At 35.3% G+C, this 144,179-nt stretch overlaps 8 protein-coding genes across 10 annotated transcripts in view; 5 read left to right on the top strand and 3 right to left on the bottom strand.

Annotated features, from left to right (window-relative positions):
* The window catches only part of LOC147401824 (CCR4-NOT transcription complex subunit), a 17,781-nt gene extending 14,795 nt beyond the window's left edge, over positions 1–2,986 (top strand). Inside the window, exons 11-12 of the mRNA XM_086443240.1 lie at positions 1,054–1,132; positions 2,603–2,986. Coding sequence (XP_086299366.1) covers positions 1,054–1,132; positions 2,603–2,700 — 177 coding nt within the window. The 3' untranslated portion in view covers positions 2,701–2,986. The remainder of the gene's footprint in view (positions 1–1,053; positions 1,133–2,602) is intronic.
* A 2,625-nt stretch (positions 2,987–5,611) lies between these two features.
* LOC147401823 (protein BPS1, chloroplastic-like) lies at positions 5,612–6,634 on the top strand. The gene has a single exon (XM_086444445.1). The coding sequence runs from the start codon at positions 5,612–5,614 to the stop codon at positions 6,632–6,634; it is 1,023 nt and encodes a 340-aa protein (XP_086300571.1).
* Positions 6,635–9,245: 2,611 nt separating this feature from the next.
* On the bottom strand, positions 9,246–14,406 carry LOC147401822 (smr (Small MutS Related) domain-containing protein). Its single transcript, XM_086443239.1, is given in 6 exon segments — positions 9,246–9,521; positions 9,769–9,838; positions 11,070–11,470; positions 12,573–12,668; positions 12,671–13,517; positions 14,140–14,406. Coding segments are annotated over 5 exon segments (1,395 nt in total). The 5' UTR covers positions 13,435–13,517; positions 14,140–14,406; the 3' UTR covers positions 9,246–9,457.
* A 16,997-nt stretch (positions 14,407–31,403) lies between these two features.
* LOC147401821 (SUN domain-containing protein 4-like) lies at positions 31,404–38,791 on the top strand. Of its 2 annotated transcripts, none has more exons than XM_086443238.1 (5): positions 31,404–31,665; positions 32,314–32,508; positions 33,779–35,016; positions 35,117–35,202; positions 38,521–38,791. In XM_086443238.1, the coding sequence occupies exons 2-5, from the start codon at positions 32,346–32,348 to the stop codon at positions 38,744–38,746; spliced, it is 1,713 nt and encodes a 570-aa protein (XP_086299364.1). In that variant the 5' UTR covers positions 31,404–31,665; positions 32,314–32,345; the 3' UTR covers positions 38,747–38,791. The 2 variants fall into 2 exon arrangements, with proteins under 2 accessions (XP_086299364.1, XP_086299363.1); XM_086443237.1 differs by having other exon boundaries at positions 32,311–32,508.
* A 6,343-nt stretch (positions 38,792–45,134) lies between these two features.
* Positions 45,135–87,111, bottom strand: LOC147401820 (dynamin-2A-like). The gene is made up of 22 exons (XM_086443236.1): positions 86,782–87,111; positions 74,583–74,633; positions 74,347–74,467; positions 74,047–74,142; positions 70,217–70,278; positions 69,899–70,016; positions 69,402–69,744; positions 59,599–59,746; positions 56,227–56,328; positions 56,000–56,119; positions 54,858–54,941; positions 54,623–54,750; positions 53,328–53,412; positions 53,034–53,172; positions 51,804–51,880; positions 48,897–48,953; positions 47,354–47,498; positions 47,090–47,250; positions 46,391–46,504; positions 46,234–46,301; positions 45,977–46,152; positions 45,135–45,525 (listed from the first exon to the last, which is right to left on the bottom strand). The coding sequence occupies exons 1-22, from the start codon at positions 86,917–86,919 to the stop codon at positions 45,284–45,286; spliced, it is 2,775 nt and encodes a 924-aa protein (XP_086299362.1). The 5' UTR covers positions 86,920–87,111; the 3' UTR covers positions 45,135–45,283.
* A 2,700-nt stretch (positions 87,112–89,811) lies between these two features.
* LOC147401819 (ferrochelatase 2) lies at positions 89,812–113,438 on the bottom strand. The gene is made up of 12 exons (XM_086443235.1): positions 113,416–113,438; positions 110,792–110,900; positions 109,195–109,519; positions 105,112–105,255; positions 102,120–102,221; positions 100,934–101,037; positions 100,712–100,838; positions 100,113–100,265; positions 97,168–97,268; positions 96,782–96,983; positions 90,514–90,772; positions 89,812–90,422 (listed from the first exon to the last, which is right to left on the bottom strand). The coding sequence occupies exons 2-11, from the start codon at positions 110,848–110,850 to the stop codon at positions 90,548–90,550; spliced, it is 1,542 nt and encodes a 513-aa protein (XP_086299361.1). The 5' UTR covers positions 110,851–110,900; positions 113,416–113,438; the 3' UTR covers positions 89,812–90,422; positions 90,514–90,547.
* A 6,894-nt stretch (positions 113,439–120,332) lies between these two features.
* On the top strand, positions 120,333–129,943 carry LOC147401818 (protein NRT1/ PTR FAMILY 5.10-like). Of its 2 annotated transcripts, none has more exons than XM_086443231.1 (3): positions 120,333–120,797; positions 127,852–128,393; positions 129,049–129,943. In XM_086443231.1, the coding sequence occupies exons 1-3, from the start codon at positions 120,432–120,434 to the stop codon at positions 129,884–129,886; spliced, it is 1,746 nt and encodes a 581-aa protein (XP_086299357.1). In that variant the 5' UTR covers positions 120,333–120,431; the 3' UTR covers positions 129,887–129,943. The 2 variants fall into 2 exon arrangements, with proteins under 2 accessions (XP_086299357.1, XP_086299359.1); XM_086443233.1 differs by having other exon boundaries at positions 120,657–120,797; positions 127,795–128,393.
* A 2,035-nt stretch (positions 129,944–131,978) lies between these two features.
* On the top strand, positions 131,979–143,279 carry LOC147401817 (protein NRT1/ PTR FAMILY 5.10-like). Its single transcript, XM_086443234.1, has 3 exons — positions 131,979–132,401; positions 141,183–141,724; positions 142,384–143,279. The coding sequence occupies exons 1-3, from the start codon at positions 132,036–132,038 to the stop codon at positions 143,213–143,215; spliced, it is 1,740 nt and encodes a 579-aa protein (XP_086299360.1). The 5' UTR covers positions 131,979–132,035; the 3' UTR covers positions 143,216–143,279.
* The last annotated feature ends 900 nt before the right edge of the window (positions 143,280–144,179 follow it).

The following is a 144,179-nucleotide window of genomic DNA, read 5'->3' as shown; positions in this document are numbered from 1 at the left end:
CTACATTCTTTGTTTGAAATGGGGATTAGTCCTTGTACTTACTGATAAGATGAGCTTGTTAGTTGGTACACCACCCATGTTTCCTAGTCTACAACCCATTCAACTCACCATGTTCCACTTGTTTACCAACCAACTACTCGAAAAGACCCATCTGTTGGAGAGGGGGGAGAACTATGAATATAAGAGGGTCACGAGGCTTAACTGGGGTATGAGACACCCGAGAGTAGGAAAATATACACTCAACACTGACATGCAAGTTACATATGCAGAGGCATGCATACATCATATTCTTGTTGGCTTATCCCAATTTCAGAGCCAACAGTACCTATCCTATTCTACCATTCAATGGAAACATCAAGTTAGGCTAGCTACCAACTTGATGCAACCCTTCATAAAGGTGGAATTAGGGAGAGACTTGCATATGGGCCACATGGTGGGCAGGCCTGCTGTACATTGAGTTATTCACAACATGAAGATCATCGTTGTCAAAAAATCATTACATTCTGACATTAATAATGAAAGGGCTGAAATTCACAGTTTAAATGGACTGTTCAGATTCTATTGTACAAATTCGACTCTGGTTTTAGTGAAGTATGTGAGAACGTATTGACATCTTGTGAGGATGGTCTTCAAGGCATGGACAATTCTCTGTATGGTTGGATGGTCTAAATTATTATATACATGGGAACTACAGGTGGGAGTGCAAACATGGTTACCTTTTTCTAATTTATATATTTACATACATCTATGTGCTCATATGTTAATGACCATACAATATCGAGTATTATGTTGCATGTACTGTGTTCTCTTTTCATGTGGCACAACTGCCATAGCTGTATTGGATTGAATCTGACCTGATATGCAAAGATTTATCTGAATCTGATTGTAGTAGTCAGATTTTACTGCTGTGTTCTACAACCCTAAAATTGACTTGAGTCACTGACCCAATTCATTATTGTATAGAGTGAACATAGTTATTTTCTGAAATTCATCAAAAACTTTTCTTAGGAGTATTATTGAATATCATTAGGTGTTTGTTCCTTTTTCTTGCAGGACAAGTATATGCAGAACAGACTTGTGAGGCTAGTGTGTGTCTTCTTACAGAGTCTCATCCGAAATAAGATAATAAATGGTGAGTATCACTATGCATGGTTTAAATTTAGTTGTCATTCTGATATAATTCATTGGTATGATGTGCTTGAATCCATACTGGCTGTTGTGCACCTATCAAAAAATAAAAAAGAAATGAAAAAAGGTGGCGGTAGTAGAATCAAGCACGGATGGATCATCATCATCTACACCTTATCTCAATTGCTGGGGGTCGGCGACATGAATCCTATTCAATTCTATCTTGTGCTCATTTCTTAAGTCAAGGCACACATCTTGATATACGAGCTCCATTCACCTCATTTTGGCCTTCTTCTTGTCATTGTGTAGCCTTCAACTTGCGTCAGAGCACTCTTCACCTGTGCTGTTATTGGTCTTTTTGTTCATGCCTTAGCCATCTGAAACTATTTCCACAATCTTATATCCTATTGAACTACATCTAAATTATGCATAGGTAGCATTACATTCAATGAACAACTCTTATGACCTGCTTGTAACGCGGGGTTGAGGGAGTTGAAGTTGCAACTCTTGTGACTCAACTCCGCTTCAGCTACGTGGGTTACAGAACCCCAGGATTTGCAACTCCTGAAATCCCCTAATTCCTAAGTTACGGGTGGATGTGCAACTCTCAACTAGGATTCCTCTGTGCCTGTCCACCTGTTTGCCCATGTCCAGGCCTCCTAGTTCACCCTGAGATAACCGATGCCGACGTTCAATTTTTGGTATCCTGTGATAATTCCAAATCCCTCTGCAGACGACCGAAAGCTGGGGTTCATTTTTGGAGTTGCTGTCAACTTGCGATACTCCAAACAAAAATTAGGCTTAAACCCATAGCTCAGTGGGTTTGACACTTTGCAACGCAACTTTGAGGTCGTGGGTTCAAGCCCAGCTTTCCCATCAAAAAACTAAAAAATACTCCAAACAAGAACTCCCAAGTCCTGCAACCCTACCCTCAAAACATGCCCTCTCTCTTTCTCTCTGTTGGGAAAATAACTTCTCTTATACACCAATGTTTTTTGCAGTACGCTTCTGTATGCTACAATCACAAGCAGAAGATGCTTCTTAAAAACTATCATTATGTCCTAGTTAATCGACACTCTTGCATCTGTTTCTACTTTTATGTACATGGATGCATGCACGTATTTATGCAGGTCTAATGTATGTCTTAATATTGGATGAATCTGTATGCTTTTGTTTGCATTATTTGTGTTGTATTTAAGTTAGATAAATATATGTTACATGTGGTGGTTCATGTTTCCACGCATGAATGTGTGTGCAAGGGTGGGTGGGTTGTAAGCTTTTAGTGATTTGTGCAAAAATGTGGCTTCTTATGGATGCACTTAATTCTGTTAGCAAGTACAATTGCATATTGATTTAAATCTGGTCTCGAGCCAATGTCTCAGTCATGAGAAAAATCAACAGTCTTGAACAAGATATTCTCAAACATTCTGAGACGATATGTTGCTGATGTTGACTAGTGGTTTTGGTTATGCAGTTCAAGATCTGTTCATCGAAGTCCAGGCCTTCTGTATTGAATTCTCGCGTATTAGGGAAGCGGCTGGATTATTCAGGCTCCTTAAAACTTTGGAGTGAATATATCTTTCATGTTCGTCATATTTCTCTTAATCTAACACAAATTTCGCTCTTGCCTTTGTTTTCTTTCATAGTTCTTGTATCTAAGTTGTAGTTAATGCCATCTGAGTGTTCATCCAAAATAATGGTTTAATTAGGGCTCTGTTTGAACTGTTTTTTGGGATGAGATATCCAATAGGCAAACCGGGAAGGTACAAAAGGGGTATTCCTCTTATGTGAAACTCTTGGTTGTATAACATTTGGAATCTCTTATTACCTTCTAAATCTTAGTTTCTTTGATGCACCATATCACTTTATTGTAATATGATATAGAATGGAAAATGTTGATTTTTCGATGGGTCAACAGAATCATAAAATTGGGTTCTAGTGACTTAATGTCATCCCTGAATAGAGTCAGGGCCATCTGAGCTATGTATGTCTTTGCATATAGATTTCAAGAGGGGAATCAACTTAAATGCCTCTAATTTTGATGAGGATTTTGTATCCTTGCCATTTGGGTTGCATTCCAGCAGAAGGTAGGGGTAAGAATAAGAATGCTGTTAGAAATCTAGTTGAAGTGATCTTACATTTTGATGACAACTTTAATAAACTTAGCTAGTTCTACATTAGGTGTTAAGTTGGTTTAACTTCCTTAATTTCTTATTCTTTGGATAAGAGACTTGGATATGGAATCAAGATACAAAATTTAGCCCATATATTTATCACCTTGGAGTTAGGAGCATTGTTATTAAATTTTTTTTTTTTTTTGCTCACATGAGGTGAGGAACTTGTGAATCATTTGTTTCTTCATTTTTCTCCTAGTATAGTATTTGATTCGGTGTTCTTTCCTTTGTTTATTTTGATGCTGGTTGAACTTATTAGATATTTTTCGAAGTGTTTCTAACTAGAGGTGGGTCGGTGGAAGATGGTTGCATTTCGGTATTTTGTATCATCTTTGAGGGTAGAGGAAGGTAAAGGGGGGCATAGGCGTATATAATGATCAGTGTTTGAGAACAAAGTTTTATTTTTAACAAGGATGTATGAACAGTAGGAAAAGAAATTTATTTATCACAGTTGGCAATGGAGTTACCTCTCCTTTAGATGGAATTGTAACAAGAAAAATTCAAAATTCCTTAAGAGTGCTAGAAATTATTAATTAAGTTTAAAAAAATTAAAAAAAATTCGAAGTCAAATTATTTTTGTGACTAACATACGTACGTACACGCACAAGTTGGTTTTTCTTTTTCTTATTGCATCAAAAATATGAATTGAGGCTTTGATTTATTAAGGATCTGGTCTGATGGTATGTGAGAATTTTGTATTATAACGAAAGAAGGTGGAGTAGGCTAAATTTATAGATCTCACAAATGCCCTCACTTTTACATTAAACTTAATGTAATCAGGGTTATGGATCCCACAAATGCCCCTACTTTTACATTAAACTTAATATAATTAGGGGTTACTTTTGGTCAAAACTAAGAAACTTGCAGCACATGTTCATGTTCTAGTTATACATAATGTAAATGCATTATTTGATTTATTTGTCAAGTTTGTGATAAAATCTCTTATCCAATCCGTTTATAATCCAGTACGTTGAACCAAGATTTTGACAATGATTAATAAACAAGCAGTGGGCCCCACTTGTTTTGTCATTAGATTTTGTTTGGTTTGACAGATCAATACTTTTAGGAATGCAGCTTAGTGCAAGGGTGGTGGGTGGATACCTAATTATAAATAATTCAAAAATAAAATGTTATATATATATATAAGAAGAACCTCAGATCCTAACGTGGCAAACATGGAATCGAAGTAAGAAATGGTAGTGTCCCCAAAGAATATGTGGAGGTATCTGAGGTCGACAGCATGTCGGAGGTTCCCAACAACATAGCTAAATTTTCTTTTCTTTAATCCCTTATTCCAATAATTCGCACATGATTAATTAAGGGAGTTATTATTGCCACACCAACTTTGTGCAGTTTTTTAAAGATTTTGCTTGGAATTGGTAAAGTTGGTGTGGCAATAGCAACTCTCTTAATTAATTGATTGATGCAGTAATGAATGCATGAAAATTTGGTTCCCTTTAAATATTGAAAGACAAAATTTACCTTTTTATATTTTTATTTTAGCATTGGAGCTCTATATCATGGTTTAAAAACTCGTCTGAGTCTTGGTGAATGTGAATTATCCATATTATTGATTCATTGAGATCCAAGATGACTTGCTCTATATTTTGAAAACAGTGTTGAGTTGTATAAACTCAACTCAATTAGATTATTTATTTCTGATATAAAATAATTATTTTTATAAATAAAATATTATTGATAAAAAATAAGATATTCGAACTTATATCCGACTAAAGGGATTGGATGAGCCAGGGCCAGGACAAAGGCATATGAGATCCTCCCCCGGGCACATGCAATGCTTGAGAACATCCTTGCGGGTGACTCCAAGAAAATATTGTTCATATTGCGTATATCACACACAACCTATGAATTTTCATCGATTATTGGATTTGAAATTGCAATTGAACCACCCCTTCAGACTTATTTTTCTTATTTATTTATTTATTTTATTTTATTATTATACGATTGCTTGCTTTGGAGTTTAGTCTTTTACATTAAAAATATGGGCCGTAAAACATCTTACGTGGGTCCTACTATATCATCAAAGATTTTTAACGTGGCTCTCTTCCAGTAGGCCACGCTGCCTGATACATCCCAATTATTAGAGAGGGAATAATGGTGACGTGTTGGATGGTCCCCCTCGATTGTCCGACAAAAAAGGACACATATATATCCCGCACAAGTGGGACCCACATTGGCTTTTGGTGTCTTTGATGTGGAGGCCAAAATTAGTTATAAAACCATAGATGTTAGCCGTATAGTGGCTGTGTACCATGCCCATCTCTACCTAATAATTAGCAGCACAAAATATGAGGCCATTCGCATTGCTTCGTGCCCTCTCAGCCCGGCTCCCAACAAAGCTTTTAGAGTCGCCGGTGGCTCCATGGCCGCTTCAGAGCTCATTCAATATGTGGCTCATGGCCAAGCTTGACACACTGCAGTGTCATACTTCCTATGCAAATGCTTCGTGGCTTCGGGACATACTTGATGTCACCATGGACACACATAAGATGACAATTGAATCACTAAGTATTGTTGTTCATCTCAATATCGATCACAAACTTATTGAACGTTACCTTGAAGATGTCATCGAATTGCTTGATGCATGTAATTACTTACGTGAGAAGATGGAAATGATCCAAAAGTACATCAACTCGTTAAAAATAGTCCTACATTGCTTAGAAGGGATATCGAAGCCAAATGAGACGGCTTTAGCACGTGCACGAGTCATGCTAGACTCGTGTGAGGTGATGGAGAGAAGGTGCAATGAGTTAGATAAGTGTGGGTCGGGACTACGGAAGTTAAGGGTGAAGATAGCAGCCCAAGGGCTTGCATTTCCTACATGTGGGGCAAAATCTAGCTCCTTCGACGCGGGAATGGGCAATATAGAATTGGTCGATGCCCTAAATGGGTCTAAAGGTGTCGCATTACTAGCGTGTGGAGTGCTTGGGATTGCTCTATCATTCAAGTCGAAGCGTGGATTGCCTGTGACTCAGTCTCGATGCATGACACCATGGTCAAGTTCATTGCATGAATTACGAAAAGAAGTCAATGCGGAAATTGAGAAGCGGAGAAAATTGGACAACGTTGTTTTGACTGAGTTGAGAGAGGTTGTGACGGCACGTCGGAATTTAAGGGATCTATTGAAATTCCAATGGCCGGAGAACAAGACACGGCGACAAGTAGAGCTGATGCTTAATGTTGAGAGTTTGAGAAGAAGTATTGGGGTATTAGAGGAAGGGGTGAAGCCCATTGAGGGAAGAGTAAATGAGCTTTATAGGCATTTAATTTCTATTAGAATGGCTATGTTGGGTAGTATGTCAAAGGCCTAAAATGATGAATTGTTTTGTAGTTAGATGGGCATTTTAAGAGCCCATCAAGTAGGATTGTGGTTATTTAATCTTCAATTTTGATTAGAACGATTAGCTAATGTATAGATTCAAGATAAATTAATTTATCCACTAATCTTCGTTACACTGTGTTTCTGCTATATGATGTGCATGCGGTGTGTTTTGCTTTACAGTTTCACATCATCTTAGAAGTTCCCGCTCGGGACTAAAACAAACACGGTTTTAAATATTGGATTTTTCACTTCGTTCAGAAACAATACCAAGATGAGTCGAATGATTTTTTTTTTTTTGGGTGCTATTTTGTGACCTAGAAAGAATAATCTCACATGATATTGAGTCATCTCGGTCTCGACGATTTTCAAAATCATGAAAACAAAATATTGAGAAGAACGTTCAGGCATCTCGATTTTGACTAGGAACGAAATATTGGGGATTATCTCATTAAATCTCTTGTTGTCTTGGTTGAGATAGTCTCAAATTTTCTCTTGATTGAAACAATGTGACATGGTTTTAAACGTAAGAATTAACAAACATAGTATCAAATCTCAGTTTTATGTCACATATCTGAACGATACCGAGATGGCTCCATTTTTTTTCTGGATCTCTGGACCAGAAAGAAGAAGAAGGGCCATCTCGGTTATGGCATCTCATCTCGTTCGGGAATGCTTTCGAGATGACTCGGTCAAGTCATCTTTGGACGATTTTTAAAACTACTTTAATAGATCTTATTAGCAAATGGTTAACTAAATAAAATCTTTTCTAAAAGATTTTCAAATGAATTGGCCAAGGATGCATGAACTGGGATTGACAAATTGTCACGTCACCATGACTCTTGGATTACTTAGAACGTTAAACGTAGATGATCAGCTGATGTATTTGCGACAATAGACAGAGCCATGGCCAGTTTTGATTTCCAAACAGACAAAGCCTCGTTTAGAAGACGAACTCCATTAGGCCAAAAAATTGGAAGATAGTTGGTTGTGTTATATGAGATTTCCCCATTATCCCCCTAATTGACCTCTATTTTGTTCAAGAAAGATTGATCGAACCATCAATAATAAGGATTGAAAGGTCGTGAGAGAAAGCGAAGAGATGGTTTCATCAAAGAAGTCTCCTCTTCAAATTTGAATTTTAGATCCTCCTCCTAAATACATAACAACACTCATACAAAATGCATCCAACCAAACCAATACACTAAAAGCACCTAAGTGTTAATAACCAAAAGTTAAGGATCTAAGTAAGCGCTCCTCAAGTTTCCTCGGTGGATCAAGTTGACTATGAATTCAGGGATTCTGTTGATTCAGTTTCTCCATGTGCTGTTGCTGATTCTCTCCTTGTCTGTCCACTTTGTGGTTCACATACCTTCAAGTAGCCATCTCCTTAGGACTTAAAACGGGTCGGTGTGGGTCGGATATAAGTGTCCATATTCATATCCGCATCCAAATTTTTTATCCGGATGGGATAATGTCAAATTGTTTAAGATTATTTCAAATTAAGGATAATGTCAAATTGTTGAACTCAAGACCTCTCCATTTTGGAAAAAGGTCTTGACTACTATATTCAACCGTTGTTGGTTAATGACAAATAAATAAAAAAATATAAGAATACAACTTGCTAAGTAATATATCATCAGATCTTGACGGATATAAGGATGGAACAGTATCCAACTCGGGTCAAAAGACATCAACCCAAATCCAAACCATATTTTTATTCGGATATACTTGATGAAACCAAACCTGTTAAATTTGGATTCGGATCACTCGGGTTTTGGATAAAATCCGTACCATTTTAAGCCCTACCTCTTCTAACTTGTGGTGTTTGTATTATTTGGGTTCGCATCACTTTTGTAGTTCAGGTTCACTCTAAGTTCAAACTAAATAAGAACAACCTTGAAAACCCAAACAAGGAATGGGGGACTTGGGGCCTCGGAAGAAGAATATTAGAGAGCTGCCATAGAGTGAGGCATCCAAGGCCCCCAAATAGAGAAGGGCACAGCTCTCCGCACCATGAATGCTCATCTTCACCAACTTAGCTGACACCTCCACATCTTAGGCTTCCCTAGAGGTTAAACTCAACAATAGTTCAGCTTCATTTGCTTTAGAGAGGAAATACAAGACTTATTGCGGGCTAAATCTAAATTTACTCATCAAAATAAATATGGCAAGGGAAAAAAACCTGATTTTGATATCAGATTAGTCAACTATTATTAATAGTCTACAGTTCTTCCTTTTCTAGTGAGAAAATTTAGGCTTAATTTATAATTGTTATTGCGAAGAGAAATTGCAAGTAAAGAAAATGAAATATATGATGGGCCTCTGCAACTTAGAGGCCTAAAATTTAGTAATGCCCATGAAATCTTCAATCAGTGAACGAATTGGAATCTCCAACTATACCGTAGAGCAGAGTTCTAGATAGATTAAGAGAAGTAATAACCAAAAAACTCACTGATCACCTTGTAACGAACTGTTAAAATGAAGATTAGATAATATACGACAAAGAGAGTATTTTCTTATTTGACAAAAATAAAATATAATTCATTTATGATCCAACATGATCCTCCTTTTTGGACCAGTACATTGATCAATTATGGAAAAAAAAAAAAAGAAGAAAAAAGTGAACTACAATCAGACTTCGCTTTCAAGGGAATCTCTTGAGACAAACTTGTTGCAAGTGGAACAAATGTGTTTTACATAACATGTAAGAAAAAAAAATTCAATATTTACAAAAAAGACAGAAAAAAAAATACTTAGATTTTATTTATTTATATCAATAAAATAGGAAATAATGCAGTAGATGCTTGAGCCATCACCCATGACGGAACTTGGGACGAACAGCAATCACACCAGGCCTTGCCTCGTCAAAACGGTATCTGCAAGAAGATGAAGCCAACAAGTGGATAAGTAAACTCCCTGTATACTAGCGTCAAAAAATTTCCCCAGAAAATATCTTTTTCGCATTAGAATTTTTTCTTAACAAACTATTCTTTGTAGTGTTCATGGAAATATATATGAATTATAGAGAAGTGTTCCTCAAATAATTCTTTTCAGTCCTAAAAGTATTTCTAGGGAGAAAAATTAGGCTTTTTGGACGTGCAGATAAAAGGAGATGGGTTTCACCTGTTCTCGATGAGGAAACTTCTCACTGTTGAAGGGAGTGCAGCTTGTCCTCGGCTATGATTACCACTACCTGTTAAGAGAACAAGTGCATATCAGTCCTTGCGATCATTACTTTTTCACCATATTTTTCTCTTTTTTAAAAGCAATAAACTGGATGTTCACTTTGGCCGATTTTGGTAGGGCATAAAATGAGTCGGATTTTATCCGATATTAGCAGGTTTGGGTCCTCCTTGGAGTATATCCGAATAAAAAATGGGTCGAATAGGGTTTGATGTCCCATGGTCCGAGTTAGATATGGATCCATCCATATCCACTTATATCTGAATTATATTATATTGCTTTGAAAATTGTACTTTTAGGTTTTCCAAAGTATACTTTTCTACTACTTTAATATAACATAAATTCATATATAAAAAAATGATCATAATGGTAAAATATAATAGTATATCAAGGGTTGCATTCGGTAGACAACGTTAGGGGGACAACGTTGGGAGACAAAATTTGTCCTATATGGCTTAAAAGTTTTGGATTGGGCTGATTTTTTGTGAGGAGATCATCCTCTAAAAAAAATCAGCCCAACTTCTAACCCCATCAAATCCTCTCAAAAAATCAGCCCAACTTCTAATCCCATCAAAAGTGATTTACAAATTAACAGTAAAAAATCGACAGTCCACAATTCTAAACCACTTTTGATGGGGTTAGAAGTTTCAGATTGGGCTGATATAGTGATCATCCTTACAAAAAATCAGCCCATTCCGAAACTTCTAACCCATATAGGACAAACGTGTTGGCTCCGTGTTGTCTCCCTAACGTTGTCTGCTGAACGGGACCATATATCAATTAACAAACAATTATAGAAAAAAAAGATGATGAACGATCTGAAATTATATGACCCAAATCAAGCAATTCGGTCGGGTTGGATCCTATTAAGTGAAATTAAAATGGTTCAGATATGGTTTATCTAATAGGATCCGAGTCTAAAGAAATTCGGATCTGAATATAGATACTCAGAACCTGCCCGAATTCGACCCATTTTAGGCACTAAATTTTGGGCCTACTATATACTTTTGGTTGGATCCATTGCATGATGGACACTAATTACCATATATGCCAAAATTATAAAACAGAAAACAACAAAGCAGTTCCAAGTTCCGAAGGTTTAACCCAAAAAACTAAAAAGACAAGTAAAATGCTTTCTCCTTAGGATTGGTGAACACACAAACACCTAAGCGTATGCGTGTGGATTCACATCTATGCATAGGCATTCATGTGTAAATATGTGCCAAGTAAAATTCCAGTACCTGTTATGACTTGTAACACCTTCGGTACCCGCCAAGATGTAGTTTGTTCTTTGTCTGTCTTTGCCTCCATGCCCAAGCAATTAACAGAATCAAGAGGAGACTGAATGGTCCCTGCTCTTGGCTTTACTATTCCTGGATGATTCAGTGGGAACTGTGTTTCAATTTTCCAAAGATGCTCCTGTAAAGCATGGACAGCTTCAGATCCATGGAGGCCATGCAAATCAAGCTTCCAGACATCATTTTCAGAATTTCTAATACTTAGAATCTCCTGGGCGGCCTTTCTGTTAAGCTTTTCGGCAGCCATCCAACCCGCTTGTGCCTTGAGCGAGAGCTGTTGGGCAGAGAAGTGATCACCCCTTAGATAAGCATTATTGGCTGCCCGTGAATGCTGAGCTGCTGACCTGTTTGATGAAGGGAAAGGTAATTCTTAAGCTTTAATTCTTCCTCAGAGACACAATTAATAGATCAGAAGCTGTTAATCTATATGAAATTCACCATATTAACATCGAAAGACAATTAGAAAAGCCCAAAAGTTGTGGCCAAGATACCTTCTAGACCTTATTTTGGGTAAAATTATAAGTGGTTACAAAGTATGTTACAACCAGTTACTTCCATCTAGGCACAATGGACATTCGAACTCATAATCTCTCCAATGAACATAGTAACAAAGTCTGGGTTCAGTAATAATTTGGTAAAGGGAATTTTGGGAACAAACGGCAAAACTTGGCCAAGTCAGGAAAAACTGGAAAAATTAAAACAATAAAAATATAATTATTAATCATGATAAATATAAATTTGTATATTTCATATATTTAACATAACATAAAATATTATCATTAAATAAAATTACAAAACCATAACATTGCTCAACTTCAAACTTCAAAATATGACAATTCATCAAGGATTCATCAGGACTAAATTGCATATTGAAAATGTCACAAATTAATCGTGCCTTTTTAAAAAAACTGGCATTTTTTCTTTATGCCAATGAAGAGTGGTGTGCATCTCACTAGTCACGACCAGCACCAAGCAGTGTTTTTTGCCCTATGGGATAAAGTAATGACAAGAATATCCTCCCACATGCTTCATTAGCCTTTCCTTGTTTACAGGGTCACAAAAGGGTAGGTAATCAAGAATGCACATTCAGAAGTTGAATTGACGTGATTAAACAAATAGTATTGAATAACTCTGCAATGACCAAAAGGGGCAGGAGACAATGAAATGAACTCATATATTCAAACTATATTTTACTTTCCCAAATGAATCCAATAGCCATTACATTGGACATGTATTTAAAAGGTGGATGGAATAAGTCAGAGAAGATATGAAAATATATGCTTTGACTGATTATACAGTTCGAGAAAGAATCAAACTGACTACATAATTGTGGAGGTCAGTATGTCTAACACTACTTATCGGTCCATGTTAGAATATAAGATACAAAAATAATTAAGACAACCAAAGCATGCTAAAATAAAATATAAAAGCATCAAGAAGGCAAACCTAGTCGCCCTTATCGCATCTTTTCGGTGGCTCAGATAAACATCATCTTCTTCCCACTCAGGCTCAACTGGAGCAGACATCAAATGCCCTGACATCAGTTTAACATGTGTTGAGCTCTCAGATACCTTAGTTTGAATAGGAACACCTTCTCCTGCCCCGACTCTTCTATCTTCTTGTCATGGAGACAGTCGTCAAGAGCAGACCTAAGCTCTGCAAGGTCTTCCATATTTTCAAACGTAATGCCTTCATCTACCAGTTTTGTATTCGTATCACACATAAAATCCTCGAGATGAGACCTATGTACTTCAAGGCTTGTTTCCTTATTCTCTTCTGAACTACCTGAGAATACCATGGCTTTCAATAGAGTGGAGGCCTGGTTAAAATCATAATCTACAACCCCTAAAATATCCTCAATCAAGCTATCATCAGCCCAACTGTATAGCTTTTTTAACTTCTTAAGAGCAGAATTCATATTATTCCCCTTTTCAACCTTAGCTCCAAGCTTCCTACTAGAAGAATCATTGATTATTTTTCGTGTTCTGTAATTATTATTATTATTGTCCTTCTGAAACAGGAAACCCGTAGATGGTTGGGCAACCGATGAGAAAGACCTCACTGATGGACCATTGATGGTCTCCAAGTTTTTGAAAGGGGATGCAGAACCGATTGTGTTTGAAATGGGAGGATAAGGTTCAAGGTCTAATTCAGATTTGAGACGTTGTTTCTCCCGTTGCTTGAGATCAAAGGCAGCCCAACCCGGGGATATACCACTTGCCCATGTCATCTTTGAATGTGAAGGACTTGCAGAAACAGCCATCTTAGAAGTGCATTGTCCACGCATGTCGTCCTTCATACTTTCCATGTGTTAAATGCCCTCAATTTTTTATTTTTTATTTTTGCAGAAACAACTATAGAAACACCGCTTTTTGGAAGACCTGTTTTACCCTAGCATTCCATAAGAAAAGATGCAACTCGTCAGATAGAAGACTCAATCGCGAAACTGAACTGTATTAAAATTTAGTGCATATCTAATCTCAACCATCCATTTAACCAAGAAAATTTTCTTATGATTTTCTCTCAAAATAAATTTTTTGTTAAGTACGTACTTTCACTACAAGCAATAGGACAAAAGTGGAAACAAGAAAGTATATTTAGGAGCATTTTTTATATTAGGTTTACTAGGAGCCATAACATAAAGTGAAAAATAAGCTGTTAGCAACCCAAAACATCTAGAGCTTGTGAGTTCTTAGACCAATAAAACATGGTTGCTTTGATAAACAAAGCAACAAAAACACATCAATATAGCATATGATGAGGTTCATATATGTGTGCGTGATCATAAATTTCATCTAATTGGCATACCAAAACAGTCCTTTTCCCCATAAAAAAATTTTGAAAAAATTACCAAACTTCCAACTACAAAGTCTGCAACTCCATAAAAAGAAAATACAAGCAAGGGTTTTTGATGATTCTAGACTAAAACCATCAAAGTACGCAACTCCATCACAAAAAAATAATATTCAAAACTTGCAACCAAACACAAACAAACAAATCTAGTTCACGATACCTTCTTAATCTTCGATTATTTGCTATTTCAGAACGCTAAGCCAGAGATCTCGAAACCAGGGCAGCAATCGAGTCGAGAAACAGAGATCGGACGGATCAGAAACAAGAATCGGAGCAAGAACAAACGGTTGATTGGTGCAGAAGGAAGAAGAACATTTGCATCTTGAATCCATCAACGCCGCAGAAAATCCTTTGAGATGGAAGCCGAGACAGAGACGTACTAGGGTTTCCGTGTGTGGAGGAAAACGAAAGTGTCGAGGAAAGTCAACAGGTATTTTATAGCCCTTAAAATTACGAAAATACCCAAGCAAATCTAGTTAGTTTAAAATAACGGAAGTAACGGCTATGTTCTCTAATCAGCCTGAAAGTACGTTATACAGATTAGGATTCCGAGAGAGTGAGGGGCCGCTATTTGCACACACCGAAATGGCCTTTTGCACCCACTTTCTTGTAATACCCATCTCTACTTTAAAATCATCACACACACCTATTTTCATATTTTCTTTAAAATAATTGACTGCACACACTGATTGGGTACTGAATGATTACACCCAATCTAACTATCGAATGAACATCTGAATCTAATTTATCATTCTCATCTACAAGCTAACCCAAATCGAACGATTACACCCAAAATAAAACTTTCCTTCTATTTTAATTACTTATCCTATATGATTTAAGTATATAATCATTTTTTTCTTTGAAAAACCTCTAAAATTTCTTATTATGGTATATAACACATACCAATTAACTCCATTTGCTCAGTAGAAACATAATCTTTATGTTTTTGTAAGCCTTATTGGTTGAATTACACATTTTAAATTTTTTAGGTATATTCAGTAATCCAGCATCAAGTTTTGTACATCGCATTCGGTATTATTTACCAAGAACATAAGCCAACTTTCGGTATAAAGGTACCGAACAAAACACTAAATACTTTAAATTTAAAAGTTTTTTGTTGATTACTTTCAACGAAATTGATATGCAAGACTCAATATGTACATACTGAGTGTGACTTGTAAAATTCAGTAAGGTAGTACCAAACAGAGAGTAAATTTCTTTAAAAAAATTCATAAAAATTATGTTTCACTTTGCATATACTCAATGTTTAAAAGTAAAGATAGCATTTATATCAGATAATTACATTTATAACTACATAACACATATACGATGGCTTACGGGCCTAAAAAAATTGGCTTGTACTATCGAGGATTATCGGATCTTCATGTAGCACAACATATAATCCAATTATTGTTCAAAATTTTCAATCCTATTTGAGAACATACTCTCCCAATTTGAAGTTGATGATTAATGGTGAATTCTCCAATAGTGATAGGAGGTATCAGACACCCTTCTTGCATAGAAAATTGAATAAAATGATTATCTGTGAAACCAATTGCAATGATTTTGGGTTCCTCGGTTGTTAGCGTTGTTGTTCGTAATGGAAAAAGGTCAAGTATTGATGCCTTGATATGTAAAATACGACAACGTTGTTGTGAGAAGCAATGAAATGACCCATATTAGGTATAGTCATCCAATATTGATCGGAATAAAAATTGTCAAATTTTTTTTTAATGTTTTGTCTAGCTCATTAGCTCATGCCTCAATCTCAAATATTTGAACGTAGTGTGCTCGAAATAAGATTAACTCATCCCTCAAATCACATCTTACTTGACTCCAAGAATTATTACCAGTCCTACCCAAAAGTCCAGCAACCGCTCTAAAACCACAATTTCTATCCCTAGTTACATTATTTACATCTACAATATACTTGGATACCACAACTAGTAAATGTTGGAATTATCTTTCGTGATCAAATGACATTGTACGGTGAAATAGAGGCTTTTTGATTGGTAGATTATTCATGATACGCCTTAAAGAAGAAGGTGGTGCTTCACTTTAAAGGAAGGAAACTTTAAGTGGATCTGATGCTTTAGTTTGAATTGAATAAACCTTTGCTGTATCTATCGTTGATATGTCGGTACTCGACACTGGATCATTTATCTTCAGTTTGGACTACTCCTTAGTTAGATCATCTATCTTCAATTTGGATTGCTCGTAGTAAATATACTTTATATTTGTAACATTGAATCAATCTCTCTCCTTGATTGCCTGGAGAATTTGTTTTGGCTTAACGCCTGACATTGTCATTTCAAAAAATAGTTGTTTCTCATTTGGTAATAGTTTCATAGCAAATGAATGCCCTTCATTATGCTCAACAATCTCGTGATTGTGGGAACCACATATCACCTTTATCTTCTATTGATCATTTTTAGGTAGTTTAAAACCTCTCAAACTGAAAGGGCATCCGCATCTCTTGCTAACCGACCGCCCAATAGATTTTTCGTCAATATCCTTTTTCGACCCTCTATAAGTGTCACCACTCTCACAATTGAAGAAAATTTTAGGACTATTATCCTTTTGATGATCAGATCTGGCGACTATTAGGTTAGTCCCAATAGTCCTACCAGTTTCTATGACCTATTTACATAGGTCATCTAGACTATCAAAAATATGATCCGATTCAAAATATCTTGTGTGATCGATTACATTAGGTAACTACATTGAAGTTGTAGATGAAGTTAAACAATTAGTAAGTAATTAACAAAACTAAAACAACTTAAAGAATTAAAAAGACCTTAAATTTTTTTTTTTTTTAAATTTATTTTATTCAGTATGTACTTATCGAATATATTGAAATACATTCGGTATGTACATACCAAATTTGTTTCACAAACATCGGTATTAAGGTACTGAATGAACTTTGACGAGATTTATAGTTCTGTTTGGTACCCTACACCGTCAATTGCATGGCACACTCACTATGAAAAACTGAGACTGATGAATAAAATTTGGTAAATCATACTAATTGATTTCTAGTAGTAATTGAATTTTATCATGATAGTTGGTAGGTACATACTGAACCTATTCATTCACATTCGGTATGCACCTACCAAACGTTATCAAAAAAAAAAAAAAGATTCTTTGCTTTTAAAAAAATGTTTTAAATCTTAAAAATACTTGAAAATAAAAGAAAATATGTTCTTTAGTCACTCCATATGAGATAACACTATAAAAAAATTGTATACAACGAACATGAATCGTACAAACCCTATAAACTTACCTCCATTGCTTCAAATCTATCAACAAACTCCAAATAAGTGAATTTGACCAAATGTAATTGGTATTTAATAAAATTTTAAAGGTTTTAATTGGTGGGAGTGAAGGGTTGTGTCCCAATTGATGGGTTTTTTTTTTTTGATCACACTGTTTCGGTAGGTGAAAGTGTGTACAACTAGCAAAAACCTAAAGCGTAAAATAGTAAATTGCTTTTCTACTAAAAGTCACTTAAGTGGGTGCATTGAGCCATTTAGGTGTTTGCAAATAGTCACCCACTTCGGACATGACCCTTCACATTTTGGTTAAAGGTGGGTCTATTTGCACACACTGAAATGACCATTTTCATTCACGTTTTTGCAATACCCACCTCGACTTTAAAATGACTATTTACACACACCTATTTTCCCATTTTCTTTAAAACACCCAAACCTAACTACTGAATGAACATCTAAACCTAATTCTCCATTCTCATTTCCAATGCTAACTCAAACCAAACTATTACACCTAAAACAAAACTTTCATTTTGTTTTTATTACTTATCCTTATATGATTTATGCACATAATCATTTTTTTCTTTGAAAAACCTCTAGGATCTATTATTGTGGTGTATTAGACATGCCAATTAACTCCATTTGCTCTATATGTACATAATTTTTATGTTTCTTTAAGTCTTATTGGAAGAATTGTAATTTTTAAGTTTTTTAGGTATGTTCGGTAAACTAGTACTGAATTTTGTACATAGAAGTTGGTATGAGTTACCATAATCAAATACAAATATTGGTATACAGGTACTGAACACTTTAAATTTAAAAATTTCTGGACAATAACCTTTACCAGAATTGAAATGTACAACTCAGTATGTACAGACCGAGTATGACTTGTAAAATTCAGTATTACCGAACATAGAAATTTTTAGATGGAGTTCAAAGTTTTAAATTGGGCTGATTTTTGTGAGGATAACCTTTTCATCATAGAAATCATCCTTACAAAAAATCAGCTCAATCTGAAACTTTTAAGTCATATAGGACAAATGCGTTAGCTTTGTGTTGGCTCCCTGATGTTGGTTGCTAAAATTGAACCATATAAATATATGGGAGCGTTTGACAAACAATCTTAGGGGGAAAACGCTGGGAGATAAAATTTGTCCTATATGGCCTAAAGTTTCGAATTGGACTGATTTTTGTGAAGATGATCTCTATGGCGAGTAGATCATCCTCACAAAAAAATCAATCCAATCTAAAATTTCTAACTCCATCAAAAGTGATTTGCAAATTAATGGTAAAAATCGACGGTTCACAATCCTATAATGAGGAGATCCTCCTCACCAAAAATCAATCCGTTTCAAAACTTCTAACCCCATGTTTATGAGTTGAAGAATTGTGGACAATCCATTTTTTGTAAACCACTATTGATGGGGTTAGAAATTTCGAAATCAACTAATTTTTGGCAAGGATGATCTCCTCATCATAGAAATCATCTTCACAAAAAATCATCCCATTTCAAAGCTTCTAACCCATGTTGGACAAAACGTGTTGGCTAGATAGGAGGACAACGTTATGAGACAAAATTTGTCCTATATGGCTTTAAACTTTTCGGATTTGGCTGATTTTTTGTGAGGATTACCTATATGTTGAGGATATCGTCTTCAGAAAATATCATCCCAATATGAATCTTCTAACCCCATTAAAATTGGCTTACAAAGTTGAAGAATTATGGATCGTCAATTATTATCATTAATTTGTAAATCACTTTTGATGGGGTTAAAAGTTTCAGATTGAGTTGTTTTTTTTTATGAGGATGGTCTCCTCACCCTAGAGATCCTCCTCACAAAAAATATATATATATATATATATATATATATATATATATATATATGGGAAGCGTTCGGAGGCCCTAAAGAGGAGAGCCAAACATTTTTCGAAATAGGGGAATAAGATGATTTTTTGTGAGGATGACCTCGATGGTGAAGTGATCGTCCTTAGAAAAAATAAGCTCATTTCGAAACTTCTAAACCCTATTTTACATGTTGAAGAATCGTGGACCGTCCGAATTTTGTAAACCACTTTTAATGGGGTTAGAAGTTTTGGAATGTGCTGATTTTTGGTGAGGATGATCTCCTCATCATGGAGATAATCTTCACAAAGAATCAGCCCATTCCAAAACTTCTAACCCATACATTAAAAAATGTTTGACTCTCTTAAGGGCCCCGAACGTCGGATCATGGGACATAAGTAAAAAAAATGTAATAACAATCATTTTTCAAAATATAGGTTAGAAGTTTGGGATTGAGCTAATTTTTTGAGGATGATCTTTATGATGAGAAGAAGATCATCCTAAAAAAAAAATTAGCCCAATCTGAAACTTCTAACCCCATCAAAAGTGATTTAAAATGTGGACCGTCAATTTTTTACCAATAATTTATAGAGATCATCCACACAAAAAATCAGTTCAATTCAAAGCTTTTAACCCATATTTTAAAAAAATCATTGTTTTTACATATGTTTTTACTTATGTCACATGATCCACCATCATATATATATGTTTTGTGAGGATGATCTCTGTGGTGAAGAGATCATCCTTGCCAAAAATCTGCCTATTCCAAAACTTCTAACCCTATGTTTACAAATTGAAGAAACATAGACCGTCCATTTTTTGATAATCACTTTTGACTAACAAGTTTTATCCTATATGGGTTAGAAGTTTTGGAATGGACTGGTTTTTTGTAAGGATGATCCTTATGGTAAGGAGATCATCCTCACCCAAAATCAACCCATTCCGAAACTTCTAATCCTATATTTAAAAGTTGAAGGATCATTTATCGTCCATTTTTTGTAAATCACTTTTGATGGGGTTAGAAGTTTTAGACTGGGCTGATTTTTTGGGAGGATGTATCAATGATTTGAATATGAAAAACTCAAAATTGACTATGTTCCTCAAGCTAGAAATTTTACTAAATCTTTTGGCAGCATTGCGTGAAGGGAATACTGACTATAGTTGATTATCTCATATCTAGTAATCGATTACATAATAGATAACCTACTATAGTCAATTTTTCTTCCATATGACATGCCCAAAAGTCATAGTAAGGTTGAGAGCCTTAGTCAGGCTTGCCTTACTAGTTGCATTTGTTACCCTCAAACAATGATTGATGTTGTATGTCAAATATGGTTGAGGTGGGATGATATTCCTAGAGTTTCTTGAATTGTAGATTGTCACATGGTAATTGTGGAGGATATTTTTTGCTGGGTACCAAGGGGTGACACGTGACATTTAGGGATGAGGTATGGAAATCAGAACCAACTCATCCGATGATAAGCTCAGTGACAAATCAATTGTGAGTTTGGATCTCGATTGATCAAGATGATATTTGGTCAAGGATATATGGTAAAGTCATTCAATCAATCTGAATCCCTAAAAATCAAGGATTAGGTAAAAAAATGGTTAGAATCCTTATGATGAAAAATCCCAAAGAAGAATGAATGAATGGAGATAATATCTTGATTATGTGCATTCATAATCGAGATTCACTTACTAAAATGGATAATGACGTAATTGGAAAGAGGATCAAAAGGGATCTTAAGATTTTCCTCTATAAATAGATGGAAAAATACAAGGTATTCTCTTCCACCCCCTACACTTGATTTTTGCCTATTTTTTAACTAAATATGACTTGGGCATCAGAGGGTTGTGTTGCAGGCACACCTAGGGACACGAGAAATAGAGATCACGAGACATTGTCATAGATCCCAAGGTAGTGCAAGTTTTTTTTTTTTTTTTTTGCATCTATAATAATCCGAGTTGATGTAAATTCCTATGACTGAGGAGCAGGAATATCATGTATTTTCAAAACTCATAAAAGCTTGATATTAAGCTATTATGAAAATTTGGTCTACTAATCTCATACGTGGGTCTATATATAAATACAATCCTTTTGGTTACTCCCGCACCTAGGATTGGCAATGGGTGGGCTCAAATCAGGCTTGGTTGAGTCCTTAATTAGTCTGAAAGAGGTAGGATGTACCAAGCGTTATACCCTATTGGGCAGTTGACTAAGTCCAAGCTTGGCCCTAACTGCTACACTCAACTTGATATTTCTGATTTTATAAAAGAAAATTAATAAGTTGTTCACTTTTCAAAGTTGTTTGGGGCCTTTCATATTGATTTTCTCCAAAATAGTGATCAAAGCTCCTCCATCGTTGAAACTTAGGATTGTTAGGCTCTATCCCAACCCGAATTCAATGGGTTGGAAATTTTGGCTTGAACCTATCTTTGAAAGCTCAAGGTCAAGCCCCTAACAACTTTTTGGGATTGGGTTAGTGGCCAATGAGCCTAATTGACAACCCAACTTATATCTAATCATTTTAATTACACATCGAAGCATTTCCAAGAACATAACGTCAAATACTTTTTGTTTATGAAAAGGAGTGACTACTTGCACACCACTTAGAATCTATTGCACACCATTACTTAAAAAATCCCTCTTGCATTATTTTGACGTGATTGCACTAAAAAAACAAAAAAAGTTGCACTTACCATTCATCTCCTTTTTGGTCCCTCAACAATAAAAGAAAAGAGAGACAACCACATCTTTCTTCTTTCTTCAACAAGTCCACAGTTTCTTCTCCCTTCAACAAAAAAGAAAAATGGAGAAAAAACCTCATCCGTTTGTTTCCTTCAAGAGTGAGATCCTTCTTCATCCTCCACCCAAAAGAAAAAATAATGACTAAAAAACAAAGAGAGGGGAATGGGGGGGCAACTGATTCGAATTTAAAAGTATCTAAATAAAGTAAAATATTTTTTAGGGATCATACAATACACGTGGGTACATATCTTTGGTTCATCCTAGATTTGTTGTAGTTAGCTCAGTAAATTTGTTTCTTCCATAACGTGCAGTCAATATGCGTTCCTCACAAGTTTTCTCATGTGAAAGCTCGTCATTCAACGACGACTTTAAAAAACAATTAAGTTGTAGCTTCTAGCATGTCTAACCAATAGATTGCTGCCAGCCCCAGTAGATTATGGGAAATGTGCTGGCTTGATTTGGCAAAATTAATAGATGTGGCCCCTACTTATAAATATCCTGACGTAGCTCCTTTAACTTCTACTTCGACCGACGTCCCTAAAAAATTCCACGTGGCGTTCTCTATACAGCTTTGAACTGATGAATATCTATCTCCGTGTTCAAGTTTCTCTCGCTAGCTGTACTACAGACTATCGAGTGAACAGGGAAGTGGTCCACACTGCCCCCCACTCCAACACGTTTCGAGTCAGCATCTGATTCCGTTTGTGGGGAATGGCTTGTTGGCCCCCCTCGTAGAAAATATTAATTTGAATTTTAGAGTTCTTGTACCTATTATTTGACGTAATTGCACTAAAAAAAAACTAATAAATCAAATATTTTTTATTTTCCTTAATAATTTTATGTGTGCACATCTTGTGCATAACAAAGTAAACATTTTTTTAAAAAAAGTCATCTGGGTTAAGGCAGATCCAAACAAGCAACATCATAAAAATAAAATAATTACATCCTCAGGTACCTCGTACCACTACAATCATGATTGATGATAACAAGTAAGTTACTCGAAAATGAGGAAAAATCCATAACATGATAGCGTATAGGGGTGCACATGGTTCGGATTGGTTTGAATTTTGATAAAATTAGATTCGAACGAAACATAATCGGTTCTACAAATTTAGAATCAAACAAATCCAATTACCAAATAGAACCAATCCAATCCAAACCAACTTTGGTTTGGATCGGTTCTCGGTTCTCATACTTATTATTTTTAATAATAAAATTAAAATAGTTAAAACTTAAAACTAAGCAAAATAAATATTAAACAAAGCATCACGCATAACACATTAAAAATAAAAATCATTTAACACCAACCTTGTAAACGATTATTGAAAATCAAAGTCATTTTTAAAATCAAATGTTATTTGTTGCTTGTTCAAAGTCGAAACCAAATGTTGCTTGTTGCTTTGTGATTAAAAGTAAGGGCGCCCATGTTTTTTTTTATGAGTTTTCGTATAAAAAAAAAAACAGAGGAAATGAAGTTGAAGACCTTGATAAGTTACCTTTAACACACTAACACAGTTGAGAGAGAGAGAGAGAGAGAATAGAAGAACGAAACTAAGAAAGGGCTTTATTTTTAAATATATATATATTGGCTCGGTTCTCGGATTGGTTCGATTTTATTATACCCTTAATCCGGAACCGAACCAAATCAATCAGATTTTTTTTTTTTTACAATTCGTACCTGAACCAAACCATGCTCAATCCGAACCAATCTAATCCAAAAGGCTCGGATTGGTTCGGTTATCGGATTTATCCAATCCAATGTGCACCCCTACTAGCCTCTAGGGATATGAAAGAAGGCAAGGCAGTCGACAACTCTATTAATCTCTCTGAAGATGTGAGTGAACAAAACTCCTCGAAGGAAGGGAGAAGCCTCGAAATGGGCAAAACTAAATGGTGAACATGCCAGGGGGGCTCCATAGGCGATTGAGAATGTTAACAGTGGATACGAAATCAAATTATACCTCAATGTTAGAGCGATGGCTGGACATTGCCAACTTGTTGATTTCGAGAACACCTTGGAATTCGTGATGGAGGACTGAGATAGGGTGAAAGCAGCTAGCAAGAGTAGCCTTCACTCTTCCTTCCTAGTCCCGAATGATGGTACCAAAGCCACCTCTCAAAGAGGAGAAGGCACCATCCGAGTTAATTGCCCAAAATCCAATAGGAGGTGTCTTCCAAGATCAAAAAATCATTTCCCTATGGAAGAAGGAAGCTTTGAAGCCCCATGCATTCAAGAACACCCTGTTATGATCAGAATCTTCAATGCTTTCAAGGTCATCCTCGATTCTAAACCACACTTCCTCCATAATAGAGTGGATAGTAGAAGTTTGCTACTTGAATTGATTCTAAAAAATGCGATTGCATATTTCTTTCCAAATGTGGTATATGAAGGCAAATAACGCCATATGCTCCATTTTTTGGATAATAGAGTCCCCTTTGAAATGAGATGCAACCCAATCCACTTCATCTGCCCAGCTCTCAGAGGTTCTATTGACAAGGCACTTGGAGAGGATCCCAGGCCAAATCGAGCTCGAAAATGTGCATTGGTTGAATAAGTGATTAGTGTCCTCTCCATGGTCTTTGCATAACCTACAAGTAGGATAAACATTGAGTTCCAAATCCTTGAATTTCTTAAGAGTTTTAAGTTTACCTTTGAGAGTCATCGACGGAATGAAGTTGTGCCTTGGAATTCTAGAGTTGTTCCAAAACAAATGAGTCCAGCTTGGCCGAGGAGAAGAGGAAGGATGGATCTTAACAACAGAGGTCACAGAGAAAATACCATTAGCATTTTTCTTCCAAACGATTCTATCGAGAATCCCATGGTAAATAGGAACTTGGTGGAGCTAAGTCGAAATCTCAAGTAAGCTACCTTCTCTCTCCATAGGGATTCTCCATTGCCCATCCTTGATGAAGGCCAAAACCTTGGCTCTTAGGCCTACTCTAGAGTCGAAAGCAAGCTCCTCATGACATAACAAGTTCAGAAAATCGATAGAGTGCCATGGGTCCTCCCATAGCTTGGTGGAGTTGCCATTCCCATAAGATGAACTACACTGGAAGAGGTATATTCCATAGCTTTGAGAATTTTCCTCTAGCTCCATAAGGCCTCCCTAGGGATCTTCAAGGACCAGAAGTTTCTTCATTTAATAAGATAGGATTTTACCCATCTGAGCCAGATGGAATCTTGATTAGAAACAATCATCCAAACATAACTGGAAATGGTAGCCTTATTATAATCAATAATACTAAAAATGCCCAATCCTCCCTCTAATAAAGGTTTACACACTTCATTCCAACAAACAACACTATGCCTGTTAACAACTGTCAAGCCTAGACAATAAGAATCGAACACATAATCTCTCAATTTCCAAATCATTGAGAATTGAATGAATTGCTTTTATACTTTTCTTGCTACCCTTGAAGAAGATGAAAAGGTCATCAACGAAGCAAAGGTGAATGATCCTTAGTTTCTTGCATCTAGGATGGAAATCAAATTTCTTATTCTTGACTTTGTCCTTGAATAGACCATTGAGTAATACCATAATGAGGACAAACAAGTAAGGATACAGAGGGTCCCTTTGTTTAAGACCTCTCTTCCCTTCAAACAATTTAACAAAGGACCCATTGAAAGAGATAGTATAGGAAACACTCGAGATGCATTTCATAACTCACTATATAAAGATCTAAGGAAAGTTGAAATATTCAAGAGAAGATCTGATTGTTTCCTAATCAACAATATCATAAGTTTTCTTCCACTTTAACAGTACCCTAACATTATCTTCTTTTTGTGGTAGTTTCTAACTAGTTCATGGGCGAGGAGAATGTTGTCAACAATGTTTCTCCCTTTAGTAAAAGTAGACTAATTCAGACCAACAAGTTTATGAGTCACTTGGTTGATTTTGTTGGTAAGAATTTTAGAAATAATCTTATAAAGTATATTATAACAAGAGATAAGTTTAAAATCAGAAAGTGTTTTAGGCAAATAAATCTTAGGAATTAAGGATATAACGGTGGCATTGGTTTCCTTGAGCAAGTTGTCATTTTGGAAGAAGCTCCTGATAGCCTTAAACAAGTCGAATCTAATGATGTCCCAAGCTTTTTGGAAGAAGCAAGCATTGAAACCATCTAGACATAGAGCTTTGAAACCGTCCATACTGAATACAACATGATTAATCTCATAGTTTTCTACATTGGTAGCAAGCAAATCTTGATCGGAACTATCAAGGGATCTAGAAAGGTGAGGGTTCATCTAAGGGCTCTAGCTAAGATTTGGATTAGGGGCACTCATGTAAGATTTGAATTGCTCGACAATAGCCACTTCTAGCTCAGCATCCTTAATAATTATATGACCATTAGCCCCAACAATGGAGGCGATTCTATTCTTAGCCTTCCTTGCCTTCAAAGATTGATGAAAAAGGTGTTATTACGATCCCCAAGCTTCAACCAATTGATTCTAGATTTTTGTTGAGTTTCATATTCATGGATTTTAAGCATGTGAACGTAGGTTTCAATAATCTTCTTTTTCAAGAGCTGGATAAGCAATATGAGTGTTAATTTGGGAGGTAACTTGGACAATGACTAGCTTGCTACAAGTTTCTCTTTGAGCTATGTTTTTATCCGCATTCTTGGCTTTAAACCAAGTTTTCAGTTTCACTTTCATAGTTTTAAGCTTGATGATGGATTTGTAATGGGGGTTCCCTAGAATTCTGATATCCCAAGATTCTTGCACAACATTGAGGAAGTCCAGGCCTTCGGCCCAACAGTTGAAGAACTTGAAAGGCTTCTTGTCTCCAACCAAGAATCAGGAGGTTTTGACAACACATGGATTGTGGTTAGGGAGACCACTAGGTAGGAAACACCTTAAGCTTCATTGAAGTTATCTACCCATTCTACATTAACCATTACTCTGTCAAGCTTGGACCATATCCTACCAGATTCTTATTTATTGTTCCAAGTGAAAATAGCCCTAAAAGCTTTGATATCCATAATGCAACAATTAGAAAGACATTCAGAGAATTCTCTAAAATCAACTAGGTTGATTTTCCTCCATCCTACTTTTTTTGTTTGGTTCTTAATACAATTGAAATCCCCAACAAGGATCCAAGGCATTCTTATGACTTTGGAGGTCTTATACATTTTCTCCCACAGTCTTTTCTCATTAGTTCTTCAGTTATATCCATAGATCACAGACAAAAAGAATTCCTTACCTGACAAGGATGTGGATTCTTTGATCAAACTTGCTAACAAGGAGAATATTCACAACAGTGCGGTCCCAAAATACCTAGATCTTACCATTAGATGCCATATCATAATTGTCAATCCTTCTCCATGAAGAATGGTGGGACTATCATTGTTCTTCCCACCAAAGTTAATATTAATCTTACTTTTACCTTACTTGTGGGGCAAGTAGGGGATCGAACCCAAAAGAAATGGGGAGTAGAGTTAAGCTAAGAGGATAAAATTTGAATTAACCAAAAAGAATTAAAACTATTTTTCTTTGTATTTTTGAACTTATCAAGAAGATTTAAAGTTGTTAGAAAATTAACTAAAGTAAATGAAGTTAAAAACAAGTAAACTTATGAAATTAAAGTACCATTGAAGGTGGATCTACCTAGAACATGTTCATAAGCAATTCCTAGTCTCCAACCTTTTTATAACTCAATCGTAAGGGCTTGGTATTAGCTTCTTAGATTGGAAAGTTTAGCAAATGAAATCGAATGAGGGAATATAAATAAAGTAGAATTTCTTGAACTTCCTACTACTAATTATCTAGTTTAAGCATACTTTATTTTGATCTAATCTAAGCATAAAGTATCTATATTAAGAATAAAAGGTGCAAGAAATTTTAAAGAAAATTCATGAGCATTTTAGATAAAAGAAAGGCATGAAACTAGAAACAACACAAGGACTTACTTTAGACTTTTCCACTCTCCAATGGAGGGGAGTTTAGCCTAATGTCATTGTAAGAGAGGAAAGATAAGAGATGAAATAATTTTTCTTCATTTCATGGAAAAACTTACAAATTCTTCTTTTTGTACTTCTTACAAGACTATTTAGCCAAAGAAAAAAATATCTAGAAGATAAAAATATAAGAGAAGAGGTTAAGAGCCTTAGATTAAAGGAGTCTTGGATAAGAGACCTAAGAGGGAGGGTTTCTTTAGAGATTGAAGCTTTATTTATAGAAAAAAATGTGCGTAGAAGAGTCCAAAAGTAGCCTTCACTTTTTTTTGCACAAAAAGACAAAAGATGAAAACATGAGTTAAGGATTAGGACATTCCAAAGTGGGCCAAAATACTTTTGCCTTGAGATTTTACTTCCAAAATGTTGATTTTCTGCATAAGAAACACACGTAATTAGATTTATCTAGTAAATGAATTTATTTATGTATAATTAAGCCTAATTAACATGCAACATGATTTCTTGGACTAGATTAACATGCAACATGATTTCTTGGCTTATTATGATTATTACTTTAATACGAAGAAATAAGAACAAAAATCAAGATAAATGTTCGGGAAACATGTGTATAATTCAGTGTTTCGAGACACTCATCAAAGGACATATGCACATCATAATTATGTGTGCATTATGTCTACTCACTGTAGTTTTAATTAGGCCAATAATAGCCAGTTTATTATCTCTAATGAGGTGTCTCACCTTATTATGTTTGGCAAGGTTATTGAAACCCCTTACATTCCAAGAGGCTAGGATCATTGGGAACTAGAAGCTAAAACCCCCTTCCCCCTGTGGCAGCTTCTGCTTTGGAATCAGGATTCTATCTCATTCCATGCCTTGCTACTCTGACTTGGGAGCCATTCCCATAAAGTAACTTGTTGTCGGTACTATAACTAATTCTATTGGCAGGAGGCTTAAAGCACTCACTCTCCTCAGCATCAAAGTTCCATTCCATCATCCCATCTTTCAAGTCCTCACCAACATCTGTGGAATCATATTTGTTGTTGTTCTCTATCGGGTCATTAGTTTTGGTTGTTTTTTGATAGAAATGCCAACACCATGACTATGATGTTTCTTATTATTGTTGACTTTCTTCCAAGCGTTGGCATTGTTCTCCACATTATCCTTATCCACTAAGTTATATACCTAAGTGAGGTTCTCAGGTTCAATAGACTTAGAGACCTTAGGACGAGGGAATTTGATATTTGAATGACTGAAAGTTAGGTAGGAGCTGCATCTTGGGGGTACCAATCATACTCTACTCACACGTCTTTTTTAATTATGACTTTGAAAACCTTAGGAAGCTCTGCATCTACCTTGACCTCTACACATACTCTTGCATATGAGAGTCTACTTCCCTCATCAATTGCATTATCCATGTATAATGGTTTGCCTACTCCACTAGCTACATAGCCAAGCCCTCTAGGAGTCTAAAAATTATTAGGGAGATTGCAAAGCTTGATCCACAGGAGTATGGAGGAGGCTTCCCTCTTTTCAGACTCCGCCAATGGGTCTCATCTTTTAACTACCATAAGCTTCCTTCCCACAAACCAATGGCCTCTCAAGAATTTTAGTGAGCTCCTCTTCTTCGCTAAATTTGAAGAAAAACAATCTGTTATCATCACGCCCTTTACTTTCCATAGGATGTTAATTGCATTTTTGACTAGTTAAAAGGGAAGTTTTGCATTGAAGAAATGCCCTACTAAACAACTATCCCACTTCATGATACCTTCTTCTAGTACATCCTTAGGGCAATCTATAAAAACATTTTTGCCATCTTTGGTTGGCTTGAAATAGGAAATTTTGGTAAGGCTCTTAGCAGAAGCTGTAGAGTTGAACAAGTTTGCCCATGGTTTATGATTCACTCCACCTTTTGTTGCCCCCGTAGTATTGGGACCCGTTGTAGCAGTTGGTCCCCTTCTACTTTTAATGCTACTTTTAATGGAGTTACCAACAAACCCTTTGTTGTTTCCTCTTTTATTGTTGGTCTTCGAGTTTCCCAAGCCAAATTTGTCTCTAGTCTCTGTAGGCCCCATATATTGGGTACTTCCATTGGAATTCTCAGCTTTTAGTGTTGTTGGTCGAAGCATCAGGGTTGCGAGGGTGCCCATGCTCCTTAGACGAAGTGTCCTTGCCTTCAAAATAATCTTTACTCCCACCAAATCAGTTCACAGCACCCCATCTTCGCCTACTTTGTAATGTGCTCCTCCCACTAGTTCTAGATAAGCCACATCCTTGTCTTGGTTCCTGAAATCTCTATTGTTCCAGTTGGTTGGTCTCCCATCATTCTATTGTCTCACTTAGCAAATCCTAGAATTGCCATTCTTTTCTCATCAAGTTTTGGGGTCGAGTCAACTTTTCAGACCACTTTTGACAAAGTTAACAATTCATATTTTTATTTCTTCGATTGTTTTCACTAAAATTTTCACGATCAAAATTCCTATGATTCCCATCAATGGAGGTAGGTTTTTTTTAATATTTTTTTATAGAGAATTTGCATTGTTTTTTGATGTTTTTTTATTGGATCACCATTAAACTTAATGATCTCAATACAAAAAGAATGACAAATTCATGATCTCAAAACAAACTCAATGAACTAATGAATTACATCAACAAAAGATTACAAAATATTAGAATGTAGATGAAAATTTTCTTTAGGAATTTTTGTGTCAACATGCCAATGTTGACTTGGAAATAGCCAAGTTGATATGTGCCTATCAGCATAGCTCTAGCCATCTCGACAGAGTCCTATCGACGCAAACAACAACCCTAAATTCTTTTTTCCATTTTATGTGTTTATCTTGAAATCATGTCGACTATCAATGATGAATGAACCAAAAATTGATTTTTTTAACTAACATCATCATGAAATGGTTTAGGTTCTTGGGAATACTTCACTTTTATAAGTTTTTATCATTTTCTAACAATCAACTAATGCACATTACTTTTTTTTTTACGATCAAACCCTAATTTTTAGTCGCGTTATTATTTATAATAGAAATTATATATTAAAAAAAAGAACAAGAACTTGAATACCTAACATTATCTTAATTGCTTTGTTGAAAAGAAATGAAAAGAATGTGATAGTGGTTCTTTTACTAATAGAGGAGAGAAAGATGATCGGAAGAAGATAAAGAAACGTAAAGCTCCGTGGTTGGTAGGTTCACTCAAGTATTATAACTTATGAAGATGCACTCATAAATAGAGGCAACACTAACACATTGACATAGAAAAAAATCATTCTTTTTTTCTTTTGCAGAAATTAAACATGAAACAAGCCAAACGGTAAAAAATCGACCTCCATTGATATGATTTTCCAAAATCTTAATCTTAAAAGTTTTAAAGAAGAAAAAAAGATCAAAGGAACGAAAATGTGAGTTGCTTACTTAATCTTCTACATATAAGGTGCGAACGAGGAAAATTAAGACTTCCCTTCCAATATGATCTAATGCACATATGAAAAATTAGAGGAAATATTTGAATATGATTAGCGTGGTGTACTTACAACAAAGATTGGTGCAAATGGAGCAATCCGAAGGTAATCACAATTTAAACCATAATATTCTCCGAAATATTCTCAAGTAAATCAAATTCGAATTAGATTAAGCATGGGAGTCGATATTCAGCCGAACGAGAACCAAAAGGTAGCCGTTATAAAAAACAAAACTATAAGAGAGAGAGAGAGAGAGATGGCTTAAAATAGGACTTTTTCATTCTTCTGTGTTTCTCTGATTCCTCGAATAATTCTTGGAGGACTCGCAGACGATTACTTGATTTAGATCGAGAGAGAGAGAGAGAGAGAGAGAGAGAGATTACCTGGAGAGAGAAATTATATAGTGAGATCGTTAATTTTGTTGAAGACTACAGATTCAGGTAAATATAGCAGATTGATTTTTATCTTTGAAAGCGCTCTTTGTTTTCGATTTGATCTCTTTCAACCCCTGAGAATTGGAGATCAAAATCTTAGGGTTAAGGAATTTTTTTCTTCTATTATTTAACTGTTACTTTTCCTTAAATCTACCTGAAACCAACTTTACAAATCACAATTGACTCTCTCTCTCAAATATTCTCTTAAAGAAATGTGGGTTTGATTTTTTTCTTGATACCGAAGGTGAAACTTGATCTCTTTAAAGCCTAATTTGTTTCTTGACTAGATTGATTCAATCTAGATTGATTTAACTGTTACTTTTCCTTAAATCTACCTGAAACCAACTTTACAAATCACAATTGACTCTCTCTCTCTCTCTCTCTCTCAAATATTCTCTTAAAGAAATGTGGGTTTGATTTTTTTCTTGATACCGAAGGTGAAACTTGATCTCTTTAAAGCCTAATTTGTTTCTTGACTAGATTGATTCAATCTAATTGTAAATCTGGAGTTGGCCTTGATTTTGATTTTTCTTGAATCCAATATTAAATATGATCTCTTTAAAGCTTTTTTTTTTTTTTTTGGTTGAACCCAAGATCTCTTTAAATCTGTTTTTGTTCCATAAAGTGAATTTTGATGATATTGTCGTGCAGTAGGCTGTGGATTCGATCAGATTGATTGATGACCAATGCAGAGATCACGTAGAGCGCTTTTGCAAAAAAGAGCCTTGGAGACGGAAATTACGGGAAGGAAGCATCGCTTGTACAAAGTGTCTCTGTCTGTAGTTGTTGTTCTTTGGGGGGTTGTATTCCTTCTCAACTTATGGATCAGTCATAGCAATGGTCACAGTGGTAATTAAACAGAAAAAGCTCTTCTTATGGGTTTTCTTTTGCTTCTTGCTTCGTCTATTGGTTTTGTGATTAGTAATTTAGTACCAGAAATAGTTGTTGTAAGGCTTGCAAATTACAAGAAAACTTTGAATACTGAAGTTGTTTATTTTATTTCGTTTTGATACTTGTTGCTAAATAGTTGTTAGAAGGATTGCAAATTACAAGAAAACTAAGAATATCCAAATCATTTATTTCATTTCATATCGATAATTGTTGCTAAATAGTTGTTACAAGGCTTGCAAATTACAAGAAGACTTTGAATAGCGAAATCATTTATTTCATTTTAGATCAATAATCGTTGCTAAATAGTTGTTAGAAGGCTTGCAAATTATAAGAAGACTTTGAATACCGAAATCATTTATTTCATTTCAGATCAATAATCGTTGCTAAATAGTTGTTAGAAGGCTTGCAAATTACAAGAAAACTTTGAGTGCAGATATTGTTTATTTCATTTCGGATCAATAATTGTTGCTAAATAGTAGTTAGAAGGCTTGCAAATTACAAGAAAACTTTGAATACCGTAATCATTTATTTCATTTCGGATTGGTAATTGTTGCTAAAGTGGGATATGTGAAATCTTGCAAGAGAATTTGGATTATCAATTGATTTTGATATTTAGGAACTTTTATTTTTCTAAAATCCAATTGTCTGTTAGGATTCTTATTTGTCAGAGAAATAAATTTGGCCGTTCCTATTGTTTCATACAGATTTTTATTTTTTATTGTTATCTTGTCTATTACTAGGATTTGCAAAATCTTGCCATACAATTTAGATTATCAACTCGCATTGGTTAATTGAAATTTTATGTGAAAGCCATTGTCCATTTGATTATTCATTGATTTCTTATGGATAAAATTTCTGTAGGATTTCTAAAATCTTGAAAAAGAATTTAGATTATCAACTGACATTGATTATTAGAAAATTTCCGTAAGACTCAATTTTCTTGTGATACTTATTTGTTATAATTAACATATACACATAGAGTTTTGACTTTTGATCCTTTTGTTTGTTTTATACGGTTTGAAAATTGCTGCTTAGTAGCAGTGGGATTTGCCAAACCTTGCAATATTATTTAGATTGTTGGCTGATTTTGATTATTATATCTCTTTGACATAACCCAATTATTAGTTGTGAACACACACACACACAACACATGCACGCACGCACACACACATATTTTATACTTTCTTATCATTGATTATGGTTGTTCTGTTCTTATCATTTGACATAGATGGATCCGAAGTTCCAGGACATGAATCAGCTGGGCTCGAACTGAATAATGGATCTGACTCTGGAGTTAAATCTTCAATTATGGGTATCAAGGAATCTGATATGAGTACATTGTCTATTAGCTCTGAGACAAAGCTGAGCAGCTGTGAATCATCATCGGTTGAAGACAATGGAAATGATCGGCCTGTTCTCAAAGAGCGAGTTGAGGTGGCGACCCCTGGTCTGGGGGCAAAACTGGAAAAAGATAATCCAAAGAGTGAAAGATTATCTCACGCTGCACCAGTCGGTCTCAATGAATTCAAGAGCAGAGCAAGCAGTCCTAAAGGAAAGCTTGTAACTGGTCAGGCTGGTAGCGTAATACACAGAGTGGAGACGGGTGGAGCAGAGTACAATTATGCTTCGGCGTCAAAGGGAGCGAAGGTCTTGGCTTTTAATAAGGAAGCAAAGGGTGCCTCAAACATTTTGGGCAAAGACAAGGATAAATACCTTCGGAATCCATGTTCCGCTGAAGAGAAATTCGTCGTCATAGAACTTTCAGAAGAAACTTTAGTTGATACCATTGAAATAGCAAACTTTGAGCACTACTCATCCAACTTGAAGGATTTCGAGTTGCTAGGCAGTATGGTTTATCCAACGGAAAATTGGGTTAGCCTTGGGAATTTCACTGCTGAAAGTGTGAAGCACGCACAGAGGTTCACTCTTCAGGAGCCAAGATGGGTTAGATATTTGAAACTCACTCTGTTGAGTCATTATGGTTCTGAATTCTACTGCACACTGAGTGCTGTGGAAGTGTATGGAGTGGATGCCGTTGAGAGAATGTTGGAAGATTTGATCTCTGCTCAAGATGATCAATTTGGATACGAGAAACCAACTTCCGAGCAGACACCTTTTACAACCCCACAAGTGGAGCCCACTGTGGGTGATGATCTTGATCAAAATGTTGATGCAGACATTGATAATGAATCTGGAGCTGAAAACTCAAGCGGGAAACCTGAAGTTCCAGAAACACGGCCTCAGCAGGTTGGAAGGATGCCTGGGGATACTGTTCTTAAGATACTGATGCAAAAAGTTCGATCATTGGATCTGAATTTATCTGTTTTGGAGAGATACTTGGAGGAACTAAACTCCAGATACGGAAACATTTTCAAAGAACTTGACAATGAAATTGATGCAAAAGATACACTTATAGAGAAAATAAGATCAGATATGAAGAATTATGCTGACAGCATGGAGTTCATTGTATGTGAATTTCCTATTTGTCTTTTGGTTGACTTGCTTGATTAGTTGATAATGATTGTCCCATTAACATTGTTTTCTGTGTCTTTTGTTGTTATCACAGGCCAAAGATGTTTCCAATCTCATTGCTTGGAAATCCCTTGTTTCCTTGCAAATGGATAATCTAGTCAGAGATAATACAATTCTCAGGTTGGGTTTCTTCCTTAAATGGCATGCCTTTTTTTCTTTTTCATCTTATTGTTGTCATTCATGATGAAATTTTGCTTAACCAGGGATTAAATTATTTTGTTCCTTCAACCCTGCAAAATTTAAAATTATGGAAATTCCTTGGGCATGTTTTAGTAGGAAAAAAATGCTACTTTTTTTTGTTGCATTACAGATGAAAAAAAATACTTATGCTGATTCTTTTATTTAATTTCTGATTATTATAATTACATGTGATGGATATATTGTGTATGGAAGTAGTTATTTTCGAGAGTTCCCTCTGGTAAAAATGTATCTATGAACTGTCCACAATTTTCTCAAACAGAATTACTTCTAAGAAAGATGACATTGTCATTCCAGGTGTTGGACCTGTATTTATGATCTAACTGACAGTATAGCTGATATATGATTCACACTCAATGCAGTTTGCATATAATTGAAAATTATATCGATAAATTTCACTTTTGTAGGATAAAATAGGTCTTGAACCTTATAGGGAATATTCAAGGTTGGTCAGTTGATGCCTTTGGCTCTAAGGAGTGGATTTATATAGGATGGGTCCAACTTCAGTTTGTTGGTGTATTTGAGAAGAGAGGATAACCATATATTTGAAGACAATTAGGAATCGGTTGAATCAGCAATTGTGAACATCAAAGCTTCTTATTTGATTGGTTTTCGATGTATTAATTTCCATTCACAATTAGGATACACAAAATGTATGATCTGCACATTCAAGGTTGGTCAGCCTTTGGATCTAAGGAGTGGATGCATGTAGGATGGGTCCGACTTCAGTTTGTTGGCGCATTTGAGAAAGACAGGAATCTGTTGAATCAGCAATTGTGAACATCAAAGCCTTCTTATTTGATTGGTTTTCCTTCCATCAATTTCCTTTCACAATTAGGATGCACAAAATGATGATCTGCACGTTATAGGTTGGTCAGCCTTTGGATCTAAGGAGTGGATGCATGTAGGATGTGTCCAACTCATGTTTTTTGGTGCATTTGAGAAAAGAGAGGAATAACCATATATTTGAAGACAATTAGGAATCTGTTGAATAAGCAATTGTGACCATCAAAGTCTTCTTATTTGATTGGTTTTCCATGTATTAATTTCCATTCACAATTAGGATACACAAAATGTATGATCTGCACATTCAAGGTTGGTCAGCCTTTGGATCTAAGGAGTGGATGCATGTAGGATGGGTCCAACTTCAGTTTGTTGGTGCATTTGAGAAAAGAGAGGTTATAATCATATATTTGAAGACGATTAGGAATCTGTTGAATCAGCAATTGTGAACATCAAACCCTTCTTATTTGATTGGTTTTCCATTCATCCATTTCCTTTCAAATTAGGATACATCATGTATGATCTGCACGACTCTATTCTATTAGGCTATCTTCCCGTTAGCTTGATCAATTGTATAGATGTGTCTTTGTTTTATGGTTGTGCTAATATGTACTTATCAGTCTAAAAATTTCATGAGCCTGTCACGTATCTAGGTTCAAATTTTGTTTCATAGGATCTTTTGTTTTTCCTAGGGTCTTAATCTTGGATACAGGGATATCCTATTTAGCTAAAAACAATATGTTTCAGGTGCGGGGTGCAGTTTTTGCACCTCGGGCCTTTTTTCAGTATACAAACCCATTCCCTAACCCATTATAAAGGACCCACTTTTCATTGTTAAGGACCCTCTTTATAAAATAGGCCTTTGAAGGTTTTTTATGTTATTTGATCCTAAAATGTATACTGTGGGATAATCAGGTTTGAAGTACCCGGTACCTTGGATGCATCAGATAGTCCATCACATGTATCATTTTGTTTCGATACAAACAAGTCTCTCCTTAATGAACGGAAAGAAAAATGTGAAAAAAAAAAAAAAAAAAAAAACAATATAGATATATCTACGTATCTTGAACACACTATACTTTCTAATCATAACAAAATATAAGCAGCAATTTGAAAAAGGAGGCTACCAAAAAGATAGACAAAACCTAGACAAGGAGGTAAAAAAATCAGTAAATTGAGGCAAATTTAGGATTCTTTTTTAGAGAACTCAAAATTTTCTTTCTTATAAGTTGTGCCAAAGATATTTGGAAGACAAGTTCAGGGCTAGTTCTTTTACCACATTTATCTTTCTTTTAAATGGGAGAATGTCCATCTCGCATAGATGAGCCATGGTAGAAGTGACTTTGCACAGAAATTTAGATGAACCTGAACAACTGGTTCAGAAATATATTTTTAGGATTAATACATATATGAGCTCATGCATAGCATTCTTGCTTTCTTGATTTTTATGAAAAGTTGAGACTTGGAACACATGCATGCTGTAAAAGATTGAGCACTACAGTCCCACAGGAAGTTTAAAACAGTTGAACCATCCAGAGAGAAATCTTAGGTTTGCATGTTTTGGAGTAGTAGTCGTTTTTCTTAATGGAGAAAACGAGAGAAGAAGAAGTTCAATATTACATTGAAAATGATGACAAGATACTAAATATTGAAATTTTGATCACATGCCAAGATGTGAAGGAAAAACACCATTTAGTTTGGTGATATTTTTTTTGTTCTGCTATGGCTACAATTTTTGGGATACTGACTTGATGATGATATGATTCCAATTTCCGAGATGCTTGGTGGTAGTTCTCTAGTTGTAACAGCTACGCATAAAATGGTGTTAGATTTGGTGTTGAGCATTTACAAGAGGCTGATATTTAGTTTGATTTCTTTGGGCCAAGAGAGAGGTGTCTGTTGTCAAATGTTCATGCCTAGTAATTGGTTCCAATGATTATGGAAAGATGGACTCACCATGTCTTCCAAATTAAATCATGACTGGAGCCCTTAAGTGTCCTAACTTAGGTGATAGCTAGATAAGCACACAGGTGTTGATATCACAGACCAGGATTTGTAGCCCTTCTTCAATCTCTTACCCACCACACCCCAACAAACAAAAAGAGAAAAAAGATTATTAAGAGAAAATACTTACAAAATACCTAAGTACAATCACAAGCACCCATAAGAATCTTACCTTTTGTTTCCTAATGAAACTCAGTAAAACGCATGAAGATGAGATTGGTTAGTCACTTAGATCAATCTCATTTTCATTTTTTAGTAGCCCTTCTTCAACCTCTTACACACTTCTGTATTCCACTCAGAACCTTCGAACACCCATATTTTTCTTCATCTTGAACTGGCCAAATTAATTGCCTCATTAATAACAACTGTTTTTTCCCCCTCAAAGTTTGTGTTGTTTGCTTGTTGTGTGTTCCTGCGCTTTCATGAATGCTAAAATTTGTAATTGTTTTGCAGAGTGGAGGTCGAAAAGGTCCGTCTGAATCAGGTTCACATGGAGAACAAGGGTGTAGCTGTTTTTCTGATAAGTTTCATTTTCGGGTGCGTAGCGGTTACAAAGCTATTTATAGATGTAATGATGAGTGTGTGTAGAATACATAAATCCAGGGAATTTTGTGCGACATCTTCCTGGTTTGTCTTACTGTTGAGCAGTAGCATTGTAGTTATCATCATTTTGTTATAACTATGCTTATATAGCTTAATTTATTTGAGTTCTTTGAATTTCTTATACTTGTGTCGTCAGGTCAGACTTACTATTGAGCTTTAACATCTGTTGTGTAGAATATTTCCGGGCCATTTACCATATTTTCTGACTTGAGAAGAAGATGATAAAACAATGATCTAATTATCTTTTTGTTTGTTAAAAGATAGAAAGAAACAACATTAAACAAAAATTCCCAACTATGAAACCCAGCAAATTACGTTTCCCTTCATCTCATGGACGAGTCTTATTAGAATAATCAAACAAAAGTTATCAACAAGGCGTAATCTCAAATATTGGGGATCAGCTGAAGTAATCTTGCCCTGTTCCACTCTCTTCATAGCCAAGTCTTCTGTTATTGAACGAGTCTTTGAAACTGTCAGCTTGCTATGGTTAAAGTATGTGAGTGTTGATACAATGACTTGGGTTCCAAACCAGCCTTCACCCCACCAATTAATCCCATTTGCTTAGGAAAATAAGTGTTTCCTATCTTTTAATAACTTCTATCCACATTTTTTGGGGTATCTTTCACTCGTTTAAAATCTTCAATTTGAATATTTCTTCGAGCTGGGATTGTAGGAGGCCGTCATTGAACATTCTAGACCCATCTTAGTCGACTCTCTTAGTTTATCACCGACTGGAGTTACTATGTTTTCCCATAATTTCTAATTTTATCTTTCATAATCTTCTACTCCTCCATCTTAACATCCTCATATTTTCTAGGGAAAATTACTTAATGGTCCCTGATCGAAGGTTTTCTTTCTAATTAGTCCTTGAATTTTAGGGTTAGCTCAATTGTCCATTTAGTAAATCTATCTTTTCTAATCAGTCCCTAAACCCCACTCAAAACATTTCTCATGTTTGAAATTTGAAATTTCCCTAATCATTCAAACTCACCATTTCGTCCCAAAAAATTGGATTTTCAGCATCTCGATTATGTTTTGAAGACTCTATTATCCGATGAAAAAGATTTGAGAAGGAAGAAGAAGTCATTTTCAAGCATTTTGAAGATGTACGTAAAAAACTATGGGTTTTTTTTTCTTTTAATTCCTTTGCTTTGTTTTTAGATAAAATCAACCAATGATGGTTTTTTTGATTTGAAACCATCTACACAAGTCATTATGTCAAGTTTTAAGTCAATCTTTCCATGTATTTTAGTAGGAAAACTAAAAATAAAAAAATAAAAAATGAAAACAAGTGGATTTTACGGCATCGAGGTTGACAATTTTTATTTTTTAGTTTAATATTTTTATTGTCGAGTTTGATATATTTAAAAAAAATTGTCGAGCTCATCAATAATTATTGTCAACCTCACCAGTTTTAATTATTGCCGAGCTCACCACTTTTTATTGTCGAGCTCGACAATAATTATTGTTGAGTTCAACAATTTTAAAAAAATGTTGAACTCGACAATAAAAATATTGAACTAAAAAATAAAATTTGTCGATCTCAACTCTATAAAATCCATCCGTTTTAGTTTTTTGAACCCGCAATTCTTGAACCTGTGGATTACTGTGAGAAAGAGAACTAAAGAAAGCCTCTTGCTGTACCAGCTGTGTCCTTGGCTCCCACTCCCATGAATCAGATAGTGCCATACGTCCCACCACAGTTGTCTGATCCTCTGATGGAGAAGGTCGGTTGCCTTGAATGGGTAGTTAATAAATTGAGTGGGGACAAGTATGATATTGCAGATCTTGATAATCTCTTCCCTACACCCCAAAGTCAGGCTTCCGTCTGGTTTTAAGTGGCCAGAGATAGATAACGAAAAATTGGCAAAAGGTTTATTATTCTTGGATGAAGAACACCCATCATTCAGACATCCTTGACTCATCGTCAAGGCGGTCATCCTCTCCAACAGATCTTGCATTATCGCGATCTCGTAGATAGGTTGGTCCCCCAACATTTCCCGAGTCTCCACCAAGCACTTCACAGTGTTTATTCTCTGATCCACCACTATTAGCTCCGGTTGGCAGATCTCCTCTGTAGCAAGGATGTATAGAGCATTCAACTGGAGGTGTTGACTCCGTACCAAAATGGGGGGAAGGTCCGGGGTCTCTGCGGGAGTTACTGACGAATCCTCCATGGTCGATCTGGTTGGGAGGAATGGTAGAGGTTTAGGGTGAAGGTGTGTTGAGATTCTCCGAAGGAAGAGGAGAGTGGGAAGAATCAGAGCTGCCCAGGAGGGATCCTTTAGAATTCACACTAGATACAGTATTAACCAACCTACCTTTGGGTGCCTGTACGCTAATGTTAAAAGTCTGTAGAGTACCGAGGCTATTCACAGGTGCCGAGACAGTAGATACCTCCATCTCCATGTTAGAGATATCCTTGTGGTTTCCTGCCATATAGGGTTTAGAGATGGACGGCTCAGCACGCACCTTACCACCCCTAGACACTCCCTGTTGGGTGCCAGCTAATTCTTGACCCTTTCCCAGAGCATGAGGCACAGGTGTCACAGATTTGTCCTTGGTCACATGGGCATGTCTGTTGTTCTAAAAGCGATAAATGTCTAAGTGGGGGTCCAAGGATTGATTAGAAAATAGAGATTTACTAAATGGACTATTTAACTTAACCCTTAAAAAGTCAATGACTAATTAGAAAGAAAACCTTCCGTCACGGACCATTTAATAATTTTTCCAATTTTCTATGTTCAATAATTTACAAACATGATGTTTCTTGATTGCTGACATTCAGCTCCATTAACATGGTTGGTCGTATTGCCATCCCAAATTTTTTTATTTGATTGCTATGTGTTTGTCACGCAACAAGCATACCTTCAAACTTTTGACTCTATGGGTAACCATGTCCCTCAATCTTTTCGTCTTTATGCACAATAGACCCCGAGGTGACTGATTGCTTTGGGGAATTTCTGGACCGCATGGTTTTAAAACTCTTTTGAGTTGACTCACCTGAGTCATCTTGTTATGGATGAGATAATCTATTTAACCTAGTTAAAATTATTTATTAATTTCTATTTCTATTCAAATAATTATAATTTCTTTATGTAAAGTAAGGATTAGAAGATGTTCACCCCCAAAGATCATTTATGTGTTCTCGGAATATAAATGTTTAATCATTAAAATTTAATTATTTATTTGAAAAAATATAGAAACCCAATTGACTCTATCAAGTTCTGTTAACTCTTTCGAGATTTTGAAAATCTTGGATGAGACATATTGAATCTCTAACAAGCTAATGCGAAGGGGTGATTTACATTACGTTCATGAACAATATGGAGATGACTTAGTCACCCCGATCTCATATAATTTTTATAACCATGCTAGCTATTCTTTTTCTTTTTCTTTTGTTTTTATTTTTATTTTTTCGACAAGTTGAAATTTTATTGAAAAGGAGACAAAGTGTCCTCGAGAAACAACGTAACAAAGAGGGTGAGGATGACCCCTTAGGCGGCCTCTAAATTACAAATAAGGTCCATTAACAACAAAGTTTCGAAGAAAATACCCTTAAATTCTTTGAACATTTTGCCTTAAAATTGACAAAATTAGTTCGTTCAACTCTAACACTTTGCCCTCGAAGGTGCGTCTATTCCTCTCTTTCCAAAGTCCCCAAAGATAACTCCTGGTAGAATGCTCCAAATAATCTTTTTTGAGGCTCTAAAAACACCACCCCACGAGAACCAATTCTCCCAAAACACCTTAATAGAAGGGGGAAGGCAACCCACAATTCCAAATAACCCAAGAAAATGAGACCGTACACTGTGGGCAATGGCTGAATGAAGAAGCCAATGGTTCGTTGACTCCTCATCCCTAAGACACATCAAATAACAATTGGGAGTTTGGAATCCTCATTTAATCAATTGATCCATAAGAGTAATTCTTCCTAGTGGTGTTTGCTACAGAAAAACCGAAACTTTAGAGGGCACATCCGCTCCCCAAACTAAGGAAGTTGAAAAAATATTGCTCAAAATTGGACGCATTGCCGCATACATGGATTTTACTGAAAAGTTCCCATCTCGAGTGCCAATCCAAAGCCTTCGATCCTCCCTTTCCACACAGACATTGATAGTTTCTAGCATTTAGCATCTAGCATCTCCAATAACCTCTCCACATTAGTAACTCCCAATCGTTAACACTCCTCCTAAACCTAAAGTCCTAAGATTTGCTAGATCATATATTATACCCAAAGTTTCATTTCAATTCAAGAAAGATAAACCTAGATTAAATTATTAGATTTTGAAAAAGCAAGTGGGGTGTTTTTTTTTTTTTTTCTTTTTCTGACAAGTAAATTTTATTAATTGGAGGACAAGATGTCCTCAAGGAGGAACGAACAAAACCAGTACCACTCCTAAGGTTGGATCAAAACTCCTGAAGTAGTAAGGATAGATATTCTTCTTCGCTACTAACGAGATACTTGATTCAAGTCCAGCGTAACAACGGAAACACCAAAAAACAATAAACATCTATACGAATATTTTAATATTTTTTTTTTTTTATACAAAATATATTTGTTCTTCAAAATCTTTAGTATTATAACGCAAGAAGGACCATTAAACATATAAAATTATAATCCCACAATTCTTATAATCATGTTAGTTAATTTTCTAAAATTATAGAAATATCCATCATAATTTATATTTTAAATTTAAGGAAAAAAAACAAACTCCTACAGTTTAAAATTACAATCCCACCATCTGTAGTGTAGTGTACCACATTAGTTAGTTTTTAAAATTACAAAAATATTCTTTTATTATGTCATCTTCAGAATTATCTTAGTATTTTAAATTACAAAATGGCATTTACAATAATATTAAATGATAAAATCTGGAAAAAAAAAACTTTCTTAGAGGTTGAAGACAAGTATTTTAGGGGAAAAATAATGGTATTTGTTGAAGAGTAGTGCATTTTGATCATTTTATGTTGGTCTCTCATGCAGAAAAAGGGTATTTTAATAGCACCCCTCACGAAATGGACAATATTAGTAATATCCCTTGCAAAATGCAAGATGAGGTCTACCCCTTAGACTTTTGTTGACCCAGTCAAATTGTTATCAATGTTTATTCAGTTGACGGTCTAATTTTTGAAAACCCAAATTAACCTTATATCATTTAAATTACCAAAATGACATTGTTTTAATTGAAAGAATAAAAAAAAAAAAAAAAAAATCTAAGGTAATCTCCATCATTGGATCGAAATATTTTACACCATTGGATTAAAAGAAAACCCCTAATTTCATCTTCTTGAAGAAGATGAAGATGAAGTTAGGGTTTTATAATTATCTCAATTATTTCATATTAATGTCTGAATGTTCATGAGAGCGTTCAGGTTCTATTCCTTAAATCCATTGCATTGAAACACTACCATTAATATCTTTGAATCCAATTTTCAATTTTGGATTAGATTTTTTGTAAATCAAGTTAAAAATCTCATATTTTGTGGATTGGATAAATGTCAACTTTTATATGAACTCTTTTAACAATTTTAACCTCAAGACTTACGTTTCCATGAAAAAAAAAAAAATTCAAGGGACCGAAAAGAAAAACAAAATAGTGTTCTTTACCACCTAGGAAGATAGAACTAATATTAATATTTATAGGAGGGTATTAATAATTTCATTTCTTCATTATTTTGTATTCTCTCTTGATTTATTTATTTTTCTTTGTTTTTTTTGTTGTCCCATTGTTTTCCATGTGAAAATTCTAAGCATTGGATCAAAGAATGCCTTTGAGTGAGATTTAAACAATAAGATTGAGATTAACACAATGATTTTAGGTTGAAAAATATAAAACAAAGTTGAAAATGATGAAAACAAGTTGGAAACGATGATATTAAGCTTCAAAACTATAATATTTAGGTTTAAATTAATAAGGAATTCTGTCGAAAACAGTGGGGGTTCTTAAGGTTATTGGGTTTAGAAAAGATTAGATTAAACACAATTGGGTTGTTTTACTTGAAGGATATTTTCTTAATCTCAGTACATAAAGGTATTTTACCATCTCTTCGAGCTGACAATTGTTTTTATTAAAGATTTGACCAGCTCAACAAAAGTCAAGTGCGGGTAAGACCCCATCTTGTATTTCAAGAGGGAGGGGATAGCACTAATATTGTCCATTTCGTAGGGAGGTTTTACTAAATTACCCATTTTTTTTAAAAAATAAAACTGAGGTGTATGTCTTTAGTTTGAAAACACAACGGTAGCTCTAAATTTTAGTAAAACCAGGAGGCTATGGTAAGCACAAGGGCATCATATTAATCTCTTGTTCTACTGGTGTGTTTTTAGTTTTTCTTTCCCTTCCCTAATTATTTAAAAACAATTCCTGTAAAATAAAAATACATGTCTACTTTCGAGGGTAGGCCAATTTCTAAAGGCCAAAAAATATTTAGGAAATGAAACCTTGTGCACACAGCCACCCTTTCCTCTGCTGTTTCTATAATATATATATATAAATTGAATAAATGCTCAAAATCATGATGGGGTTGGTTGAGCAAACATGTGCGTGCACCCACCCAAACCACCAAGAATGCAGGACATATATAACTCTGTTGAAAACAATCAGATATTCTAATATTTATACAGTGAAGAACCAGACGGTGGTGGTGCAGGTGGTAACCGGTTTGGAGTACGGCGGCTACCAGAGTTTGGGCCCGGGCTTTCATCACCATTCTGGGCTGGGTCGCTGTACCTTCTACTATGACCAGCGCTGCTGGATCTCCCAAATGAGTTGTGACCAACACGTCCATTTGCTGCAGCATCAAATGCCGATCTCCAGTCATTGCCTGGTGTGCTGGTTCTCGGGCTGCTCTCTGCAAAAAATGGCCCAAGGTTTTATTATTATTATTATTATTTTTTTTTAATTTCTTAAATTGTTTATCAACCCCTAATTAAAGATTAAAACACTCTTCAAACATTACCAAGGTTTGGCTCAAATTATAATCTCAATGTTATAACACTCAGTTCAAACAATTACAACAGTTGTATACAATTATGATTAGGTTCATGTAAAATCCTAAAAAAAAAAAAAGAAAGAGGGAGAGTGTCTATTGGCACCCTATCTTTTACATATTCTCAACATTCACTTATTTTCTTTATTTTTAATTGGGGTGTGATAAGTAAAAGTTGGGGTGCCAATAGATTATTTTTGGTGGGGAGTGGGGATTAATGTATTTTAAATGGCCAAGAATTTACAGTTCAAAAAATCAAGCTGAAGCTGGGTAATCACTGGAAACAGAAACTTTTACGTGAAGGAGATCTCACCTGCTCCACTACCACCATCGGACCAGCTTGAGGCAGCAGCTGCTTGATTATCGTGGATGCTCAGCTGACGTGTGAGTTTAGAAAGAAGAGAGGACTGTTTCTGGAACCGCTCCCTCCTACGCTTTACGTTCTGGTCTTCTTGGAGCAGCTCTTCAATCCTTGCCGTGCTTTGGGCACTAGCAACAACAGCCAAACAGAAACAAGTTTAAACATAAAATATTAAAATAACATTAAATGCTTAATAATTTGATACTAACCTAATGGAGCTGTACAGTTGAGTAAGCATGTCTTCCTTCGCTTTCTCAACTTGGCAAAGAACCACCGCCTACCCAACCAGAATGGTCAGACAATAAATAGGATTTTAGTGGCAGAATAGAAGGATAAGAAGAGATCTGTTCGGAAGTGAAAACTTACTTTGGGAACATTGGCAGCGAGACTGTTCAGAACTGCTTCCACATAACCACGCACTTCTTGAGACATCCACCTCAGCTCTTCTTCTGGATCTGCCGGTCTTCTGGCCATTGTATCCTAAATAAACTATGCAACTTAGCAAACTTCCCTCGAGAGTACCAACATATTTTTATGTGTGGATGAATGCATTTTAAGGAATAAACAACAGAAGAGAAACCATTTTTAATAAGTAAAAATTTAGTAAAGAAAAAACTACTTGAATGAAGGATAAAGAGAACCTCCGACGAGCAAGCATATAATGCGAATAGAAGAAGTGCAAGTTTATCGCCATAAGAGGAAGGCAAAGATTGAATAAGTTTCTACCTTGAAATAGTTTTATTTTTTATTTTCTATGCAAGTGTGAAGATACGGTTTTGATCCCAGGTCTGTGATATATGACGGTACCACCTCACTGAGGTGATACCGCCTTAAAATTAGATAACATGTTAAGTATCCAATTTCTTATCTGAGAACAGTTTTAAAATGGGCAATCATGAAATCCCACCTCAGATATATCAAGAAATTAAAAATAAAAAAAAAATGTGAAGACATAAGATATAGTTCACATAAAAGTTTACAAGAAATTAGAGCATTTTACAATGTTTAGTTGAGCAATGAAATTATTAGCAGCAGCAAAATCAATGGGCATAAGTTATAACTCACTAGGGAACCATCGGAAAGACTTTGCCGAATAGGAAGACCAGCATCAACAGATGGCCCCTTCCCTTGATTTCCCATGGAAGGTTTGATAACATTTCTAATCTTGTTCACCCACTCAACCTTATCTGCCATACTCTCAGCTTTTAAAACAATAGCACTGTGGGCTGCAAGATCAAAGGAATGATGTGAGCACAATATCATGTAATAAAAAAAAAGAGAAATAACAAACTGTGAAAACAGTAGTTCGACTAAAAATGGATACGACACCTTTCAGAACAGTCTTGTATGGAACCTTGCTAGTTATCTTGAATATAAGATTGGGTGCTTTTCCAGAATCCGGTCCATTTGTCTTCTTATCCTTGGAGTTTTTTGATGGAGGTTCTTCTTCATCAACCTCTTCTAGATTACACTCCTGCAAAATTACATTAGATGGAAGAAGCATGATACAAATGGCATCCAAAACATAATAAAATACATCAACTATTAATCCTGAATTTCCAATTGATAACTATTCAGATAAAATATGAAAATCAACACCTTTGCTTCTCATCCAACCACCCCACAATGAAACCTAGACTTAAGTACAAAACTTATCATGTACTCACTCACAATCCTAAGATTTCTTTTTTGATAAGCAACTGAAATTTATTAATAACAAGAATTTTGATAAAATGACGTAGTTTTTGCTGAATACCCGACGCACCTTTCTCTCTCCTGCCTATAGTGAAAAAAAGAAAACTTTCTGATCTGATCACCTTGTGACATTCAAAAACATGATCCGATGCAATGAAGTTGCAGAATTATATGAAGTTTAAAAATTTTAAAAAATAGTTATTTTTCACAGTTGAATTTTATTTTTAAATTGGGTGCTCAGTGACCGTCCATTTTCAACACCTTGGATCAAGATCTAAAAACAATATTTTTCTAATATTTTTTTGAATATTGTCACGAAATCTAGAAGGCTGTGTTGTTGGATTGTCAATGTGATAATCAATGCGGGCCCAACGACCTTTTTATTATTTGAAATCTAAAAAAATAAATCTGTGGGCAGCGGGCAAGAGAGAGAAGTTCTCTCTATTGCTGATGTCATTCGCGCCACATATCAAACATTTGTTGGGCTGTGAGCAAACACGTCAGTGGGTGTTAAGGGTGTGCGCCAAAAATGCGTCATATTATCAGCACTCTAGCAAATCCTAAAATTTTAAATAAATGCAGGTGTCAACTAGCTTAGTTGGTAAAGTCTTTGGGCTTACCAATAAATAAAAAAAATTTAAAAAGATTTTAAATAAATTGATGAGCTAAGGGTGGATTTCATTACAATCAAATTTCATAAGATGACTGAAATATGAATTTCTCTGCAAATTTTTTATCAGAAGCCATCAACCTTCTCTGTTTTCTTCCACACTTGTAAGACATTAATTACACATTTGGATTGGCAGCTATGTGATGTAAATGTTGCAAAGACTGGTTTGTTGTTAACAATTTCAATGAAAAAGGCATGTTATGGCCCATTTAGACATTCTCAAAAGGATGGCATGTATCATGATGGACGAATGTACAACTCCAGGGACGAGTGCAAATTGTGCATGTTTCCAGAAAGATCTGACAAGCATGCAAAATAAACAAGCATGGACAAACAAACTGAGGTAAATCCAGAGCAACTCTCCCCCCACCAAAATCAACCTGATAACGAGACAACGTAATTGAGGCATTCCAAGATGAAACAAAACTTTTAATAGTTATTCGAATGTACCAGACAATATAACGAATCTACCATTGTAAACTAGCTCAAGAATATAAACACACATACCTCCAAAGTGATAACACCACGGAAATGTCTCTCCTCTTGTTTCTTGGTGTATCCAAGCTGCAAATAATGGGTTGAAGTCAAAACAGACCACACCAATCTCGGATATACAAATTACAACAGCAACGATAGTGATAATATCAGTAACAAATTCACAAAGCTATACTTTAATTGTAGTTTAGGTATGTTACATTAGTGTTATCCAGGGGTTAAAAATCCGAGTCTCGTTCAACATCTCCATGCTTTGATTGAATGAAGATGTCTCGACCTAGATGGTATGAAAATACATATGATCATGTCAATTGGGAATTCGTTGAATATATGTTGGGGTGGATGGGTTTTGGTCAAAAATGGATTTCATGGGTTATGATACGTGCACCATTTCCATCCTTCTCAATTCTTGTTAATGGACACTCTGCAGGTTTTCGTAGAAGCTCTAGGGGGTTTTGAGACAAAGAGACCCTCCTTTCCAATTTGCACTGGTTGTAGAGACTTTGGGAGGACTCATTTCTCACGTTGTATCATTAAGAATGCTATGTGGCTTCAGGGTGTGTGATTGTGACTCGATGGTGTCCCACTTGCAGTTTGCTGACGATATCCTAACTTTCCTAGATGAATCATCTGAGCCTGCATGTTTCTTGAGAGATCTGATATGTTGCTTTGAGGCAGTTTCAAGATTAGTTGTGAATCTCAACAAGACTAAGCTTTCTGGGATAGATGATATTACTGATCTGTAGTTCTTAGCATCAACATTTGGGTGTGAAGTTGGTACTCTTCCAAGTTTTTATCTTGGCTTCCTTGGGGGGCACCATTCAGAAACTAAGCCATGCGTGGGATCCAGTAATTGAAAGAGCAGATAAGCAGTTGGGCTGGTGGAAGGAAAAATACTAAACAAAAGGTGGAAAGTTTACTCTAATCACGAGCGTCCTAGCTAGCATCTTGATATTTATGTTCATTTTCTCAACTCCAAAGAATATGGCAATGAAATTGGACAAGATGGAAAGGGATTTCCTATGGAATGGCTCTGACAATGCTAGAAAATATCATTTGATAAGTTGGAAAAAATTATATCATCGAAGGAACGTGGAAGGCTTGATATAAATAAACCAACAATCATAAACGTAGCATTGTTGGGCAAGTGGTTATGGAGATTTGTGGAAGAAATGAAAAGTCTTTGGAGGATCATCATTCAGGAAAAGTATGATTCTAGCTTGGGGTGGGAAACTGCATCAGTCAAGTCAACATATGGGTGTGGTGTTTAGGAAGGGATATCGAAGGTTCTTTTGTAGTTTTTCTCAAATGGATCTCTTTTAAGGTAGGAAGGAGTAATGAGATTAGGTTTTGGGAAGATGGTTGATGTGTTACAATATTGCTCAAGGATCATTTCCCTCGTTCTCTATGCTAGTTCCGTAAAGAAGTTATTGGCTGTTCAAAATTTCACATCAAACAATTTCTCTTGGGATCTTGGATTTTAAAGGAACCTCAGTTACTGGGAGATTGGACTTGCATTTGATATCATCAAAATAATCTTAGTGATACAAGTTAATCCACTTGTTGATGAAGGTAGATTTTGGCAAAAAAGTTGAGATGGTTTGTTTTCTGTCAAGTCATTCTATTCTGCATTGATTTCAGTAGCTATAGTTCCTTGATTTTTCTTGAATTTTGTGATATTGGGTCCCAACGTTCCATCAAAGGTGTCTTTCATCATTTCATCAGCTGCTCTTAATAGGATCCTACTAGTGACAATCTTATAGTTAGAGGTACCACACGTGTCAATACGTGCCCCTTTTGTAAATGTGAGAGGGAATTCGTTGATCACCTTTTGAAAGGTGACTTTTCCAGGTCTATTTGTTCTTGTTTCATATCTCTATTTCAAATCTCTTGGTGTTGCCAAAATCAAATATTGAGGTGTTTCAATGTTGGTTATCTTCATGTTTTAGGGATATAAAGAGAATTATGTAATCTTTCACTATTTGTTGTTTGTTGGCACTTGTGGAAGAAAGAAACAGGCGGATTTTTCAAGGGATGGAGAATTTGGTCTCTGATGTCATTATTTATTTTCTGTCTTCTATTTTTTTGGTGTATGCTCTTTGATCTATTTAAGAGCTTCTTCTTTGAAGGTTCTTTGGTTTGATGGGAGTATGTTTGTTCCAATAGGTGGGAAGTGTGAAGGCCAGTCCGTAGTTGGCAAGGTCGAGTCTTTTAGTTATTTTATGGATCCCTTTAGGTTGGTCATCTTGACCGCCTCTTGTTTCTATTTCCTTTTTGTGCTTACTTCAATGAAATTTTACTTGTCAGAAAAAAAAGGTTAATGATATACATGTTCTAATTTTTACAATTATCAATTCAAAAGAAAGGGATACCAATGGTTTGTGCTCATAGTTCCATGAATATTCGTATGTTGTAGTTAGATTGCTTTGAATCTTTATCTACTAAATGACATGAAACATTTAAATGTTTAAGCCTAACTATGAAAGTCCAAGTCTCAATTAACTGTATTAGCATGGAAGAATGTTGTTGATTCTGCTCTTCTTACTGGAGTGGTTGTCAATTATGATTTATGAAGTTCTGAGTGAGTTGTTGTGTTTGTTTTATCATTTCCTGAATTTTTTAAATAATATATTTTCTATGCATTTTACGATAATTCCATAATTTCTAAAAGCTACAGTATTTCCACATTGATAGTAATATTTCTATTTGTAGGCTGGTAAAACTTTGTTTTTTATAACGTACGAGTCTATTATAGAATACACCAAAAACAATTGATTACTTTAGAAAATGCATTTTTGTATCTTTGCACCTTTAGACAAAATCTCTCTTCTTTTTTTCCCAATGAATTGTTAATTCAGCTCATAATATGAAGAATGAGAGCAATAGTTTAAACTTTAAACCTTGGATATTATCACCAACCTTGCCACTTTTCTCATTTAAAACAAACCATCGCCTGCTCCAACCATTAGTTTTTGAACTCTTCTTCAACAAAAATCCTGCATATAGATATCAGAAGTCAATGGCAAGTTCAGAAGTATTACAGCTCAACAAAAGCATCTTTGAAAGAACTTTATCTTTGCGTTTTCATTGTTGGACATACACACAAACACACACACACACACACACTCAGGATTAAAATGCCATTTCATTCGGCATTTCGAAGAAAAACCAAAACGAAAAGGGAACATTTCGACACATTGCATTTGAATCATTTTTTTTTTCATAAAGAAATATATAACAATGTTTTTTAAGTGATTAAAGAAAGTAAAACATCACACTATTCACATTGATACATTAGAAATGTTCTCTTTCTATTAAATAAACCATGGCAATAGCTATGTTTTTTCTTCATTCTTTTCAACCCCTGAGCTATCTGCTACCATTTTTTTAATGCAAAAGTAAATGAATAAATTCCGTACATTCTGATATGTAGGGGGAATGTTCCGTAAAACATACGGATACATTTTGAAAAATGCCGAAACAAATCAAAAACTTTTCAATGGTTCAAAATTCAGATCATACAAAAGTGTTTTGTTCTGGTATGTCAAAAACCAGAATGTTTTAGCTACAACATTCTGAACATAATGAAATTTTGAAACTTTAACCCAAATGTACTCAGTTGATTATAATGAACATTATTAAGAACAAGTTTTGTATGTGCAAACGTTATGGGCCTCGGATCAAAGAAATGGTTCTAGATAGAATGAATGAACACCCCAAAGGGATATTCAGCGCTGTCTGAGCCACCCTCGTTGAACATTGCACCTATAAATTCAAAGGGACATATTCTCATAGTTGTTCCCTTAGCAAGAGATACTGATTCTTCACCCAGAAAATGGAAAACTACCAACTGTTAACAGTATAGATTGAAGGGACTTTGAATCAAGTTGTCAATTGCAGGCATGTTTAGATCAAAAAAAAAAAAAATCACTCATTAATTGCTAGACTTTGAAAACTTGAGAGAAACTAATATAAGATGGCATTGGGTGTATCCAAGGATAATAGTGTCCTATTAGTCATGATATACATGGTAAGGTGTACCAAGTAACTAACAATAAAAAGGGGACCCAAATAGAAACTAATGACAAGGCAAACCAACATTACTTACAAAACAACCAACATAACTTACAAAACAGTTTGCATACAAACCTGCTGTTATCTCCCCACCAGGCCCAGCAGTCTTCAGAACAGATCCCTCCTGTGCATCCTTCTCTGACTGATTCGATTTATCTTTTATTGATTTCAAGCTACCTCCAGTTTGTTGGACTCCTGTTTGGGGGCTTGTTGCCTAAAAGAAACATAAAGCAAATAATCGACAAGTTGTAGACAAAGCATGTATCGGAATTTTAGGGACATAAATGCAATATGAATATATCAAAAAGCACTCTTTTAATACCATAGTCATACATCAAGTTATTTTGAATAAAGAGAAAGACACCATACTCTATTCAAAATTGCTTGCTCTGCTTCATGCCCTTTTTTTGATCCTCGATTCTTTTGTTCTTCCTCACGCCGCTGCCTATCCATCCTATTAAAAGGTAAAAGCCAAAGTATTACAGAAGAGAAGCCTTGGAAGATAAAGAATAATAACATATAAGAAACGAACACAAAATAATGGAGATTTCTAAGGTGTTTTGGTAATTTTACAATGGGCATTTTAGTAAATATCACAAAACCTGAATGGCATTTTGTAAAAGCATTTATTGTACAATGACTCCACACCCTTACTTTTTGCACTAAAAGAAGACAAAACAATAAATGCATTCCACATATGGGCAACTGCATTTACTAGAATATTTTTTAACTTGTTCCCAAGAAATAAATTAAGGTGGGGCATTCCAATTTCTTCACTTAAGCTCCCTTTGTTTTGTAGAATATTTTACATTTCAAAATTCTAATTTCTAGGATACAAATTTTAGTAGGAAATACTTTAATTGTCTTCTTTGGTCATGCGATTTGTTTCATGGAACACTGAACAAAATTTCTTGAAAAAAGGTATCTGTTTTGTTGGTGCAATGGAGGGGGTGTTGTGTTGGTGGTTGTGATCATGGTGGTTATATCAGTGGTAGAGGTGGTGGCAAAGGTACCAGTGGGCTGTCACAGTAATAATTTTTATTTAATTATGAATTTTTCTTATACATAAGCTGGACTTGAACACATGACCTCTAGGTTGCTTTGCAATAACTTTAATATTTATATAAATAAAATTAAGAATATCTGGACAAGACCATGATGATCATTTATGAATTAATTTAAGAAATGTTATAATATATACTAATATGAGCTAAACGACACATCTAGATGAATTACCTATAATTGACATGTGTCATTCTAAGTTTCTGAATTCTGTGAGTTATGTTTGTTAATGTGGGCGTATGCATGACTATCTGATTTGTTTTTTTTCTTTTTTTAAATTAAAATAGTTGTTTATGTTAATTCAAATAGATGTTTAGACTGAATGTTGGGACTTTTAAGTCCACTTCCAACTTTCAAGATTGTCCTAGCAACTTTTTCAACATCAATTAAAGTTTCCACCTGTTCCCATAAACTTTCCAGAGCAGACTTTACCCATCATCAATCCAAGGCCGATACCACACATAATACCAATAGTTTTGACTGTTGATCACAGGTAGGTAATTTATAAGGAAATCAAATGTAACCAAACAAAATCAACTAGTAAAAGAAGGAAAGATGCCCACAGTTAATTAATATAGTTAAAGTGATAGGATTGAGCATACCTCCTCTGTAATAAACGGATGAAGTGTTGTGGGGGCACAAAAGCACGCTCCATATCAACCAGTGCAACCACCATCTTCTTAGCCTCACTCTTAAACCCATCTAATGCAGCACTTGCAATTGTCACTACCTGGTTAAAAGGTAAAAATCGAAGACCATCATGATAAAGCATGTGTAATCTAAACATGTAAAGAAAAACCCCTGTATTTTAATAGGAACCATTCAAAGCATGATTACCTCCCGCTTAAAAGGAGGATACCTTCCAAGACCTGGAGTGGCGTTTGCAGCAGCAGAAACTATATCAACCAGTACATGGTGCACCTGTTTTGGAGGTCATCCAAAAATAAGTCCAAAAGAATAGCAAAAGAATTAAGATGAATAAGTGCAAATGGGGGGCATGTGCCATGATTCATGAATATGGAGGTTACTTCCTTTTGCCATAGAAAATCACAGGACTTCTGAAGGCAAAGAAGATGATCTTTAGAAACCTCAGCATCATGGTCTTAGTGTTCCAAGAGTGCAAAGGGTTGTTTTTTTAGGATATTGTATTCTGATGGGACTTTATTGTTTGTAGGAGACCTTAAGATGATGTATGTGGATTTTTTTATATTTTCTTTCTGTCTTTGTTAATATTCCTCCTCATCATCATTGAAACCTCATCCAAAAGATTTGGGGTCAGCTGGTTAATATTCCTACACTCGCTAAAAAGGGTAATATGATAATTTTTTTGAAAATATTGAAACACAGTGCGTGTGACCATGGTATTAGTCTCACCTGAGGGTAGGGGATACCCACGGACACACAAAAAAAAAAAAAAACAAAAAACATCCAGAATAAGACAATAGAGTTTTGAAAATGTGACAAAATCATTATGATATATTAAGGGTTGAGCAGGAAGGTCAGTACGGCCGTATGGGTAGAACGATTAAAAAAATTGAAAAACAAAAGATGATGCCTTTGAAAGAATATTTTTATATGGTGCCATGGTTCTGCTATCAAAACACGCCTATGAAATTAGGCCACAGTAGGGGGAATGCATTTCGAGGTCTTTCTCTGTTATACAAGTACACAGATCAGAAACACGGTTGCAATGAATTCGAAAGAAAATGCAAGCTGCATTTAGGTGTTCCATCCAAACAAGCCTTTCAACAATAACCAAGCTTGCTAAAAGCCAAAGGGGCCTGGCAAACAAATCAAGAGAACAGAAGTGGAAAACTAGTTTTGTTGCAACCATTCAAAGATAGCTAATACGTCAAAAAGGAATGGAAACATATGAGTACATTTTAAGTGTTGGAAAGAAATTCCACAAGAAATACAACATACATACTAAAATTGATGGAAGAAAAAAATGACATTTAATGCCTGACTACAGAGATTACCTCATCCACACAAAGGCGAGATGGTTCTTTTGCCAATTCAAGGACACCTTTTATTAATGATCTCAAACCTTTTTCCGGAGATATAAGATATGGTTGATAACCATCAGCTTCTAGCACAATCTAGTGCAAAACAAAACATTTCAAAAATAATTATGAGCCCGGAAAAAAGAAAGAAGGTACAAGTGCACAGCAGCAAGAGAACCTCATAAACAGGGAAGGAAGAATACCCTTTTGACATTGTTAATGTCAAAATGCCTGTCTAAGGGAAGCTGCTTGATCCTGTTGGGAAAGTTTCCCTCGAAGCTCGCAACAACTTTCCAACCACTACCCTGCAAAGAAAACTTATTAGCAGCTACTAACTTATGGAAGTAAAGAAATCATAGTTAAAATTATGAGCATTGATGGCAGTCGGTGATTGACAATCCAAGTAGTGCCAATTTCCTCAGATCAGGCCGCAGTGAACTTCCAAACAGTGACAAGTATAAAGTGCCCCAAGAAAAGCATATACAATTATATAGTGGGGTTATCGAGGGGGCATTCAAGGGCCATATACAAAACTAAAAATTGTGCCAAACATTTTTCAATGTATGGGTTAGAATTTTTGGAATTGGCTGATTTTTTTGTGAGGATGATCTCTATGGTGAGGAGATCATCCTCACCAAAAATCAGCCCATTCCGAAACTATATATATAGATTTCATAGTATTCAGAATCTCACCAGCAGATTAAGCATAAGACAAGAATGACATCTGCAGCATGACCGTAAAGAATCAAATTTGCACCAAATCCATAGTTCAAAAAACTCAATGGACTACAAGAAAACTCTGGAAACTAGCTCGATATGGGGATATTTAGTTAAATTTAGGCCCAACAGGATTATAGAGAACCAGCAAAAAACCCATAGAATGTAATAGCAACCGCATTTATCTTTTATCAGTTAGATATGCTTTTCCCCGACCCAAGAAAAAATCATCTCATGTATTTGTTCTTTCCTTTTTCCAATGAGCAGAACTCAATAAAAAGAGCACATGAAAATAGGAATTCAGATAACTTTTACAAGTCGCCCATGAAAAAAAATGAAAACTTTTTTTTATCTCAAAAACTCTAAAAATTTAAAGCCTTTATTTTGCCAAAGCCAAACCGAAAACAACCCTCTTACATTTTATACATCCCATTATAATAATCTAACTGTCCGCACCAATCATGAATAAACAGAAGCCATTACCCAAATAACTGCCTATAGGATAGATAGGTCCGATATCATGGGGTACCCAAACTTTTGTAACAGGAGCACAATGCCAAATGCCCACCAAGTTTTTCTTTACGGGGATTTAAGCTGACTTGCAGGTCAACCAAGCAGGGCCCTAGTAAAAATTTTGCTCCACGATAAGGCTTTTGTGGGTGATAGATAAACAATGATTGGAATTATTGATAACATAATTATCAACACTTGGTTAAGATAAGAGTACACAAGGAACAATTGTAAAAGACAACATTCAAAAGCCCAACAATAATCAATACCTCAAGTGCATGGTCATCCCATTTCACTTTGGATATAGAAGCTCCAAGTGACATTTTCCATAAAACAGTAGAGTTCAGTCTTCTTGAAGGTTTCTCGATGGATGGTACGGGACCAAACATATCACATCTTCATTTTATTGATGATACTTGCGATAGAACCGATCTTAAAGCATCCATTGAGTGAATCTGCCATCATAGATGCATTCTTCAATGTTTTGAGATGGTTTCTAGCCTCTATATTTACAGTGATTGGAATTGGAATTGGTGTAGTGAACAACTTGGAGTTAGCACTAGATCATTAAGGTGGTAAGTATCTTCATATTCCAGTAAAGGATGTGATTCTTTCTCCAAAGAGCTTTAAGATCTATTCGTTGAGAAATTTGGAAACCTTCTGATGGAAGACTTACTTCGATTAGACTTGCCTCCCCACCTATTATTGTCCATCTTTAATATCCAATCTCAGCACCTAACATCTTGTGGAAGCTTCAAAGGGGATTTCTTAGGGACAAAATGCAAAGATGAGGGAACATTAACGGGTAGACTGGAAGATATTTGCCTTTGAAACTAAAAAAAAATGTGATTCAGGTAGGAGAGTTATTGCATCCAAAAACAGAAAGGGCATGGGTTAGTGGAATAATGCAGTCTATTTATGGGGTAAAGACAATGAAAAGAATTTCCAAAGATTCAGACTTTATGAGTGGAAATGTGTAGATGAAAAGTATGCTTTTGGGAGGACACTTGGTGTGGGAGGTCGTATCCTGGAATGTTTCTTTCATTATATAGGGAAATTCAGGGTATTTCTTCAAACCCGGGGATTCACAAAAACTACAATGACCGGGAAGGGACATCACATATAGGCTTCTTTCCCTTCCAAGAGGTGTTAGATCCTTCCCCACTATTGATGACAAAAGAAAATGGAATAGGGATAGCATGTAGAGGCTCATCCTCTCTACTTGTGATGTTTTTCAGTCTTCCTTTGTTTGGGGCTCAAGAATCCGCCTGAAGATGGTTTTCTTTACTTAATCAGCCACCTTGAATAAGATCTTAATGGCCGATTGTCTTATTAATCTTAAGAAGATCAACGTTAGCCACTACATCATGTGCAAAGCAAGCAATAATCAGTGGATAACATTATGGTTTGGCTACAGAATTATGTTCTTCTCCTTGTTTGATATTTGCTGGATCTAACTTGAGACCATCATGGTTGCCTGTCAGAGTTGGTATCCTCAAGATTTACACTTGCTCCATTCCAAAACACTTGCTTTAAATCAATAGAAATTCTTAAAAAGTGCTTTTTAAGTATTTAAAATGAAAATCTGAATCAAAATCACATTTTTCAAACATTGATACTCATTATTGGGGGTATTGGCTTCAAAGTGATGAACATGCAAAATGAATAAAATTTTAAGAAAACAATCGGGGATGAACTACCGTAACTCCACTCAACCAACAAAGTCAATTCAATACTCAAAGTTGAGTTACCGTCAAAAAGTTTGGTGAGATGTCCCCGCCAACTTAATGGATCTTTACAAGATGAATATCGGAAGGGGAACAAAGAAGCTTGTATCAATCTCAAAACATCTAAAAAAATGTATAGATCCTTACAGATGTAGACAGTAGTTGTTTGTGGAGAGGATTTGAACGATGGTTTTACAGTTTATCCTTTTTTAAGTCTTTGAACAGCTTATACAATGAAAGATACTCCATTTGAAAATATTAGGTAAGCATGTCTGGTTGGTTGCATTATATCTAAGTAACACGAGAAGAATGTTCACCATCTCTATCAACACTCAATTCCTTTGGATGTTGAAAAGATTCTACTAGAGCTCAAGAGGAAATTTGTTAATCAGATGCTTAAAATCAATCCATAACAACGATCCCTAGTCTAGGAAGTCTCCAATTTTGGCCCATTCGGTGGTGTGTCCTAACTCACAGTGCATGAGACACAATAAAAAAATATTGTTATTAAGGAGAGACATCTCTAGGGACTCAAATGTCAAGCCACTCCCTCTTTTTGCATTTGTGTGCATTCAATTCACAACTCACAGTAGTTTGTGTGTGTATTAGAAAAATTACAACCTCTCCTGTAACAATATGTTGGAGAAATCTATCCTCAAATTCACGGCACAACTCCAAAGCTATAGCTCTTGTACCTTCAGCACTCTGGACCATTTGTTCACCAAGCCTTACCAATTCATCCTCAACTATTTGTGACTTACCTTGCAATCTGTTGATAGAACGAAAAAGTGATTAGGACTTCAAAATAATTGTAAATCCAGCAATTTGCGGTCACTTACGAGATAAAATTTCACGAAGCTTAGTTGTCTTTCATTATTAGCTTCAGCATTTATTGAATGCAATGTACTAACTGGGTATAAAATATTATATATATAGGGAAATGTTCGGCACCCTACGTTTTACCCTATGTTAGGAAATATTTGTTGGCATTGTTGTGTTTCCAAAACACTAGTTATTGTCTAGTCATCTTGTGGTGTGAATATCAAAGCTAAAGATCATGGTCAAAGTCAAGCACGTGCACACAAAGATTACTCAAACCATTCGATTCCATGAATTAAAATAGGAAGTGACCTAGAGCCAAATTTACCGTAAGTGATTAAAATTAACTTTATTATCCAAAGTCTAAGTTGAGTTGATTTTTCAGTTTTTTTGTAGAGGTAAACATGGGTTAGTGGTGAGCATAAGAAGGATGGGTTCAAGGGCAAATTCTTAATTTTTCAGAAAAATAAAGATCCGCTTTTCAAGACACTGTCGATCAATGAATCAAGTCAAATCGATTGAAGTCAACTAAAAACCAATCGATCAATGAATCAGGTCCGATCAATCGAAGGAAACTAAAAAGCTGATCGATCAGTGTACAAAGTTTTAGCTTCATTAAAATTCTGAATTTTTCTATAAAAAGGACTTTTGCCTTGGAGTTTAAAGAGATCTTTTTAGAGAGAGAGAACACAAAATTTATATCAATTCTCTCTCAAACCTGAATTCCAATCATTATTCATGATTGTTTGAAAGATTTGTTTGGACAACGAAATCTACACATGTTCGTGATTTGCTTGTGGATTCGAGTGTGCGGTTGCGATTTGTAGATTTGGATGTTATTGAGACTATAAAAGCGGTTCATGGAATTGGATCGTGGAGTTGCAAAATGCGTGTTGAAACAAGAAGCTAGTAGATTGTGGAATCGAGTCTTTAGTTGTCTTATGCGTGGATAACTGTTATAAACTCATAATTCTATAGTGGATCTTTTTGGAACGTGGGTCTCATGTTTTTTTTCCTCAGAAGGGTTTTCCACATAAAAACTAGTGTGTCATGGTTGCATGATTTTTTGAGCATATTTATGTTATTGATTTGTACCTTTTAGATTAGATTCAATAATTTAATTAATTAAACGAATATCGTAATCACCAAATAAAAGAGAAATTTTCAGACTATATAAGGACAAAGAGAAAGCCAGAAATTTGGAGGTCAATCAAAGTCGGCATTATCATCATCAAAGCCTTATCCCAAAAATTTGGGGTTAGTTCAATGAATCATGTTCCTTCAACTCAATTTTATTTGAAGTCACGCCTTCTTTAAATTCAATTGTGTTTCCCAAAAATTTGGGGTTGGCTGAATGAATCATGTTCCTTAACTCAATTTTGTTTAAGTCATGCCTTTTGCTAATTCAATTGAGAAATATGCAATGGTTATCCTAACTTTTTAGTTTTAATATTATTCATTTAAATATTATATTATGAAAAATTTATTAAAAAATAATTATTTATTTATTATTTGTTAAAAAATAATGATTTTTAACAATTTTAAAAAAGGTAACAAACTGGTGGTGGAATTGGATGTTTTAAGAAAAAAAATAGCTAAATACCAAAAATACCCTCCACACATGTCCAACCATGCACTAGAAGTGGATGTTTTCAAAAAAGAAAAATACCCTTATACTTACCCAACCAGGAAAACACGATCTTTCTTGAAAAAATGTTGTTCAAGGGCATGTTTTGGACCCAATGGACAGCTCGTACCCCTAAAAGAGTTGTTAGTGATAGTTGGACATGAACTTTTACATTTTAAAAAAAATAAATAATTGAAAACATATTGTTCAAGGGAATGTTTTGAGAGGGACAAAAATAAAAATTGAAAACATGTCCTTGAACTGGATGTTGTTCAAGGGAATGTTTTGGGAGGGGTAAAGTTGAAAATGACATAAAAATTGAAAACATGTCCTTGAATCGGATGTTTTGCGAAAAGAGGTTGTTCAAGGGCCTGTTTTGGGAGGGGTAAACTTGGCAACCTCAAACTAGGCGGTCAAACCACCGATTTGTTACCCTTTAAAATTTATTTAAAAGTCATTTTTAATAAACAATAAATTATTTTTTTAAAACAAATTTTCCCTATATTATTTGCTTAAAAATATCATTCATGTGAAGCTTGTGCTTTACACCTAAAGGCTTACGCCACGAGGCACTAACTAGTTGAACGTCTTGCCTCACGCTTCAACGTCTAAAAGCATTGCTCTAAACTACCCTGATTTACAGCTTTATGGTCTTTCTTTAGATCTTATAGAATCTTCAACTTGCACATCCTACTAATGAAGTAGTGAATAAAATGTTTAAATCCTCGGAGCTACCAAAAGATTCAACATGAATATAAAGGAATGAAAAGGAGATAGGTTAATAGTGGACAAACTACATACCAAGGAATCTATTTTGATTTTTTTGGGAAATATTTCAATCAATATGGAAACTAATACAATTTTTCTGGAAATGACGGAACTAATGATAAAACAAAAATTAAAATGCACTCATGTCATAAAAATACAGCAAACAACCATATGAAGTGTGAAAGATCGAGAATATTCCACTACATGTATGTGCAAGTATTTGAGAGTCAGAGAGTGACAAACAACATTCTGCGTGGAATATGTAAAACACTTACTCAATCAACAAATTATGAAATATTATATTTTTTATTTTTAAATATGTGTTAATCAATGACAAATATATTAAATTAATTAGAAAATGGACAATTGTATGTGTGTGCTTAATTAACATTTCTATTTCGTGCAATGTTGGAATGTTTCAACAGAACGTTTCAATTTCAACTAATATTGAAAATGAAACATTGAATATTTAGTCAAGACCGGGGTTACCCAATTAGTTATTAAGGTACCAAATTGCAAACCAGTTCAAACCAAGCCAGTTCGCTCCAGGTTCGTGAAATGCAGCGAAACCTTAATTTTTTACAACCCCTCCTCAAGTTGATATTGTTGAGATATCCCCTAAATTTCCAAACTAACAACATACCCCTTTGACCATGGTCTTTATTAATAAGCTGATGAAAAATGACCAAATACCCTCATCTTCAACCCATAAGAAAAAAAAAACTTGATTTTTCTTCCCAAAATCTGCAGTCTTCAATCTCTTTTTAACCCTACTTATCACTTCAACCTTCGAATGCCCTCATCTCTGTCTACTCCTATGAACCGAGTTTATCCTCGAGTGACGAACCACGAACAACGAACCCACTAATCAAGAAACATAGGTCAAGATCATCTCAATTCTTCTCCTGATGAAAACATTGTATAAAAATGAGATTTTAAACCTTGGATATCGATCTAACTATTCCAAATCATATATACTAATAATTGAAATATTATGTTTATTTTTTTCATATTAATTATTATTATGTGTTACTATTTTCACTAATAACTATTATTGTAGACACCCCATTTTGGCCTTGATCAAGCCAAGAGATCAAGATACCAAGCGGAAGAATGACCAATCCAAGGTACCAACACAGAAGACCTCAAGGGCCTATCACCAAGCAAGACCAAGGCCCATGGGTCTTCCCAAAAAGTCTAAACAAAGCTTATCCATACCTTAAGTGTTGACAAGCCAAAATTTGTTTATCCATATCTAAGGTGTGGACATGTAATTTTTAAGCCTTCCAACACCCCACATTTGGACAGTTTTGATTTTCTTCTATCCCCACCCCACCTTCATATGCCAGAACACATGGGGGGACTACTCTACTTTCAAAGCCCCATTCTTTTGAGGACCACTCCACTTGATTCTCATTCAAGCTTCATTCTTTTGAGACCACTCCACTTGACTCATATTTAAGTCCCATTCCCTTAGGACCATTCCACTTGACTCATTCTCAAATCTCTCCTTCTTAGGACCACATCTTTTTTACCATTTTGTCCTCATTTTTACATCATCCATCACTTTATCATTGGGTCTAAGATAATTTTCCCAAAGCCTCTCAACCTTAACTCATTTCTATGTCTCCTCATACCCCACTAGCTCTTCTTGCTTTTAGGGACTACAAGCAACTTTACCACAAGCCCCTACTCTACATTCACCCATCATTCTACACCTTGGCCTCAAGGTAATCTTGCCCATTCTACCACCTTTGACCTTGGTCACAATTGGTCCACATAAGTGAGTATGACATATATGCCCCTAATTTGTTGAGACCACTTTATGGTCAAAGACTATTGAGCCCCTCAAGCCTCTCCTATTTCAAGTTTATTTCTACCTAAGTTCAAAGTAAATTGACCAAAGCCAAATAATCTTGACCCTTCTACCTTACAAAGAAAACCTCTTGCCCCTTTATCCTTAGAGAATGTTTGTTGGTGAGACTCAAGCACCGTAAAAATGACTATTAAGTATAAAGGCATAAAAGGAAATGAAGACAACCCATAGAGGTATTGTTGGAATACTGAGCACTTGGGAAGATTGAGACTCTTTTGCCCCTAAGGGTCTCTCAAAACTCTATAAATAAATACTTATTCAAGGCAAATGGGGAGAAGCCTTTGGAGAGTAAGAAAATTTTGTCAAAATACCCTCTTAAGAGCTCCCTTAAGCCCCAAAACTTTTTTCATTTGTTTCCTAACCGATCCTAAAAGCCTTAAGCAAGAAAGAAGACTAAGGTGAAGTATGATAGACCTTTTTTGATTTTTTGTATGCTTGAACCCCCAACTCCCCCTTCTATCTAACCAGTGCATTTCAAAGATCAATATAATGTAGATCTTTTCTTTTTCTTGTTAGTGGCATAAGGTAGATGAGAGTAAGTCTTCCTTGTGAAGCCATCTTCCCTTCTTTAAGTCCACAAATGAACTCTTCAAGAGTATGTTTAATATTCAAAGCAAGTGTTCCATTTAATTTAAGTTTCCAGCATCTCTTTCAAGTTCTTAGTTTAGATTCTTTACTTTAATGGCTTAAGGGAAGAGTAAGTCTTCACTAGGTGAAGCAATCCCTCTTTTCTAGGTCCATGTAATAAACTCCTTTGCGAACATTCATGTATACACTTTGAACACACATTACTTTTTTATTTTTAAAAGGCTATATGAGCCAAAGGTGTGAGTCTTTCTAGATCTATATATAATCCTCCAAGCCAACAAAAATAGTCCCATAGAGAAACATCTTCATGCATAGAGGTTCTAGTTCATTCAAGGTTATGTCCAACTCATAGACATGGCCTAAAGACTAAACCAACACAAAACTACTCCAAAGTAAGTATTAGTAATTCAGGACTCAAAAGAGTATAATCCAAGTAGATTTATACTCAAGTCCCAATCCTACAAAAAAATCCAGCAAGCACCCATTTTCCCTTTTAACTTGTTCACCTTATCATATTTTAGTATTTACAAACCGAATTATAATTCATTTTGCTCTTAACTCCAATATTATCTTTTCTTCAAAAAATTTTAAAAAATAATTTTCTACTTCACTTGTAGTCATACTTTGTTAAACATTACTTGATGGGTGAGACAAGGTGCATAACACCTTCTTTGTCCTTCAACCGAACCTCCTTACCTAGTTCTTAGGTAGACCTTCACCTTTTCCATTGATGAAAATTACTATAAAATACAAAAAATCAGATTTCTAAAATCACTTTTGGTGTCTATTCACACCTTAAATCTTGAATGGTGGTGACTCCTAAAACTCATTGTAGATTGAGGTTTAATGTCATTGAGGGTTTAATATTATCAATCTATAATGGGTATAGGAGTCACCACCATTCAAGGTTTAAGGAATGAATTAGCACCATGAAAAATGAATTTTTTTAAATCTGATTTTGATTTTTTAGTGACTCTCGATCAATGAAAAGGGGATTAAATCTACCTAAGAACTAAGTAAGGAGATTCTGTTGAGGGACAAGGAAGGTGTTAGGCACCTTGTCCCACCCATCAAGTGATGATTACCGAAGTGTGACCACAAGTGAAGTAGAAAACTATTTTTTTTTTTTTTTTGCATTTTTTTTAAGTTAGAAAAGATAATAAAAGTTAAGAATCAAGTGGGCTATAGTTCGATTTGTAAAATCAAACTAAAGAGGTCATCAACAAGCTAAATATGAAAGAGGGTGTTCGCTGGATTTTTTTTAGGCTTGGGACTTGAGTATGAATCCACTTAGAATACACTCTTTTTAGCACCAAAGTACTAACACAGACTTACATACTCACTTGGGAGTAGTTTTGTGTTGGTTTAGTCCTTAAACCATGTCCATGAATTGAACACAACCTAGATGGAACTATAATTCTTTATGCATGAAGATGTATCCCTATGAAACTGTTTTTATTGACTTAGAGAGTTAGGTGTAGATCTAGGAAGACCTCCACCTTTGACTCTTAAATTTTTAAAAATAAAGAAAATGGTGTGTGTTCTTTGTGTATGCATGAAATGTACCCAAAGGAACTTATTGCATGAACTTATGAAGGAGAAGATTTGCCTCACGATGAGAGATTACTCTCTGCCACCTAAGCCATGAAAAGAAAAGAGAAATAACTATGAAACATAAAGAGCTAGAAATTTAAATGAAACTCGAAATAACTTGCATTGCTATTGGATAATCTTAGAATTTATTGGTACTTAAAAGGGGAAGATGGCTTTTCATGGAGAAGACTCACTCTTTTCAACCCTATGCCCTTTAAGGAAAATAAAAAAAACTACATTGCAAAGCTTGAACTTAAATAAAACACAAAAGAGATATAAGATGAAAAAGGGAGAAGCAAATAAGCTTAGACAAATTGAAAAAATCAGTAACTTAAGTATCCCACCCCACCTCAATCTTTTCTTTCTTCCTAGTTTCTTCCTTTTTTAGCCCTAGGATTCTCAAAAGGATAGGTAGAGAGTTGGACAAAATTTTAGAGCTTAGAGAGGTTCTTGAGAGGGTACTTTTAACAGAATTTTGTTGCTCTAAAAAATCTATTTTTCATTTGCCTTGAATAGGCCTCTATTTATAGAGCCTTAAGAGACACTTGGGGGCAAAATGGTCCCAATCTTCCCAAGCGCTCGATATTCTAAAAAATATCTCCATAGGTGACCTTCATTTCCCTTGTCCTCAATAGTCATTTTCATAGTGTTTGAGTCTCACCAACCAAGATTCTCCAAAGGCAAAAGAGTCAAGGTGCAAGAGGTTCTAGAGAATTCTCTTTGGAGGGTCGAAGGGTCAAGGTTACTTGGCTTTGGTCAATTTACTTTGAACTAAGGTAAAACTAGCTTGAGATAAGAGGGGTTCAATGGTTTTTGGCCATAATTTGTCTCAACAAAGTAGGGGTGTATATGTCATGTTCACTTGTGGGGAATGGGCAAAGATTACTATAAGGTCAAGGTGTAGAGTGATGGGTGAGTATAAGATAAGGACTTTGTGGTAAAGTTACTTGTGGTCCCTAAAAGCAAGAAAAGTAAGTGGGGTGTGCGGAGGCATGAAAAAGAGTTAAGGTTAAAAAACTTTAGCCAAATTACCTTGAACCCAATGATAAAACAATGGATGAGATAAAAATGAGGGCAAAATGATAAAGAGAGTATGGTCCCATGAGAGAGATTTGAAAGTGAGCCAAGTGAAGTGTTCCCAAAAGAATGAAGCTTGAATGGGAGCTAATTGGAGTACTCCAAAAAAGAGAGAGACTTTGAAAGTGGAGTGAACTCCCCAAGTGTTCTGTACATATGTAGGTGGACTAGAGAGAGAAGAAAATTAAAATTGTCCAAATGTGGGATGCTGAAAAACTTTAAAATAGCATATTCACACCTTTGGTACGGACAAGCCAAATTTGACTTGTCCACACATAAGGTACAGATAAGCCTTATTTGAACTTTCTAACAAGGCCTATGAGCCTTGGTTCTACACTTTGGTTGGCCATGGGGTCTTATGTATTGCTTCCTTGGATTGATCCTTCTTCCACATGATTTCCAGACAAAAACGAGGTGTCTACAATTATCATTATCATCATTATATGTAATTTATAACTCATTTCTAAAAGAATTTCATAAGTTTGTTATTTTTATGAATTTTATCAATATTTTTATAAGACTTTTTTTTAGGATACCTTTCCACACCCCACACCCATAAGCTCCCCTAGCATCACCACTCTCCCACACAAAATTCTTGATCCAAAACTTTGCAGCAATGACTTGCCTCCTCAACCCAAAATCTCTATAACCATTTCCCTAAAAGTGTCGAATTCATCAAATCAAAACGTTGAAGACCCAACCCACCCATCTCCTTGGAGCACAAATTTTATTCCAACTAACCAAATAATGATTCTTCCCATATTTTTCATGCCAAAAGAAATCTTAACAGATTTTGTCAAGCTTCACCTCTACACTTATTGGCATAGAGAATAAGGATAGAAAATAATTAGGGATGCTGGCCAATGAACTTATAATAAGTTCCCAACCTTTGAAAGGTGTCTAGCTTACCATTTGCTTAATCTCCTCTCAATAACTAGATCCCAAATCTCCTTCAATCTGTAAGCGACTCCCATAGGTAAACCCCAAATAAGAAGCTAGGAAGACCCCTACCTAAAGACCTACATAATTAGCCAACGACGCAATTCCTGAGACTTTACCCACTGCAAAATCCTTACTCTTCCATAGATTAATAGGGATTCTCGAAATCGCCTCGAAATACCCTAAGAGTACACTAAGGAACCCCAATTGTTCCAAAGAATGATCCAAGAACACCAATGTGTCGTCTGCAAGCTGAAGATGTGAGATCAACTTCTTACTTTGGTCCACTCTAAATCTGCCCAGGTTGCCATTAGCCACAACTCTCCCCAACATGCGTCCCAACGCTTCCACCACAACAATGAAAAGGAAAAGGGCCAAGGAGTCCCCTTGCCTAAACCCCCTCAAAGTCCTAAAGAAATCAATTGGAGATCCATTAACCAGAACGGAGAACGAAGCCGTAGAAACACACCCATTTGGACCGAAAACCCATACGACAAAGTAAGTACTTCAAAAAATTCCAGTTCACATGATCATAAGCCTTCTCTAAATCAATCTTGCCAACCAACCCCACCTTCTTCAATTTTCTCCTCAAGTCTATGCACTCATTCACAATGACAATATTTAGGATGAATTTTATTGTTGATCGAACTATTTCCACCAATATCTTGCATTTTTATACCTAATTTGAGTTGATGAAAATTCACTATTCACCAAACATTGAGCAAAATGAATAATGATTTGCACCGATTAAATTGCATGTTAGACCTTGTGGAAATGGAGATATTTGCCTGTAAACGTGGAAATATCTAGACATATTTGCTTCTCATAAAGAGCATTAGGATAAGTTAAAGGATGCTACGAATGTGGTTCATGAATTCCACGAGAGGGTGATTCAGGGTACCAATGCTACTTTTGCTACTCCAAGGAGCATGAATGATTAGTGAACTATATAGTATGTGGTACAAGTGAAAAAAACTTTCATGTATTTTTCTTCCTGATAGATAGTAAAGACCTTAAATAGGGAATCCTATTCCCTAATCTAATAATATTTATTTTCTTACACACACACAGATACATGCGCACATAATCTTATATATCAGAAATGGGGTTGAGGATTAATTCAAAAAATATATGTACCCGGAAAGAAGGTTTGGCAGCCTAACTTTCATACGCTTACGGATCTGACGAGCAAGGGTTTCCACCAAAGCCACTCTCCCAAGCTTGCTTTGAGGTGCTCCAGTCAGTATGGATTTCAGACTTTCACTCTCAGCACGCCAAGCAGTTTCCAAAGAGTTCTCTGAGCCAACTGATCCAGATTGCGCAGAAGCAATAGATACAGATTGACCAATCAAAGCAACCCAAGGGATATCAGAAGTATGCAGTGGTCCCTTATTTAATAATAGAGCCTGAACAGCAGCAAGAGTTTTCTGGTCTGTAGCTGCTTGATCTATTTTACTAATGACACCAATGGTTCTGGTACCTACAATCAACAAAATAAATGCCATCATTTTCATTTAAAAAAAAAAAAAGAGAACGAAACAAGGATACGGAGAAACCAAAACACACACACATTGCTCCCAGAAGAGTGTTCTTGAATATTCTAAGAGTATGGCTTAATCAATTTGACAACCCACCATCTGAATCAAATTCCTTTGCCAATTTAAGGGCTCGTAAAGAAGAAATTTCAGGTGCCTGGGCAGCAGGTACTATAACTAGTAATATTGCATCATTGCGTTCAGCATAGTCACTGATCTGAAACCATCATCATTTGGAAGATTAGAAGTACTTTCAATTTAATCAGAATAATTATGATTTTAAAAAAAAATTATTGCCAGAGAAAAAATTGTTGATCAACGAACACATCAAGCAGCATCCATCACGAGTGATGAAAATTGACCCATGAAGTTCCTTTGATATGGAAAAGAAAGAAGAGACAACTACCAGCAACTCACCGTTGCATCATCCATAATCCTTTGATCCAATCCAGGTAAATCTACCAATTTCAAAGGTGGGGCTGTGGAAAATGGCATGTTAGCAAGATTACTAAATTATGTTATTGCAATTAAATCATATAAACATGAAGCAAGTGATCATTCAAAATTGGAGTGGTCAAATGATGAAAAGCATATGCATATGAACCACTACATTCAAAATGGGAGTAAAATTAACCAACACGCAGTACGCCATGCAAGTAACACTGTAGCTTATCCAAATACACACTGCACACACTTACAAATACAAGAAAAGACATTCAAATTTTAGTATCAATGTCCATGTATAGGGGCTACTAGGGGTGCAACTTGGTTCGGTTTGAGGTCAAATCGAAACTGAATCGACCTAGGTCGGTTCCATTAACTGAGAACTGGAACCATACCAAATTGCCATAGAACCAAACCAACCTTAACTGAGCTAAGGTCGGTTTGGTTCAGTTCGGTTCTATGGGTTGCCAATATCTGAAAAACCTAATTGAATCAACATATTTTTAATAAAAATAAATAAATATGAATATGAAATCTCATATGAGTCATTAATCTATCCATCAATAATAAAAAATTATTAATTTATTCATTCAAAAAAAAAAAAAATAGTCAATGGTTGTTCCATCAATAAAAGAAAGTCATTAATCCATCCATCCAAAAAATGTCATTAATCTATCCATAAAAAAAAAAAATTCAATTTATCCATAAAAAAATGTGTACAATTTGATAGATTAATAAAATTTATTTATAATTTTATTAATATAAGGATTCGGTTCTCGGTTTGGTTTGGTTCTATACAAGGCATGAACCAAGAACCGAACCAAATTGGTTGACTCTCTACTTTGTTAACCCGGAACCGAACCGAAGGGCATTATAAATGAAACCAAACCAATCCAAAGCTCTCGGTTTGGTTCGGTTCTCAGTTTGAACCAGACCAAGTTGCACACCTAGGGGGCTACTACTTCTAGGCAAGAGTTCAATGTCAAGGATGTCCCCTAAAATATCAACTTATCCACAAGCATAATGAGGCCTTCTATTGTTCTTCCAGCTGATTATAAAAAACAAACATATAGAATTAAAGGTCAATCAGCATAAATAATCATAGAAAAATCATAACTTCGTGAAAGTTGTAAAAAGGGGGAAAACTTTGAAGCACCCATCCCGCTTCAAAATTTTGGAACCCTCTCCTTTTAATGACACGTGGTGCCTCTAAGGAGGTATACCAAATATTCATGGGAAAGTAGGGAGGCATAAAATATACACAAAGGTACATGCAGGCTACGTGTCATGCCAAGAGGTGGGCCACTTCAAAGTTGGACTCTGTAAAAAGGGTAACGGACCAAAGCATGACATGGTTGACAAAAAAGGACAAAGTTAAGAATGCTTTGGGAAATAATTTCTACTGAACAGTACCAAAGCAATTAGAAACAAACAAAAATGGGCTAAATTTTGACAAAAGCAAATAGAGCTGGATGAAGGCATAATAAAAACTGGCATAAAATAAGTACAAAGCTCATCAAACCAACTATATCTGAACGCTGTCTCTACACCTGCTCACAATCCTCAAGTAAGGCCAATAAAACCATTGTAGGTAAAGAAGCCAGAAAATCATCCTTGTTCGGAAAACCAACCACGAATGATATTGAAAAAAGGAAAGGATAGAAAAACAGTGACAGGCACCCAGCACACTAGGAAATACCAAAACTCTCCAGCAAATGGAGCCATTATAATCCATCCTTATTTCCTAGAAGCCGAGAGTAGGATCAAGAGCAGGAGTGGGAATGAAGGTGCACCAAATACAGAACGACCTTAGGGGTTCAGGGCATCTCTGAAGCATCTATACACATGGCCTAATGGAAGACATATGCTTTTCCATATGTACTGATATGTTTCCCAATACATACCAAAACATTCTGAAACAATCCGATGCATTGCAATACATCAGAAAATTCAAAACATATACCAATGTTTAGTTTTGGTATGTCGAAAATAGAATGTTTTGGTGAACATTCAGGTACAGAATGAACTTTGAACCATGAAACTACCTCCAACATAACATAATTACAACAAAAATAACAACCTCCTTGAAAAATAGACCCAAAACTCTTTAAGAAGCTCAGATCAATAGAAAATAAGGTCTTTAACTTCAATAATAGCATCTTTAATTGAGCTCAACTTTCCCCTCAAACATTATTTGGTTTCTTTCTTTTCATAGACCCCAACATATTACAAACAGAATCAATCTCCACAAAAATTTCCCTCTAGACCCTAAAGACCTGGGTACGCCAACCTTGGAAAAGAAGAAGAAATGGAGGCAAATTCAATGAATACCAATGAGGCATAAAAAAAAAAGGTGAAACCAAACTGCACAGGTCATTTCTTCTTCTTTTTTATAGATGAAGATAATTTTATTAAAACAAGAAAGAATGGGGGGGGGGGGGGGGGGGGGGGGGGAGATCGAGATGTCCATCCCAAAGAAACAAACGAAAACAACCTCAAACATGAGCTGCCCTATAGACAAGTTACAAATGCTTTCCCATCTAACAATGAAATCCACAAAAAATACCCCTTTGAACTCCTTAAAAAGTTTACTCCAAGTGAACAAAACAGTCAAGATAGCTAAATAAAGAACTTGAACGTCGGAATCCTTCCCTTCAAAAGTGCAAGTATTGCGTATGATAATCTAAGCCCTAGTTACAAGAAGCTTCTACCTAGCATGTCACACCCCCTACGGAATTTCATTCTTGCTCCCACTTCTGATAAAAAAGTAGTTTAATTTCTAGATTTTGATGACACTCCAACTTCAAACATAGACTTGCTTTTTGGCACTTCCAACTAAGATCTAAGCTCCCCACTCTCCATTCAAAGATACTACTTCCACATTTGTTCAGAAGGATCCTCCTCCGCAGGATGGATGCTTCCACTCAAAAATCTTCAAAGCCACTTTTCCAAGAGGGCAATATGCAGTATGTTTAAGTTTCTCAAACCCAAACTACCTTTATTGAGAGAACATACATGTTTCCAATAAACAAGGCGAACTTTAAATGTTCCGATGTTATCATTACATAGTGTAAGACGAATTTTGAACTTTGAATTCGAAATTTAAACATAAGTAAAAGCTGTTATTTAAGTTTGATATCCATTTTCTTTTTTGAAAGCTAAAACACCTAAATATCACCATTTTGCAAGGTCATTATTTGATAAAATAATTACCATAATGGATAGTAAAATGGCACAACAACAAGAAGATGGTATTTTCCACAAAATGGAGTGGGTCCTGGGCGTTCCCATTACAACAGTAGTTATTGTTTGCTTGTTTGTCTTTTTAGTAAGTTGAAATTTTATTAGAAAGGAGGAGACAAGAAGTCCCAAAGAACAGAAAAAACAAACACAAGTTCCAAGATGCCCTAATCATTCATTTTCCAAAGCACATATGGCAGATTATTATTGCATTATAAAAGTAGGTCAAAAATTAGCCACCTACAAGAGTACTCAACTTATTATTTTCTTTTTTATAAGTAACTGCAATTTTATTAAGAAGATAGAAAAAAGCGGAAAAGGGAGGAAGAGATTTTCCCCTATGCATTTGGAAAAAGGCATAGACTTCATAAACAGAAAGGCTCTGTATTTGGTATTTTCCAAACATTTACAAGGTAGACTGATCTTGATGAGATATTGTCAAGTTCTCTTATGTCTCATAAGTTGAAGACAACAAGCATCGATATATCATCTCAATATCTAGGAGTACCAACATAATATCTCCATTTTCTTTGATAACATACGATAGTAATTCGATTACCAACCTGTACTAGTTCGTAGCTTCAAATATATTTCATCCGAGCGGCCCTTGCTGGAGGAACCCTTACTTAGCCTGTCTTGGAGAGAATGCCGCAGAGCACCTATCATACACCCCAAAAAAGAAGTGAGGACAACCACAGTCATCAAATAAAGGAATTAACAAGCTCAATCATGAACAAAGATGACTGCAATCACATGCAGAAATAATTATTAAGCATGCTATTCAAGCCCCTCTAAGATATGAAATCAAAATTAATATAGACATGTCAGCAGCACTCAAGTGGCACTTTGTTAAGAAGACTCACTTGCAGAAACCTGCTGAGATTTATTGTCAATTTGCAAGACAATTGATTTGCTGTTCAGGGAACTCTCTCTTTGTAAATCAATGCTGATGGGAGCTCGAGTTGCACCATTTTCTCCCGTTGGCTGAACGGCACACACACAAATGCAAACGAAAATCGTAGTACAGAAAATCATTCTGTCAAACGACAATGAAATTTCTGGAAAAAAATTCCAAAACCTTTCGATGGATGCAACTTACCAAAACAGGATGTCCAATTAAACTATTCAACACCGCCGATTTACCAGCACCCTGCCATTTTAGTGCATAAACAATAAGAAAATCAAGAATTCCATTACATCCACAACACCATAACTTTCACAGAACATACCAGACAACGAAAATTGAGAAAAAAAAAAAAAGTTGTCTTGAAACTGTTGCCTGTCATTTGAGTATCATTCATAGCTCCATGCGACACCAAGATCAGAAATTAGGCAAAGCATTATCTGGTTGATGATAGGGGTGCACATTGGATTGGGTAAATCCAAGAACCAAACCAATCCGAAGCCTTCTAGATTGGATTGATTCGGATTGAGCATGGTTTGGTTCGGGTGCGGATTGTATATAAAAAAATCCGATTGATTTGGTTCGATTCTGGATTAGGGGTATAATAGAACCGAACCAATCCGAGAACCGAACTAATCCGAAGTATCTATAAATAAACATATATATATATATGTTTATTTATTTAAAAATAAAATCATTTCTTAGTTTCGTTCTTCTATTATCAATTTCTCTCTTCTTCAACTTCATCTCCTCTATTTTTTTTCTAACAAAAACTCATAAAAAAAAATGTACACAAATCTCTCTCTCAATTTTCAAATGGATCAACCCATTTATAGAAAAACTTTTTCAAAAAGTTTGATTACTTGTTTTTTTACGAGAACTTTTATGTCATGTTTGTTAGATGAAATATACTAGACTAACCTCGACTTGGATTCGTTAATCTACCATTTATGAATTAGTTTTCTCACTAATCCATCCAAAATACCAATTTTAAAATTTTACTTTTTTTTTAGTCTCATTGAACTTCCTCTAATTTTCAATTTATACAAATTTCAATCAAAATTTAATCATAAAATCATTTTCATTTTAAAAATAGGCATTATTTATGATCTGATCCAAAGGGTTCCTCTTTTAAAAGAAAAAATACTAGTTTTTCTATTTTGAAATTATGAGAACCGATAACCGATCTGAACCAATCCGAACCAAGGTTGGTTTGGATTGGTTCGGTTCTATAGGATAATTGGATTGGTTCAATTCCAAATTTGTAGAATTGATCATATTTGGTTCGGTTCCAATTTTGCCAAAATCCGAACCAATCCAAACCATGTGCACCCCTAGTTGATGATATGTTTAGAACACATAACCTCAATATTCGAGCTTTAGAAAGTAATGCCCATGCAGAAATCACGACATTTTCACTCTCAATAAGTCCCCAGTTTTCAATTGAATCTCTATACCACTAGGCCCCACATGTCTTTAAATCTAGACAAAGTACCTAATGGAAGGGCAAGGTATAAACTAGAGAGATAATCCACCACACAACGTAGCACTTGTGCAAAAAGAATGAATATCCCTAACCTCCTCCATGCTATAAAAAAATTCTCTTACTGAAGTTGATGCTAATATCAGATATAGGTTAAACAAAGTGCAATAACCCTCTCAAAAATCTAGTCAGGGTGTCGTAGGCAAACTAAAGATGACAAATAGTTTAGATTGTCCCCATCTGAAGAGCATTTGTCACACCTCAAAAATTCAACCCGAATCCACATGATTCCAAGTTGAATCCAGAGGCATGATATCTATCTCATATCATGATAATCAATATATAAACATAATTTGAATAATTTTTAACATAATATAACAACAAAACGTATATTAGACAAAAACATACATTGAAATATCTGATTTTAAGAGTATGTACATGAACCACATATCCTGGTGTCACTAGAAGATCTCTTAAACTGAAAATATATACATAAAAATGGTTAGGCACCTATTGTGCCAAAGCATATACAAAGACAAACCTCAAAAATATATTAAACCTAACCGTCACTAGTCACCCAATATAATAGTAGCCAAACTCCACACTGAAAGCTAAGCCTCATCATCAATTTGCCCCTCCTGAATTCGAAACTCATAGACTTCCTCAACTGCTGGTATATCTATTTCTATTCTTTTTTTCCTTTCTTTCTTCTTTTTTCCTTCTTTTCTTTCTCTTTCTTTCTTTTCTTCCTTCTTCTTCCTTTCTTCTTTTATATTTTCTTCTTTCCTTTTCTTTCTCTCTTTTATTTCTGATCTCAAAACATCAGAATGGGACAAAAATAGGGATCAGCCCTTATAAGAATACTTGGTGCATAGTGGGACATGTAGTACACCCACCACCACATACACTTTTTTTAACATCACCCCCCCCCCAACATACACACATTTCTTAATAATACAAATCACCCTTACTCTATAGCTTATTAAATATTAACCCAATTTTCTTAAATTTATTTCATTTTAATACTTTTATTTAATAAATTAATAATAAAAATATTTTTTCTCTGATACGTCCATTGGATTAGACCAAGTCATTCTGTGCAAGTCGAAATTCCTTCCCGAATTTTTTCACTATTGACCAAAGTACCCTTAGAACCCGAACTTCTAAATTTGTATTCATTCGATTTCAGATTTAACGTACTCATAATTAGGGGTGCAACCAGGATTTTGCCCATGTGGGGGAAACCAAGAGTAGAAGAAAATTTGTGGGGGCAACCATGAGTGGAAACAAAGTTTGTGGGGCCAATTGGGGTAGATTTTTTTTATCCACCGCTAATATCTATCGCAATTACCCATTAATCCATAAACTTTGAAAATTCTTGTGGGGGCAAGTGCCCCTACTGTAAATCCGCCCCTGCTCATAATCTAAACTGTGTTTAAGCTATTCCAAATCAAAAGGCGAAATCAAATAAATTGACTAAAAATCTCATCACATCAAAGTTTAGGTAGTTAGATACACAAGAAAAATAAAATGTATTCCTCGAGATTTGCAATGACTTTTCGTCATTACATCCTTCCCCCTTAAATAAAAATTAAGAACATACCCCATTCAAAGAATAACTTTGGATGTTCAGTCTATACCTTTGATTCATTTTCCTAGGTTGATTCTTCAATATTGTGATGCCTCCATAGCACTTTTACTAAGGGAATGACGAGTGATCTCAACATTTTCTCCTATCTACCAATGATCTACATTTATCCTTCTTCACAAGATAAATCTTCATCTAACTGCAAGAATTTTCAATCGATGACATGTGAAGGATCCGGTTCATATTTCCTCAGCATCGATACGTAAAACACATTATGAAATTGAGCTAACTGAGAAAGTAAGGCTAGTCTATAGACCACTTGACCAACAATCTCTGTAATCTTGAATGGTTTCACATACCGTGGCTTCAACTTACCCTTCATACCAAACCTAGATATCCCTTAGGATAGATCTTCAAAAATACCATATCTCCTACCCCAAACTCCAAAGGTCTTCTCTGTTTATCAAGGTAGCTCTTTTGTCTGCTCTGATCTGCCTTTAGTCTCTTTCTAATCATTTTGATCTTCTCTGTAGTCTCTTCAACCAAGATTGGTCCTATGAGAACTACATCCCCTATTTTTGTCCAACATATAAGTTATCAACATGGCATACTATTATGTAATTCAAATGGAGCCAACATATGTTAGAATGATAACTATTGTTGTATGGAAACTCAATTAGTGGTAGGTGAGTCTTCCATCTGCCCCCAAAATCCCACATGCATGCTCGAAACATATCTTCCAAAATTTGAACTCTCTTTCTTATTGTCCATAATTGATTGTAAGCTCTTCCAAAACTGTGAAGTGAATCTGAGATATTGATTTCAAACTATTGATGTAATGACTCGAAAATCATTACAAATCTCGAGGAATAAATTTCATTTTCTAATGTATCTAAATATCTAAAATTTGATATGATGAGATTTTAGTCAATTTGGCTTCCCCATCAGACTCGGAATAGTTGAAAAAATATAATTTAGGCTATAAGTACGTTAAAATATGAAATCGAATGAATAAAAAACTAGAAGTTAGGGTTCTAGGGGTATTTTGATCAATATTGAAAAAAATTGGGAATAAATTTTAACATACACGAAATATAAGAATTCTATTCGAGCTCAATCACATCGACTCTCATTTTTTCAATGGACTGACTGTCCTTGGGTTCAACTCATCCAGTCAGATCGATAAACAAGGAAATTGATTTCCGGAAAGAAAGCTCATATCTGGTAGATTAGAAAAAGAAAGCGTGATACCAGCCAAGAAGGCATAGCATCTATTGCTCACATATGGGAGAACTCTCATATTGAAATTCACAATGCCAACTTTTGTTTTTCTATCAGTCGATAGGCAACCTTTACTCCCTGAATTCACAAGAATAAAAGGAAGATTGTTCATTCCCAACCTGCCCACAAATAGATTAGCTTTCCCTTATTGCTGATGCTGGATAGAGTGTTATCCCTCATAAGTTGGTCTAATCCAACGGTTGTATTGGAGAGAAATATATTAAAAATAAATATTTTTATTAATTATTTATTTAATTAAATAAAAGTATTAGAATAAAATAAGTTTAAGAAAACTGGTTTAATATTTAATTAGTTATAAAGGGTGGTTTGTATTACTAATAAGTGTGGGGGGCTATTTTCAAATAAAAAAGTTTATGTGGTGGTGGGTGGATCATGATTCATGTGTCCCACCACCCACCAAGTATTTTTATAAGGGCTGAGTCATTTTTTTGTGCCATTCTCATTTTTTGAGATCATAAACAGAAAAGAAAAAAGAAATGGAAAGGAAAGGGTGGTTTGTATAATTAATAAGTATGGGGGGCTATTTTTAAAATAAAAAAAGTTTATGTGGTGGTGGGTGGATCATGATTCATGTGTCCCACCACCCACCAGGTATTTTTATAAGGGCTAAGTCTTTTATTGTCCCATTCTCATGTTTTGAATCATAAACAAAAGAGAGGAAAAGAAATGGAAAGAAAAAAAAGAGTAAAGAGGAAAGGAAAGGAGAAGAAAGGAAAGAAATAAGGAAGAGAAGAAAGAAAGAAAGAAAGAGAGATGAAGGAAGAAGAAAAGAAGGAAGAGAAGAAGAAAGAAAGAAAGTGAGAGGAAGGAAGAAGAAAAGAAGGAAAAAAAAAGGGGGTGAAAAAAAAAGGGGGTGGGGGGGTATAGATATACTAGTAGTTAAGGGATTCTATGAGCTCTCAATTCAAAAGGGGTAGATTGATGATTAGTCCAAGCTTCCAGGAGAGGAGTTTGGCCACTAGTACACTGGGAGACTAGTGATGTCAGAGGTTTAATATATTTTCGAGAGGTTTGTCCTTATATATACTTTGACAAAGTATGTGTCTGACCTTTTGTATGTATATATTTTTAATTTAAGAGAGATTCTAATGACACTAGGATAATTGGTTGATGTATATACTCTAGAAACCAGATATTTCAATATTTGTTTTTGTTAATTATAAATTTTGTTGTTATACTGTGTTAAAAATTGTGTCAATATATTGATTATCATGATGTGTTGATGGGATAAATGTTGTCGTGCCACGTGGCAATGACGCCCTCCACTTGGAAGGAGACAACACCTCAAAAATTTATCCAGGGATCAAAAAGGAAGAGAGGCGCACATGCACACCATTTAAATCAGGCATGTGGGAAACATAGGATCCAGGTGGCATCATGACATTGCATGAGGCAAGAGTCAAGAAAGAGGTGCGCCGCAGAAAAGGGAGTCGTATTGTCAGGTATAACGATTGGTACGGCACACCATCAAGAAACACCTAGCAAGCGTAAGGTTTTACTCTGATATTATAAAAGAGGGGAGAACCCTCTAGTTGTATTCCCCTTATCCACACATTATAATTTGCTAGATATCATGCCCCTGGATTCAACTTGAAATCATTGGGATTCATGTTGAATTTTTGAGGCGTGACAGCATCCTTCAATATAATTCAATTTTGTCACATTATAAATCATATCTTACCCAAAGCTTCCACCATAATGTCATTAAATAAGAAATGAGAAGGGGACTTGTCTTAAGACTCTAGAATTACTAAAATAGTTTAAAAGAGACCAACCGACCATTATTAAGAAAGTTGTCAAACATGTACAAATAAACATCCACCATTCTTAGAAATAAATAAAAATTAATAATATTTTTTTCTTCATCACCACTTAATTAGCCCTTTCCACCACCCTTCCCGAAATAGAACCACCTTAGAATTGAACAAATTTAGGTTTTCAGACAATAGTAATGGTCAAGGATTGATTGTTCGTGAAGGGAATCAAAGAGGATGAACTTTGGATAAGGGATCTGAAAATAATAGAAGTAGATCCAAATTGTAAAGGAATGAGCAACATACAGTATTACTACTACAAGGAATATGGTCACATCAAAAGAGATTATTCGGCTCGTGTGGAAAAAAAAATGATAGTTCTAGTAGTATGACTGTTGTAGGGGAGAATGGAAATGGAGATAAGCATGGAGATATTTTAACAATCTTCAAAAGAATGCATACTTTTTATGATGATAAGTGGATATTAGATTTAGGTTGTTCTGTTCACTTATGCTCTAAGAAAGATCATTTTGATACGTTCCAAGATAGGAAGACAAATGTTGTTTCTTTGTGTGATGGATCTGTTTGTGATGTTACAGGAGTTGGTACAGTAAAAATCAAAATGTTTAATGGAGTGGTACGTACTTTGGGTTGTGTGGTTTTTGTCCTAAAGATGCGGAAGATTCAAATATCACTTGACAAGTTGAACTCCATGGGTTGTAGGTTTTCAATTGGAGTTGGAGTTATAAATCACACGTGGCTACATGGTCCTACTAGAAGAATTGTAGAAGAAGAACAGTTAAGTCTCATAATGAGAGCTTGGCAAATATTTAAAATAAATAATGAGTGAATGGACATAAATGCATTTACATTAAAATAATAGAAAACTAGAAAAATGCATTATTTTCAATACTCCCCCTCAAGCTAAGGAAAATATATCAACTAAGCCCAGCTTGACAAGATGAGAGTTAGCGACAGAAGGACCAACAGACTTCGTAAGCATGTCGACAAACTGATCTAAAGAAGATACAAATATTGTCTGAAGAGCACCAGATTGAACTTTCTCATTAAGAAAGTGAATATCAACCTTTATATGTTTAGTTTTTTCGTGAATAACATAATCAGAAACAAGCATGATGGCAGACTTATTGTCACAAAAAATTGTGAAGGAACTAGAGACAGGAAATCCTAGCTCCGTCAGCAAAGATCGAAGTCGAATTAGCTCAAATGTGCCAAGGGCCATAGCACGATACTCAGCTTCAGTAGAAGAACAAGAAACCACACTTTGTTTCTTACTTTTCAACGAGATTAGATTACTATCATGAAAAATACAAAAATCAGATGTAGATTTTCTATCTATAATCGAACCAACATAATCAATATCAGTAAAGCAAGACAAATGAGGTTGAGCAGTGAACGCATAGAACAAACCAAAATCAAGATGTAACTTCAAGTAGCGAAGAATACAATAAACGGCGTCAAGATGAGAAGTGCAAAGAGCATGCATGAACTGACTGACTACACTATCCGCAAAAATCAAATCTAGTTTAATGTTAATCAAATAAATCAGATGACCGACGAATTTCTGATAAGAAGGATCAGATAATAAATCACCAGATTCAGCATGAAGACGATGATCATGATTTATAAGAGAAGAAGCAAAACGACAACCAAACATACCAGTGTCCTAAAGAAAATCCAATGTGTATTTACGCTGAGATAGTGAAATACCACAGCAAGAGCGATCCACTTCTATCCTCAAGAAGTACTTAAAGGGACCCAAGTACTTAACCTCAAAAGTACGACCCAATATCATCTTTATCTTGTCAATCCACTGGGCATTATCTCCAATCAGGATAATATCATCCACATAAACCAGAACAATGACGCAACAACCATCTAATCCACAACGAATAAAACAAGTATGATCTGAGTGGCCTCTGAAAAACTACATAGATAAGACGATCTCAAAAAAGCACTAAAACTAGACTCATGGAGACTGCATTAAGTCATACAGAGATTTGAGAAGGCGACAAACCTTCCCAGAATACTCCCCCTGAAGACGAAATCTAAGAGGAGGGTCCATATAGATTACTTCAGTCAGATCACCATTCAAAAAAACATTCTTTATATCGAATTGGTGAAGAGGTCATACGTGACATGCAACTAGAGAAATAAGGAGACAAACAGTAGAAAGCTTAACTACAAGATCAAATGTAGTACTAAAATCCTTTCCTAGAGTCCGCGTAAATCCCTTAACAACTAGGCGAACCTTGTATCGATCAACTATCATACGCGAGATACTTGACAATGAAAACTCATTTACAACCAACAGTCTACTCCCCAAAGGGAAGGGGAACAAGCTCCTAAGTATGATTCTTCTGCAAAGTATCCATCTTAACAATCATGGCTCCAATCCACTGGGGATCTTGTATAGTCTCTGAAACAAACTGGGGAAGTCGAATAGAAGCAATGGCAGCAAGGTAGCCTTGATAAGAAAGAGAAAGTCCCTGATAGAAAACAAACTGGACAATAGGATGATCAGTAACACACCCTCACTTACCTTTGTGAAGTACAATAGGTAAGTGAGAATAAAAAATAAAGGGAATAGGAACAATAGTAGGAGAGAATATACCTGAGTCTAAGGAAGAGATTGGCAAGGTTGGAGAGGGGCGAGGGCAATGAGAGTAAACCTTAAGCGTTGGTGAAGATGGAAAGAAACTCAGAACAGACAACATTATAGGAGGAGCAGAAGAAGAGTCCTACAAAGAAAATATAGCATGAAAGTATGGAATATTTTCAAAAAAAATAACATCCATAGAATGTATGACACGTTGAGAAATAGGATCATAATACCGATATCCCTTTGACATAGATGAGTAGCCTAAGAAAATACATTGAACGGCTTTGTCATCTAATTTTGTGCGATAAGGAATGTAGTCCTAAACAAAGCAAGTGCACCCAAAAACTCTATGTGTAATCGAAAATAGAGTGCTATCAGGATGAAGAACATGAAGAGGCACATATCCCCCTAAGGTACAACTCAGAACATGATTAAGAAGAAAAGTTGTAGTGAGGACCGCCATGTTCCAATATAACTTATGAACATGCATGCCTCAAAAAAAGTAGAGGACAATGTTCATAAGATGACGGTTCTTGCGTTCCAACACCCCATTTTGCTCAAGAATCTAGGAATAGGTCAACTAATGAAGCATATCATGCTCGTGAAGGTGAGAGCGAATCCCATCAAAAATATATTCACCCCCATTTATCAGACCGAAGTGCTTTAACAGTGATGTTGTATTAGGTATGAATCATTTTAAGAAAATTAATAAAAATAAGAAGCACTTCAGACCGAGATCGTATCAAATTGACCCAAGTACAACGAGAATAGCCATCTATAAATGTAATACAATACCGATGACATACATCAGAATGAACTAAATCAAACATAATATTAAATCGATGCATGCGAGGGATATATGAAGTACGAGTATGTTTGGAAAGCTCACACACAAAACACTGGACCTGATACGCACTACAAGAATTTTTTTAAAATAGGAAATAAAGAACATAAGTATTGAAAATTAACATGTCCTAAGCGGGCATGTCACCAATCTAAAGACTAAGAAGAAAAAGTATGACTCCCAGTGGAAGGTAGCACAGAGGCCGGAGCAGCAGTATACAAAGATCCAAACAGGTAAAGCCCATCCCTCTCATACCCCTTGCTAAATGAGGAACAAGTGAGGAGTTCACAGTGGTAGTATGAGGAGCAGAATACCCCAACAAATGAGTGGCAGTAAAGCTCAACAAATGAGGATATAGCAGAAAACATCGAACATTCTCATGACTTGTCTTCCCACAATGACTGTAAATAAAAATAGTCCCACGATCACGACTACAGCCCCCTCTGCCACGATGAGTACTTAAAAACCATCCAGATTTGCCTTTACTTCCAAAAGAAAGTCTCACAAACCGAGACCAAGACTAAAACTTGCAACCATCCAAAAGGGTACTAGTAATACGTTGGATTGAGGAATTTTGCCCAAGAATTGTATTGAATTCTTTGTTCGATGTCATATCTAACAAAAGGTGACAAGTGGATAAAAGAGAATTCAGAAGAAAAAAAAGAATCAAGTGTAAGCATACTACAAATTGATGAAGAAAGAAAATGTAGAATCAACTCAACATACACTTAAGATACGGAAAGAAGTAGGAAAAAAAAGGCAGAAAAGCAGCCAAAGCAAAAAAAAGAAACAGCTTTGGCTTGAAGGGAGTTCTCCGCAAACATCTAAGGGGCTAAAACATCAGCACCATCGCAAAACACAGCAATATTGTCATATCGCAACACATCCAGCACCACAACGTTATCACAGCAGCAAAGAAACCAACCAGCATCACAGCCTTATCACAGTCAATACAGACCAAAAAAATAATAGTAGCACAGAACCAGCCAGCAACATAGAACCAACAGCTATCACAGCCAGCAAAGCAGCCCAGAACAACCCCTATTGCAGCCACTTTCAGTAGCCTAACACTTCTCTTATCACAGCCAGCAAAGCAGGGAGCAGCAGTACAGTACAGTACAGCCCAGCCTATCATATGGAACAGAGAACACTCAGAAAAGGAAACCCATCATTAGCCTTATCGCAAGGATCTAATAGTGCAGATCCATCCTTATCGCAACATGCGATTGGGACAAAAAAATTAAAATAAAAAAGAACCCCCGAACGAGAGATCCTCCAACGAAAGCTGCTGCTCCTAGGGTTTTGTTCTCAAAGATCTAAAGTAGTTGATGGAGGGAGAGAAAGGAGAGTCAAGTCTCCAAGAAACCCAAAAATCGAAGGAGAAAACCCAATCAATGGATCTTCTAAGGCTTTAATACCAAGAAGAATTGTAGAAAAAGAACAGTCAAGTCTCATAATGAGAACTTGGCAGATATTTATAATAACTAATGAGTAAATGGACATAAATGCCCTTACACGAAAATAATAGAAAACTAGGAAACTACATTATTTTTTTTTGATCGATAAAGAAGAATTTATTGATAAAGGAAAAAAGAGGGGGGTCGAGTGTGATGAGTTGTATGGCCTGGTAGGAAATACAATGATGCATGGCATTTCCAAGACCTCGATAAGTAGTTGGAAATAGGGTATACAGATAGTAGACATCTATAGAGAGTCTCTTTCGTAGATGGGGCAAAGATGGATTTGTGTTTCCAAGTTGCAAATGATTATGAGGTGATTCTACGATTCGATCTGGAGTTGACTAAGGAATCGGCTCGAGGCAACTATACATGTGCATTGGTCGTGTGATTGAGTTGGAGTAGACGAGGATGATTCAATAGTATGTGTAGCTAGTGATTCTAAAAGGCCAATGATTCTTTGCGATATTAGCAAACAGGTGATTGATTCAGGTTTAAGGTGGAGTTGCATTTCAGGCATAGGTGGTGCAAAATTCATTGTGCGGAACATGTGCAATTTTTTTTCAAGGTGATTCTAGTATTTAGGCCAATGTGGAGTAGTGAGCACATGTGACAGGTTATTATCCCATGTGATCTTCAGTGTGGCTGTGATAAAAGCCAAATGGGAGATTGTTATTTATTAGTGTCTTTTATCCCAACCGTTGGATGGGATCTAAATCTAATGGTTAGAATAAGTTCCTCTTTTGGAACCTTATAAATAGTAATGGTATGGGATGTTTTAGAATATTTTCTTCTAGGCTTCGAGAGAGAAAGGGAGAGAAAGGTTTTAGGGCTTGGGTTTGGGATTAAAACCTTGAGTGGTTATTTCTTGTATTGTTCTCTTTTGACTTCTTAGTGAAGAAAATTGGACCTATCAGTGGACGTAGGCATCGTTGCCGAACCACGTAAATCTCATTGTTCTTTGGACTATTCTTTATTTTCTTCTTTATCTTATTGAACATGTATCTCCAAATTCACAACACTCATATGGTTTTGGCGCTAAAGTTAGAATCATATGCTTTTAAAACTCTGAATAAAATTGATTATCGATAAGGTCAGGTGCCACAATAAATCTAATCAACAAAATCCGCAATTTTCAATTTGAATGCAATTGTTTTAGAATTTTCTACCCATCAAATGCCCAATTAATTATCAGAACACGTGTACACAACATCACGCCTTAATTAATACAAGTTATTGAGAATGAATCGATACTGGATCCAACCAAATAATCAAAATCGGATCGCATATAAACCAATCTAAACAAGATTTGGAACAAAATCAGGCCAAGAAGATGAACTTACGACATTGCCAAGAGCAACAACATTGAGAAAAGTTGAGGCGCGCCTTGAAGAGGGCTCATCAACGTCTTCGTCTGCAAGAAGAGATGTCGCCTGCAACATCGATTCTGAAAGTTGAACCAACTCATCAATCGCCTCCATGGATTAAAACGCAACCGTTTAATTTACAAAGAAGCCCTAAATTATGCTTCAACAATGGGAGATCTGGATCGAAGAATCTTGAAATGAGCCGACGATTCAGAAACTTGGACAGGTGATTGAGAGAAATGAGAGTTAGTTTTAGATAGAAGACAAACGAAACGCTCAGATTTTTGAATCCCCTCTCTATATTTCCATTGTAATAAAAACATGAATTTATGACTCGAGCAGATCCGTCTCGACTCGAGCGAGTTTCTACATTGAATTGGTCACCTGATTGAATCGTCCGACACAGAGTTGATTTGTCCAATTCCGAAAATCCATCAGTTTTATGAGGGAAAATTATTAAAAATAATAATATATTATTTTATAACTATTAAAAAAAGTTTCTTGAGAAATTATCAAAATAGTTATAAAATGGTAGTCCAACGCGGGTTTTCAAGTAGACAAAATTACCCTTCAAAAATCGGATGTCCAACCATTGATTTTTACTTTTAAAAAAATCTCTGATTTATGCGCCCACAGTTACATTTTCCACTCCACTCACAACAATCATGAACAGGTAGTGTGACTTTAACAAAAGTTGGTGTGGCAATAGTAACTCCTTTTTATAAAAATAAAATAAATAAGTAAACTCGACAGAGTCAATTAGTTTGAACCATGTCAAAGGGTTTGGCTCCATGGGATCAGATCAGGTTGTTGAGGTGCTATAGAAAATGAACCATAGCATAGTATAATTGGTTAGGACATCTTACTTTCAAAGATGAAGTGGGGATTCAATTTCCCTAAAGTAAGGTAATGTGAAAGTATGAGCAACCGATTAATACACAAATGACACTATTTTCCCTAAGGTGGATGAGTAATGAAAGGGAGGAGATTTGAGAGTCATCCGTGTTGGTGAGCTCACGGCTGCTATTGCTGCCTACATGTTCAATCCCTTGCCCGATGCCCCCCCCCCCCCCCCCCCCGCGACAACAAGGGCCTCAATGCTAGTCCGTTTGCTTAGATAGATCTTGACTTCATCAAGGTTTTGGTAGCTTATCCTTCTTCCAAACTAAAAGAGGGAAGGTAATTTCCTTGGGATGGTACGATAGGCAACTATTGGTGCCTACATGCAAACTCCTGTAATCGAAGCAGAGCCCTCCAAAGAGTGGGGAGACCCTCTTCTCCATTTTTTCAAAGTATATTCCTTTCTTTGAATATTTATAATTCTTCTATTTTAATGGATGAAATTTCAAAGAATTAGGTTCATAAGAGTCATGAAATATCTAAAATGAATCATGTAGGTTAAGGATCGAATTTATAGGTTATTCTAGTAGTTCAATCATGAGATTCCTTTGTTTTGATATTTTCTAATGACTAGTATCATTATGTGCAATTTACAAGTCCTTTTAATAAGTAATTCGATCTAAATAATCAAAATATAATATTTTTTAGTACTAAAATTTTATTATTTTGAGCACTATTTGGAGTCTTCCATGACTAATAATTTCTACCAAAATTTATAAAGAAACAGAAACTTTCAATTGTGAACATAAAAATAATTTGTGGAGAAATGTTAGAATATAATACTATTCGCCACTACCCCAATTAACGACTTTCTTCTAGATTTTTCTCTCACTCATTTAGAAATTTCAACTTGCATATTTCTTTTAATCATTCTAATAATTTATTTAATTCTATAAAAATAATAATAGAAACATTCAAGACCTCAATTAAGTGGTCACTTTAGAATGTGGAGAGCCATATAATTGCACTATAGTACTTTTGTCTCCACTAATTCGCACATACCTATCACCATATCATGTACATCTACTCGGTGGTGTCACAATGGGATTGGACCAATCAGAAAAGATCCTAATGTAATAGGGAATTTAAAGTTCAACTTTAACACCTGAGGATTTGCTTCTTCTGGTCGTGTGTCTTCTATCGATAACTTTTAACTTTATTGCATTTTAAAAAACTTTCGTGGGATCAAAACATACAACATTAGGGATTAGTCCATTCCAAAGGTTTGACAATACCATTTGATATTCAAGAAGAAAAAACAACAGAACTCATTTTCAAGGAAATATGAATGACTTTAGAAAATGGCCATAAAAAAAATGGCATCCCTCATTTTATTAGGCCTAAGAAAATATCAAGAAAAAGAATTGATTTTAGTTTATTGGGAACAATGTGAAAATAACATTAAGAGGTGTACTCTAGGGGATGGCTCAATGGCAATTTTGGATCCAATAAGCAGTGAGATTCTCTAGGTTGTGAGTTCGATATCCAATAGGAGCAATATTTCCTCGGGACCACCCACGAGGGCACACCCTCACTTACCCATTGCGTGTGATGTGCGGGCATTGCACGTGCCCGGGGAAGGGACCCATATGCCTTCGCTCCAGCCCTGGCTCTCCCAATCTCCCAAGTCAGACATAAGTTCATACACCATCATAAAAAATTAAAAAACACATTAGGAGGTGAGAATCATTTTATTAGGGGTAGAGTAGGAAATCATCTCATAAATCCCCTAAGGTGGAAAACCACTTTGGACATGAAAATAAATTCAAATAAATACATTTGAAAATTGCTTTTTCAGATTTCTATACGCAATCATACCAAAACCCCAAGAGTATTATTTTCAGCTGGTCCTGGTTTTTCATCAAAGCACACCAAGAGTTTTTAACAAATTGATTACAGAGAGATTCAACAAGAAAATCATTCTATCGCACATGAAAAACTGGATTCCGACAAAAAACTGATTGGAATCCGACAACAATCAACCTGAAAGAGCTGGCCCCAAATTTCCTAGGGATAAGAAATTGATTTTTAGTCATTACAGAAAAATCAAGTTATCCCAATAAAAAAAAATGATTTCCCCAGATTTCCCACGAATCAAAGACAAGCTTAAACATGAAATATAGGATGGACTAAAGTCCAATTCTCCATCCTCCCATCTTTATTTCAAGCTACCATACAGTAAAACCGAAACAACGACATTTTGCAACCCGTTGGGTTCAAAAGCAAAACAAGTACCCAAGGGGATATATAGTCAATGAAAGCAAATAAATGTATAAACTCAAATAATTATTGGAAGACACTTTGAGGGTGATTGGTTGTAGCCTGTTTTGAGAGAGTCTTCTGACTCCTGCGGGGAGTAGCTGCTCTCCAGAATTGGATGCTCGTTTTCCTTCTCTGGCTAACACCTACTTTGATTCTACAATCTTATTCTTCCCATAATCCGATTCTAAAATCCAATGTTACATTTGGTCTACATGTAAAATGACACTTATAATAAAAATACAAGATAGAAGGCAAAAGTCCCAAAAGAGAGTGAATACATTCATAAACGGAACTTGGATACAAATACATCAATCAAATGGGAATCTCTGACCCTTACGTGGATATACTCGAGGAACCGTATGGCACAGAAATAATATATGCATACGAAAGCTTCCGATTGTACCTGCATTTGTAGCCTAACACAATATTATAGCAGCGTCGATGCTTTGACCTAACTGAATATTCAGATGTCATAAATGCATGAATAAATACCAAGAATGAATAAACAAATAGAGGTAGCAATAGAATGAGACGAGTCTTACTCACAGTTTCGTTCATTAAGAGAGGAGTTGCGGAGACTTCAGCGAAACAAGGGAAATACGCCCCATTGGTGAAGAATACCCTGCCCGGTGGTTACTTCCAAGACTAATAGAACAAGAACTGCCAGCATAGCTGCTCTACCATTCCAAGTTTCAGCACTTTTGGTCCAACCCCATTCCCACATCGTCACAGGTGGTGGTAGCCCCCTACGTTGTGAATCATATGCTGCCAATAGCTCTTCTACACTACCCAATGGAACGAGAGACTGCAACAAATACCCGTAAATCTCCATGTTACATTATGTATGGGTTCGAAGCAAACATCATATTAGTCGACAAAGTAAACTACTAAAAATTAGTAAAAAAAAAATTGATGTTAGATGTACTTGTGAAGTACCAACGAGGAAAAAGAGTGTGCACACTTTATTCCTAATAAACATACAACGTGTCAGCATATCAAACTTTCAAGGATCAATGATAAGGTCTAAAACCTTGTGCTCACCAAGACTGAAGATGAGGCCGTGGTAATTATCCTATTAACAGCGATGCAACTCATTCATCAGCACAGAAATGCATACAAATAGGTTATAAATACTAGTCCATCGAACTTGCTAAGTTGGTAAGGTTCATGAGTGTCGATACCACGACCCGGGCTCAAACCACACTTCACCCACTCATTACCAACCACTAACAACTAACCTCACTTTTTTTTTTTATCGATAAAGATAGTTTTATTGATAAGGAAAACGAGGGTGGTCGAGAAGACCAACCCAACAAAGGTAAAAGCGACAAGACAAGAAAGGGAAAACAAGAACAAAACGCGAGTAACAGATTACTCTCGCAACAACGAACAAACCCTATCCCATCTCACTACGAAATCTTCAAAGAAAACCCCCTTAAATTCCTTACAAAGTTTGCTCCAAGAGAACATGAGCTCCAAAATCAATAGAACTTGACCCTCCCTCATTGAAACTTTCCCTTCAAAAATACGACGGTTGCGTTCTTTCCAGATTCCCCAACAAATTGCAAATGAGGCCAAAAATCAAAGAATCCATTTAGACAACAAGAAGGAACATCCCTACGCTAGCCAGGATTCCAACATCGCCTTCACAGAATGTGGAAAGCAACCTACTATGCAGAATAAAGACAAGAAGTGCGACCAAATGTGATGAGCTACCCGGCAATGAATGAGTAAGTGATTTACCGTTTCCACCTGAGATCGACACATACAACACTGATTCGGTGTAATAAAACCTCTTTTAATTAACTGGTCCATGCAATAAATATAGTATTGCTTGAACAAGGAAAATCCTTTCGTAGTCCCCCAAAATATAGAGTGCCGCCTCCAACTTCAAGTTAGTTATTTGATTTAGAAGAACGACATTGAAAACAGGTGCATCGGGAATGGAGAAAAACAACTCAAACAAAAGAAATGGAGAAAAACACAACGTAAGGGAAAGTCGGTTGATATGATTTGGTCATGTGCAATAAAGGTCCATTACAACCCTAACGTAGCGGAAATGTGTGAATCAAAAGATTCAATAAAAATTAAGATATTATGTTCAATAGAACACTCCAAATCAATTTGAACCAATAGATTTAATTGATAAACAAATAATAACTTGAAAGAAAATAAAGCATAAAGCTAAAAAGTAATTAAGAGAGAAAAGATAATTGAATTGATTGATTATTATTAATTTTCAAATTTGGGGCTCCTTATATAGATAACTCCATCATACCAACTTAAAATCCTACTAAAATACAAAAAATTAACATTCCTAACTTATCTATAATATAATACTAACTTTCTAATCCTATAAAAACTCAGATTGGACACTTCTAAGCACTTTTAATTATAGCCTAAATAATAAAAACAAATTTAAAACAAATTAGAAATTAACAAGGAATTATGCTCCTAACATAACTATGAAATAGAAATCCTATTAAAACTCTAATTAAGATTGCAGATGTCCTACATCAGGCCACCTTTCTTTGAAAAAACTTGTCCTTGATTTTTTCTTTAAGGTTTTTTTTTTTCTTTTTTTTCTTTTTTTTCCATTCATTTCTCCTTCTAATCAATTTCCAGTGATATCCGTTCTTCAAACTTTATTTAGAGAATTTAATTGACCATAGCATATCATCCAGGTAAATCCATTACATAAGCATTATTTTTTATCTTCTTCAAGATACGAAGTTGTCTAATTTTCTTCAACTTGGTCTTGTTGTAAGTTCTAGCAGGGAAGCGATCTTTGTAAAGATAAACCATAATCAAGTTTCCTTCTTCATAGATCTTGAATCGTCTATGCTTTTCGACATCTACGTTGTACTTTTCATAGGAAGCTTCAAGGTTCTTCCTCACTTGTTCTTTCAATGCGTCTTATTTTTTCGAACTCATCCTATAATAGGGCAGATTTGGGAGACTTGCAACGAGTACCAAATCAATGTGGTGTTGTATATTTCTCATGAAGGGCAATGAATCCAGCAAGTCCGAAGGAAGAACACAAGAAAATTCTTGATGGAGGGGTTGCAGTTGATGAGAAACTTGAGTAGGAGGGTCTCGATTAGAAGGTTGCACTACCATTGGGAACACTTGACTTGTTTCCTTTAAGTCCTCGTTGATGTTGATAGAAACAAAGCATGTATCATTCTCAAAGATTGGTTGGGTAGCCTTGGGCTTTGAATGGGAATAATGTAGGATCACTTTGACACCATTATGCATGAAAGAATAGGTGTTAGCTTTACCCCGGTATGTGACATCATTATCATGAAGCCAAGGTCATACCAAAAAGGTGTTACATGCTCCCGTTGGGACGATGTCACCTATAACCTCATCCTTATATTTCTCAATGCTAAAAGAAAGAGAGCATTGGCTTGTCACATTCTTCTTGCACTCATCGTCCACCCAACCTATAGAATAAGGTGTAGGGTGTTATGTAGTAGGTAGCTTGAGTGTATCGACCATGTAGCTCGAAATTATATTTTTTGAACTTCCACTATCTATAATTAATTGGCACAACTTACCTTGTGCACCTTGCATATAGTCCAGAAAAGACTGTTGAGTTAAAGGATTAACATGTTATATTGGCAATAAGTTGCGGATAATACAACTGAAATGTTCACCTTCTTCAAACTTCTTGAATTAAGCTTCCAATTCAATTTTAGTGATGAATTCTCTTTCACCAGCCATGAATGTGGATCTTAGCAAAAGCTCTGATATCACTTGACATAAGAGAAGCATGTGAATCAAGAGATTCGATAGAAATTAAGATATTGTGTTGATAGAATATTCTAAATCAATTTGAATCAATAGATTCAATTGATAAATAAGCAATAGCTTGAAAGAAAATAAAGCATAAAGCTAAAAAGTAATTAAGAGCTAAAAAATAATTGAATTGATTGATTATTATTAATTTTCGGATTTTGAGTTCGTTATATAAATAACTCGATCATAACAACTTAGAATCCTACTAAAATACTAAAAATTAACATTCTTAACCTATCTATAACATAGTATTAACTTTCTAATCCTATTAGAACTCAAATTGGATACTTCTAAGCACTTCTAATTATAACCTAAATAATAAAAACGAATTTAAAATAAATTAGAAACTAACAAGGAATTGTACTCCTAACGTAACTATGAAATAAAAATCTTACTAGAACTAGAAATAGAAATCCTACTAGAACTAGAAATAGAAATCCTACTAAAACTCTAAATAGGATTGTAGATGTCCTATATCAAATTCCCATTAGAGAAGCATGCAAATTGAAGGTTCTTAAAGAACGAGCGGAAGACCAAAAAGAATGTAGATTGAGGTAGTGAGACCAAATGTGAACACAAATTAATAAAAGTCATGGCTTTGGATAGAATTTAGTGGGAGGAACAAGATTCATTCAATTGACCCAAATTTTTTGGGATAATGCTCTAATGATACGAGTTTTAAGATTTTCAAATAAACAGGATTCACTCAGTTGATCCTGTTTTGGGATAATGCTTTGACGATGGTCATGATACATGTTTTAAGATCTAAAGGGGATGAACTTTTGGCAAATTAAAATCTTTGTGGTTCATCCAACTAGTCCTTTAAACCCAAATGATAGAATCATGTGTAAAAGCATGTTAGACAATCATTCTAAAACTATAAAGCGGAAAAGTAGATTTTCTTTTAAATTCAAATCACCCCCCTCCCCCTTTTTCTTTTTTAGGATCGGGGGGGGGGGGGATGTAGTACTTAATTTATACCTTTTTGCTCACCTTTATTAACATAGTTATCATATTCATCTTATTAATTTATTATATATAGACACACAAACACCAAGGGGAAAGACATTGCATAGTTTATTTTTTTGGATAATAGAGTTTTTCTAGAATAAAAAAGTTACTAAAAAGGTAAATATATGATACATCATTGTTGGTAGTAAAAAAAAAAGTTTCCAAAGACATCGTAGAAAACTTTCATATAATAATTTTATATTGAAAAAAATAAAATCTTTAGCAATGGGTATCACTGTTAAGAATTAAGATCTCGAAGAGATCTTTCAGGATAGTAACATTTTATTGTAGAATGACTTGTTGATCAAAAGTTATAGCATTGTAAAAGATCCTAACAAAAACAAAACTACTTTTTAAGAGACAAGGAGTGGAAAGAGAGAAAGGTGGTTAGCCTTGGGGCTGATACGCGTTGTCTCTTGAAATTACTAGAGAGCAAACCCAAATGATATTACAAATTACCTTCCAAATAAAATTACAAAAACATCCCTAAAAATTCAAGTGAGAAATAATTCATCTAAGGCATGAAGTATAAAGGGATATTTTGAAAAAGTGTCATGTCACAAAAGGTTCCTCAAGTTATATATGGTAGAGATACAATCTTGCTATATTACCTTCTAATTCTATGTTTTTAAATGTCAAGGCAAGGTGATTCACAAGCCAAAAGTCTTGAGAGTAACACACAAATCTCACGAGCATATAAAATATAACAACCAAAGTCCTACCCCAAAATCTTGGGGTTAGTGTAAGCCTCGTGAACGTGCATTTTTAAATGGATAAATAATTAACATTAAAATAAATAAATAGCAAAAAATTATAATCAAAGAGAATTAGGGAACCCCAAAAAAAAAAACAGAAAAAACTATGACAGTCCACAATTCCACATTCCAAAGTTCAACATCCAATCCACATTCCAAATTCTTCAAAACCAAAATAAAATTGAACCACATACATAATTCCGTAAATTCAATTTTCCAAGTGTAAACCTCAACTGTGAAGCAACACTTGGAATGTAAGTACCACTCTAACTAAAAAAGTATAACACCCCTCTTAGACTTGAAGAAGAAGTGGACTAGATTTGACAAAGAGTGAAAAATAAAAATAAGAGAAAAAGTGGTGGTAAAAGAATAAAGAAGAAGAAAAAAAGTAACACCTAAGAGTGCAAGTACCATTCTAACTGAAAAGGCATTAACACCACACTTAAGACTTGAAGAAGAAGTGGATTAGATTTGACATAGAATGAGAAATAAAAATAAATAAGAAAAAAAAGTGATGGTAAAAGAATAAAGAAGATGAAGAGGAGGAGGAGGAAGAAGAAGACTAGGACTTGTATAGATTAGGACAACAGAAATTATGTAATATACAGAAATAAGAACCTTATCCAAATTGAATGTTATAACATAGACAAGTTTATAATTATAAGAACTATTATGCAATGTACGACAAAAACACAGAGAGAGAGAGAGAGAGAGCATGTCCCCATTAGATGTCCGCACTAATCAAAAGGTGTCTCCTCAAAGACAAATTTCTTTCTTTCTTTCTTTGATAACGAGGGGTATCCCACATCCCATTTGGGATGTGAACTAATCTGTACAGTTGCACACCCCGACCCCACAGAAGTTCCCCAACATGCAACAAGGTAAATCAAGAGGCCACCCACTTTAGAACCCACAACTGTTGCTAGTTTTACCACTAAACCAACCCCCTGGAGGTAAGACATAAATTTATTTTCAATGCATCTTTGAATAAGGTGTACGCATTTGAAGGAAAGGGGCCTTTCCTTAAAGCCTTGAGGCTTTTTTGGAGGGCCTCATCCTGAGATGAGCCCCAAGGCGTACGTCCCCAATGCCTTTGAAAACATTTACTGCATTGAAGCATTGGTTTGTTGGGCTCTCTAAAGTCTGATAAATCCTACTCAACTCTAGCATCAACAAATTTGTCTATTTCTAGGTTAAAGCACTTCATTCAAGCTCCATTATTTGATTCATAAGTTTACAACATTTACCTGACGAGCTTCAAGGTTTGAGACTGCCATTGCTCCAACATATGGGAGACTTTCAATTACGGCATCTGCCAAATCTGAAATGAAGGTGGGTTCACACCCCAGGGCAGGAACACGGCCCCATTCCTTTATACCAGATTTTAACGCTAACTCTTTGTACTCAACATCGATTTCCTCAAGAGTTTCAATATGCTCACTGACAAAACTGCAAATCAAGTACTGAAGTGTGATTCAACAACGTATTTAAATGACCAACTTACAGAAATAATGTAAACTAATAACTTAAAGATATGCAGATAGCTGAAGTAATATGCCTACTTTACACCCTTCCCTAGGTAACACATCAGACAACACAATGAGAACGATGGAAAGTCCACAGCAATAGCTACCTAATAGGGACGGCAAGAAGGCTTTTTACTCCCTTTTTCCCTAGCTCAATGATTGTATCATCAGTATAAGGCTTCAACCACTCCACGGGCCCAACTCTGCTCTGTAAATGCATTAAGGATAAGTAAATAAGTATGCTAATGACTTATTAAAATAAATAAACATGATGGTAGTTGTACAGTGAAGACAAATATAAATAAAAGATATAATACTAATAATAAAAGTCCTGATAATCTGACTCACTTTTTCTGAACTCTCTTTGGACTCTCCCCTCACATCATCGTACAAAACCATAAATATATGTCCTTGTGTGTCCCGAAACAAAGGATCTACGGTTATGTGAAGAGAGTCCAAAGAGAGTACAGAAAAGTGAGTCAGATTATCACGACTCTAATAACAATAATAATAAATAAATAAACAAAGAATAAAAGGGTAATTTATCAGTTTACCAGAGGAAATATGAAGATATACAAACTTAGGAAATAAGAAACATCATGGCTAGGAATGGAGGGAGCTGGACAAAAGCCGGAGAGAAACATGCTAAAAGTTGGAAGAGTACATGTGTGTACGATAGTCATCAGATTGGTGAATGCGGCAATATTTCAGTGCAAATGATTGTACAATGATTCCACGATTTAGTTTAATGTGTATATCATGTGGATTTTAGTTACTTATAACTGGAAGGAATAGCTGGGAAATGTGGATAACAGTATTTTCATTATTTTTAACAATACTGCTGGCCTAAGAGCAGCTTGACAAGGTTACAACCCTGTGAAGCAATCCAATATGAGGGTCATCCTACCTTTTTTTCATTGGGACATTTTACATGAACTTCATATAAAACAAAGTGATGGGGACATCAAGCTTGAAGATCTCCAGATTCCTTTTAGTTATTAGGATGTGTTTTGATTTCTGTTTTAATTTCTTTAATTGTCAGTTTTGGGCTTGTTTTAAGTAGTTATTAGTGGGCTTTTATTAGTATAGAGTTTGGGCTTGTAAATAGCCTTTTTTAGTGAAGTTTGGCCAGTATAGGGGGTTGTTTAAAATTTCAGAACTTTTATTAAGTGAATAAAGAGTCCTGGTTAGGTAAGCTTCTGTTTTTAGAGTTTCTATTAAACTCTTAAGTTAGTTTCATATATATACATGGGGGCGAATCATGGGACATAAGTAAAAACAATGTAATAACAATCATTTTTCAAAATATGGGTTAGAAGTTTCGGATTTAGCTAATTTTTTGTGAGGATGATCTCTGTGATGAGAAGATCATCCTAAAAATTAAAAAAAAATCAGCCGAATCTGAAACATCTAACCCCACCAAACCGTCAATTTTTTACCAATAATTTGTAAACCACTTTTGATGGATTTAGGAGATCATCCTCACAAAAAATCAGCTCAACCCGAAACTTCTAACCCATATTTTGAAAAACCATTGTTTTTACTTACGTCCCATGATCCGCCCCATAAATATAGCTTGTATTAGGTATTTACAGCAGATTTTGATGAATAAGAAGGGAAAGAAAGGTTTGCAGCCTTCATTGGTGTGAAACCTCCAGAAACCCAAGTTTGTGTGTGTGATTCTCTATTTGTGTGATTCAAACTGCAATTTTCTTCTTTAATCCGCAGTTTGTGGGTCAGTTTGTGTGATTAGAACTGCAATTTTCTTCTTTAGTCCTCTATCACCAATCTCTCTTCTAATTAGTGTTCTATTCTTTACCAACCATTACACCCAAAACTTGCAGCCAAACCCTTTTGGAACCAATGCTGCCAGCCGAAACTTCGAAACCTGTTTTTACTCCTGTCAACCCTATTTTGGGGTGCTTCCAACCACCTGTAGCCTGCCCTGCCCCTTCAACCAGACTCAAACCCCTTCTAACCAGCCTAGGTTCAGTTACATCTTTCTCTTATCCCGAAACCTGCTGTAACTTGATCTACGACAACTTAACCCACCCCAAATCCTCTTAAATTTCTTTAAATCGCCATCCAATCATCATCTATCTCTGCCCAACCAAATTGATCCCTATTCTAGACTCCCTAACTGCTGCCACACCCTTTCCAGCCACCTAAACTGCTGCCCAATAAACCCTAGACGCAGTCCCAACCTTTTCTATCTCATATAAAGCCAACCGGACATCAATAACCCCCCATATTTTATCTTCTTCACTCTCTGTCCTGCATCACAAAGACAAAGCAATTGAGTATTAATGGACCACAAATCATGAACGAGCATGATTGACCAAGAATGAAACCTTAAAAAGCTTGGTTCACTTCAATTACTGAATATTATCAACTTCTTTGAAGGATTTTTTTTTTTTTTTGGACAAGTACAATTTTCATTAAAGGAAGTGATAAGAAACAAAGAACAAACATAGGAGATCGAGTTGACCGGCCAAGAAAAAAAAAATAACAAATTAATCATCCTCCACAACAGCACGCTACCATCCCAAGACAAAACATCATCCCTCTAAACAACCTCTACCATTTATCATCCTCTTCAATAAGGCATTTCTCTAGTAAAGCCAATTTTAGTCACGTAAGGGACAATTTTGTAAAGATTTTTATTTTTTTATGCTTTGGTAATTGTAGATATCTTGTTCATTATTTCTAATTTATTTTATTGTTATTTTTTATCCTTTTTCCTATTGATTTTTTGTTTTATAATAATACATAGTGATTTAGTGGTGTAGTGGTTTAGTAGCCATTAGTTTGTCACACAGGAATGGACAATCTTTTATGTTTAAATGTATTTATAAGATTCCCAATCTTGGACCCATAGCTCGGTTGGTTGACACATTGCAATGCTACTTTGAGGTCATGGCTTCAAGTCTAGAAAACCTATCAAAAATATCTTCATAAGATAGTATTAGCAATGAACTTACTGTGAGTAAAATGTAGACCAGAAATAAGTGAATGGAACCACAAAAATAAAATTCAGAATAAATCAAGGTACCTGATAAGCAAGAGTACATGCGTTAACTAGTCTCCGTTTTTCTAGTTCTTCCATTATTAAATCCACACACTCCTCCATCTCTGCTTTGTAGGGATCACCAGCTTCTTCCACGTATGCAAGTGGCACCCCATGAGCACTAAAAAATATCATCACCTGCAAGCCACTTTCTCAAGTAAGTTCACCTATAAACAACTCCAAAGTTAACACCACTTATATTTGATGGATGGAATTATCAAGACAAAAAGAAAACTAGGGATGTAAAATTTCTGGATACAGACTTAGCTGCATAACAATATGCAATGACAGTTTATCCCCGATTAACTCATTTAGTTACAGCATAGGACCACAATGATTGATCCAGATTGTACTACAATGAGATAATGCCATAAATAAATGCAAATAACAGGGTGATTTAAACGCATTGCAAGAATGTCATACCCATAACCCATGGTTTAAAATCTTGGTCTGTTGAAAAAATGAGGCATCTCAACTGAAACATTACGAGACAAACCTCTAATGTCTCGTTCCGGTCAGTTCGGAGACCGAGATGTTTCTGCCAAGATTCCGAGATAAAAATGAGACTTTGAACCATCTCATACCTTCTCAGGGGATTCAAATTTTCCCAACTCCTTTTCAATTAAGTTTGCCATAGCTTTTATGTATCCCTCCCGTTGATACCAGGAAGGTATAACTGTGTGTTGCATGTTAACCAAATATTCATCCTCCCTGGACATCCATTATAACATATTGTTAGATAGAACTGAAATTGTGGTGTCAATTAAAATGATCACAACGAGTAGCGGTATGTGCTTATTCATCACCGGAATATACTTTCCAACAGCCGAAGGCTAGAACCACTAGTTGATATTGAGAATTGCGGATAAAGAGGAAGCACAACAAGCTTTGTGATTCCATCCCTTTTAATCTGCAAAATAACCAAAAGAGAGAAATTGTTACACCTATTCCAAGTCTCCACTAGCATAAAGCCAGGCTTGACCCCAATAATTAGGCAGAATACTAACAAATTTGTGGCTAAGATAAAGGTAGCACTGGATTAGAAAAATGGTCAGGCAGCATAAACGAAATAAACAAGAAATTCATGGAAAATCCAGAAGCCATGAACAAATACAAAGCCATTTAAATGTTTTTGTTGCATGCTTATTGATGAGATGGCTGGGGCTTGAACATAGTATTATTATTATTTTGATAAGTAAATATTTATTTTATTGCTAAGAAAAAGAGGAGATCAAGGATGTAACTAAGTCCACTTTGCTATTTTTCATTGAAAATAATATTTTTGGCACTTCAAAGCAGAAGGAAACGTACTTGACTACATGCCAAAGATCACTTTTATAACGTGAAAGGAATGCTTTATATTTGCACGAAACAAGCACATGACCCAAAAAAACCCTAAAAAAAGTATCACAAAGCAATATGTGCCAAATACAATGACTTGTTAGTCTCCCAATGTAGTTTAGAACCATCTGAATGTCATAATATGAGAGGTGGTAGGATTGAAGGGGAAAGGCTTTTTTGTAGTGAGTCTGGCACACGTTCATACATGATACAATAGACTTGATCCAAGAAGACATAAAGAATCCACAAAAGATCTTCAGAAGTTTAGAAGAGGAAACTAAATACTAGCCATCACTTCAACTCCTGCACAATACAACACTGTCGAGCCGCATGGTATCACCTTTAGAAGAAGGCTACATAGCATAGGTGAAAATGTTCCAAGTTTAGAAACTTAACATAAAGTGTCACCAGGGACAACAATTGAAGAACAATAGGTGGCTTTTGTAAACGTACTCATTGATCCACACCAAATGTCCCATAAAACAACAACAACAACAGCAAAATATCAGAACATTTCCCATGCCACAATGGCCTCGTCACTATCGTATGAATCAAATGCCATATGACGTTATGCTCAGTGATCAAACCATGGTCTTAGACCTAGCTTAATAGATGACACATTGACAACTCAAATTTTGGTAAAACTCATACCTGCTCAATAGCTTCTTCAGTGAAAGGGTTCCAATAACGCATTCCAACATACACCTTCGCTGGGACATCTTTTGCACAAAGAGCCTTCCTCAACTCTTCAGCCTAAAGCAAGAAAAATAACAGCCCGTATAAAAACACCAGACATATATTAAAAACCAATTGGATTTGAGAATTCTATATCAAATATCAACATTTGTCCAATTTGTAAATGCCACGTCATTGCAAATCTTTCTTTATCTTGAGGATTCCACAAATATGACTGGTTCTAGGTTGCATTTAGTATATGAATAATGAAAATGAGATACTTGGTGATGCATCCATGTGTTTTTTGGTTGATACACAGTTGATATGGGATAAATAATAGTAATTCCCTGATACCCACCCATGATTTCATGCTCTTTTTTTTTTTTTTTTAAGGTAAGCTGGACTTGAACCCACAACCTCAAAGTTGTTTTGCAATGTGTCAAACCAACTGAGCTATGGGTCTAAGCCCCACATTTCTTTATGAGAGCAGCAATGCACCAGCATTAATCCAATTGTCACTTGGAAAAATGATTTCATGTTGATGCTAACAGAAACCATACTATTAGTACAAATGTGTCAATCGACATTATACCTAAGAATCAACAAAACACATTTCAGATTTGAGGTTTACTCTCTCTGCCAAAGATGCTAAAGCACCATCATGTGTGGATGACAGAGGGACAACAATTGAAGGCTACTGGTTCAGGACTCGGAGAGTGATGGAAATAGGGGAGAGGGAGGGGGAGCCGAGCTCAACTATTAAGCTTTGCTATTACATCGATGGGATAAGGTCATTCGCTTGGTGGAATTTGAATCCAAACATATCCTCCATAGAAGTGAAGTGGGTCCGAACTGCAATGTTTTGGAAGAAAAGTCAGTTACCTGGGAGTTTTGTTGTTTGTGCAAATCGAGCGGTGAGTCTGTGGATCACATTCTTATTCATTGTGAGATGGCCTTTGGTGTTTGGTCGCATTTCCTTTCTTTGTTTAAAGTTCAGTGGTGTCATTCGAGTTTGGTTGCCTCTCTACTCTTCAGTTGGAAAGCCCATTCTTTTTCTGGCAGGTGAAATATTATATTGAAGTTAATTCCCTTTGCAATTTGTTGGAGTTTGTGGAAAAAGAGGAACTTGCGTACATTCGAAGGGAAGGAGAGTATGCAAGAGCTTATTTTCAGTATTCTCGGTTTGTTGTTCCTTTGGTGTAAGCAGTTTAAGGAGTTTTGAGGCTCGTTTTTTGAAGATTCTATGTTTAGATGGGAGAATGTAATTAGGGAGTGATCGTTGCTTCTCTTCTTTGTTTTGTTTGGTTGTTTTTGTCTCTTTGAGAACTTCTTGTCCCCTTATCAATAAATTTTAACTTATCAAAAAAAAGTTTTTAAAATTAAATCTAACATAGAGGGGCATTTAGTTCTCTCCAGTGGAGAGGAATCTTATGCTTATAATTCTAAAGGGTGAGAGTAGAAGTGGGTGGTTGAAGATGACGATTCTTGTGAAATTTAGTTGCAGAGAAAAGAAATAAGTCCAAGATCCAATTAAGCAATGTTCCATCATAAGTTAGCTACCATTGAGGTCTCATGGGTCGTGTAGGAGGCTCCCTAGTGGAGGAAGTTGCTTTAGGATGTATTTCTATTCTCTACAGCATACAACATCAAAGGAAGAAAATTTGGTTGTTATTCCAGGGCAATTATATATGTATTTAATAAAGGAAATGTGGATGGAGGAGGATGCTCTGAGGCAATCAACATTCTGTCCAACTCCGCCTGTAATTGATTGATCACTTACAAACCACTTCCTTAAACAAAATTTTAATGGTTGATCACAACATCACTGATAACCAGATCATGTAAATGTTTATTCCATGAATAAATCTAGTGGACAATTTGTTAATTGTATTTTTCTTCATTGCAATGTCGTCAATATCGTCTAATGTACCTTCTTTACTCTTTGGAGTTAGCTGGATCTTGTCTAAACTGTTTTAGAGAGTTTTTGGGGTTGGTACTAATTAACTCCTTCACTGGCACATTTCTTAGAGGATCCTTCCTTTCGCTATTTTATGGCAGATTTCTAAGGAAAGAAATCAAATAAAGTAGAGGAGGAGGTGTCACCTTGTGAGCTCAACATCAAGCTTATGATGTTTAAGTGGTATGAGATTTTTTAATGTAGAGATTTTGTTTTTGAAGATTTTGTTTTAAATGGGATTCACTGATTGCTTTAGGGAATGTAAGACATAAGAAAAGCAAAGGAATGCACTACTGAGAAAGCTACTGTTAACTGAGATGTTTTACAAAAGCATAAACCACCGTTACAACCTATAGAGTAGTTTATAATGGCATGATTAGAAGTTTGGTACCACATATAGTATGCAAGGGCATAGAAGCAGCTTTACAAACTCTAACCCTGACATAAAGAGTGCCAGGACAAAAAATAATAATTTTTCAGACAAGAAGCCATAAAGATGACATGAAGAACCTGATAAAGATCATTACAAGATACCTTACCACAGGTGTTCCAATTTTTTTTTTTTTTTAAGTAAATATAAATGCATTCATTACAAAAGATGGTTGAGAAGACCAACAAAAAATGGCCTGAGACCCAAAGACACCACCCTTACACATACCAATCTCATCTACTCTGCACAGGTGTTCCAATAACGCCCTTTTATCCACAGCTGGGTCTTTTGTTCAATCAAAAAAGTACTATTTTGAAACATATCACCAATTCTTTATTTCTTTATTTTGAAACATATCACCTATTTTGAAACAAATCGTTTAGCATCTTAGATACATTTATTGAGATAAACTGAAGATGGTTAGATCTTGGTAACAAACAAACTCGACAAAATTTATGGAATTATCCTCTCATTGAACTGTGAGACTGAGTGAGTTTTATGCAGGAAGAATGCATTGGAAGTGGTTCCTAACTAGAGAAATCCAAAAGAACCTAAAAAAATTCAAGTACATAAAATCATGCCTGAGCATCAGTTATCCGTCGAAGAGGAGAACCACCACCAATGGCTGCATAGCCTTCTTTGCTCTTGGGTGCCCTGAGAACAGATACAAATTGTGCCAAGGGCTTTTGAAGAAATCGGAACAATCTTGGGAGCCGAATAATATCCTGTCATTATTATAAAGTTAGAGTCTCACAGAGAGATTCACAATGTCATTAAGGATAAAATATTAAGAGAACAAGAAAAACTAAAAGTTCGGTTATGCTCACAAAACTTAACACAAAACGTGCAAAGATATTCCATGTGTATTAAGTTTAACCATTTAATGTTCATCCAACCATTTATCAACTACTGTTGTTAAGTTTTAATTTTGCAAGGAGATTAGAACACATTTGAGCAAACTGATGGTTGGTCCACTACAACTTTTAGAAACAGCAAATTCTTATTAATATCCTTCTATTTGAATTGTCTTAGGGGGTTGGAAGGAAGGCATAGGTAGATTTTCTAAAGAAAGGATAGCTTGAAAAGTCCTGCCTTCGGTGTAATGATGACTCAGTGGATATTCTTTGAGCAAATTCTTATTTGACACGACCTGGGCGGTGGAGGCTCATCGCCCTGGGTTGCTCCCTAGTGATGTGAGATCAAGTCTTTCCCCTGCGATTATACCCAAAAGCAGTTTATGGTGGCTAGGCGTATCCAGAGGGATTAGTCCTACTTCCAAAGGGGGTGATAAAATAAAATAAATAAAACAAAACAAAAATAGTATGTGACTACTGAAAGTAAAGTTTCAAAAGAAAAGGTGCTGCCTAAGTGGAGGAAGCTGGAGAAAACTTGTATTCAACCTTGATCTAATAATTTCTATATTGACAAACTAGACCTAGCTAGTATCCATGTTAGCTTGTGAGGCAATATAGGTTGAGTCTTCATGGTGTTTCCTGGTTCCATTGGAACCAAATACTACAACTAAAGGTGTTGGAAGTAGTACCCTTGAAAGTCATTGTGTGGTACCTTCATCAATAAATAAGGTTATTTCAATAGAACGTGATTCTTCTAGACTTAAGAGATGCATACCATTCTACTTAATACTTGAGGAAATCAGTTAGTTTATGCATAATATTTGGGTACAAGGCCTTTTTAAATCATAAGATGGTCAATGAGGTATGAAATAAGATCCTCACATTTTACTTTAAGTTGGCTAACAAATTGGCTTCGGGCTGACACATGAGAATGAGCTAACCAGTTCCTTATACTTGAAATGGTCGCCCAGATGAAGTTAGGAACCTATGGATACCATAGTGTTAGTATGTTCTCATTGGATGAAACTGGTTAAGTCTCAACCCATCATAGTGGTGATTGCACATTCAACACATATGAAATTGATTGATTGTACATGAGAAGCCTCTCATCAAAACCTAATGTCAGTTAAAGAGCTTCTCATCTACAAACTTAGATCAATAGATCCATAGACCTAAGGAGCTTACTATTACTAAGCAACTATCTGGTTGCTTTAATTGCAATTAAGTGAAGTGCCAACTTAGATAAGTGGTAAGACGTGTGGTTCCCACGTCCAAGGGGTTGTTCAAACCCCTTGAACCCAACTTCATTTGCTAACCACTAACCCTATACCTATAAAAAAAATGCATTTAAGTGGGTCCAAAAACTGTATATATTGGATAATTAGTGATCTACTTGAGCAACGTTAAGGTTCTAACCAGCAATTCATACACATTAAGTTGGGAAATCCAATATTGGGGTACGACAATTGTTAGATATCCAAAATCCTGCATAGATGGTTTTCTCAGAGATACACGAAAGATTATTTTGAAATATAAGATAATTTGTAAATACTTATAGTAAATTGTTTTGAAAAATTACTTTTGTTTCGGCCTAATTGATCATATGTTTGGGGAAAGGACCTATCTAGGTTAAATATCTAATTTCATGTATGTAATTGCAATATGATATTTCACGTCACTTGCAAATTAAGAACCCACTAATAATGTTCAATTGGTTGGTTTTAGGAAGCTTGGAATAGGATGTCCATGAGCTATCTATATCTACACTCGTAATGAATAACTTTACCTCTTTTCCCAAGTAAATGCAAGACCTTGATAGTCAATCCTTAAATTTAGGGGAACAAGAGTTGCTCGCCCAAATGTATGGAATGTCCAACATTGTGTGGGACCTAATTCTTGACAAACCCCAAGACCTTTCAATCTCTTTTCAATAAAATCTATATCTTATAAGTGTGTTTTGAAACTCAAACCAAATAATTAGACTGGGAATCGATCCCCTCAACGTTTCAAGTCCCTTACCAACTTAGGAAAAGCTCACAAACCACTTTGAACCATTGACCCAGACAACTGCATTGTCTTCCCAGGAAGTAAGCAAACTGGGAGGATTCTTGCAATATTAGCAGGCAATTTGAAATGGTGAGTCATCTACTCTGGCTTTTTTCGGTAAGTAATTACCCATCTATATTTACTCGATGGATATAAAAGAAATGGGTGAAGAGAAGAACGATGGATACAATAGCCAAGAAAGCAGAATTTAGCGGGAGATGATGCCAGTTGATTGTCCTTTTTATCTTGGTTGTAGTTTTAACTTTGCCATTTGGACTATGAGCATGTTCATCAATGCTTTCATGTTCAACAAGGATGATCAATATCTTCCATATCTCAAAAGAAAGGAGAGTGGCTTTATAGTACTATCCATCTCATTCTTCTCTTCAAAGATTGTTAGGTGGACTTGGACTACAATTTTTGTAGCAAATCACACAAAAGATTGGGTTTGAAGCAACATTTTGACTTGCATTACATTATTAGATGAAAGAAATGTTTTAGCTTTATTTTTTAAATAATATTATTAGTCATATCACACATTATTTTGTTATTTCCTATATGACATAAGGCATCATTGATGATGAATGATATTTTCTATATTTTTTTTAAAATATGATTTTGAGAAAAGAACAAATGAAGCAGAATATAATAGCAATCAAAGATAATCTCTATTCTCTGGACATCTCTCCTTCGGAATGTGTTGGGGGTGTCGTTAGAGAAGAACAAGAGACTCTTCCAAGGGGTGGAATCTGTTGACAACCATTTACCCCAAAAAACCGATCTGATGGGGAAGGCGCAACTATGAATATAAGAGGGTCACGGATCGAACTGGAGCACGTACGTGAGCATGTGACACCCGAGAACGAAGGCGGATAACACACACTTGATACCATGTTGACAATCATTGACCAATCTGATGGGGAATGCGCAACTATGAATATAAGAGGGTCACAGGTCGAATTGGGGCACGATACGTGAGCATATGTGACACCCAGGAGCGGAGGCGGATGACACAACACTCAACAGAACCCTCAGATCATGACCTCTTAACCAATATTATTGAGCTGTTATTTAATTGGTGTAAAAGTTTTATAGAATTCGAAAGTGTTTTCTTCGAAGAGTTTGTCTTTAGATGAGAGTCGTTGCGCTTGAGTTAGTTTTTGTTTTTGTTTTGTTGTGAGGTAGGTCACCTCGACTGCCTTTGTACATTCTCTTTTCCTTGAATAAAATTATACTTATCAAAAAAATGTTGTCTTATTTTTTCTCCTTCTCCAAACTTCTATAAATTTCCAAGTATATTGCAATGCAAGGGTCTTGGTTCAAGTCCAATATATGTATATCTACCAAAAAAAAACTTTTGTATAATTTTTAAATGTTTCCTTTTTCTTTTCTTTTTTTTAAGTTTTAGAATTTATCATAACAAACCGCTGAGGTAATATGGTCAATCCAGTTCAACCGCTAGTGCAACCGGATTGACCAGACCCGACCTCTACCTATTATAGCCCTAAGTCGGGTTTCAAAACATTTTCGAAAAATGAAATTAACAAAACTGATCAAATATTATCAACGACAAACAATTCATTAACTTAAATTCAACAAACTTAACAGTGAACCAATAAGATTTGCCCAACAGCATGAGGAAAAGCGATATGGTCTAGCACAAGCTATATAGGTCAGTTGTAGCTAATTTAAAATCTAACATGATGCACAAAAATTATAAATGTATAACGTGGGTAACAAACACAAAAGGAAAAATTAATTTACCGGGTCAGCAAAAAGATTAAACAAGAAAGGCTGCACATCTTCAAGAGTCTCTGGACCTCCAAGATTCAGCAACAAAACCCCTACCTTATCCTCACCAACAAGAAGTGTTGTAGATATATCTTGAGATTTAGAGGTTACTAGTGCTCTTGGTGACAAAGAATTTTTTTCGAGTGCTTGCTTTGAAACTAAAGATGATGGTTCAAGCCATCCTGAGGAATTTGCAACCTTGTAACTCTTCCGGAGACGAGAACTAACAGAAGCCTCCATCTGGACCCGGGAATAACAATGATACCTTTGAGTCATGCATGTTGGCTGTGGCAATCGCCTATAGAAACAGGGAATGTCAAAGCAGAGAGAGAACAATAAGTACAATAACTCTTACACCCAGTACCAGGTTATTCATATCGCACAAAAATGCAACAAAATTATTGCTCTTAGCACAAGACACTTGATTTAGCTTATGCAAGACAAAAAGTACTTAGACGTAGAAGATGGGCCACTAAATTATACATTGATGTTGTCCACCTGTACGCTAACTAAATGAGTGAATTAAAATTACAGAATATCATGTGAAATCTTAGTAATTTAAAAATAACAATATGTGATAAATGTGGCTTATGGGATCTCAATAGTAAAAACATATTCATAGAGTATAAGAATTTTGGAGTTAGGTACTTGTGTCGTAGTGAAATTGACCAATTGGAAGGACTATTCAAAAAACTCGTAGCATTATATGCATTTTAATTATAAGTTTTTTTTGAAGCAGCAAATAAAAAAGAAGCATGTCCAAAGAGGTAAAACACATTTAAATGTATCATTGCAAATAACCATTTCATAAAAAGCACTAAAATTTCTTCACAATTAATATGAATAAGTTTGGGGGGAATAATTCTAAGGGTCTCAACTTATGAACTATGAAATTCCATAAGACCAAAACAGTTGGTTAGACATTGTGAAACAAAAAGTTAAGCTTTAGATATAAATTAATGTTGCAAAAAAGGTTCATGATACAGACTCCGGTATCTCGGATAAAGCATAGACGATTATGATGATGTCAATGACAACAACAGTGTGACATTGTACAAATCAAACTTGGATATCCAATTGGGCTCCCAGGCTGTTTGGACCCACTTCTCTCTATTTCTTTTCTGCATTTTTTTCTCTTTCCCCTTTTTTTTTTTTTTTTTTTTTTTTTTTTGTACATCTTATATAATTTATGATTACAAAGTCAAATAAACAAAGAAATAATAAACCCCATAAAGTGAAGACTAGCCTTAAATACAAAGGAAAAGCTTGACAGAAGATATTCATAGAATAGTAAAATAAATGACACAAGTCCTTTTTTTCACAAGTAAAATTATAGTGAATAGATAACCTACTGTTAGAAAACCTGCCCCAATTTTGAGGTAAATATGTTCTTGTTACATTAATAAATTTTTGTTACATCGGAGCGCTTATATAATCAGGATTAAACTCGTGAAGTCGTGTAAAGCAGATTAACTCCATAAGATGATCCTCCATAAACAACAATTTGATAAACCTTATCAAAAAAAAAAAATTCACGACAGGCTTATATAAACGGGCAGCAAAAATATACCTGATGGATGGAGAAGCTTGACAAGTCAAATTTGAAGGTCTGATTTCTATGCTTCTCATCTCAATTACACCTCGAGTACTAGTCTGCTGTGAAGAAGATTGTCGCACCCCTACCAAAAAAAACCAAAGAAACAAAAAAAATAAAAAATGTAAAAACTATGCATTTTCATAGACAATTGGAGAACAAAAGGCGTCTATGATGAAAAAAGAAAGGTTTAGGTAAAAAATTTGAAAATTGGTGCACAACATTACTGAATTATGTTATTTAGAATACATATCCTATAAAATTGAGAGTTGAATTAGTGGTTAGTAGGTGAGGACCACTTTTGAATCTGGTATATGGTACAAACAATATAGAAAATTAGGGCAGATATACCTCAAACAAAAAATGGATTTGCATACATCAAGACTGCATGGGGATGCTAACAACCACCAAACCCATCATTCGTTCATAAATGCTCCATAAGGGAATCTATTTTGCTATTTAGTGCCAAAAAAAGAAAAGTAAGAGGTGTTGTTGTCATTATGCAATGGTTTTTTTTTTTTTTTCTTGATTTCGTGATATTTACAAAAATTCAATTGCAAAATAACAATACCCGTGCTCTTTACTTTAAAAGACAACTAGAAGGTGGCATGTGTAAAAGCACATGTATCAAAAGGGCTTATTTGTAAAAAATATTGATTAAAGGGGTTTTGAAGATTACATGTAAAAATGATACTTTAGTAATTTTGAAAATTAATCAACGTGATTTTTGGGATGTGGGATTGCAATTTTCTTGGTTTTGACCAAATGACCCTGATTATACTAAGTTTAAATGTTAAGGTGGGGGCACTTTTGGAATCCAAATCTTGGTGTCGACTCACCCTATTCCACAGGGGCAGAGCCAGGATTTTGCCCATGTGGGGGCAACCAAGAGTAGAAAACATTTTGTGGGGACAATAAAGAGTGAAAAAAAAATAGAGTGCCCCCACTCTAAATCCACCCCTGCTACTACTCCGCCTTCTCTCATTATAATAGTAAAGAAATAGTGAATACTATATTTTTTATGAGTAAAGAGATTTTATTAAACAAAAATCGTGAAAACCTTTTAGGGGTATTCAGGAAAGAATGATGGTTGTGGAAGTTGCTAAAGTGCTTATGTATAGTGTTGTCAAACACTATACTTGTCGGGATTTTAATCTGCATGTTGTCTATCTGACATTGTTCCTTATCATGACTTAGTTTGTATGCTATTTGATTGTACCATGATTCAAAATCTCGTGAAGTTTGACGGAACATTACTATTCCAGCCAAAAACTGGGAAAAAATAACATTGAGCCCGAAACATTAAATGTATCGAAATGTTTCTTTCTTCTTTTTTTGATCGATAAGCCTGTTTTTAATGAGTTCAATAACTCAGTGCTAGCAGGATTTGAACCCAGGTGTCTGGAATCATCACCCAAAGACCTTACCAACTAAGCTAGTTGGCACCTGCATGTCTCAAGATGTTTTGATTAGACTGACCAAAGCATTGCCTCTAAACAAAGGTTATTGATAATTCTACATATATACATGGGGAGCGTTCGGAGGCCCTAAAGAGAACCAAACATTGTGCTAAACATTTTTTCAGTGGATGGGTTAGAAATTTCAGAATGGGCTGATTTTTGTGAGGATGAACTCTATGATGAGGAAATTATCCTCACCAAAAATCAGCCCATTCCGAAACTTCTAACCTCATCAAAAGTGGTTTACAAAAATCACATGGTCCACGATTTTTCAACTTGTAAACTGGGGTCAGAAGTTTCAGAATGAGCTGATTTTTGGTGAGGGTGATCTCTTCACCATAGAGATCATCCTCACAAAAAATCAGCCCATTCCGAAACTTCTAACCCCTATCTTGAAAAATGCTTGGCTCTATATATATTTAATGAAACAGTGCTAGAAGTCACTAATTTTGTATTAAAAAAAAAAAAAAGTTACATGACACTCTCCTAATCATATGGTTAATTTATTGTCACGAACCCAAAACATAAGGGAATAAATTTCCTCACCAAGGTGGTTTCGGTGTTTATTAGGTTTGTAACAAATGGTATCAAAGTCAGAATCCCAGATGGGTAACATGGGTAAAGGGCTGCCAATGGGGAAGCCAGAAAGAAGGGTACGAGACCGAAAGCCACCTTAAAGGGGACCACTTCGGACACCCCAAAGAGCGACTCGGTGGTTATGGTGCATTGGTTAGGTACATACTCACTTCTCTTGCAAAAAGAGGCAAGAGTACTCAATTGAGCTGTTTTAAGTCTCAATTTATTAACCTTCTCTAATTCTAACTTTGAAATCAGAGACAAACAATGATATCTTCTACTATAACTTCTTTTGGATGACAAACAGACATAAATTCACGTTGAACTGTTAGATATTTTTGTTAATCTGGAATTTAATTGGTAAGTTCTTAGGATAAAGGGAAACCAAATAGAAAAATAATCAATCTTAGATTGAAACAACGGATTATGGAAGAAATGTGATTTTGTTCCAAGATTTTAAACGTATGCATACCAAATAGCACAAATCTGGGTTTCGTTTTACTCCATTGATGTAAAACCTAGCTTTTCTAGAGAGAGAATGTAGAGAAGGAGGAAGAGACTAACCTGCAAAATGAGAAAGAGAGAAAGAGAGTCTCTTACCTGCAGTACGTGGACTCTAAAAATCGGAGAGTGGAGGGCGGAGATCTCTCCTTCTCTATGAACTATCTACGACTTATGGAAAATCCAATTTCAAGAAGAGGGAAAAAGAAAATGTCTGGCCATAGTTTTAAAACACACCTCGAGTCGACTCGGAAATTCTTACAGACTCCACTGCGATCAGTCGTTATTGACTCGTTGGAGCTGATCAGATTACAACTTTGTGGCTGTGGAAAACGAAGTGTAAGGCCATTGCAAGCCTTTTATCTATCTATTTTAATAAGTATTGGTGATTGTAATTAATAGTAGTTTATTACTCCCAAGAATCTTGCGTCTACTATATCTTAATAATGAAGTCCATTTCAATTTTTGTAGAATGCAAGATGTTATTGCATGGGATTGTGTATCTAACCTTGGTTTGTTGTCTATGTATAATTTTTGAGTCATGATAATCTGACTCCAAAAAATGTACTCGGTCTTACGCGGCAAATGCGCAGAGCCAAAGATCTCTTTCTTCGGGATACACAAGGAAAAAAGTATACGATTTTGTGCACTTGCCACATCAATCGCGTATAGATCATGTATGTTTTTTTGAGTCATTTTATCATTAGTCATGATTTTTTTTAAGAATAATGCTGAAGTGACCTCAAGTCATACTTCGTTGATGTGGAGGTGCATAAAGAACAATACATGTTTTTTTACTATATTTAACCTTGGTTCTGTTATGTCTACGTATAATTTTTTTTAAAGAATAATGCTGGAGTGACCTCAAGATTGACCTCAATTCACATTGTGCTAACGTCGAGGTGTATATGGATCCATAGATGCTTTTCATCAAGATATAAGTGAAAATCATCTATGATTTTGCGCACACTTCCACATCAACAAAAGTGTGAATTGAGGTCACGCAACATTATTTTTTTTTAAACGATATGAATTTTTTTTAAATAATTTTGACAAAGTTTTCCTTAAAAATTGGACTTATGAAAAAATTTCACCTATAAAAATATACTTATACAATAAAAATCCATATATCTACCGCATTCCAACCACTATGTCATAACGAATATACATTACTTCAAAAACACATACTATAATTACAATCCAAAAGTGTAAATAGATCAACTACACATCTAATATCGATCAACAGTTGTCCACGTCATAAATATTAACTCTCACTCTCTAGATATATACATACAAAAATACACAATACACGTGATATTAATATATACAAAGAAATCCAAAATTATATAAAATAGTTCCATTAAACTCAAATCTCAACTCACATATAACAGAAATAATATTCATCATCCTGATCTTACGATCCCTCCATATAATATTCTTCATTAAGAATAAGCATCTCGGTAGTTGGAACATTTGTAACGTTTTGTTAGTAATGTGAGTAACAAGAAAGTTACTCATGTAGACACTCCATTTTTGCACTCGCATGATTAATCAACTCGTCAACCTGATTGTAACGGTTCCCAATGATAGATGATTATTCAAATGCTTTATTTTGTTACCAGATATGTTTCAGAAATTCGGATGAGGTATCTCGAACTGACAAAACTATAGAAACCACACTACGCTAGGAAAATATAACCCCAAAAACATATAAATCATCATTTTGCAGACAAAAAGAAGTTTTACGATAAAAATCACTAAAAAATGACTAAATTACTAAAATACCCCTAACCTCAAAACATCCCTAGAGCCTACATTACACTTAAGAATTTCCTTTCAAATACATAAAATAACAAATCAAAACCAAATAAATCATTTTATCAATTTTCATAAAATTTGATAAATTACGAAAATGCTCCTCATAAAGTTACATCCATTTTGCACAAAAAATTTCATAAAAGACACAAACCAATATTCTCATTGAATTCTTTACAAAAAATCGATTCCAAAACATCCTAGAACATAAAAAATTGACTTAAAACGCAAAAAATCATATCCGATGGCAAAACGATAATTTTACAATTTTAATAATTAAAATTTTTGAAATTAATAAATAAAACATAAAATAATGTAAATTGAAATATTAATAAAATTAATTTAAAAATCTGAACCAAAAAATCGATCAATTAGGATCTCAGACAAAATTGTTGATAGTTGCCCAGATATTTATTAAAGGACCATTTCATCTGGGGACCTAAAGAATTAAAGATATAATAAAGGGGAGGTTCTCCGAAAATATATTTTAAGTCAATCAAATAAGACTAAAAGTCAAAATCCTAATATAAACTAATCAAGTCAATCTCATAAGACTTAAGTCAAAACCCTAATCTAAACGAATCAAGTCAATCTCATAAGACTAAAGTCAAAACCCTAATTAAAACCTTAATCAAGTCAATCTCATATGACTAAAGTCAAAACCCTAATAAAACTAAGTCAATCTCATAAGACTAAAGTCAAAACCCTAAAGAAAACCTAATTAAACACAAACTCTACCCAAAAAAGTTTATAAATAGGAGCCTCCTTCGGATCCAAGAAAAAACCCTAGAAAAAGTAGGTTAGGAAGCCTCCCCAACCTTTTCAAAACCTTAATTTTGAAGCCTTAACTCCTTACCTAACATCCATACCCCAATTTTAGCTCAAAAAACACCCAAAAATTCTTTTAAAAATATCAAAAAATCCATCAAAAAATAAAAAAATACTCAGATCTAGGAAGAATATACTTCATCTTAAATAATCAGAAGCATATCCAGTGACGGAAACGAAGCAAGGAATCACAAGTAAGGAATCTTTTCACCAGTTCTGAGGGAACCATTGTTGTGATCATCAAGGTAAACTTTTTTTATTTTATTTTATTTTATTTTTATTTGTTTTAGGTCCTTTAGCAATGTAATATTCTTTGAGGAATAGTAGAGATCGACGTTTGCTGGGCGGGGTTGGTGCATAACACCTTCCAACCCCGTAACGTGATCCTTGGACCAGTATTTTTTTATAGTCAATGTTCGGTTCCTAAATCGTAATAACTAGGTGGCGACTCTCAAACCTCAAAAATAAAAAACGGATCCGCGCACCCTGCGGATCGAGAGCGCTTTCAACTCAATAGTAAATTCACTTTTTAAATCAATAGTCCTAATATGAATGGATAAATTAACTAATATACTATACATGATGCTGGATTTTTAAATAAATAGACAAAATGAATAACACTCGAAACAAGTTAATCTTTAATAAAATGGTAAAGAAATATCTCTATCTCACAAAAATAAAATAAAAATAAAAATATCATAAGAATATTGATCTTGGTGGTATATGTGATCAGAATGACGAGGTACACAAGTAATACAAAAGTACTAATTTGTATATTGATGCTTTAGTACTTGACTAGTATTGAACTCACTATTAATTCTTGATTTTATGATCGGTCTGGCAATTTATTATAATTATTTGATCAAATTTTTTGGTTCAGGTTGACTGTTGATCCCTAACAGAGATCAATCGTTTGATTATTATAAAATGTAAATAATCATTTGACAAATCAGTTTTATCGTACCATTGTGGTATACATGTGTCCTTAATCAATCTAGTCATTTACAAATCATATTTATAGTACAATTTGTTATTTTTTAATAAAAATAATATAGGAATTTTCCAAATTGTAAGTACAAAAAGATCCTTAAGTGGTATTCTATACTACCGGAGAGAATATCAAATCCCTATTATTTTAAATTAATTAATTACTTAAAAAAAACTACCAATTAATCTTATAAGCATTCATTACCTCTTTAATGAATAACAAAAATAATAAAAATATTTTTCAAAATTTATTTGAAATAAATTAAAATAATTTTGCAAGTGTGATGATATTCCCAAATATTCTAGAATTAAATATGTAGTAGTATATCGGAAGTAGTAAATCATAAAACAGTAAACATTCAGATATACCGTCCTAATAGCATCTCATGTTCTATTACATAATGGTCAAAAGTACTCTAAACTTGAAAATTTATTAACATAAGCACATATAGCTGACAATCACATTCTCAATTCCAACCAATCAAGATTTTCATTTTTGATTTCAAATTTAAACTTAAATATTTTATTTTTTTTATAGATAATTACCCAATGAAAATACATTTTCAAAATAGGGAGTCTTAAAAGTTTTTATAATGAACACTTTGTGAAAATTACTGTGAAAATCAATTTGTAAAATAAATTGATTTTCTGGTCTCACTCAAATTCAATTTTTTTTATTTCACGATATTTAAATATCAGAAAAAAGATCTAAAATGAATTATTCTACAATTTGATGCAATAATTTTGAATATAAATTATAAGAAATTTGAAACTAACTATTAAAATTGAAATAAAATAGATTTCATTGAAAACTATACTATGAATTTGAAATTATAAGGTTCCTATCTTCGCAACTGGATTTTATGCGTCTCTACGACATTAAAATGACTTTTCTAATTAATTTTCTCCACAATTTGACCAAATAATCCAGTGACTAAATAGATATCGAAGTCGTGAATATTTTCTTCTTTAATTCTGGATCTTAATTCACATCCTAAACTTGTTTAAATCTCGATTGAACGCAATATGTGCGAACTCACTCGCCTATGTTTCGATTTCAATCTCAAAGGTAGAATAAACATCAACTTGTTTTTTTTTACTTTATAATAATATAATACAATATATAAACGGAATACAATTGTGTATCAAATCTTCTAGCATATATCGTATTATATTATATAATATATAATATAATATAATAATATTTATGTATATATTAATTACATGCTACCCCTTTGAATATTTTTTAAATGTATAAAATAGATATAACGGCGGTTCTAAAAGTGCCGCTAATACCTGTAAATAGTGGCATTTCCTACTAAACCGTCGGTAATAGCTCTCAAATAATGGCGTTTTTATGAATACGCCGTTATTTAGTTTAAATATTTTTTAAATGTAAAAATAGATATAACGGCGGTTTGTAAAGTGCCGCTAATACATATGAAACACCGACATTTTCTACGCAACCGCCGGCAATATAACTTATATAACGGCATTTTAATCAAAACGCCGTTAATGAGCTTGAAACAACGGCATTTTAATCAAAACACCGTTAACTAAACTGCTAGTAATAGTTCAAATATTTTTAAATGTATAAAAAAGACTTAACGATGGTCATCAGGTGTCGCTGATACACTTGGAACAACAGCTTTTTTCTTTAGAATCACTAATAATTTAATCCATTCATTTTAAACGTCGGTAATACAGTCTTTAATGGTAGTAATTAATGATTCACCATTAACGCATTTAGTGTTTGATTATAATTATAAGTGGCAAAATATAAAAGTAGCAATCTCGCTAGCTTTTAACAAGATTGTCACTTTTCGAATAAATATTAGTGATCTCGTTACCTTTTGTAAGAGAGACGAAATCGTTACTTTAAAATCTTTGCAATCTCATTATGCATGCTTTTTGAAGTAAAATGAATAGTGTACTTGAATGGAAATTTTAACAAAAGTTGCACATATTTTCATAATTTTATCTAAAAAATCTTCAACCCTTTCCCTTTTATCTCATTAAACAATTTTATTTTAGTCTCTCTTACAAAACCTAAATTATGGCCATGTCATCAATTTGAAAACATAGGATATCATTAAAATGATCATAACGTGTAGAGTATGTCTAAATCATCCAACTAAAAAGCTTAACTTTATCTCACTAATGTTCAATGAATAATCATTTCGGCCTACTTTTAGGAAAAAAATCTTTGTACAAACAATATATTAAATTTGATTGGCAAACTTTTTTTTCTTTTTTTTATTATGATAATTTAGACACATACATGCATGTTAGTTATTTGAACAACCTTTCTTTATGAGTAGAGCTACCTTGAGTAGCGTAGTAAGATTTTAAATCTTACAAAGGTACGTTGGTCTCACATGGATTATTAAATTAGCAATCTAACAACGCAAGCTTTAGATTTCTTGGAAAAACTCATATTTAAGATAAAAAATTCATAAACAAAATCTTTCTGAGCTTGATCTTAGAAGTTAAAAATTGATGACTATCGAACTTCCAAATTTAAAACAAAAAGTCAATCTTGAAAATTAATTATTATTTTTTTTTGAATTCTTATAATTTTGTCCTTTATCACCTCATGGCATCAGATTAATTGATGATGTTAGAATCCATTCCAAGGTATGTTAAACAACAAATTTGAATGAGTTGTGTTGGAGTACCATTGAAATGTATATTGTGAGAGGACATTTTTGACATGGATGTGTGTCAGAACCATAGATATTTTTCATTGAGTGAGATATCAATGAAAGCATCTATGATTCTGACACACATCCACATCATAATATCCCCCACGATGTACATTTTAATGTTACTTAACATTATCCAATTTGAATTTATGACGTGTATCCTCATTCCAAATTAGCTCAATAACGAATTTGATAAATGAGTCAATTTTTGCTTATAGATCTTTTGCTCAGAGTGCTCACGGAGTCCTTGGGATACACAACCAACCTGACTGCCCTACCATCTATAGTTGTGTATCTCGAGCGAAAGAATCCATGGTTATTTGCACATGACACGTGGGTGAGTTTTTGACTCTGGCTGATGGGTTAAGTTAAAAAATCATTAGTCTTTTTATAATAATTAAAAAAAAAAAAAAATTGGAACTGTTGGGTTTGCCGGGTAAATCTCTCTAATATAAACCTAGTGGACCCGTTCCCAGGCATTTTAAGTTGATGAAAGTGGGGATAATGTAATGACGTGGCGGTATCTGCGTGCGTCTCATCATTTTTCTATACAGCATGTTGTATGAAAACCGTTCTCCCATTTCCAGTCGACGGTTGACTCCATCACTTGCACATTTCAAGCAGAAGAAACAAAACAAAAGCTATCAGACAAAGTTTTGTTATAAAAATAAATATACAATAATCGATGTATTATATCAAACCGGTTGATTGGAGAGAGAGAGAGAGAGAAGTGGGTGGTAAAAAATGGCCGCCTCTGGTTCTTCAACTGGTGGTGCAAGTGAAGCTCTACTGCTACGAGAAGAGATCGTTGAAGGAGTGGTGGACTACAAAGGAAGGAAAGTGAATAATAGATCAAAGTATGGTGGATGGAGATCTGCTTCTTTCATTATTGGAGTTGAGATCGCAGAGAGATTTGCTTATTATGGAATCTCATCAAACCTCATAACCTATCTCACTGGCCCTCTTCGCCAATCAACGGTCTCTGCTGCAGAGAATGTGAACGCGTGGTCTGGTGCAGTATCTATGCTTCCTCTACTTGGGGCTTTTGTTGCTGATTCGTATCTTGGAAAATATTGGACTATCGTCTTCTCTTCTCTTCTTTATGTTCTGGTTCGTCTCTCTCTCCCTCTCTCTCGATCTCGATCTTGATTTCGTGTTTAAGGATTTGTCTATTGTCCAACGAACGGCTGAATTTCTTCCCATCTCAGCCGTTCGTTGAACATTTGATCTTCACCGTTCGTTAGATCCTGGAATTTTCAGGTACAGTACAACAGCGATGAGCTAGTGCAGTCCTCCCATGAGAGTACGTCAGCCTTAGGAATAGACTAGCGGCGAATGTTAAGATGCACATTAAGAAATAGAGGGCCGATTTTCCAACTCAATTTTATCAGAATAACTCAAAAACTCACTGACGTGGCATGTGGTAGAACCGTAGATTTTTCCCCTCGCCCTGCATAACTGCACATTTTTACGGGCAGTTGCAGGGTAAAAACCTACGGTACACAACAAGCAAGCGAGGATATTTTTTTTTTTGTAGGAAACAAGAGTCGTGCTACCGTTGTCCCATTTACTTTTTACGCACATCGAATTACTTTCCAAAGTCACATGCACCTTACAGAAATACCTCATCGAATTATTTTCCACACCCACCATCTTCAACACAGCCCAGCTAACAAAAATCCCAGTTCTCCTCTCTCTCTCTCTCTTCATACTTCTTCATATTTATCTCCTTTTGAGTTTTGTGAGAAATAGAATCAATGAGTGTTTTTTTCTTTAATTTTTTTATTTAATTTTTTTATCTTTTTACTTTTTTGCATTTAATCATAGAAGATGGAAAAACCACCGTTAAATTCCGACCGAACTAGTGAAACAATGAATTTCCTGTAATGTCTTCCTCTCTTACCATCATTGAAGAGAGGAGAGCTTTATTTATAGAAGATACATTCCTCTTATGGGAGATTTACACAGTGTATACTTTCTATAAACATAATGTCAAAGAGAGAAAGTTTCCTTATTACATAGATTTCTAGATAAACATTCCTAACATAGAGATATCAAAGAGGGCTCTCATATGGTAGCAACATCTAGGAGATCCTATAGTGCAGGATTCTTGTGATTTCCTTCTATATGCCCCCTCAAGTTAGGCGGGCTTTCTTGAACGGTTAACTTGGATCGAAGAGTAGAAAATTGCGGATAAGTGAGGCCCTTGGTAAATATATCGGCAATTTGATCTTTAGAGGATATGAACCGAACATCAAGAGCTCGACTAGCAACTTTTTCGCGCACAAAGTGATAATCAATCTCAATATGTTTAGTGCGAGCATGAAAAATCGGATTCGCGGTAAGATAAGTAGCACCAATGTTATCACACCAAAGTATAGGGGGAGAGACATTAGAAATACCAAGTTCACGTAGAAGAGATTGAATCCATGTCAACTCAGCTGTAGCAATAGCCACTCCTCTATATTCTGATTCAGTACTGGACGTGGAGACGGTCTTTTGTTTGCGGGCACTCCAAGATATAAGGTTCGGACCTAGAAAAATGCAATATCCACTAGTAGAACGACGATCATCTGGACAACCAGCCCAATCGGCATCAGAGAAAGCACTCAAGGCAAAGGATTTGGATGGTCGTAAGTGAAGACCATAATGAGTTGTATTCTTGAGATAACGTAAAATACGTTTAACAGCATTCCAATGCTCTTTAGAGGGATTCTGCATGAATTGACACACCTTACTGACAGAGAATGCAATGTCTGGTCTAGTAAGAGTGAGATATTGTAAAGCACCAATAACACTCCGATATTGGGTTAGATCAGATAGCGTAGAGCCAGAGTGCTTGGAGAGTTTCGAACGGCCACACATAGGAGTATTGACTGATTTTGCTCCATCCATTTTAGTTTTTCGTAGTAGATCAACTGTGTACTTCCTTTGAGAGAGGAATAAGTTGGTGGCACTACGATGTGCCTCAATACCCAGAAAGTAACTCAAAGAGCCGAGATCTTTGATGGCAAAAGTGGATTGGAGCTGTGAAATAAGATCTTGAATGCAATCCATGTTAGACCCAGTGATAATGATGTCATCAACGTAGACAAGCATATAAATCATAGACTGAGGCGTGGATTTGATAAATAAGGAGCTATCTGCTTTAGAATCAAGGAAGCCAATGTTCTGAAGAAAAGAACGGTGCCTGTTTAAGACCATAAAGAGACTTATGTAATCGACACACGTGATGAGGGAAGCGAGGATCAGTGAACCCAGGAGGTTGTTTCATATACACCTCCTCATCAAGGACGCCATGAAGAAAGGCATTTTGAATGTCCAACTGATGCAGCGGCCATCCTTTAGACAATGCAATACTTAGAACAGTGCGAATAGTGCATGGTTTAACAACCGGACTGAATGTTTCACCGTAGTCAATGCCTTCTTGTTGATTAAAGCCCTTAGCAACAAGACGGACTTTGTAACGCTCAATGGACCCATCAGGTTTCCTTTTTAATTTGAAGACCCATTTACTGCCCACAATATTCAACTTTGGAGTAGAGGGAACTAAACTCCAAGTACCATTACGTATGAGTGCATTAATCTCTATAACCATGGCAAACCGCCAATTAGGATCACCATTTGCTTGAGAAAAACATGTGGGCTCATCCAGAACGTCATTAGGGAGAGGGTGTTTGGTGGCAGTGAAAGCTTTGGGCTTAAAGACACCCATTTTTCCTCTTGTAATCATAACATGGTCATTTTGTACCATAGGGGGAACAGGAGATGATGGTAATGGCGACTCGATTGGATCATGTTGGTGATTTAGGGGAGGTTGGTTGGTTGGAGGGGAATGTGATTGGTCAGAAGGTAAAGATGTGAGTGGTCAAGAGACACGAGATGATGAGGGTAATATAGGGGAAATAGGTGGCGAGGAAATGGGTGGCAAAATGGGCGATTGTAGAGGGAAGCCATGTGGCATAGTAGTGTGCAAGGGTTGTGGGGGTGGTGCAGATATGGGAAAGGGAACATGACGTAAAATAGGCGAAGAGCTATTCTTCAAAGCCACAAATGGGAAGGTCCCTTCATCAAATACAACGTGACGGGAAATGTACAAACGATTTGTGGGTAAGTGAAGGCATCGATAACCTTTATGAGAAGGACTATACCCAAGAAACACACAAGGGAGAGAACGAGACTGAAGCTTGTTAGCGTTGTAAGGGCGAAGGTATGGATAACAAGTGCACCCAAAGACACGAAGAGTAGTGTAATCAGGGTTTTTGTTGAATAAGACTTCAAGGGGAGACTTGTTATGAAGGACCGAAGAGGGGAGGCGATTCACCAAATAGCAAGCAGTTTGAAAAGCATCGGCCCAATAGTCATAAGGAGCATAAGCAGTAGCCATAAGGGTAAGTCCTGTCTCTACAATGTGTCGATGACGACGTTATGCTAAGTCGTTTTGTTGAGAAGTGTGTGGGCATGAGAACCGATGGGTAATGCCATGAGAATCAAAAAAGGACTTGAATTTACGTAATTCCCCAGCATTGTCAGATTGAAAGACTTTGATCTTTTGACTAAGTAAATTCTCAATTTTGGTTTTAAAGGAAATAAACACTGTCAAAGCATCAGATTTATGAGATAAGGGAAAAATCCAAACATATCGACTAAAAGCATCCATAAAAAGTAAGTAATATCTAAAACCATCACGAGATATAAAGGGTGAAGGGCCCCAAATATCAGAAACAATTAACTCCAGTGGAGATTTATAAATGGTTGAACGAGAAACAAATGGAAGTTTGTGACTCTTGCTAACTTGACAAGAAGAACAAAAACTAGACTCTTTGGTCCTAATAGGAAGAGAATGAGATGCTACAATAGCTTTAACAGTTTTCAGCATAGGGTGCCCAAGACGTTGATGCCAAATGTCCATGGAGGTACGTTCACCAATGAAGGCGAATGGGAAGATAGGAGATGGTGGAGTGTCATGATAGCATCCTAGTGAGTAGAGACCTCCCTTATTCGGCCCTTGAAGAACTACCTTCCCCGTGCATCGGTCCTTAACAACAAAAAAGGTTGGGTGAAACTCAAAGATAACATTATTATCAGAAGTAAATTTAGAAACTGATAATAAGTTTGTGAAAATTTTAGGAACATGAAGAATGTTGTCAAGAATGAAGGTTTTATTATCATGGGTGAAGGTGGACTTACCAACATGAGATATGGAAAGGTTAGAGCCATTACCAACACGCAACTGATCCGGACCATCATACTCGGAGCGGATGTGAAGATTGTTCAAATCAGATGTAACATGATTAGTAGCACCACTGTCAGGATAACAGTTGATGTCAGATGGGGAGGAATGGGCAGCCACATAGGCAGCAATATTGGGTGTTGTAGATGAAGGATGATAACTCTGATCAAACCTGTACCAACATGTCCCTGCTGTGTGGTTCTTGCGGCCACATAATTGACCAGGGCCAGCCTGTGGGGATGGATGCTGAGGACGTTGTCCTTGGTGATTACGACCATTGTTACGGCCATGATTGCGTCCGCGTTGCTGATTTTGTTGGCCTCGTGTGTAGGGTGGAGGGCCATGTGGACCACGTTTGGTGGTAGCAACATTAGCCAGCGGGGATGTTGATAGTATAGCATGTTGTGAATTAAGACGCATCTCAAAAGCCATTAGATGGGCTTGAAAGTCATCCATGGGTAAATCCTCAAGGGTAGCAGTCAAGGAAGTCACAACAGCGTCGTATGTAGAGTCGAGGCCATTGAGAATACACTGCTGTAAATCAGATTCTGGCATAGGATGACTGGACGCAGCAAGGCTATCGGTGAGCTGTTTCGCTCGGGAAAAATAATCTGACATAGATTGACTACCTTTTCGTATGGTCTATAGCTCGCGTCGGAGGTGCATGAGGTGAGCACGAGAGCGTGAGGCAAATTGTTTCTCAAGTGCGAGCCAGACTGCACGAGTAGTGGTGTGTCCAACAACTTGAGCAAGCACAGGTTCTGTGAGAGATGACAGAAGCCAGCCAAGAAGCACTTGATCTTGTTTCCGCCAAATGAGATAGGCGGGATTGATGGAGCCATCGCCATTGGGGAGCATACGAGGGGGACAATGGAGAGACCCATCAATGTAGCCCTCTAAGTTGTAGCCGATTAGTAAAGGCATGAATTGAGAACGCCATAGCAAGTAATTATTCCGGTCAAGTTTAACAGAAATGAGGTGGTGAATGTGAGTGAGGGAAGGAGAGGGAAGAGGGAGGGCATGAGGAGATGGTGTTTGAAGGATGGGGCTGGAACAGGATGTCTGTGTGGGAGAACTCTCAACCACTTTGTTTGAGTTGGAAGAATTGGCAGCCATAGGTGATGAAGAAAGATTGATCGACTGCTCTGATACCAAGTGAAACAATGAATTTCCTGTAATGTTTTCCTCTCTTACCATCATTGAAGAGAGGAGAGCTTTATTTATAGAAGATACATTCCTCTTATGGGAGATTTACACAGTGTATACTTTCTATAAACATAATGTCAAAGAGAGAAAGTTTCCTTATTACATAGATTTCTAGATAAACATTCCTAACATAGAGATATCAAAGAGGGCTCTCATATGGCAGCAACATCTAGGAGATCCTATAGTGTAGGATTCTTGTGATTTCCTTCTATAGAACTTGTTCTAACAACTTTAGTAGGTACCTATTGAAGATAACTTCCTATCAATTATTACAAAATCATTTCAGTAGGTACCTACCGAATTTGCTAGAACAAATGCGGTCTGAACCTACTTAATAGAACTGTAAAAAAAACTTTGAGTTCATCCATTTGAAATCGTTGTTTTTCAAGGTTTTAAGGTGGGTTTTCCTTCTTTGATGATCAAATGCAAAAAAAAGGTTAAAAAAAAAGATTTTTCAAAGAAAAAAAATCCCTAAAACTTAATCTCCATTGATTCAACCTCTCACAAACTCAAAAAGTGATGAATTTGAAGAAGAAGAACAAGAGGATTGAAAGAGAGAGAGAGAGGTAGATGGTGGAGAAGGAAAGAATGGATAGAGAAGATGGATTGAATTTTTTTGATCGATAGATGGCGAAGATGATGGGTGTACAAAAATGTAATTTCCTATTTATTTATTTTTATTTTTTTAAACTTAAGTGGGCACAAAGAGCAAACATGGTGGGCGCAACCAGCACAACTCAAACTACAAAGGAGTTGTAATGAATTGAATGACAAAGCTTTAGCACCCAACTTTTACTTATTGCATCCCAATTAACTTTTTTTTTTTTGTTAGATTTCTATTTTTTGGATTTAGGATTTTATATGAGCCTAACCATAATTATAAACAACTACTAAAATTATTTGAACGAGTATTATAATGTTTTGTAGCGTTGAGATATAATTTGAACCAAACATGTTTGAAGGTTGTGTTTTAATCTTTAATTGGGATGTAATAAGTAAAAGTTGGGGTGCTAATAGCAGCTCTCAAAATTTTTTTTTGCTCAGATTTTTTCCTCACAGCCCTCATAGGTTTACAAAACTACCTTGTCGGACTATAACAAAGAAAATCCCAATAAAGAATTGGGTTGTTTTGCTAATGTGACCACATAAATGGGGGATAAGTGATGAAATATCCCAATTATTTATGGTGGGAGTCCATGACTGGGTCTCGAGGAGTACTACATCCTCTGTCCAAATGAGCTTTCAAAATTGTCAATCCTAAGGAGGTTGTACTCCCAACTTGCTAAAATGGTTAAAGTCTGTGAGTGTTGATACAACCCACCTTCACTTACTAATTGCTAGCCACTAAATCACTTGCTTACTAAAAAAGATGTCCTGTTTATTGGATTGTCTTTCAATTCGGCCCAAGTTGGATAACTCTAATTGTCCAATAAAATAACGACAATTTCATTATGTTTGATGATTTCTATCTATTGAACTTGAGTATTTTTCGTCAAGGGTGTGAAGAATCAATCTTTGTGACTTCCCGAGTCTTTGAATTTGATCATTTTTCATGGTGGACATAAAAGACCAGTACTAATTCTAACCACTATTTCTCTGTCTGGCCATGGTGATTAATGCTCAAAATCAAATAGCTTGATCACCAATCAAGTTGATTTTTGTGTGCAGCTATAGCTAATGGGATGGGAGATGTTCTTATCTTGTTTAGTTGAATGGGAATTACAGGGACTTGGATTGTTAACACTCTCAGCCATTCTTCCTTCTCAAGACTCACCTGATTGCCAGAACAATGCGAACTCTTGTCCTCCTCCTACTCTCCGAATAGTATTCTTCTTCTCCTCTTTGTATTTAGTGGCATTTGCGCAGTCAGGGCATAAGCCATGTGTACAAGCTTTTGGAGCTGATCAATTTGATGGGCAAGACCCAGAGGAGAGCAAATCTAAGAGCTCATTCTTCAATTGGTGGTATTTTGGATTATGTGCGGGTACCACTTTTACACTATTGATCTTGAACTACATCCAAGACAACCTGAGTTGGGGTCTTGGATTTGGTATTCCATGTGCTTCAATGGCAGCAGCACTTTTTGTTTTCTTGCTTGGAACCAGAACATACCGTTATAATTTCAAAGAGGATAAGAGGAGCCCTTTTGTGAGAATTGCTCAAGTGTTTGTTGTAGCAGTGAAGAATTGGAAAACCACACCTTCATATTCCCCCGAGTTAGAGGAAGCAAGACAAACTTCAGGCCATGTTGGTTCTCACCAATTCAAGTAAGAGAAATTATTATTATTATTAAATTATTTTTTGGCCTATTTCGCAACAATGAAAAATGAATCCGTTTTTTATCCATAACTATTCCTGGATGGACCCCAATGTTGCTTAGCTCTTGCTAGGCTTGCTTTCCCTGATCTTGACCCTAATGTAAGTTGAGTTTAAAAAGTACAGAAGTAATAATGCGTCTTGGCCATTATTTGTTGTTATCGTAGTTTTGAACTTTTAGTTGTGTTGGATTATGACAGCAGATGGAATCTGATGCACTATATGGTTTGCGCTCTGGTTGATCAGTCTCCTTTAACGGGACTCCATTAATAATGAATACATCAATACATGTGTTTCACAATCCGAAAATGATAAATAATATATTTTCTTGTGAAAAATTGGCAAAATATTATTTGGTTTATCTAACAATGATATAACAATATTATAATGCATGCATTTCCTTGCTAACAGTCATAAGATAGGATAAAGAAATACTTTGAGTGAAAATATAGCTTTAGATAGAATTTAATGTTTAAATAAGATTCATATTTGGGGCCCCATATTTGGGATAAGGAACAGATGATTATGATTTTATGGGGAAAGTCTCAAAACTACTTCACCATATTCTAATTTAAAAGAAAGCTTGATTTTTTTTTTCTCGTACAGGTGTCTTGACAAAGCCTTGATCCCTGTATCAAACACTTCATATGATTCAAGAAAAGATTGGAATGTATGTAGTATCAGTCAAGTAGAAGAAGCAAAATCAGTGCTGCGGTTGGTTCCAATATGGGCAACATGTTTAATATATGCAGTCGTATTTTCTCAATCCTCGACCTTCTTCACTAAGCAAGGCAGCACCATGGACAGATCAATAGGATCAAGCTTCAAGATTCCAGCTGCCTCACTCCAAACCTTTATCAGCATTTCTATAGTTCTCTTCATTCCCATTTATGACCGTGTATTTGTTCCTATTGCTAGAAGGATCACAGGGAAGTCCTCGGGGATAACAATGCTTCAGAGAATTGGTTGTGGGATGTTTTTTTCTATGATCTCAATGATGGTGGCAGCTCTAACTGAGATGAAAAGGCTTAAAATTGCTCTAGATTTTGGATTGGTGGACATTCCAGAGGCAACGGTTCCTATGAGTGTGTGGTGGTTGGCTCCTCAATATATCTTTATTGGAATTGCTGATGTCTTCACTATGGTTGGTCTGCAAGAATTTTTTTACGATCAAGTGCCAGATGGGCTTAGGAGTCTGGGTCTTGCCCTCTATTTGAGCATCTTCGGAGTAGGGAGCTTTCTTAGTAGCTTCCTCATTTCAATCATTGAGAAGGTGACTAGTAGAGGTGGTCAAGATAGTTGGTTTTCGAACAATCTCAACCAAGCACATTTGGATTACTTTTATTGGCTTCTTGCAGGACTAAGCATGGTAGAGTTGGTTGTCTACCTGTATTTTTCCAAATCCTATATCTACAATAGAAAAAATACAGTGTGTTATTTGTAATTTTTGTTTTTTTTAATTGATACAATTATTATTAGTAGTATATTTTTATTATTATTAGAGGTTATTTTTAGTTGTACTGCACAAACAAAGGAGAAGAGAAGCATGAACTGTGCGCATTCCTTGACCCATTGAAATTGAGGTGGCAAGCCCTTAGCGGGCAAGTGTTTTTCCACATCAAAGTCTTTCAAAAGATTCAATCATGGAAAATTATGCATACTTCTAATCTTACTAAGAGTATGTCCTGTGCTTGGGTGGCTACACACATCAGTATTTGGGCTGCAACGTGGGTGGGTTCGAGGGTAATCTCGGGCTCAACCAAAGTTTAGAGCCCACAACCTGAGCTCAACTCAACCCGACCATCGACCATCGACCATTGGCCTTGATTTCATTAACCCGAGTTCAACTCATGATTGTGCTTCTAAAATCAGGTTGAGTTTCGGTTAGCCCGAGTTAGGTAACTTTTGGTGGGGTGAGCTCTTCATCTTCAAAAATTTGTACCATTATACATAAAAATATATAACAATAGATTTAAATATAAAGAAAAATAAATGAAAATATTTTTTTTCCTTACTTTTTCAAATATATTTAAGAAGAGTGAACTATTTAAAATAAAAAATAAAAAGATACTTATATGTTGTATATTGCATCGGGTTGAGTTGGGTTGTCTGAACCCTCAACCTGAATTGAATTCAGTTTGAGCTTTCGTAGCCTAGACTTGCCCATTGATGGGGCTGAGCTCAGGTTGGCCCACCTTTCAACCCTAATCAATATGATATTGATATTGAAAGGTCCCAACATGCCCCTCTATTATTTGAGATGCCCACCAAATTTTCAAAGTAATGACGTGCTCACAACGACCCAAATGCCGTCATCTTAAATCTTTGTCTAAGATCCCTTGTAAACTATTGATCTCAACAAGAAGGTGGCATGTGCAAATGCACATGGATCTGAAGGGCTTATTTATAATTTTAAAATTAATTAAAGAGTAATTTTGAAAATTATCTAATGTGATTTTAAGGACATGCGAATGGAATTTTTTAGGTTTTTGACAAAAATGACCTTGATTATATTAAGTTTAAATGTTAAGATGTTTGCAATTTTGGAATCCAAATTAAATTTGGCATGGAATAACTTTTACTCTACCTTTTTTCATTATAATAGTAATGATAAAATTAGTCTTAGTACATTTCAACACTTTATATTCTTTCCAAGGAGAAAGTTCCAAAGAGCATAAAATCTTAAAATTATGTGGGGATTCTCCTAGGGTCACCTAAAAAAAAAAAAAAAAAAAATCTTAAAATTAATGCAAAAATAATAACCTAAAGTACAAATTTGGCAAAAAAATCAAAGTAAAAATCCATCATCTTTTTCTTCTCAAAAATCTTATCTTTCACTTAGGGTTTGAAGGAAATAAAATGTTGATTGTATCTTATACTATGTGTAATTCCTTGAGAAATAATGAAGTGCGTAAATATAATATTATTTGTAACATACAGATGTAAAGCTTATTTCATCATTTTTCACACTTATAATCTTTTTCTTTTTAAGAGTAGAAAGGTAATTTCATTCAGGTACGGTTAGTCACTTTAAAAATATTATTATCAGAAAAAATATTTATCTTTTTTACATGAGTTTAATGAACTCTTGTATAGGAAAAATCATAATTTAATTGACAATTAAGAATCTCCTTATATTAGGAAAGTAACCGTCATTTGTATTTGAATAATTTACATCTTCAGACACCCAAATATTTAAATTTCACTTTGACCAAAACATAAGAAATGCTTAGAATATATATATTCATAAAACATATCAGATTTTCCAAATTTTCAGAAACATAAAATTTTTGAACAATTTTGCTCTTCTAAGATTTTACAATATCCTAAGATTTTAAGTGCATGGAATGTACCCGATCACGCAAATTATTCAAATACATTCGATACCTAAGTATATATTACCTTGATATAAATAGAATTATGTGCGTTTCTTTTTATATATCAACCGGCACATTTTCAAGCAAAAGAGGCCAAACAAAAGCTATCAGACAAAGTTTTGTTATAAAAATAAATATACAATAAACGATGTATTATATATCAAAGCGGTTTATTGGAGAAAAGAGATAAGAGAGAGAGAGAGTGGGTGGTAAAAAATGGCCGCCTCTGGTTCTTCAACTGGTGGTGCAAGTGAAGCTCTACTGCTACGAGAAGAGATCGTTGAAGGAGTGGTGGACTACAAAGGAAGGAAAGTGAATAATAGATCAAAGTATGGTGGATGGAGATCTGCTTCTTTCATTATTGGAGTTGAGATCGCAGAGAGATTTGCTTATTATGGAATCTCATCAAACCTCATAACCTATCTCACTGGCCCTCTTCGCCAATCAACGGTCTCTGCTGCAGAGAACGTGAACGCGTGGTCTGGTGCAGTATCTATGCTTCCTCTACTTGGTGCCTTTGTTGCTGATTCGTATCTTGGAAGATATTGGACTATCTTCTTCTCTTCTCTCCTTTATATTCTGGTTCGTCTCTCTCTCGATCTCTCTCTCGATTTCGTGTTTAAGGATTTGTCTATTTTCCAACGAACGGCTGGGATGGGAAGGAAAATAAAAACAGTTTTTTTTTTGGGTAGGGATTTCTACCCATCTCAGCCGTTGGACATTTGATCTTCACCGTTCGTTAGAGCCTGGAATTTTCAGGTACAGTACAACAGTGATGAGCTAGTACAGTCCTCCCATGAGAGTCCGTCAGCCTTAAGATGCACATTAGGAAACAGAGGGCTGATTTTCTAACTCAATTTTACCATAAATAACTCAAAAACTCACTGGCGTGGCATGTGGTAGAACCATAGATTTTTTCCCTCGCCCTGCATAACTGCACATTTTTATGGCCAGTTGCAGGGTAAAAATGTATATCTGTTAGGTTGAGTTTCAAATCAGTACACAGCAAACAAGTGAGGGTATGTTTGGTAAGAAACAAGAGTTGTCCTACCAGCATAGTTTTTAAACTCGTCCGAGACCGAGACGTATCGCCCGAGTTAATTCGGTATCAGAACTGAATGAGACCAACTCACAAAGTGATTTTTTTGACCGAGTTTTACATCTCATGTACAATTTTTCAAGTTATCTCACGAGACGTCTCAAACGTATCGGAAAACTCGTCCGAGATGACTCGGTATCTGAGTTGAACGAGACGAGACGCGATACCGAGTTTAAAAACCATGCCTACCGGCCCCCACCATGTTTGACCCACTTACTTTTTACGAACATCGCAGTACTTTCCAAAGTCGCATGCAGATTACATAAATACCCTCGTCGAATTACTTTCCACACCCACCATCTTTTCCCCAGCTTAACTAACAAAAATCCCAGTTCTCCTCTCGCTCTTCGTACTTCTTCATATTTATCTCCTTTTGAGTTTTGTGAGAGGTAGAATCAATGAGGGTATTTTTCTTTCAATTTTTTATTATTTTTCTTTTATTTTTTTGCATTTAATAATAAACCACCGTTAAAATATCCAAAAGTGAAGATTTCGAGTTGAAGAATTCGAATTTTTTTTTTTTACAGTTCTGTTTGATAGATTCAGATCAAACTTGTTTTTGTGAGCTCCCGATTCTTGCGGACAAATTTAAAATCCCTATTTTTTAAGAGCACTTGAAGTTGTCACATTGTCTTCAACACGTTTCTTGAAGTTAATAAACGTGATCCATGAATAGAATAGAGTGGTGACAACGAACCAAGATGTGGATGAGTGCTTGATGGAAGCCTCGGTCAAGCCTGGTTATATAAGATCCGTTTGGTCCCCAAATTCCTCATTAGCAATCTCTCCTTTAGTCTTACACCATCTGTCTAGAGTGAATCTGAGTTTTGGAAGTGCCAACTGAGACAGAAAAATAGTGAGCGGAAATGCGTGAGAATCAATGATCGAAGGTATGATTTTCATAAAATTTTTAGGTATTTCAAATTTTGATTTTTATTAGTATTTATTTCCGCATTTTTAGAATCGATTTTCAACTTTAACATTTGGCATCAGAGCGATAAATAGCTTCTACCTTGATATTGTTTAACCTCAACCTCTGTATTGTTCTGTTTTGGCCGAAAGTTTGTTTTTAATGCGTAATGAGGTTAGAAATCATTAGGATATTGGATTTCTAAAATTCCTGTGTTTTTAAACTATAATTTTTGGTGTTAAAATGGTGATTTTCGGATTGGTTTTGGCTGTTAGGTTGCGTCGGGTCGAAACGACCTGATTGAAGGTTAAAGATGACCAGTCGTTTATGTATATTTTTTTGTTTTGCGTAGAAACCTTTAGCGTCGATTCTATGCAATATTTATGCTTGAATTTATGGGAATGATTATGTTTAATAATAAGTTAGTTTAAGTTATTTTTATGATTTTATCAAAAAAAAAAAAAAGTTATTTTTATGATATATATTGTTATCATATTATGTTATTCTTTATGCTTAAAATATTATTTTTGCATAATATTATGTTTAATTATATAATTATTAAGTTTTATTATGAGAATAATTAAGTGCATTAGATTAATATAATATACATTTAATTATAGTTAAACTATGCAACATAGGAATATTCTCATAAAAATTTAATTTTTTTTGCATAAAAGAAATAATGTCTAAGTGATCCATATAATTTTTAGTTAATTAGAGAATAGCTACAATATCTTTAATTAAATAAAACTATAATTGATTAGGATCACATAAAGATTATTTAGACATTAATTGTAATTAATTATACTTAATATAATAAATTTTATCTCACAAGAATTTTTATTATATTTATATAATTAATTAGGATAAAATATCAAATTATTTATAACTTTCCCATAGGCATTATGAATTAATTAAATAATTTGGTTGTTTTATCATAAGGTTTAATCTAAGATAGAATATATATATATCAAATTATAATAATTATATACCCTTTATAGTTATGAATTAAGTAAATAATTTGATAAATTCTATCATAAAGAATGATTGAATCTGTTTGAATTAAAAATTTAGCCACAAACAATTTTTTTGTCAATAGATTCAATTTTTAAGCATGATTTACATCGGTAAAGCATGAAATTTTATTTAGGCCTCAATTTTAACATAAACATGTAATATTTAATTTTATGTAGTTGTACAACCTGTAAATTTCTCTAATATTCGTTGTGATATCCCTGAACTTAAGGGAGATAACTATAAGGTCTTGAAAGAGAAAGTTTTTCTTCATTTAGGGTGGATGGACATAGACTATGCTATTAAGAAAGAAAAACGATCAACACTTACTACTACCAGCACTGCAACGGATATCATGCTTTATGAACGATGAAAGCGATCTAATCATCTCAGCATGATGTTCATTAATACTAAAATTTCTACTAGTATTCGTGGTTTTGTTGATCAGCTTAAAATGGTCCAAGACTTGCTGAAAGTCATTGATGCTCAATTCGTCACTTCAGACAAGGCATTCGCAAGTACCTTAATCATGAAGTTCTCATCCCTAAGGATAAATCTCCTGGTGCACTACATCCTGAACACTCTTTCCCACCAATACGGACCCTTCAAAATCTCATACAACACATAAGGATAAATGTCAATTAATGAACCCATAACCATGTGTGTTCAAGAGGAAGGGAGATTGGTGATGGAATTGGGGTAAAGTGCAATGTTGGCAACTCGTGGAAATGATAAATCTTAAACAAATCAGAAAGGAAAAGGTAAAATACATCTCCAAGTTGATATCAAGAAATATTCTAAGTGTTTCTTCTGTAAAAAGAAGGGACACATGAAAATGGAATGCACCAAATTTCAGAAATGGCTTGAAGACAAAGGTAATTCAATCTCATTTGTTTGTTATGAATCTAATATGGTTAATGTAAATATTAACACATGGTGGATTGATTCTGGATCAACAATCCACATTTCAAATTCCTTGTAGGGTTTGGAAAACCTAAGGAAGTTAGTGGAAAGTGAGCAAATCATCTTATCTTAAAACAATATGGGCTCACATGTGGAGACTGTAGGGACATGTTATTTACTTTTAAGTAGTGGTTTTGTTCTAGAGTTAGAAAATATCTTTTATGTTCCAATTTTTTCTAAAAACTTGATTTCAATTTCAAGACTTGTATCTTTTGGATATTCCTTTCACTTTTTAAAAACATCTTTTTGTTTATTTTATAAATTTGATTGTGTTAGGAATTGTATTTTGTCTGATGGTCTTTATTGTATTAATTTACAAAACAATGTCACTCATAATGCTATACATGTTCAAACTGACACAAAAAGATGTGTTATTAATTATGATTCTTCTACATTATAGCACCAGAGATTAGGTCATATCTCTATAGAAAGAATTAAAAGATTAGTAAATGATGGGGTAATTAGTATTCTGGATTTTATTGATTTTAAGACTTGTGCAAATTGCATAAAGGGAAAACAAATCAACAAATCAAACAAAAGTGATAATAGGAATTCGACTATATTAGAAATCATACACACTGATATATGTAGTTTATACATAGACTCACATGGTCAGAGATACTTCATTTCCTTCATAGATGATTATTCACGATATATGTATCTCTACATGTTTCATAACAAGAACAAAACATTAGATGCCTTTAAGATCTTTAAGGCTAAAGTAAAGAATTAATGCGGCAAGCAAATTAAGATCGTGAGATCAGATAGAAGTGAAGAATATTATGGTAGATACACAGACGATGGACAAGCACCTGAGTCATTTGCAAAGTTTCTTCAAGAGCATGGGATTGTTGTCCAATACACCATGCCTGGTTCACCGGATTAGAATGGTGTAGCAGAAAAAAGAAATCGGACATTATTAGACATGTTGCGGAGTATGCTAAGCAACTTTAATCTTTCTAATTCCTTGTGGACTGAAGCACTTAAGACGATAATGTATATATTAAACTAGGTTTCAACCAAGGTTGTTCCTAAAACGTCATTTGAATTATAGAAATGTTGGAAATCGAGTTTGCGACATATGCATGTTTGGGGATGCTTGTTTGAAGTCCACAAGAAAAAAAGTTGGGCTCAAAAATAATTAGTGGGTATTTTATTGGATATACTGAAAGGTTTAAAAGTTACAAATTTTTTTGTCCATCTCACAACATTGGGATTGTGGAATTAAGAAATGCAAAGTTTCTTGAAAATAACTTGATCAGTGGGAACGCTCAAATTAGGAACATAGCTTTTTATTTTGATCATTCAGAGTCTTAACCTTCCACTTCAGGTGATAGATTGATTATTGTTCATAGCGTCCCTCAAGTACAAACTGGTGTTGAATAACCAATCATTGAAGTTTCATAAGTTGTTGACAACATTCCGATAAATTAGATTGTTTAAGAGTTTCCTGTGACTTCTGAACAACGAGTTGAACCTTATACTTTTAAGGAAGATGATGATGCGACATTAAGAAGATCTGTTAGAATTAAGATGTCAGTAATTCCTGGTGATTATGCTGTGTATTTGCAAGAATTTGACTACAACATTGGAGCCAAGAATGATCCCGAGTTTTTTTCACAAGCCATGAGTTATAAAGAATCAGAATTATGGTACAATGCCATGAATGAAGAGATGAATTCTATGAAGAGTAATGAGTCTGGGACCTTGTTGAGTTGTCTAATGGTGCAAAAGCCATTTGTTGTAAATGAGTCTTTAAAACAAAGAAAGACTCATTAGGCAACATTAAGAGATACAACGCAAGACTTGTTGCTAATGGATTCACTCAAAAAGAAGAAATAAATTACACGGAGACCTTCTCTCCTATATCTAAGAAAGATTCCTTGTGTGTTATTTTGACATTAATAGCTCATTTTGACTTAGAGTTGTAACAAATGGATGTGAAAACGATGTTTCTTAATGAAGATCTAGAGGAGGAGGTTTAAATGAAACAACTTGAAGGATTTCTTTCTAGTGATGGTGAATAATTGGTTTGCAAGCTCAAGAAATCCATATACGGTTTAAAACAAACATCCTGCCAATGATATTCGAAATTACGTAATGTAATTTCTTCATTTGGTTTTGTAGAAAATATTATAGATCAATGTATATACCAGAAGGTTAGTAGGAGTAAAATTTGTTTTCTTGTTTTATATGTGGATGACATTTTATTAGCAACCAATGAAAATGGTTTGCTGCATAAGGTGAAACAATTCCTCTATAAAATTTTTGATATGAAGGATATGGGTGAGGCGTCTTATATCATTAGCATTAAGATCTATAGAAACAAATTTCGAGGTATCTTGGGTCTGTCGCAGAAAACCTATATCAATAAGGCTTTAGAGAGATTTCGAAAGAAGGATTGCTCACCAAGTGTTGTTCCCATTGTAAAGGGTGATAGGTTCAATTTGAACCAATGTCCGAAGAACGACTTTGAGAAGGAACAAATAAAAAACATTCCATATGCTTCTGCTGTTGGAAGCCTAATGTATGTTCAGGCTTGCACAAGGCCTGACATTGCATTTGTTGTGGGAATGTTGAGACGATATCAGAGTGATCTAGGTTTAAACTACTGGAGAGTTGCAAAGAAAGTGATGAGATACCTTCAAGGAACGAAAAACTACATGCTTATGTATAGACGGATGGACAATTTGGAAGTAATTGGCTACTCAGATTCTGACTTTGCTGGTTGTGCTGATTTATGCAAATCAATATCAGGTTACATTTTTATGATGGTTGGTGGAACTGTATCATGGAAAAGTGCCAAACAGACCTTGACTGCTACTTCCACTATGGAAGTCGAGTTCGTTCTTGTTTTGAGGTTACTTCACATGGTGTATGGCTTAAGAGTTTCATATCTGGGCTTAAAATTATGGATTCTATGTCTAGGCCTTGAGAATGTATTGCGACAATTCAACTGTTATTTTCATGGCTAAGAACAACAAAAGTGGAAGTCGAAGTAAACACATTGACATTAAGTATTTAGCCATAAGGGAATGTGTTAAAGAAAAGAAAGTGGTTATTGAACATATTAACACTGAATTGATGAACGCTGATCCTTTGACTAAGGGCATGCCACCATTGAAATTCAAGGATCGTGTAGTAAATATGGGACTTGGTTCCATTATGTAGTTTTTAATTGTATAGACAATGTTATTTTAATGAAATTCTTTATTATTGTGATGTTTTTATGATATTTATGTGCACCTTAATTTAATTTTGAGAAAATTCATTTGTATAGGACTAAGAATAAGCATAGGGTGTATTCATTAAGAAATTGTTGCCACATAAATTATAATATTTAAGACATAAATACATTGTAATACATGGAAGGTAATACTCGTCATTAGAGGACTTATCGCCATGATTCATGTATTTATTACTTAATACATATTATTGATGGGTTTAAGATAAGACATTAGTACTGTGGACCAAGTGGAAGAATGTTAGCTCTCGATTCTTGCGGACAGATTTAAAACTCCTATTTTTGGGAGCACTTGAAGTGGTTCACAGTGTCTTCAACACGTTTCTTGAAGTTAAGAAATAAGACCCATGAATAGATCAGAGTGGTGGCAATGGACCAAGACATGGACGAGTGCTTGATGGAAGCCTCGGTCAAGCTTGGTTATATAAGATCCGTTTGGTCCCCAAACTCCTCACTCTCAATCACTCCTTTAGTTTTACACTATCTATCTAGAGTGAATATGAGTTTTGGAAGTGCCAATCGAGACAGAAAAACAGTGCGTGGGAATCAATGGCTGGAGGTATGATTTTCATATAATTTTTGGGATTTCAAATTTCGATTCTTTTTAGTATTTATTTCCGCATTTTTAAAATCGATGTTCAGCTTTAACAGTTTTAACAAATTCGGTAGGTACCTATTGAATATAACTTCCTATCGATTATTACAAAATCATTTTAGTAAGTACCTACCGAATTTACTAGAACAAGTTCGGTTTGAACCTACCTAATAAAACTGTAAAAAAATTTTGAGTTCATCAATTCAAAATCGTCGTTTTTCAAGGTTTTAAGGTGGTTTTTTCCTTCTTTGATGATCAAATGCAAAAAAAAGATTTTTGAAAGAAAAAAATCCCTAAAACCTAATATTCATTGATTTAACTTTCACAAACTTAAAAAGCAATGAATTTGAAGCAGAAGAACAAGAGGATTGAGGGAGAGAGAGAGAGGTAGATGGTGAAGAAGGAGAGAATGGATAGAGAAAATGGTTTGAATTTTTTCGATCAATAGATGGAGACGATGATGGGTGTATGGAGAAGGGTAAAAATGTAATTTCCTATTTATTTATTTATTTTTTTAACTTAAGTGGGTGCAGAGAGCAAACATGGTGGGCGCAACAAGCACAACGCAAACTACAAAAGAGTTGTAATGAATCGAATAACAGAGCTTTAACACCCAACTTTTACTTATTACATACCAATTATTTTTTTTGTTGTTGCTAGATTTCTATTTTTTGGATTTAGGATTTTATATGAGTCTAACCATGATAGTAAACTACTACTAAAATTATTTGAACGAGTATTATAATGTTTTGTAGTGTTGAGATATAATTTGAGCCAAACTTGTGTTTTAATCTTTAATTGGGGTGTAATAAGTAAAAGTTGGGGTGCTAATAGCAACTCTCAAAATTTTTTTGCTCAGACTTTTTCCTCACAGCCCTCATAGGTTTACAAAACTACCTCGTCAGGCAATAACAAAGAAAATCCCAATAAAGAATTGGGTTGTTTTGCTAATGTTACCACATAAATGGGGGTTAAGTGATGAAATATCCCAATTATTTATGGTGGGAGTCCATGACTGGGTCTCGAGGAGTACCACATCCTCTGTCCAAATGAGCTTTCAAAATTGTCAATCCTAAGGAGTTTGTACTCCCTACTTGCTAAGATGGTTAAAGTTTGTGAGTGTTGATACTACCCACCTTCACTTACTAATTGCTAGCCACTAACTCGCTCGCTTACTAAAAAAGATGTCCTGTTTATTTGATTGTCTTTCAATTTGGCTCAAGTCGGATCACTCTAATTGTCCAATAAGGACAATTTCATTATGTTTGATGATTTCTATCTATTGAATTTGAGTATTTTTCATCAAGGGTGTGAAGAATCAATCTTTGTTTGATGATTTCTATCTATTGAAATTGATCATTTTTCATGGTGGACATAAAAGACCAGTACTAATTCTAACCACTATTTCTCTGTCTGGCCATGGTGAGTAATGCTCAAAATCAAATAGCTAGATCACCAATCAAGTTGATTTTTGTGTGCAGCTATAGCTAATGGGATGGGAGATGTTCTTATCTTGTTTAGTTGAATGGTAATTACAGGGACTTGGATTGTTAACACTCTCAGCCATTCTTCCTTCTCAAGACTCACCTGATTGCCAGAACAATGTGAACTCTTGTCCTCCTCCTACTCTCCGAATAGTATTCTTCTTCTCCTGTTTGTATTTAGTGGCATTTGCGCTGTCAGGGCATAGGCCATGTGTACAAGCTTTTGGAGCTGATCAATTTGATGGGCAAGACCCAGAGGAGAGCAAATCTAAGAGCTCATTCTTCAATTGGTGGTATTTTGGATTATGTGCGGGTGCCGCTTGTACAATATTGATCTTGAACTACATCCAAGAAAACCTGAGTTGGGGTCTTGGATTTGGTATTCCATGTGTTTCAGTGGCAGCAGCACTTGTTGTTTTCTTGCTTGGAACCAGAACATACCGTTATAATTTCAAAGAGGATAAGAGGAGCCCGTTTGTGAGAATTGCTCAAGTGTTTGTTGTAGCAGTGAAGAATTGGAAAACCACAGCTTCATATTCCCCCGAGTTAGAGGAAGCAAGACAAACTTCTGGCCATGTTGGTTCTCACCAATTCAAGTAAGAGAAATTATTATTATTATTAGATTATTTTTTGGCTTATTTCGCGACAATGAAAAATAAATTCGTTTTTTATCCATAGCTATTCTTGGATAGATCCCAATGTAGCTTAGTTCTCGCTAGGCTTGCCATCCCCGATCCTGACCCTAATGTAGGTTTAGAGTTTAAAAATTAAAGAAGTAATAATGCATCTTGGCCATTATTTGTTGTTATCATAGTTTTGAACTTTTAGTTGTGTTGGATTATGACAGCAGATGGAATCTGAAGCACAAATATGGTTTGTGCTCTGGTTGATCGGTCACCTTTAACAGGACTCCGTTAATAATGAATACATCAATAAATGTGTTTCACAATCCTAAAATGATAAATAATAGATTTTCTTGTGAAAAATTGGCAAAATATTATTTGGTTTATTAGGATGGTATACGTCTAAAAATGATATAACCATATTATAATGTATGCATTTCCTTGCTAACAGTCATTAGATAGGATAAAGCAATACTTTGAGTAAAAATATAGCTTTAGATAGAATTTAATGTTTAAATAAGATTCATATTTGGGATAAGGAACATATGATTATGAATTTTATGGGGAAAGTCTCAAAACTACTTCACCATATTCTAATTTAAAAGAAAGCTTGATTTTTATTTTTCTGACAGGTGTCTTGACAAAGCTTTGATTCCTGTATCAAGCACTTCATATGATTCAAGAAAAGATTGGAATGTATGTAGTATCAGTCAAGTAGAAGAAGCAAAATCAGTGTTGCGGTTGGTTCCAATATGGGTAACATGTTTAATATATGCAGTCGTATATGCTCAATCCTCGACCTTCTTCACTAAGCAAGGCAACACCATGGACAGATCAATAGGATCAAGCTTCAAGATTCCAGCTGCCTCACTCCAAGCCTTTATCAGCATTTCTATAGTTCTCTTAATTCCCATTTATGACCGTGTCTTTGTTCCTATTGCTAGAAGGATCACAGGGAAGTCCTCGGGTGTAACAATGCTTCAGAGAATTGGTTGTGGGATGTTTTTTTCTATGATCTCAATGATGGTGGCAGCTCTAACTGAGATGAAAAGGCTTAAAATTGCTCTAGATTTTGGATTGGTGGACATTCCAGAGGCAACGGTTCCTATGAGTGTGTGGTGGTTGGCTCCTCAATATATCTTGATTGGAATTGACGAGGTCTTCATTATAGTTGGTTTGCAAGAATTTTTTTACGATCAAGTGCCAGATGGGCTTAAGAGTCTGGGTCTTGCCCTCTATTTGAGCATCTTTGGAGTTGGGAGCTTTCTTAGTAGCTTCCTCATTTCGATCATAGAGAAGGCGACTAGTAAGGGTGGTCAAGATGGTTGGTTTTCGAACAATCTCAACCGAGCACATTTGGATTACTTTTATTGGCTTCTTGCAGGACTAAGCATGGTAGAGTTGGTTGTCTACTTGTATTTTTCCAAATCCTATATCTACAATAGAAAAAATACAGTGTGTTAGTATTAATTTTTGTTTTTTCTTTTGATAGATACAATTATTAGTAGTATATTTTTATTATTATTAGTTGTTATTTTAGTTGTACTGCACAGACAAAGGAGAAGAGAAACATGAACGGCGTGCATTCCTTTACCCAAGGAAATTGAGCTCAGGTTCGTCCCCACCTTTCAGCCCTAATCAATATGATATTGATATTGAAAGGTCCCAATCACAAAGGTGGTGTTTGTTACCGCTTCAAAACACGGAGTTCACTGCGTTTGCGGTGAAAAACTACGGTTTGCAGTGTAATTATCGTTTGGTAAAAATGGCGTTACGAAATTGCGGTTCGAAATTGCGTTTTAAAACGCAAATTTGAGAATCTCAATAAAGGCGCTTTTTTATTCGCGTTTGCGGGGGAATTCATCACCGAATAAACGGTTCGTGTGTAAAGACTATTTTACCCTTGCCCCTCTCTCTATTCTCTTCGACATAACCCTTCTTCAACCGAAGCTCTCGATCTCACCTCTCTCTCTCTCTATTTTCTTCTCTTCTCTGTCGAGGAGCATCTCACACGGCTCGCATAGATCTGCCTGAACCACAGATGTCTCACAGATCTCTCTGTCTTTAAGTTCTCTCTCTCTCTATCAAGCTTCACACAGATCTGCGTGAACGAAGGAGTTCGACTTTGTCTCTTCTCTCTCATCGATTCCCAATCTTTGAATTTTTTTTTAAATTTCTTGATTAATCCATGGAAATGGAGTCTCTTTCAAATGGCGATTCAGTCTCTACAGTTGTAATCGCATCAATTCCACCATCGAGATTGAACAACCTAGCCGAATCGTTGAAGCTCGAACACCATTTATTGAGGGTTCCATTTGAATAGTTGAAGAAATCGGTGCGAACGAATCATCGGATCGTGGAGAAAGGTTTTCTATTGTGATCTCAAGTGTCTCCAAAGCTGAAATCGCGAAATCTCTAAAGAAGAAGT

Source organism: Akebia trifoliata, chromosome 5 (genome assembly GCF_017979445.1).
Source record: "Akebia trifoliata isolate Shusen 1 chromosome 5, ASM1797944v1, whole genome shotgun sequence".
In the NCBI taxonomy this organism is placed as follows: Eukaryota; Viridiplantae; Streptophyta; class Magnoliopsida; order Ranunculales; family Lardizabalaceae; genus Akebia; species Akebia trifoliata.
Note: the sequence above shows the minus strand (reverse complement) of the source record. Positions and strands in the feature narration are given on the sequence as shown.

Excerpts from the sequence above, each read along its gene's own strand:
- LOC147401817 (XM_086443234.1), top strand. The coding sequence starts at position 132,036 with ATGGCCGCCTCTGGTTCTTCAACTGGTGGTGCAAGTGAAGCTCTACTG. Across the intron at positions 132,402-141,182 it reads CTTCTCTCCTTTATATTCTG|GGACTTGGATTGTTAACACT; the intron begins GTTCGTCTCTCT and ends TGGTAATTACAG. Across the intron at positions 141,725-142,383 it reads GTTGGTTCTCACCAATTCAA|GTGTCTTGACAAAGCTTTGA; the intron begins GTAAGAGAAATT and ends TTTTTCTGACAG.
- LOC147401818 (XM_086443231.1), top strand. The coding sequence starts at position 120,432 with ATGGCCGCCTCTGGTTCTTCAACTGGTGGTGCAAGTGAAGCTCTACTG. Across the intron at positions 120,798-127,851 it reads CTTCTCTTCTTTATGTTCTG|GGACTTGGATTGTTAACACT; the intron begins GTTCGTCTCTCT and ends TGGGAATTACAG. Across the intron at positions 128,394-129,048 it reads GTTGGTTCTCACCAATTCAA|GTGTCTTGACAAAGCCTTGA; the intron begins GTAAGAGAAATT and ends TTTCTCGTACAG.
- LOC147401821 (XM_086443238.1), top strand. The coding sequence starts at position 32,346 with ATGCAGAGATCACGTAGAGCGCTTTTGCAAAAAAGAGCCTTGGAGACG. Across the intron at positions 32,509-33,778 it reads TCATAGCAATGGTCACAGTG|ATGGATCCGAAGTTCCAGGA; the intron begins GTAATTAAACAG and ends CATTTGACATAG. Across the intron at positions 35,017-35,116 it reads CTGACAGCATGGAGTTCATT|GCCAAAGATGTTTCCAATCT; the intron begins GTATGTGAATTT and ends TTGTTATCACAG.
- LOC147401820 (XM_086443236.1), bottom strand. The coding sequence starts at position 86,919 with ATGGAGGCGATTGATGAGTTGGTTCAACTTTCAGAATCGATGTTGCAG. Across the intron at positions 56,120-56,226 it reads ACATTAACAATGTCAAAAGG|ATTGTGCTAGAAGCTGATGG; the intron begins GTATTCTTCCTT and ends GTTTTGCACTAG. Across the intron at positions 54,751-54,857 it reads ATCCTCCTTTTAAGCGGGAG|GTAGTGACAATTGCAAGTGC; the intron begins GTAATCATGCTT and ends CCTTTTAACCAG.
- LOC147401819 (XM_086443235.1), bottom strand. The coding sequence starts at position 110,850 with ATGAGAAGCATAGAAATCAGACCTTCAAATTTGACTTGTCAAGCTTCT. Across the intron at positions 100,839-100,933 it reads CTGTTGGAAAGTATATTCCG|GGAGGATGAATATTTGGTTA; the intron begins GTGATGAATAAG and ends ATGGATGTCCAG. Across the intron at positions 100,266-100,711 it reads AATTTGAATCCCCTGAGAAG|GTGATGATATTTTTTAGTGC; the intron begins GTATGAGATGGT and ends AGTGGCTTGCAG.
- LOC147401823 (XM_086444445.1), top strand. The coding sequence starts at position 5,612 with ATGAGGCCATTCGCATTGCTTCGTGCCCTCTCAGCCCGGCTCCCAACA.